The sequence below is a fragment of the Phoenix dactylifera genome, chromosome 6 (assembly GCF_051530095.1).
Source record: "Phoenix dactylifera cultivar Ajwa chromosome 6, Ajwa_hap1_PhDact_Kaust_v1.1, whole genome shotgun sequence".
NCBI lineage: Eukaryota > Viridiplantae > Streptophyta > Magnoliopsida > Arecales > Arecaceae > Phoenix > Phoenix dactylifera.
Window position 1 is genome coordinate 25,759,355 of NC_143195.1, and position 144,179 is coordinate 25,903,533.

General features: G+C 40.6%; 1 protein-coding gene, 2 long non-coding RNA genes and 1 other non-coding gene across 4 annotated transcripts; 2 read left to right on the forward strand and 2 right to left on the reverse strand.

Annotated features, from left to right (window-relative positions):
* The first annotated feature begins 26,313 nt into the window (after positions 1-26,313).
* Positions 26,314-86,604, forward strand: LOC113461118 (uncharacterized). The gene is made up of 3 exons (XR_016395747.1): positions 26,314-27,585; positions 27,683-27,808; positions 86,439-86,604. It is a non-coding gene; the product is annotated as an uncharacterized LOC113461118 (long non-coding RNA).
* A 5,697-nt stretch (positions 86,605-92,301) lies between these two features.
* LOC108511929 (uncharacterized) lies at positions 92,302-97,769 on the forward strand. The gene is made up of 3 exons (XR_005511986.3): positions 92,302-93,437; positions 93,597-97,356; positions 97,437-97,769. It is a non-coding gene; the product is annotated as an uncharacterized LOC108511929 (long non-coding RNA).
* A 5,259-nt stretch (positions 97,770-103,028) lies between these two features.
* Positions 103,029-103,131, reverse strand: LOC113461119 (U6 spliceosomal RNA). The gene has a single exon (XR_003383182.1). It is a non-coding gene; the product is annotated as a U6 spliceosomal RNA (small nuclear RNA).
* Positions 103,132-106,063: 2,932 nt separating this feature from the next.
* Positions 106,064-117,883, reverse strand: LOC120110866 (transcription factor-like protein DPB). Its single transcript, XM_039126767.3, has 9 exons — positions 117,483-117,883; positions 114,875-114,954; positions 114,554-114,597; positions 112,683-112,745; positions 112,428-112,574; positions 111,590-111,658; positions 110,516-110,614; positions 110,052-110,122; positions 106,064-106,590 (listed from the first exon to the last, which is right to left on the reverse strand). The coding sequence occupies exons 1-9, from the start codon at positions 117,746-117,748 to the stop codon at positions 106,356-106,358; spliced, it is 1,074 nt and encodes a 357-aa protein (XP_038982695.3). The 5' UTR covers positions 117,749-117,883; the 3' UTR covers positions 106,064-106,355.
* Between the last annotated feature and the right edge of the window lie 26,296 nt (positions 117,884-144,179).

Here is a 144,179-nt window from a genome sequence, read left to right on the forward strand (position 1 = left end):
CCCGGTGGCTGGCCACAACCATCAGAGGCTGAGTCGGTCCCAGGGCAACCTGCGCCGGAGCGGACCGCCGCGGCGATCCCCCAGAATGATGAACTCGACAAGAAGGTCGAAAAGCTGGAGCGCAAGATTCAGGCACTCCACGGAAGGAAGTCGGGACGTGATGGTGACTTCGAGTTCACCACGAAGTCCCCTTTCTCCCAACAGATTGAGGATGAGCCGGTCCCGCCACGATTCAAGATGCCCCAGGTGGAGCCTTACAACGGCAGGACCGACCCCCTTGACCACCTAGAAAGTTATCGGGCCTTAATGGCCCTACAGGGAGCCTCGGAGGCCATGTTGTGCAAAGCTTTCCCAGCAACGCTCCAAGGACCAGCCCGGCTTTGGTTTACCGGGCTGAAGCCGAGTACCGTTTCCTCCTTCGAGCAGCTCGGCAGACAGTTTGCCAGCAACTTTGCCGCCAGCCAGCCCCAGCGGCGGACATCGGACTCCCTCCTTGATATAAAACAAAAGGAGGGAGAGTCCCTCAGGGAGTATTCGGACCGATTTACCGCCGCGACATGGGAAGTCCGGGAGCTTGACCAGTCAATTGCTATGTCGGCACTAAAGACTGGAGCCCGGTCTTATAGGTTCCTGATCGGTTCTTTCAATTTCGAAAATAAACCACGCAATAGCACGTATCCTGTAGGATAGTGATTACGGGTGTCGGTCCACAGAGATTGAAGAATAAGTTATTTTTCTTTTAAAAATAAATCAAGAAGAAGGATGTGCTAACTTGATTTAACTAAATTAATCTATGAGTACGAATTGAAATTTATCAAAGTAAATAGATCTAGGGTTTGGAATCCACCGCGTAGCATTGCATTAGGGACTGTGTTCTTAATTTTTATCTTTTGGAGAGGCATGCAAATTGGCTACAAGCCTTTTAAAATAAAAGCATAAAGAGTGTTAGGAAGATCCATCTTCGGTGTAGCATGAAGTGTCTACCTAAGTATGCTAATCTAGGATGCAGCACACTTCATCTTCCTAGGCATGAATCATCTTAGACTACTTTAGCAAACATGATTAGTAACTAGCATGCTCAAAGTTTAAATATCATAAAGGAATATTTCATTGAAAATAAGAATTTAAACAAGCTCCAAAATAATAATAAAAATAAGAACTATAATGCCCTGATACATTGCTAGGGCTTCATCCAGCCCTAGACTAGACGTTTAGCCGCGCATGGCTTCCGGACGACCTCCCATCTTCAAATGAAAGCCTTCACCTCCCATTATTCCCAATATATCACAAACTATTCTCTTTCCCCCTCCTTTCTCTCTTTTTTTTTTTTTTCTTTTTCTCTTCTTCCCTCTCGGTTTTCTTCTTCTTCTCACCGAAACAGGGGTTCTCCCCTGTTTTCTTTCGAACCGAGCTCCCCCCCCCCCGGTTTCTTCCCTCTCCCCCTTTTATAGATCAATCGTTGAAGCATCGAGAGGGAGAGGATGCGTGATTGCTGGGGATCCGATTGCTTGGGGGCTGGGATTTGGAAACGGAAGGAGGGCGTCAATCCATGGGAACACCAGCTGCATTTGAAACGGGCGGAAGAAATGGGAGCTTGATCGACGGGAGGAAATCACGGAAGAGGTGCTGGGTCCTTGGATCACAGTGCTTGCAGACGCGGAGGCTTGAAGCGTGGGATGCATCACCGGCGGAAGAAATGGTGCTGGAGGACCACTGCAGACGGACGCTGGGAACTTGGACTGGTGCTAAAACTTGGAAGCAGGATCGCTAGGATCACGGGATGTTGAAAGGAGCTGGAGATCCGGAAGAGTGGAGAACATGGATCCGTGGTTGCAGAGGCAGGAAGGAAGATGGCTGCGTTGCCTTGATCACGGATGGCTTGGATCAAGCTTGTAGTCCGGGTGTGGGAGTTTCCAAAAGAGTGTGCTGCAATTAGGTGCGATGGAAGGAGCTGGATTACTGATCGTGTCACGGACGGAAGAAGAGGCGGAGGATCTGCACCGCGTGGGACTCGTGGCTGGAACGGGAGGGAGGACGCGAATCTCGGCCGTGATGCACTGCGGGGAAGAAGATGAACAGTGGCTTATGTTTTGTTTACATTATTTTTTTTTTGTAACACTGTTCATATGAACAGTGTTTTCACGGGACACTGTTCATATGAACAGTGAATCCCCCAAAATTATTTTTATTTATTTTATTATATTCATTATTTTCTTTTTTTGTGTTTTTAAATTTATAAATTTTATATGAAGGCAGGTAAGGAATTGGTTGGGAATTGACTTTGGGTTTGAGGTGGGTCATGATCGTTGATTTGCTTGAACTTACTCTCGAGCCCAATGTCGTTTAAATTTAATTTTTGCTAAACTACTTTAGACCGGACTCAATAAGGCTAAAAGCAGAACCGTGACTTAATAAAAATGGTCAATCAAACATTTTTCCTCATACAAGAATAATTATCCAATCAGGATCAAAACCTATTTAATCATAGCCTTAGCTTGATTACAACTCCATCAGGTTACTAAACCGGGTCAACACAATCTCCTCCTTATATGTTTTCATGAAAGATTACAACCAGAAGAGGAACAAGTTTAGAGTCTGTTTTGAGAAAAGAATTATTTACTTCTTATCATAATTTAAATTTATTTCAATGATTATTCAATTTTATGGTAAAGTATATATTTATCAGTTTAAGAACCTTGATAAGTGCTATGAAAAGATAACTAAATTATAAATTATTCAGCACTTATCAGTTCCTCTTCTCCATCGAGAAGAATTTTCCTGCGGACCTCACTGAAATGCTGGTTCGGGCGCAGAAGTACGCGAAGGCCGAGGAAGCCGTGGCCATTAGGCGGAGCGGGACCGAGCAGACTTCCAAGAAACAGAAAAGACGCCGCGAGGAGCGTGGCCATCCCAGAAGTCCGTCCCCGCGCCGAGCCAAGAATCCGCCCCGTCTGAAGAGTCCATCCCGATTACGGGGACCGCCTCAGCAGAGGTCACCACTCCGCCCAAGATTTCCACCACGGGCTCGCGCACCCGAAGGGAGGTATGAAAACTACACTCCCCTTACTGCTCCTCGGGCCGAAATCCTCATGGAGATTGAGGGTCGGGATTATTTCCGGCCCCTGCCCCCGAGACGAGATTCCGGAGCCCGGCGTGATCTCCGAAAGTACTGCCGTTTCCATCGGGATCATAGCCATGATACGGAGGACTGCTTCCAGCTCCGGGACGAGATCGAAGCGCTCATCTGCCGAGGGGTGCTCGATCGATTTGTGCGAGGCCGGCGTGAAGAAAAGAGGCCAGCAGGGAAAGCCGCATAGCCTGAAGATTCAAACGCCAACAGGCCCATCGCCGGCACCATCAATACCATCCGAGGCGGGACCTCGGTCGGAGAAGCTTCAGGAAAAGGAACCTCCTCGAAGCGCCTACGCGCCTCGGAAGCCATCTCATTCTCAGATGATGACTTGGAGGGAGTCGAAACTCCCCACGATGATGCTGTGGTCATCTCTATGGTTATGAATAGATTTGATGTAAAACGCATCTTAATCGACAATGGAAGCTCGGCGAACGTTTTGTATTTTGATGCCTATTGTAAAATGGGGATGACAGAAAAGCAACTACGGAGGATGAATGCTTCGTTGGTCGGATTTACTGGGGATTCGGTCCCAGTAGAGGGTGAGGTCGATCTCCTGGTCACGGTCGGGCTCGCCCCCCGGGAAAGTACCATGAGAATGGGCTTCCTTGTGATACACCTACCCTCGGCTTATAACGCCATCCTTGGAAGACCAGGTCTCAACGTTCTTCGAGCCGTGGTCTCAACTCGCCACCTGCTCATGCGATTCCCCACCAGCTAAAGAGTTGGCGAAGTTCGTGGGGACCAGGCGGTAGCGAGACGATGCTACATGGCGACCCATGAGGGGAAGCGACCGGCCGAGGTGTCGGTCCCAGCAACAGACCAGCCTTCAGCTAAAACCCTGGAGGCACGGGTCGGCCCTCAGAAGAATCGGGTAGAGCCCGGTGAGCTACTAATCCAAGTTCCTTTGCACGAAAACTTTTTCGAGCTAACCGTGCAGGTCGGCTCCGGCCTCAATGATCGTGAAAGGGATCGCCTCGTCGACTTCTTGCGGAACAACATGGATGTCTTCGCATGGTCGCCCGCGGATATGCCGGAGATAGATCCGGAGATCATGGTCCACCGGCTCCAAGTAAAGCCAACCTGCAAGCTTGTGCGACAAAAGAAGCGAGGTGCCGCTCCTGAACGACAACGAGCAGCAGCCGAGGAGGTTGATAAACTTCTCAAGGCTGGCTTCATTCGGGAGATATCCTACCCAGAGTGGCTCGCCAATGTGGTCCTCGTCAAGAAAGCTAGTAGGAAATGGCGCATGTGCGTGGACTACACCGACTTGAATAAAGCCTGCCCAAAGGACAGCTTTCCACTCCCCAGCATCGACCAGCTCGTGGACTCCACCTCGGGACATGAGCTGTTGGCATTCATGGACGCCTTCTCCGGATACAAACCAGATCCGTATGGCGCCAGAAGATGAAGAAAAGACGGCCTTCATCATCGACGGGGGTACCTACTGCTACAAAGTAATGCCATTCGGCTTAAAGAATGCTGGAGCAACATATCAGAGGCTGGTCAGCCGGATCTTCAAAGACCAAATAGGCCGAAACATGGAGGTCTATGTTGATGACATGCTGGTGAAAAGCAAGGTGGCGCAAGACCATGTGACCGACCTTGATGAAGCATTCTCCACACTCCGAAGGTACCAAATGAAGCTCAACCCAGCCAAATGTGCGTTCGGAGTCACCTCGGACAAATTCCTTAGCTTCATCATTACGCAGCGGGGAATCAAGGCCAATCCTGAAAAGATCCGAGCGCTCCAAGAGATGATGCCTCCGAGGACAGTCAAGGAGGTACAACGGCTTACGGGCCGAGTTGCAGCTCTCGGAAGATTCATCTCCCGATCGGCCGAGCGCTGCCTTCCATTTTTTGCGACTCTTAAGAAGCCAAAAAACTTCCTATGGTCGGCCGAGTGCCAGCAATCTTTTGAAGAGCTCAAGCACCTTCTTGCTTCCCCTCCCCTGCTCACAAAGCCTCGGCAGGGTGAACTCCTCTACCTGTACTTAGCTGTTTTCCCTGTAGCAGTGAGCTCAGTCCTGGTTCGGGAGGAGGGCAAGCTTCAAAAGCCAGTATATTACACCAGCCGGGTCTTGAGGGATGCTGAGACCCGATACTCCAAGCTGGAGAAGACTGTCTATGCCTTGGTCATCTCAGCTCGGAGGCTCCGATCCTATTTCCAAGCCCACACGATGGCCGTGCTGACCGACCAGCCAGTAAAGCAGATCTTGCAAAGATCAGACCGCGCAGGCCGGATTACCAAGTGGGCCGTCGAGCTCAGAGAATTTGACCTCGAATACCGATCCAGACCGGCGATCAAGGCGCAGGCACTCGCCGACTTTATAGTCGAGTGCACTGTACCAGACGAGGCCGAGCCCGAACCTGAGCCTGCGTCAACAGAGCAGACCCCGAGCTCGATATGGACTCTGCACGTCGATGGTTCTTCAAACTCGGGGGGTAGCGGAGCGGGTCTCATCCTCACCAGCCCGGATGGGGTGGTTGCCGAACAAGCCTTACGCCTCGAGTTTCCTGCTTCCAACAACATGGCGGAATACGAAGCACTCGTCGCCGGGCTCAAGTTAGCCAGAGAGCTAGGAGTGAAGGACCTGAGGGCCTTCAGCGATTCTCAGCTCGTCGTCAACCAAATCCTAGGTGACTTCGAAGCCAGAGACCCCACAATGCAGGAATATCTTCGGAAGGTACGGGATCTCACCTCGACCTTGAATTTTTCCCACATCCAACATGTCGCCAGGTTAGAGAACCTTAGGGCCGACCAGCTGTCAAAGCTGGCGTCCTCTCGCATGAGCGAGCTTCCCAAAACGGCGGCACTGGAGTATCTCCAAAAACCCAGCACGAAGGAGCTCGAGCGGGCCCTTTGCATTGAGTTCGAGCCAAGCTGGATGGACGAGCTCATCAGCTATTTGCAAAACGAAGTCCTCCCCAGTAATGAACGTGAGGCTCGCCGAGTGAAGCGTTCCGCCGCCTGGTACATATTGCACGAGGGAAAGCTTTATCGAAGATCTTTCACCTCTCCCCTCCTCAGATGTCTCCACCCGACAGAGGCTGATTATGCAATGCGTGAAGTCCATGAAGGGATTTGTGGAAATCATCTGGGGGGACGAGCATTGGCCCATAAGATTTTGCGCCAAGGATATTACTGGCCGACACTCCAGAAGGATGCTTTGGACTTCGTCCGAAGGTGCGACCGATGCCAGAGAAACGCCAATGTCCAATGCCGACCCTCAGCTCCGTTAACCTCCATCAGCTCCCCTTGGCCTTTTGCCCAGTGGGGAATCGACATCCTGGGACCATTCCTCTGGCGACCGGGCAAAGAAAATTCCTAGTCGTCTCCATCGTCTATTTTACCAAGTGGGTGGAAGCCGAGCCACTCGCCCGGATCACCGAGCAGAAGATGCGGAATTTTGTCTGGAAGTCAATAATCTGCAGATTTGGGCTCTCCCGCATCCTCATATCGGACAACGGCTGCCAGTTCGACAACCTCCGCTTTAGAGAATTCTGCTCCAAGCTTGGCATCGACCACCGCTTCACCTTGGTCGCGCACCCTCAGACGAATGGAGAAACCGAGGTAACAAATCGTACTATTTTGCAGGGGCTCAAAGCCAGGCTCGACAAATCCAAAGGACAGTGAGTCGAAGACCTATACAATATCCTGTGGGCTTACCGGACCACATTCCGTGTCCCCACCGGCGAGACTCCCTTCAATTTAACATATGGAACGGAAGCTGTCATCCCATTGGAGATCGGACTCCCTTCTCCGAGGGTAGAACACTATGATGCCAGCTCCAACTCCTCACAGCTCAGAAATAATCTGGACCTAATCGAGGAGACAAGGAAGGCCGCCCAAGTTCGCATGGCAAGGTACCAGCAAAAGACAGCGCAGTACTACAACGCCAGAGTCAAAGTTAAATCCTTCAAAGCAGGGGACCTCGTCCTTAGAAGAGCCGAGGCCTCCCGACCGACCGAGCAAGGGAAACTGACTCCAAATTGGGAGGGACCTTACCGAGTCACATGCGTCCGGCGGCCCGGAACTTACAAGCTGGAGTCTCTCGATGGGACTCCCATTCCACGAAGCTGGAGTTCTAAAAATCTCCGCGTGTACTACTAGTAGAATCCAGAGGGGTTTCCCATTTTTTAATCATAAATCTTATTTTACAACAGCTTATGTGCACTTGTTCAAATCCGCCAATTCTCCTAATGATTGTCTTATGGTACCAGACCTGGCCCAGCTTGTCAATCAGCATAGAGCGGAGCCGGGCGCCTTGACAAAACCTTGGAGCGTCAAACATCGAGCTCGGCTCGATCTCCATCAAATACCTCGACCACGGTCGGGATGCCCCGATACTTCGGGATGATGGAGCACCTACATGGTCTCCCCGAAGATGTTCGTGAGTTCGTGAGTTCGAGATGCGGTCTCCACCAAACATCGAGCTCGGCTCGATCTCCATCAGACATCGAGCTCGGCTCGATCTCCATCAAATACTTTGACCACGGTCGGGATGCCCCAATACTTCGGGATGATGGAGCACCTACGTGGTCTCCCCGAAGATGTTCGTGAGTTCGTTGAGTTCGTGAGTTCGTGAGTTCGAGATGCGGTCTCCACCAAACATCGAGCTCGGCTCGATCTCCATCAAACATCGAGCTCGGCTCGATCTCCTGTTCGTGATCAGCGAAATATTCGTGATTGGCGACAAACATCTCTGATGGCAACTGGCATCTATTATGCCGGCGTCTCCAAAGAACGGACTCCGAGCAGAAGAGCGTCCTCAAAATCGCCGAGCAAAGTTCACAGCCTCAGTGTAAGACGCTCATGGTACCAGGTACCCTTTTGATTAATGTCCTTACATTATTTCATTTACTTCATTCCTGATTAATTAATTACCTGAATGAAACCCCGACCAGCGTCGAGGTACCTGGTCGGGCCAATCATTGCTCGGCCTCGCCCGTCCCATATGCACTGTTCGACAGCGAGCTATAGCCTAGCTTATACCGGCAGCTCGATGAATTCTCATCCCGAGCTTCGGGACATCCGACTCGGTTTTGTCGGAAGAAGTCCGACAATCTGCCTCGGCAACCTAAGGTCCGAGTTTGAAGTCCGAATAAAATTCGAGTTTAGTGACCTTTGGTCCTAGGGCTCGGCCGAATCCTGAGCTAAGCCCGAGAAGGCTTGCCGAGCCTAAGCGTATCCTTTGACATAAGCATTGCGATATCACTGTTCGAAGGTCCGAGCAGCGGAAACTCAGACCTGAGCTCGGACTGGATAAATATGCCGAGCCTAAACGCAGGTCTAACTATGTAGCGGACGAAATTGGGGCTGCAGAGCCCAAGTCCTTGGAACCTAAAGCGGATCCAAGTGAAGAAACTTAGGTCTACCAAAAATCGAAATATAAATTAATTATAAGTCAAGAAAGTGTCCATTTCATTTAAAAGAGCCCAAAGGCTAAGTACAAAGTTTGGGCTCGGCCTTAACAATATGGAGGCCATCCCAATTTACAAAAATAAGGAAAATGAAAAACTTCAAGGCTCGGCTCTACTATCCTCGGCGACTTCAGGAATGGCTGGTTCCTCTGTGATCAAGGTTCCTACCTCAGCCTCGGCGGCCTCGGGAGCAGCCTCGGCGACCTCGGGAGCAGCCTCGGGCGCCTCGGCCGGGCCCTCCTGGGCAGCCCCGTCAGCTGTCGGAGCTTCCGTCTCCGCCTCTGACTCCTCGACCCCCGCTCCTGGTTGAAGCAGGTTAAGGTCGAAGTCTGGAAGAAGTCGCCGCAGTTGGTTGCGGAAGTCCTTGAAGCTTTGAATTAGCCCGTTCACGCCTTCCTCCTCTAATAGGTCGCGAAACTCTTCCGATTTACGGAAGAGTTTAACAGCGTCCTGGGCCTGCTCCCGAGCCTCCTTCTCCCGAGTCTCGTGATAGGCGGTCTTCCGCTCCAAATTCTTTATTTCCCGTTCGCGAGCAACGAGCAAAGATTGCGCGTCGAGCAAACGGGCCTCGAGCTCTTGAGCCTTGAGGTGAGCTTCCCCCACCTCCTGCTCGCGGATGGCGAGCGTCGACTCGGCCGCGGCTAGACGAGCCTCCACGGCGCGCACTTCAGATCTGACTAGAGTGTGCGCGCCCTTCTCCTCTTCGAGCTCGGCGGTCAGAGCCCGAATCTCGTCCTCGGCCACCCCCATTCTCGCCTGGAGCTCCTGGTGCTCGGCCTCGGACGCAAGACTTCTCGCCTCGGCCTCCTCGTGCCCCCGCTGATGCCTTCGGGCTCGCTCCCGATAGTCTTGGATAATGTGCATCAGCGTCTCCGTCTCGTGCAGATGCTGTAAAAAGAGGGACGTGAGAAACAAATCCAATTTAAAATAAACTTGCACAAATATAGTTGCACAAATGAAGAGACTAACTTACCCGGACGGCAGAGCAAAGGGCAGAGTCCATGAAGGCGCCATAGTTCATGGACCGGATCTTGGCCTGGTCGGCCGGGAGCAGCGCGACCTGAAGAACCTCGCACGCTACTTGGGGGTTATCGAGAGCTGAGTCGCCCTCGAAAACCGCCCACCCGGGAGCATAAGGCACCCGCTCCCAGGGGCTCGACGAGCCCGGAAGGCCAGCCTCGGCTGGCCTGGGCGGAGCCGACCCCGTAGCTCCTTGACTATTCCCCGGCTCGGGACTGGGGAATTGGGGTCGGACAGGCGGCCGATCTGACTGCCGCAAAGTTGGGGCGGGGCGCGCAAGCGCCAAATCCGCCGTTGAACTCCTCCCTCCCTGGTCGGTACTCGGGGCTTCCTGTCGACCAGGAATTTGCGAAATTGGGGCACGGGAGCGCCATCGTGGCTCCACCGGAGATTGCGCCCTTGGAACCTAGGCCCTCCCTCCGACCAGCTTCAGAATGCGCGGTGCTGGGAGCGCCCGTCTCGGCCGCCGTGGTCGCTGAGACCTTCGCCTTCTTCTTCGGCTCGGTCGGCTCCCCCGCGAGCTCGGCCGCCCTCTTCTGAAAACGGGCGTACAGGACCTCGCTCTTAGTCACCATTTTCATGATATCTGCAAGGACGAGCAGGATTAGCACAGAATAATAGCAGAATAAAAAAGTGACTTTCTATTATTACCCTTACCCTGAGGACGCGCCGAGCTTAGGCCAACATTCACTAGAGCGTCCTCACTTATGAGGCCGCTCAGCAGAATACCGTCCTCGAGGCTGCGAACGGCGTCGAGGATCCCCTGCTCGCGCATAGAAAGCTTGGAAACTTTGTTGGCGGTCCTGAGTCGGGTCGGCCTCCACCTAGGGTCAAACCCCCATGTCCGTTCAGAGCCCAGAAAGAAGAATTTCTTCTTCTATTCGTGAATGGACGATGGGGCACCCTGGAAGAGTGGCCGACCTGCCCGAAGGGCAATGTAGAGCCACTCTCCATCTCCCGGGTTCGACTTCAATATGAAGAGTCACCGGAAAACGTTTACAGACGTCGGAATCCCATACGCCAAACAGAGCGACAGGAAACCGACGATCGTCCTCCAGGCGTTCGGAGCGAGTTGCGCCGGGACCAACTGGTACTCCGTGAGCAACTCGTTCACGAACCCGTGAAAAGGAAATCGTAGGCCGGCCTAGAGTGCCTCCAGGTACACTCCGATCCGGCCTACCGGGGGATTCGTTACCCAATCCCCCAGTCTGGCGGGCTCCAAACGGAACCCTTGTCGAGGAAAGAACTATTCCTCGACCATCTCGACCTCCAACTCGCTCATGGTGGACTCGATATCACTCGGACCGGGACCCATTAGGAAGAAGAGAGAAGGGTTCCGAGAGGATAGAAAAAAAAAGGGGGACCTGTGAAGGATGCCGGAGATAAGAAGCTTCGGACTGAGAAAAGCTGGAGGAGGAAGAAAATAAGAAAGTAGCTGGAGGCCAGGTGAGGGTTTATATAGATCCCTCCAACGGTCTAGATCAGCGAGGAAAAACGATGCTCCCCGTTCAGATCACGACGCGTGCTAGCCCGAAAGACGGAGCGCCGCATTTAATTCAGGCGGACGCTTCAAACACGGAAGCGCCTCGTCGGATCGTGCGGCCCTATCATGAGCCCACGACGCGAGGACGCTTCGAAGAAGGCACCCTAATAATGAGACGTTTCGGAAAAGAAGAGATGCCGCCTATTAAAAGCGCCTCGAAGCGCGCGATAATTCGAAGCGCGCGATAATTCGAAATTTTCCTAACTCATAATGGCCCGACTAAAACTACCTCCCGCGCTCAAGCTGGTGGCCAGCTGGAACTCGGAAGTCGGGGGTAGTGTTGGGGGAAAAACCCAAGTCGTGCCAGTAGAAAGGCGCTCGGCCAGGGAGCGCCGACCAGAAAGGCGCTCGGCCAGGGAGCGCCGACCAGAAAGGCGCTCGACCAGGGAGCGCCGACCAGAAAGGCGCCCGACCTCACAACGCTCAAGCTGGAGGCACCCCGCTGAGCAACTGGCTCGGCTCGGCACCCGTGCCGAGCCCATGCCTTAACCAAATATCCGACCCCCGCCTAATCCTCTAGAGGATATGACAACTAGATACCCGACTCCACCGTACTCTGTTACCGTCATCAAGCCATTAAGGCACGTGACCTCCGCAGGCCTTCGGCACGCCCTATCATTAATGCGTGTGACCCCTGCGGACCTCCAATGCACTCAACCATTAAATGAACACGGCTCAAGATGATCTCCGGATCACTGGACCATCAAAGCATATGGCTCTCCCTGATCACCGGTTCACTCAGCAATCAATGCACTTGCTATCTACGAACCCCAGGCCCACCACGGCCGGCGGTTCAACCACTCCAACAGGTTCGATCAACCATGACAGTTCGCTGACTCCGGTCTGATTCGGTCTTATTCTCCACAACGCCATTAATGAGCATGATCGTGCCCAATTATCACGAAAAAGACAATCTACCCTGTCACCTCTCAGGTAACATAATATCCTTCTATAAAAGGGAACCTGGGGGGAAGAAAAGAAAGACGACACACAGAAACAAACATTCTCCTCTTTTACTCCACTCATATACTAGCCCCCCTCTGACTTCAGCATCGGAGGGCAGGCGCCGGAGATCCCGGCCACCGGCTTTCTTGCAGGATTCTCCAGGAGGACGCCACCAGCTGACGCGCCGCCACCTACTGTTCCAGCAGCGGAGCTCCTCCCCTCTCGGCTCACGGTCGCCCCCGGGTCCAATTTCCAGCAACAAAACCTATTAATGCATGAATAAGCATACTAAGGGTTCTGTGTGACATTGTCTTTATTTCCTACTTTCTATTTTTTTTAAATACTCACAAAATTCCAAAAAACATGGTGCTATTATTTTTTATTTTTATTTTGGAAAATTACTTTCAAAAACAAAAAACTTATCTTTTTTTTTACAACCACTACCAACGATACCTCTACCATCACTACATTCATTGCCTTCGTCGCTACCGCCACTACCACCACCCTTCATCACTGTTGCCGTCTTCACCACACTATTATCTCTTTTTTTTAAATAAATTCACTACACTATTGTCACTATCAAGGTTGCCTTTGTAGTATGCTAGCATGCCTGTCATAAGCATTGTCATTGCCCTTACATTATTAATGCCATAATAGCTTCCTTTAGCACATAACTAATATTTTAACCACCATCATTGCTATCACCTTCGCCACATTATTGCCACCATCCCTTCCACATCGGCCACATCCACCATACCACCGTCACTACTATCAACATCATTGTACTTCTACGACCTGCATTAGCATTACCATCACGTCCCCATTACCATTATGTTTATGTTTTTAAAAATATTTGACTAATATCCAAATATAATTATATTTTTAATTTTAAATAGAAACAGAATTTTGATTTTTTTGTTTTAAAAATAAGAAAATGGAAATAGCGATGCCAAAAGACACCTAAGTTTTCTTCTTTTTTTTTTCACAAACTAAGTTATCATCCAATATTGTCATATCTTTTCTTATTTTAATTTTTGCACCAAAGGATGTAATAATCGAGCATAATGGTGCAATAAGATGAAAGAGAGATGCAAAAAGGAACTGGGCAGGTCCGAACGGTAATCCTAATTACAAGCACAATGAGGCCTATACAGAGAACCCACTTTAAGGTATCATTACAACCATAGCACTATACCATACCAAACTAAAATAGCTCAACATGAAATAAAATATGGTCCTACCAAAATGAGATAGCAACAGAGATCCCCATAATTTCTTTTTAGAAGAAAGGGATGGAGAAGCACATGTATAATAATTATCTAGGTTTAATTTTTTTGATAATGTACCATCTAAAAATGAAATTCAGAATCTTTGGTTGAAAGAAGTTTGACTACTGGAGCAAGCTCCAACTTATATAGAATATTATTTCCAATAAGACTATAGCCAAATAGTCATCTACCCCACTATGACCAAACTATCTTTTTTTTTTTTTTTTTTTCTTTCCAAACCAGTAGTATAAAGTAACTCTTACTTATTAATAATTGATTCGAACATTTATTTGATTTATGATATCAATTGAATCAAATAAATAATGAGAGTAAATTCTGGGATTCAGAACTATGAAAGTAAGATGTCGGAAATCTTATAAACAATTAGATTATCCAGAAAATTGGATGGTTATAGGATGTAACTTTGCATAGGCTCCATCTTAAGCATCTTTATGCCTCTCTTCATCTCGAACATCCATATTCCTAGGATACTATAATGCAAATTTCTTCTAATTTCCAATTCAATGATTCAATAATATTTCTATTTTGAGAAATGCATTCTCTTTGTTCAATTTTGCTTTTTTTTAAAAAAAACTGGTTCCTCATACTAATCTTGCATGAGTATTGCCAACAGAGTTACAAGCCAAAATGCTCTACAACAGTAGAGAAACAGATACATAGTGAGTCCACAAAATTTTTCTAAAATGATAAACAGGAGGCGACTCAATCAGCAGTTTTGTTCGTCTCCCGAAATACATAGCCAACTTGCTCAGTTTTGTTTTACAATAAATATGATTCAAGAGGATTTCATCAATTACACATGCGAGTGCATCTATCAAGTTAATAAAAATGACAAAATATAGTCAGATAATAATCCACACGCTACATCAAAGGGCGATCATAGGGGGTTCACGGCGTCCGGTTAGGGCACTGTAGAAGATGGCAACGAAGGGCCCTGTGGAGCTGGAGAAGAAGGAGACGAGCTCGGGTAACAAAGGGGAGGAAACCCACCCGAAGGCGCCGGAGATGGGCCGGACGTGGGCGAATGTGGTAAAGGGCTCGTCGAGGGCATCGACCTGGACCAATCACCAAATCACGACGGCGGAGCTCGAAGTTTTGAAGCGACGGTACACGGATGTGGTGGAGATCTCGCCGGAGAAGATGGAGGTGGCCCGGGCGGCGTGGCGTGATACTGCGGTGATCATGGGGAGCTTGGGTCGTCGCGTACCTGTGGAATGGATCAGTCGGGAGCTGCGAGCTGCGGGGAAACTCGACTACGATGTCGAGGAGTTCATGCTGGCGGACGAGACCTTTGCGTTTCGATTCCGGAGTGAGAAGGATCGGGAGGCGGCCATGGAAGGCAGTCCCTGGTTGGTGGCAGGTCAGCTCCTGACCATGGAGCGATGGCGGCCGAACTTTGTTCCGGGGACCAACAAGCTGTGCCGTACGGTAGTTTGGCTTCGGCTACCAAGCTTACCGATGGAGTACTGGACGAGGGAGCTGATCTGGGGTATCGCGGCGAAGGCTGGACGACCTTTGGCGCTGGACAAGGTCACCGACCAGGGCCGGAAACTCGGGTTTGCCCGTGTCAAGATCGAGGTGGATGCGGGGATGCCGTTTAGGCCGGGGACGTTCATCCAGGTAGGATCCGACCTACACTGGCAGGTTTTCCGTTATGAAAACCTGCCTGGTTTTTGCTACAAGTGTGCTCGGTTGGGGCACGGGGAGGGGGATTGCCCCTTTCCTCCCACGGCCCCGGCGACGGCTGGAGAACAGGGAGAACAGAGCTCCCAACGGACTGGGATGGAGGAGCCCCCCCAGGGGCTGTCATCTGAGGTGAAGGAGGGTGATGAGTTGGGGAGTCGGCGTCCCTTCGGCCCGTGGCTGACAACAACTAAGATATGGCGGCCGAAGGCGAACAAGCCGATGAAGAAGGCCTCGGTGGCGAAGGTCGCTCAAACAACTCCGGTGCAGGATCCTCCCTCTGATCTGGGGCCGAGGTCTCCTATCGCTGCGCCGAATCTCCCTCTGTCGCCCACGGACACGGAGGGCTGGCAAAAGCCTTCTAAGCTGGCCAGGAGGAGGTCGCCGGAGACGAAGGAGACGGAAGCACGGGTGTCGGACGCGGAGATGACCCAAACTGGTGGGGTTCTGGGGTCTGAACCGGAAATCATCAAGGGGTTGGGTTCGACCACTTCTCTTGGCCAGCAGGGTGGATCCGACTCGGGACGGGCCAAGCCAAGCCCAGGCCTGCCTCTCACTGATGGGTCGGGCCACGGGATAAAGGGCCTAGATGTTGCTACTGGGCTGGCCCATGGGCAGGGCCCAAGCCCATTGAAAAGGGCCAGAAGCCCAGCCAAGCGGAAGGGGGCTGTGGGAGTTGGTAGGGCTGAGTCGACTCATTTGCCTCGATCGGTCTCAACGTCCTCTTTCGATGACCCGTGCCTACGCCGGAGGGAGGATGGTCGGAGGCACTTCTGGAGTGCCTCCCTGCCGCCGGTGAGACCCCCTAGTCGACCGACGTTGGGCGGTGCTCCACCTGCTGCCGGAACGGCTGGGACTATGCGAGCGGAGGACGGAGCGCCCACGGCAAGCGGAACGGCAGTGGCAGGTGAGACCCCAGCTCGGCGCGAGGGTGTGGCCGGAGAGGGCAGCAAGGTTCCGGCCAAGGAAGTGCTGGAGGGCCTGCACCACCGGAAGGAGCTGAGTTCGGCTAAAGCTTCACAAAGGGAGGTGGTGCCCACGCCGTGTCAGAAAAACAAGGGGAAGCTGAAGATGGAGGACGGGGATGGGACTCTCAGACCTCTGGCAGCTCCGGTAAGGCTCTCCCCAGCCTCTTCTACGGTGGTGGTGATGAGAAGCACTCCAGGGGGCACGGGGCAGGGGTCTTCTTCTCCCATCCAGGATCATGGCAAGGTGGCTGATTTGCTGCGGGCGGCGATCCAGGAAGGTGGGGAGTTGGGTGAGGAGGTTAAGCCTCATGAACAGGGAAAGAGAAGCCCACGCAGACAGGGCAAACACTTATCCCACTGTGTTATATGAAGATTTTAGCTTGGAATTGTAGGGGGGCGGCCAAGCCTTCATTTTTGTCGTCCTTCAGGAGATTTGTGCAGCTTCATTGCCCCGATATTTGTTTTCTTTGTGAAACACGGGTATCTGGAGAAGGTATGCGTCGGGTGCAGCGGCGCTTAGCTTTTGATTGGGATTCCTTTGTAGTAGAATCCCAGGGCTTGTCTGGAGGTATTTTGTTGTTGTGGAAGCGGGGAGTGGCCTCTGTAGATGTCTTTCGCAATTGCACTCAGCAGGTTGTGATGGTCATCTCGGAACCAAATGAAGCTCCGTGGGTCCTGTGTGGGGTCTATGCCAGCACTGATTACCGGACGAGGAGAGTCCTTTGGGGCGAGCTGACCCGTTTGTTGACTCAGGGGATCCCGACTATGGTGGTGGGTGATTTCAACTGCATTCTTAGCTCCAATGAGAAACGTGGTGGTAGGGCCTACTCCGACTCTGGAGATAGGAGGGAGTTCCGGGAGTTCCTGGATGATACCGGCCTCGTGGACCTTGGCTTTTCTGGGCCGCGATTTACTTGGTGTAACAACCAGCTTGGACGAGCGAGAGTATGGGAGCGGCTGGATAGGGCGTTGGCATCTCCGGACTGGATTCAGCGATTTCCATCATACCAGGTCAGTCACCTTGCTCGGATCGCCTCAGATCATTGTCCTCTTTTGATTTCTACAGCAGTGAGCTCTAGCCACCATAGCCCATTCCGATTTGAGAAGCTGTGGTTGTCATACCCCCAATCCTGGGAAGTAGTTAGGAGGGCATGGGGCATGCCAGTGCAGGGAGATGCTATGCAGAGGGTATCGCGTAGATTGGAGCTTACTAAGCGACGCCTGCGCAGATGGAACCGGGAGGTAGTGGGCAATATATTCAGGAGACTAGAGGAGGTAGAGGGGTTGATTGCGGAGCTCCAGGGGAGGGAGGATCGAGATGGAGAGCTAGAGGAGGAGGAGATGGCAGAGCTGCGTCGTCACTTGGCCTCTCATCACTCGTTACTGCATCAGCATGAGATTTTTTGGAGGCAGAAGTCGAGGGCGCAGTGGGTTAAGGAGGGGGACCGAAACACTAGTTTCTTTCATCGATCGACGATCATCAGGAGGCAAAGGAACATGATACGATCATTGAGAGTTGGGACGAGCCAGCGAGTGGAGGAGGACTCGGCAGTGCGACAGGTGATGGTCGACTTTTTCAGATCCAGATGGACGGAGGTAGAGGGGACTTATGTCCGGGGTCAGCTCCCCAGGCCGGCAGTCAGGATTGAGGAGGCTGATAATGAAGCATTGATTCAGCCGGTTTTAGATACAGAAGTGCAGGAGGCAGTTTGGGCATTAGCAGGGGACAAGGCCCCAGGACCGGATGGTTTTCCACCCTTTTTCTTTCAGAGATATTGGAGTATTATTCAGAGATCAGTGGTGGAGGCTGTGCAGCTATACTTCAGTAGGGCAGTGATGACAGATGACTGGCAGGCTACTTACATTACCTTGGTTCCGAAGCGACGGGATGCGTCGGAGCCCGGTCATTACAGGCCTATTAGTTTGTGTACCACAGTGTATAAAATTGTGGCGAGGCTTATGGTTGGGAGGATGAAGGCTCTGTTGCCTACTATTATTAGTCAGGAGCAGGGTGCGTTTGTGGTTGGGAGGAGTATATCAGACAATATTTTGCTAGCTCAGGAGATGATGGGAGACTTACAGCGAGCTTCGAGGAGGCGATGTTTGATGGCAGTAAAGCTGGACATGGAGCGTGCTTATGACCGGATCCGATGGGAGTTTCTCAGACGGGCACTGGAGAGTTTTGGCTTCCATCAGATCTGGATTGACTGGGTTCTTGGCTGTGTGCAGGGGCCTAGATTCTCCATCTTGGTCAATGGTACGCCTTCGCCCTTCTTTCGAGCTACTATGGGGCTTCGTCAGGGCTGTCCTTTGTCCCCATACCTATTCATCATCTGCGCTGATGTACTGTCCCGTGCTTTACATGTAGCCTGCGAGGACCGGGTGCTGGCTGCTTACAGTCCAGCCCCGGGTGCCCGCCCTATTTCTCACTTATTTTTTGCAGATGATTGCCTGCTTCTGGCTAGGGCGAGGGTGAGGGATGCGCGAGCCATCCAGAGGGTGTTGACGGAGTATTGTACGGCGTCTGGGCAGAGAATCAATCACCAAAAATCATCCATACACTTCAGTCCGAGCACGGAGCGGAGGGTCAGACGGGAGATCAGGGCGATATTGGAGATGCGGGAGCAGGAGGGGGCACTAGACTACCTTGGTGTCCCCATCACAGGGAGGAGGCTGAGGATGGCGGAGTGCTCTACTTTGATACAGAGGGTGCAGAGCAGGCTCGAGGGTTGGAGAGCCTCGTCACTTTCTATGATGGGCAGGTTGACGCTTGTTAGGTCAGTTCTCTGTTCCATGCCTGTCTATACTATGGCCCATACTAGTGTGCCGAAGACGGTGCTGGTGGGTATAGAGCGGCTTATGCGTAGTTTCCTGTGGGGCTCCTCGGGGGGGGGGGGGCATGGGGTACACTTGGTGGCCTGGGAGAGAGTATGCCTTCCTCTAAGGGAGGGTGGTTTGGGGGTGCAGTCTCTATTGGCGAGGCGGGAGGCGCTCCTGGCGCGACGTGCAGTGCAGACTGTTTTGGAGCCACATGGTTTCTGGTGTCAGGTCATGAGAGCGAGATATGGTCGGCCAGGCTCAGCTGGGCAGGTGGTGGGTGGCCGGAGGGCATCTTTCATATGGCGTGAGGTTGGGAGATATATACCTATTGCACTGGCACATACTAGGTGGCTGATTGGCGATGGACGGAGCATTGATGTGATGGAGGACCCTTGGGTGGATGCACTTCCGCTGAGGCTGTGGCCGACGATGATCAGTGATGAGGGGCCTGTGGGGCTCCAAGTGCATGACCTCCTTATGCCTGGGGAGGCAGAGTGGGATGTCGACAGGTTGGGCCAGTTCTTCGGAGAGCACTTAGCAGAGCGGATTCGAGCCCTCCCCATCCCGGGATCGGGAGGTCCAGATGTTAGGGTTTGGAGCACCACTTGTAGGGCCAGAGTCAGGGTTGGTGAGGTCGCTCGGGTTCTTCAGCAGGAGTCAGACCTGGGTAGGGACTGTGGCTGGATATGGAGGTTCGGGCTACACCAGAGGGTGGCACTATTCCTCTGGAAGGTAGCATGGGATCGTCTGCCGACGAGCTTGGAGTTGAGCCGTCGGGGAGTTAGCATTCCTCCTTTGTGCCAGTATTGTGAGGCAGATGAGTCAGTGGATCATGTACTATTCCAGTGTGTCTGGGCGAGGGGGACTTGGAGGTTATCAGGGATTCCGGAGGCGGTCTGGAGACGGAGGGATAGTTTTTTGGAGGAGGTCCGGCGTTGTTCCATCTCCACCCAGATGAGGTCTGTGGCTATTAGGGCGTCCTGCACAGCTTACCAGGTATGGATGGCCAGGAACGCCCGTGTTTTTGGTAGGCCTAGCCTGTCCCCACGATTTGTGATGGAGCGGGCTCGGGCTCAGGCAGTAGAGTTTCTTTCTGTAGATCTGCATCATAGACCTTTGACAGCTAGGGACATCTGGGGCCCCCATTCTGCTTCGGCAGCCACTCACACGGTGTTTTTCACCTGGGAGCCCCCACCCCCAAGCTTCCTCAAGGTCAATTTTGACGGCTCAGTCTTGGATGGAGGCAGGAGAGGAGGAGCAGGTTTTGTTATTAGGGGCCCAGGCTCCAACATGGTGGCAGCAGGGGGTTGTCAGATTTTCGATACCTCGGTCCCAGGGGCAGAGCTGCGGGCGGCTTGGATGGGATTACGGTATGCGCGACAGGTACTTCAGGCGAGCTCTATCCTCCTGGAGGGTGACTCAGCCACCGTGATTAGTTGGATCCGGGAGGGCCCTCATAGTGATGGAGGAGTTCACCCTTTACTCCGTGATATATGGTTGATGGTGAGTGAGGGATTTTCCCTTCAGGTTATGCATGTATATCGTGAGGCGAATGGGGCGGCAGACTGGGTGGCGGCGTATGTTGCGAGCCACTCAGGAGGCACCCTTTGGGTTGGTGGGGATGACGTGCCCGGAGCATTCCGGGACCTTTTGTATGCAGATTCTGTTGGGTGTGTTCGTATCCGAGTAGTATGAATTGCCCGTTTTAGCAAAAAAAAAAAAAAAAAAAAAAAAAAAAAAAAAAAAAAAAAAAAAAAAAAAAAAAAAAAGCCGATCCAGGCACGCCTCTATGTGACGCGTGTCTGCGCTATCCTTCCGCCGCGTGGCCGATCAATCGGCATCCAATCCAGATCGCGGACGGTAAAGTCGAATTTATTCTCACGAGGATGAGTAGGCTGCAGAATCGAGGCTCGGTGGGGAGGCCTTTGTACTTTTGCATTAATTAAAAACACAATTTCCATCTTATTTGTACGTTCCCATTGATGAAAATCACTGTATTTTTTGTACGGCTTCTCTTCTTTCCCCTGTTATTAAAAAAAATAGAGATGATGCTGCCGTTGCAGTGGCCACTGCCGCTTCTTCTCCACTTCCACCTTCTTTGAAAGGGATGTGTCATGCTTAATAGACCTAAATGCACCTTAAAAAAAAATAAAAAATAATATATTTTAGAGGACACCGGATGGTCATCCCTTTTCCTACCCCTTAATACACATGCTTAGTCGGCGAAACTATAGCCCCACCATCGCCCAAATATTTCTAAAAAATAACAAGCTCGTTAAAAAAAAAAAAGAAAAAAAAGTGTGGTCAACAAAAAAAATAATGAGATGCCTCTTATTTGGTTGGAGTTTTCAAAGAAAAGAGATGGAAAAATTGTATTCCCATGAGAATATAATTCACACATTTCATGGGAAGTCTTTTCTATGAGAAACATAAAAAAGTTACTTTTTCATGAGGTGAGAATCATTCCTTCTTTTATTTTTTTCCAAAAAGACCCTTCAGCATTAAAGAAGCATTAAAGAGGCATTAAAGACCTAATTTTTATTAAGGGCATAATAGAAATTATGCATAACTTTCTCAGAAAAGTGGATAGTCAACCAAATATAAGCACTTTGGAAATTTGTCACTTTCCCATTGTCAACCAAACATGCCAAAAATACTTTTCTAGGTATCATTTTCCTAGAAATCTGATTCCCAAGAATCATATTTCTAGAAGGGAAGATACTTTCCGCGAATCAAATGAGCCCAAATAGTAATCACACATCTCTTCTACACTCTACTGGATCCATCGCCCTTGAGCACTAAGATTTGGCTTGCAACACGCATCAAGCATATTTCAGGCCGATCCAAGCTTCCCTCAACTCTATTATCAAAACAAAGATACCAAAGATCTGACAATCACCGGTCGCAATCATCCTAGAGCCAGATTGTTCTTTCCTTTTGACTCAGGTTCTTCCGGTGGCCATTGAATTGGATGGAGCTCGGAAGGATGTTGAAGTATTGGCTACAGAAAAAAAAGAAAAAAAATATGAAAAAAATAAATGGCTGTTATGTGTGCTGTGATGATGCTAAAATCGGATTAAAAAATCCCATTAGGAAAAAAAATGCCGGATCTGTGCAGAAAGATGGGATTTTTTTGGGTATTACTCGGGGAAACATTTTTTTTTTCCTTGAGGAAGGAGTGCAGCATGATCTGCCGCTTTTTTTTGGGTGAGAGATTTTGGATGAATGAAGACCAATGTTGGCCGGAACGAAAATAAAAAACCCCCATCCCTATAGAAAATAGAACGGGCTATGGAGAGTGTGGCCATATGTTGGCTTAGAATGGCTTTTTTCTGTCTGCCCTTCGAACCAAAGCTTCAAAAAATTGGACTCTTCTGCTGTGTGTTGCTGTATTGATGATGTTTATCTTAAAAAAAATCTACATTTCTTTTATTCCCATTATTTATGTTTCTTCATTTTAAAAAAAAGGAATTTACTTGACTTTTCTTGTTTTTTTTTATCAGTTTTCCAAGATACTCACTCTGTTGGAAGAACTTTTTATCTTTGTGGTGCTGATTGCGGAAAAAAAAACTGAGATATTAAGTTAAATTTTATATTAATTGCTTCAGTTTCTTTAGTCAGCAATGCACCACTTGAAAAATATTTGTTCTTACCTTTTTTTTTTTTTTTGAACTATAGATTTTTAAAAAAACTAGTGCTTCCTCCTTCTATTCACGGTATTTAATTAAGGGATGACGCATTGTTTTGATCTTTTGTATATGTTGTCTTAGGTGAAGAAAATGAGGTATCAAAGGTAGCAAGAGTTTGGAGATGCTTAGATACTGATGAAGCTGGATCGAATGAAGATGACGCCTTACTAGCTATTAAAAGATTAAAAGAAAAATTGGGATTTAAAATTAAGGATTTCAATTTTGTTGATAAAGAATATTTTAGATATCTATATCAAAGGATGTATAATTACTACAAAAAAATTTATATTTTTCGGAACTTTTTAGAGCCAATACCGATGCTTATAAGCATTGGTAATTTTGGCATCAATGCTTTTGAAAGCATCGCAAACACGTCGGTAGGAAGAGAGGGGAAAATTTTTTTTCCAATGTTTTCAAAAAGCATCAATAAAAACGGAAGCTTTGCCAACGCTTATAAATGTCGGGCTATCTTGGCTTCCGCCGACGCTTATAAGTATCGGCCTTTATCGAGCAACTTCGTACCTAATATTCTTTCAAAAATTGAGGGGTCTGTTGTTGATGGAGCAGCATGATCATGCTCAGAAAATTTAAGCCCGAAAATATGTTTCTTTTACAAACTCCATCAATAAGGTGTTGCAACAAAAAAACATATAACCTCATCTAGGTGATAATGATATTTTTTTACAAATTACAATAAATTACATTAATGATGTTTCTTTTGCAAATTATAATAAACTGCAAAAGATTCCCAAACTCCATCTGGGGTTTCATTTACAAATTACAAATTACATCACCTAACCCCATCTCAAGAACGTTCTGGTTGTCGAAGGAAGAAAGCTTGATATCAACAATAGAACAATTGATTTTTTGGTTTTGGGCATCCTCACATTGTAAGAAGAAATACTAGATGGCCCACTGAAATCCATATTTTGATCCACCGATGCAATTTGAGGATGTTTCTTTTCTTCCCTATTTTTACCAACAAAAGAAGTAAAAATTGGAGGCAAAAATCTCAACCCACGATTGAGCATCTCCTTGTACCTCACGATGGAGTCGATCTGCTGAAGCTCGAGCTGCTGCTGGAACTGGTTGATGAAGTCGCGTCACAGGGGTCCACCTCTCCTCCTGCATCGTCCTCCTCCTCCGTCTTCGCCTCCTGCCTCTCGGTCCTCCGCCTTTGCCTCCCGCCGCCCGCGTTGTCCTCCTTCTCCTCCGCCTTCGCGGCCAGCTTCATCGGCGCCTCCCCCATTGTGTGGTGCGCATCCGACTGGATCTGGATGAACTGGTGGTGCTCCTTGCCAACGGGATCGGCCTCCAGGGTGTGGATCACCTTCGCGGCTTTGGAGATGGCTAGATGTGGGGCTAGGGTTTCCATCTCCTCCTCCTCCTCCTCTCTCTCTCTTAGTGGCTAGGTTTCCATTACTGGAGGATTAGATTTTTTTATAACAAGATCGGCAGTAGAGCGTCATGGGGAGTCTGATGGCGCTTTTTAGTGTCATCTCCCCACTATCACTCCTGCCTCTGATGACGCTTCCACGGTTTCTCTTTTTTTGGCCTCCGAAAAGCATCGTCGGATAGCTTACTTTCCACGCTGACCCAATTTAGTGTCATTTCCTGCCGATGCAACTTAAAAGCATTGGCAAATTTTGGTGCTGGAGCCAAAATTACCGACGCTTCTATCTAGCGTCAGCATCAATACATCAGCATTGTTCTTTTTGCTGTAGTGAATGCTTGAACACAACTTGAGATCGAACTCAAGTAATCAAAGTGGGAACATGTAGTTTTGCTCGAAAGGCACAAAACATTGATTGCTGAATTTAGAAAAATATAAAAAGAATTGGCAAAGTATAAGAAAATATTTTGCCTTGATGGTGAATCATCTGCTAGAGAAAATTTTGGATGAAAATGTTTTGGTGTCTTCTGATGTTCTCCTTTTGTATGCCTATGTGTGTACATGACAAAAACCCTAGACGTAAAAAAGTAGCTTAATTAAGGTAAAGAAAATCCAGCTTAATCAATGGATGCCTATGTAGCATTACCTAAGGATTCGATGTGTCTATATATGTTCTAATCTTCTCTTTTTCTCTCCCTTACTGATGTTGCCCCCTAGCTTAATGAGGGATTCTAGCATTACCCCCACCCTAATGCGCCCATGCACGCAAGGAATCTTTCAATAGATAAAACTAGAGTTGGATGAGATTTCGTATTTCTCTATAGTTAAGAGAATGCCTCTCTCTCTAAACTATCTCCTCCATAATCATTTTCGGATGGGCGAAAGGAGGAAAGCATGTATCGCCTGGCCATCTATTCCATCCTGTAGATTCCCGAAGTTGGGCTGACCAATGCCTACCTATTTCTCCCTGAGCTAACCCTAGCTAGCTAGACCAAGCTTTGGTATATGGCTAAAAAGTATGTATAAGTGTTAAAATTTTTATAGATAATGTATATTTACAATGATCCATTGAAATTAATCAATCCCAACTACTAAAACTCGGTGATGGTTTGATCATAATGTTATAATTCATTATCTGATTTTTCTCATCACCTCCTACTCTTTTGAAAGAATGGATGGTAATATGATGGACTGCAAGGGTATAAGGCCTGATAGCTCGAAAGTTCTATATATCATGGATTATATTTTGTAACAGGAGGCAAGGAGTTTCAAGGTTAATCAAGATTGACCAGACCTTGATCTGAGTCTAGTTTAATTCGAGTATCGAGCCATTCAAAACATGCTTGTGTTTATCCAGATTTAAAATTAGGCTCGAATAAGCTCAACCAAAGCCAAGTTCAAAACTTTAATTAATTATGAGTGAAGACTTATGACAAAATCTGTAATTTGAAATTATATTTGAGGTCAACCCTAGCTTTATGTGGACCCACAAGAGCCTTGATAATTTGCATACCAAGGGACAAGTTAACAAGCATCATGGGACAGTTATGGAGATAGTGGATCATGGGGTCCAGTAGTCCATATCATGACCAATTCCTGCTCCTAACTGGTGGTTGGAATAGCCCATCTTCCAAGTCACATATTAACAGAGCTTGACTCATATTACCTTAAAGGATCTGAAGCATCTAGTAGTCAAAACCAAGTCAGCCGGGAAAACAATAATTCCCATGCTAGAGATCTCAGTCACTAGCAATACTACCACTGGCATCTACACCACCATGGTCTTTGAACAAAGCCTTTATTATTATTATTATTATTATTATTTATTTATTTATGTAGAACAGATGTATTATATAGTGCGAATATAAATATATAAAAAAAAGTTAAAAAATAACAAGTCTAATGGTGCACCGCATAACTTCCACTTTTTCGTTTAAAAAATATTCTTAAAATGATTGGACACATAGGAGACTATCGAATTCGCTGTCCATCCACATAGAGATCTCAGTCACTAGCAATACTACCACCGGTATCTACACTACCATGGTCTCGAACAAAACCTTTCCTTTTATTTTTTTAAGAATAGATTATTATACATTGCCGATATAAATATATTTAAAAAATTAAAAAATAATAAATTTCGTAGCATACTAAGTAATTTCTTCTTTCCCATCTAAATAGTATTTTCAGAAAGGTTGGCCACCAAAAACCCTTCCCGTCCATTCCAATTGAGCAAAGCCTACGTCACAAGCTCCCACCCAATTGGCCCGACAAACCAATCCCACGTGAAGTGCCTTCCTTTCGCAAGCCCCCGCCCCATGGGCCCGGCAGACCAATCCCACGTGAAGTACCTTCGCTTCACGTGACACCTGAGGACAAGCCTTTCTCAAACCCTAGGCTACTGGATAAGCCACACGTCACACGTGCTCCTTTTCCCCTCCATAAAAGCTGGAAGAGCGAGAGGCCTTCTGTCCTTGCCCCCTTCCCCCCTCCTCTCTCCTTCTGCCTGCCTTCCAGAGGCGAGGAGTCCATCGCTGGCCAGACACATAGAGAGAAGAGGTATAGAGGATTAAAATATCTCCAAATCTTTCAGCCATGGTCCCTTCATATAGTTGCATTTGCACCTGCACCTACAGAGAAGAGCGAAAGAAGATGTTCATTAGTCCCTTCCTCTAGGTGCAGTGGCAGAAGCAGCCATATGCCATCCTGGAATCTTTCTTCTCATTACCACTTCAAGCAAAGGTGAGAAGTCTATACCTTTCACCTCCATCTCTTCCTGAACAGAACCGTTGTATTTATCAATTGTTCAAGCTTAATGCACGATATCCTGGATTTGCTAGCTTCCCGATGTTTTCTCCTTCTGTTCTCCTTTTGTTTTGGTTTTCTGGCTCTTGTTAGTGGGAGGTCCTTGTTTATCTCTTCTGATTTTATTTCAAGAAGGCTTTCTAAGTTTCAAGAGAGGGTTCCTCACTATCACAGAAGATAAGTAGATTGTCGGTGGAAAATTTGATTATTTAAGATCTAAGATTTGGTTTAGAAATAATTAAGGAATAGTCACTACAAGAAAAAACAATATTTTCTAACACCTAACTACCGACGCTAAGGAGAAGCATTGGTAATTTTGGCTGCCATGCCAAAATATGCGACGTTTCTAAATAGCATCGACAGAAATCAAAATAACAAACAACGCTTTGCAAAGTATCGTCGGAGGCCGATTTTCTAACGAAGCATCATCGGAGGCTGATTTTCCAACGACGATGCTTTCAAAAGCATCATCGGAGGCCGATTGTCCCATTCTCCCCCCAGCCGCCCCCAAACCCTCCAGCATGCCCCCCGGTCCTCCTAAATTCCTAACCTCGTCCCCTTTTCTCTCCATCGCTCTTTCTCGATCTGAGACCAATCTTCCCCAACCAAGTCCTCCTCTTCCTCAAATCATCCTCTTACCTCCCATTTCCGACCTCTTTTGCCTCTACTACTCTTCCTCCCTCTCCATCATCGCAGGCGGCGGCGGCGGCAGTTGGTGGGCTGGCCTGTGGAAGGCGGCCTTATCCTCAGCTCCCTTCCTATTTTTCCACTTCTCTTTGTGGCGTTGAGAAGCAGCACGTAAAGAATGTCTCTGGTAATGATGCCTTCACCCTCCTCTTCGCCGCCGTCAAGTCCGACATCGATACCGCCCTCCAGGTCCTCCTCCTCTTTCTTCCTTCTAAGGTTTCTTTTCTCTGATGTTCCCTTAGTGGCACACTTTTTCTTTTTCCTGATTAATGGATCTATTGTGTAGAAATGGGAGATGGATGCCGGGAAGAAAAATAGGGTGACAATGGCAGCGATGAATGCTAAGATCCAGCGCACCAAGGCCCGGTTGATGGAGGAGGTGCCCAAATTGCAGAGGTTGGCGCTCAAGAAGGTCAGCTTCTTTGTCATTCTGTTCTTTTTAATTAAATATTTTTTGAAAATTATGATTCTTGTTTTAGTTTCTGCTTTTTGAATTGTAAATTTTGGTATGTTGAGAAACAATGCAGCTTTTGTTTTAAAAAAAAAGTGAGAGAGAGAGAGAGAGAGAGTCAATGCAGGTACTTTGAACGATCTGTGAATCATTTCATTTGGTATTTGCATAAATTTGGAAATAAATTTTGATTACTCTCTATCCCATTTTCATGAATATGGCAATTTTAAGTGGCCTGAATGGTTTTAGATTACCCAATCACATCTTTCTGTGCTACAGGGCTTATGGCTTTGGATTAATTTTGATTTTCTGAGCTTGCTAAAAGGAAAGGCGCCATGGCATTAGGAGGATGACCTCTAAAAAAATTAAATATTTTTTTTAAAAATAATTATAACAATGCTTTAAAGCATCGCTAACTAAAAAGAAAAGCAGTTAAAAGCCGATGCTTTCAAGTATCACTAACTGATCAACGCTTATAAGCGTCGGCTTTTAGGGACGCTTTTAAGCGTCGCTAAAGCTCACCCTTTAACGACACTTTTCAAAAGCATTGGCAAATTTTTTTTCCACCTTAACATAGCCGACGCTTTGGCGATGCTTTTAAAAGCGTCGGTAAAAATCTTAGAAAATATCACCAAAGCTTCTTTTTCTTGTAGTGAGTGTTAAGTAATGTGACAAGGGAAGAAGAAAGAAAGAGCTAGCTATCCATATGGAAAATTATAGTACCATACACCTGAGTTGCATGCTTGTAATACAGTGATTGATGCCATAAAAGATATGGTGTCATTTGCCCCCGCAGATGACAACAGCACTTTAGTCCTTAATGGTAATTGCATGAAACTAATAAATCTAGATAGGTATACATGAAGAGGGCTACCCTCTCTTCTTCTCTGAACTCTACGTAGTCGATTGCCTATAAATCACTTTCTACCAAAAAATCTCTTATATCAATAAAATTTCAGTTTTTAGAAGTGTTGCCCAAGGTGACAACCCAAGAGGGGGGGGGGGTGAATCGGATTTTTCTAAATTTTTTGGTGCTTTAAAAGTTTTCTTGTTAAGAGCGGTGGAAGCTTTCTTAAGTTATTTGTATGAACTTACCCTAGAGCAAAAATCAATATAAAGCAAGAATAAATACAAGAACATGCACAACACAAATAAGACAATGTATAGTGGTTCGGTGCATCCCAAGCACCTACATCCACTCTCCAAGCCTCTCCTTGGGAATTCACTATAATCCGTCGGATTACAGTTGGATTGTTTTCCAGGCTCACAATCCAAAACTTTTACAATTGGTTTTCCGGGCTCACCAATAAACCTCAATGTTGGTTTTGCGGGCTCACCAACAACCTAAGTTGATTTTTTGGGCTCACCAATAACCTGAGTTGGTTTTTCGGGCTCACCAATAACCTGAGTTGGTTTTTCGGGCTCACCAATAACCTACGTTGGTTTTGCGGGCTCACCAACAACCTACAATGTTGGTTTTACGGGCTTACCAATAAACCTTACAACAAGAGTAATAAGTAAAGAATGAAAGCTCCTAAAAGAGTAAATAAGGCAATTATAAACTACAAAGAAGAGTTTAGAGAATGTTTATCGCTTTGGAGGAGCTATTCTCTTCTTTATCAAGCTTGCTTCACTTCATAAGGGTTGGTGGAGCTATTGATGACTCTTTGAAATTGCTCAACCATTTTTTTTTGGCTCTTAAGATGAAGCAATTGAATGAGGCTTGCTTTTCTAGGGTTTTCTCTTGAATGTGCTTCTTGATTTCCAAAAGGTTACTTCCTCTGATGAGTAGTGCCTCTTAAATACTTCTCCAACCTCTAAAGAACACTTTCCTATCGTTGGAATGGAGAAAGTAGCCGTTTATAGTCGTTGGGGACTTAAAAAATAATTCTGCAGAACTAGCCGTTGGGCTGTCACCCATGCTGGGGTCGACCCGAGTAAATTTGGGGTCGACTCAAGTTACTGTTCATCAGGCTGGGGTCGGCTCAAGCTTTTTTAGGGTCGGTTCCACCTGGGGTCGACTCAAGGAAACTTGGGATCGGCCCTCTCAGTAAATTTCAGAAGGCTATATTTTCAGATGGCTGAAGCTGGGGTCGGCCCGAGCTTTTCTGGGGTCGACCCGAGCTGGGGTCGGTCTGAGCTTTTCTGGGGTCGACCCGAGATCTGTGCCATTTGTGCCAGAATGTGCCAAAGTGTGCCAAATTGTGCTAGGATCGACTCCATCTCTTCTGGGATCGACTCTAACCCTATTTTTCTGCATCTTTAGGTTAGATTTGCACATTAAACATAAAAAAGAAGTAACAACATTGCAAATCATTTCTTTCTCCTTAGGATGCTTGGCACATTAAAGTTTAAGCTCATTAAGCATGTAAATGACAGAGTTAAGCTTCAATCAAAATAACTTGACTCTAAGGCATATTAAACTGTAAATTAGTTCTTTTCTCAAGTTCTTCCAATATAATTTATTTTTAGATGTACTCTTGAAGATTTTTTAAATATATCAAGCAAAGCGTATCAAGGATGTATCAAATCTTTCTTCCTTACTCACTTATGTACTGGATTAATTGAGTTAATAGCATTAACACTTCCATATGGCCTCAATGGCTTTGTAAGCATCAAAATAACACTAGGATCCTCAATCTCTCCCTTTTTGATGATTACAAAACATTGAGTATAAGCAAATTGATATTCATGTGAGAAGTAAGATTTAATGTATAGAAAATGCTTTTGGTGTAAAAGTTTCAAATAGTCCAATTTAGAGAATGTATTAATAAATCAAAAGCTCCCCCTATCTTATCCAAGTAGAATGCCTAATGAAGTTTAGCTTTGCTCCCCCTTAAAGCAAGAGTTTCAAGCTATGTATCAAGGCAAGAAAAATCTCTATGATTATGTGCCAGATTCAGATTTTCTCTTTGTCAAATGTCTCCCCCTTAAGTGTATAATACATGTCTCCCCCGTAAGTATACAATATATACCTTTTATATTTTCTTCCTTATACGGTCTTTTTTTTATAAAATTATCTTTCTTATAAAATTTGCTTCTAGTTTCTCTCTTATACTTTCTCCCCCTTTTTGTCATCATCAAAAAGAATGAATAGCAATGGATAGTATTGTAATGACACAAAGATCATGAGTAAAGAAAAAATGTATTTCATCATCTTTGCCAAAAGTATAATATTTTAGAGAAGAAATGCAGACAATAACAAAGAGTAGATACTAGTTAAAACAAATACAAAATCTAGAAGACACTAGTCATAATGAACATGCTTCATTATGAGCATATACTTAGATATTTTTTTCCCTTTTGACAGCATAAAAAAGATTGCAAAATAATGAAATATTAAGCACAAGACAATATTTCATTCATTGCATGCCAAATTATTGCAAGAATATGAATTATGTGACTCAAGGCAATACTGTCAGAACAAGATAATGAGTACAGATCAAAGCCAATTAAGATAGTTTTAAAATTATGATTGGATCACATCAAAATCAAGGATGAAAAGTTTGACTTTAAAAATGAAGACATTTAAGATGTGAGCCAGAAGAGATCTCTAAATGTAGATTTCAAAGATAGTTTTCAAATCAAGTATAGATGAAATCTTTTTCAAGTTATTTCAAGGAGTATCAAGAATAATATTCATAAAAGGCACGAATGAAAATCCAACACCTCTTTTTTTTAATATATTAAGTATATAGCAAAATAAGAGCAATCTAATTAATTTTCAGAGTATAGTATAAGAGCAGATAAAGATCAAAACTTATATACTCGAAAAACATAAGATTATGTTGAATCCTTAATTCTTAATGACTTCAAAGTTCTTTCATGATATAAAAGTATTGGAGCATAGATATCAAAATATGAATTTATGCAATGTAGGATACATAAAATTCAAGATTTTGAAAGTTCTTTTAGAGCTCTTTTAAAGACTTTATTTTACTCCATTAAAGATCGTAGCATCAAAATCAATTAAAATGAATTGGTTTAGGATTGAAACACTAAAGTGCAACCCAATAAGAACACATAAGTAGATTTCAAGATAAATTTTTGATACTAAGACAGATGGAATCCTTTTCAATTAATTTTCAGAAATAAATGATTTATCGATAAATATAGATGAAAATCCAATTTTTAAAAGATATTCAATGAAGCACAAAGTTTAATACCACTTTACATTTAGTATTCTTTCTCTTATCTTTAGTTGTGAATTTACACGATTAAGTTCTATATGATCTCTCCCTCTGAAATTTTCTCTCCTCCTTAATTAATCATTCCATTTGAGAGTTTAGAGTTTGAAGATAATTTTCAATAAAGAGATTGAGTATTTAAAGCTCCCCCTCAAAAGATGCATTTTCTTTCAAACTTTCTTTTCTTCTATAATATCAAGAATGTAGAGTGATCCAGAATTTTTTAAAATTTATAGCAATCACTCTTTTTAATCTTTCAAGAATAAATTATATTTTCTCTTAATTTTTTTTGAATATGTATGGAAATATTAATCAGAAAATAATTCTTTTGAAGCTCAAATTTCTTTCAAAAGTAATTACATTTTCTTTCCTATAAGAATTATTGGAGTGAGTTGAAATATTTTAAGCTTCAGGATCATTAACTCTCTTCTTAAAAATAGCTTTTCTTTTTAATGATAAAAGCATTTAATTATGCAGGAGTGTATATTCAAAATATTAATTTCTTAATCATAGTTTTTCAGCAATGTATATATGAAGCACGATAAATCTTTTTAATATCAAAAAACATCATATGTTTAGAAACATTTGTTCGCAATCAAGATCATTGACATCATTTAGATCAATTTCAGTACACTTATAAGATAAAAAATGATATGTTTCATATGCGTATCGGAGCAAACAAACAAGGTATCAAAATTAATTTTATTTTTCTTAAGCTGTAGTTTTTTTCTAAGAATCATAGTAAAGTATTCTCCAGCATGATGCAATCTTTGAAGCATATAATAAAAATTACAAAAAATGTAAAGATATAAGCATTTTATATGGAGTTTAAACTTTTATACTATGTCATATTCTGAATTTCATAAGAATTTTCAAGGAGGCTTTCAAAATTTATAATTTGAGATATGTATCTTCTACATTGTAGCTCATCTTAAGTCATTAAGACTGAAAATACATATTTCAAGCACATCAGAGCACATTCAGAATTTTTATTTTTAATATTGAGTTTTGGTACAAATTGGAGGACATTTTAACATGTATCAGAACATTATGTACCAATGTTAGGCAAAATAAAAGATAAATTCGAATTAATTCATTCTGCCTAATTTGCAAATTCAGATTGTTCTTTTCTTTTATTTTTTAAAAGATATTCACTAAAAGAAAATGATGTTGTTGTTGATAGAAACATGTTTCAATCAAATTATCTAGGTATAGAGCATTACAAATTATATTTGAACAAAATTCTCAATTTTTTTTTCGAATATTGAAAACTCACAATTCAAAACATCATGCTACATGTGAAATATAGTATGCATACCATTAAAGCATTAAAAACAAGTATGTCAAGGATTAAAATCAATTCTTTTCAAATAAAGTTCTCCCTATTTAAATACAATTTAGCACTGATTTTATCTTTTCTAAAAGAATGCTCACACAAGTCTCACAAATGTGCCGAATATATTATGTTTGTTTTGTCTTTCCTTAAGATTGGAGTATTTGCTTTTACTTGAGTTATACTTTTCTTAATTAATGTTCATTTTCTTTTCTTTATCTCTCTCTCTTTTTATTATTCTCAAGTAATTTTCATGAAAGAGTAGAATAAAGAAATAATCTAATTATGCTCAAGCATTCATAGCTTCTCACAAGTTATTTTAAATCAAAATTTTAAGTATAAACTTGTGTATTTCATGGTTATGCATCACGTAGGCAAAGGTATATTTCAGTTTGGGCAAACCATGAAACAATTTCTAAAAGCATAAGTCAATCAATACATATATAGACACGATATCGAGAAATTAATAATTAAAGACTTTAATCATGCAACAATAAGATTTCTTATGTGTAAACTTTTGACTGAAGAAGGTCCTCTCTCTTGTTTGCATATGAATGTTTATTGTATCTTACGTGGAGGTGTCCTTCAAGTTGAAATCTCTCATTTTCTTGCTCAAGGATCCTGCATTATTAACAAAATCTTTTTCTTTCTTGAAAGAAAGTTATTAGTTTTTTCAAGATACAAAATATTCATACAACGTATTTCTTAACTAGATGACTCAACATAAGATATGACAATAATTGAATATTGAGTCACTTTACTCAAGAGTTTGCCTAGATACAAGCATGCACATATCACTTGAACTAAAGAGATAGTTTCATTAAGCAAGATGGTTCAAGGACAAGCATGTGAGTTAATAGGAAGATTCATCAAGGTTAAATCAATTTTTTGTTTTCAGAATTAATTCAGCTTAGATTCTATTTACTTAAGATAATTATCAATAAGACATGCTAGCTAAGTTTTAATCAAATTTTCTTAAACAGTTGTTTCTATCATAATTCAGATTGTTACATAGAAGCAAAATGATAAACTATATTCTAAATAAAAGATCTAGTTTTAATAAGAATAAAATGAATTGATATTTCTACAACTAGTATCTTTTCATTGAATATTCTATATGCATTGCTTGAAGTGTAATATCCAAAGAAATATTTGTTTTAATGGATTTAGCATATCTTTCATTGTTGACAGCATAACATGTACAACTATAAAATATGAAAGTATGCAACTTTTGATTTTCTATTTTTTTTGAGTTCACAAGGGTTTTTCTTCAAAAATAGATTTAATAGAAAATCTTATAATATGACAATCTATGATGATAGCAAAAATCAATTAACCAAGTTACTATCACGAAGCATTGTTATTACACAAATTTTTCAAGGATTCTATTTTTATGTTTTTTTTTTATAACCCCTATATGTAATGGTGTTCTTGGTGCAAGAACAATTGTATTCAATACCATTTTCTGTACAAAACTTATCAACAAATTGGTTTTCAAACTGTGCCATGATACTTCTTTATTTTCATAGTTTGTAAACCTTTTTCATTTGAAACCTTTTGTAAGTTTGTGCCAAAGCAAAAAATATTTCAATTTAAGTGCCAAGAACAAAACCAACGTTAGTTTTGAGAAATCATCCATAATTACAAAATCAAGAAGCTTATCTCCTAGGTTCACTATCCTAGAGATCCAAATAGGTTCTTGTGAAGAATTTTCAAGGACTAAGAGGTGGAAACAATGTTTTCAGATTTAGAAATGATTCTAGTTTGTTTTTCTAGATGACATCCATAGCAAATTTTGATCTTGCAGAAATTAATCTATGTAAGCCAATGACAAGATCTTTTGAGATTAAATACATACTAGCATGAGTTGATTTTATATGCCAAAAATGATTTCTTTAATCTTGGTATTCATGGTGCATATATTCAAAGGCATACCAAGTATACATTCTCATGTCTATGATCAATAAAAGATAATGCCATGGATAAAAACTCTCAATCAAGCATATAGAGAATTCATAGAGTTATTCTAAATAAATTGATTAATCATTTAGCAACTTATCCAACAGTAAGTAAAGCATACATTAAAATGAAATGATTTGATTATATATATATATATATATTTAAATTTTATCTATATCACAAAATTGATTAATACCTGCAATTCATGTTTTAATCAGATACTAAGGTAAAGAGAATGATAAAATGCAAGAATTATTATTTTCATTATTATTTTCATTTCAATTACTTTTCTTAAGTATATTTTAAGTTTCATTCTTTAATATGTGTCTAGAGCACCCAATATTCAAATTAACTGTTGGAGCCTTCAGTGCTAGACACACCTGCAGAAAATATTCAGATTTTCAACTTAGGAATCCAAGCTCTTTTGGGTCCTTGCAGGTTAGCTATAATTGATTCTTTTGGAACCCACGTTTTTTTAGTAGCTATTTTGTCCATAGACTTGCAGATTTTAGGATTACAAGGAATGTATTTCTGCATTCTCTTGTTAAACTTAACAAACATAGATTTAATATGAGTAGTAGATAAACCTTCAGTTTTCTGTTTTTGCCTTTTAGATTCATCAAATTTGTAATGTACAGATTTAGGAACAGAAGAGATTTTGCTTAGCTTTTGTTCCTGTTTATCAGCATTATAAGAATCTGTTTTAAAATAATTAGAAACTATTTTAACAAATATATTCTTGAAAGATTTTTGAATGTACCAAGGTTGATAATTAAATTCAGCTCTTTGATTATTTATCATTAGGTTCAACTTTTCAGAACTGAAAGTAAATCTTTCAACAATAGGTCTCAATTTGTCAACTTTTTTAGTTAATCTTCTATTATCTTCTGAAAGTAATTTATTATTTTTCTTAAGTTTATCATGGCTTTCAGTGAGAAGTTGGTTTTTCTGATTTAGTACTTTATTTTTCTCAATTAAAATTTTAGTTTCATTAGTATGTTTCTTAATTAGAGTTTCATAATAATTAGACAGTTTCAGTTTTTCATTTACTAGGGTTTTCTTTTCATTCTTCAGGTTCTTGTTTTTACGAATGAGTTTCTTATGTTCTTTCATTAGATCAAGAAATGCATCATGTAACTCATCAAGTGTAAAATCATTTTCAATTTTATCACATACTTCATATTCAGAAGAGGAGACACTTTGTGTTTCAATACATACCTCGTCCTTGTGTGCCACAAGGCATAGGTTTTCAATATCAGCTTGCATTTCTTCTTCTTCAGAGCTAATTTCAGTTTCACAAAAAATATTAGTGCTTTCATATTTAGCCTCTAGCATATTCCATATGTCTTTAGCAGTTATGCAAGAAGATGTGCAATTAACCTCATTCTCATCTAATGCACAATATAACAGCTTCATGGCTTTTGAATTTTGTTGGATCATTTTCTTATTATGATTAGTGTTTGTGTTTGTCCCATTGACTATAATACCCCATAAATTATAATCAAGTGATTATATAAAGATGCGCATGCGTGCTTTCCACTGTGTGTAATTTATGCCATTAAATAGTGGAGGTCTATCAATCAATTGTCCTTCTCCTAGAAAACTATCTATTTGAGTTGTCATGATCTTTGGCTCTTTGACGGTTAGGTCAAAATCAACAGACAAGAAATTATAGAGCACCTGCTCTGATACTACTTGTTGCCTAAGGTGACAACCCAAGAGGGAGGGTGAATTGGGTTTTTCTAAATTTTTTGGTGCTTTAAAAGTTTTCTTGTTAAGAGCGGTGGAAGCTTTCTTAAGTTATTTGTATGAACTTATCCTAGAGCAAAAATCAAATATAAAGCAAGAATAAATACAAGAATAAGCACAATACAAACAAGACAATGTATAATGGTTCGGTGCACCCTAAGCACCTACGTCCACTCCCCAAGCCTCTCCTTGAGAATTCACTATAATCCGTCGGATTACAGTTGGATTGTTTTACAGGCTCACAATCCAAAATCTTTACAATTGATTTTTCGGGCTCACCAATAAACCTCAATGTTGGTTTTGCGGGCTCACCAATAACCTGAGTTGGTTTTTCGGACTCACCAATAACCTGAGTTGGTTTTTCGGGCTCACTAATAACCTACGTTGGTTTTGCGGGCTCACCAATAACCTATAATGTTGGTTTTACGAGCTTACCAACAAACCTTACAACAAGAGTAATAAGTAAAGAATGAAAGCTCCTAAAAGAGCAAATAAGGCAATTATAAACTATAAAGAAGAGTTTAGAGAATGTTTATCGCTTTGGAGGAGCTATTCTCTTTTTTGTCAAGCTTGCTTCACTTCACAAGGGTTGGTGGAGCTATTGATGACTCTTTGAAACTGCTCAACCATTTTTTTTGGCTCTTAAGATGAAGCAATTGAATGAGGCTTGCTTTTCTAGGGTTTTCTCTTGAATGTGCTTCTTGATTTCCAAAAGGTTACTTCCTCTGATGAATAGTGCCTCTTAAATACTTTTTCAACCTCTAAAGAACACTTTCCTACCGTTGGAATGGAGAAAGTAGCCGTTGGGGACTTAAAAAACAATTCTGTAGAACTAGCTATTGGGCTGTCACCCGTGCTGGGGTCGACCCGAGCAAATTTGGGGTCGGCTCAAGTTACTGTTCATCAGGCTGGGGTCGGCTCAAGCTTTTCTGGGGTCGGCTCCACCTGGGGTCGACTCAAGAAAAATTGGGGTCGGCCCTCTCAGTAAATTTCAGAAGGCTGTATTTTCAGAAGGCTGAAGCTGGGGTTGGCCCGAGCTTTTCTGGGGTCGACCCGAGCTGGGGTCGACCCGAGCTGGGGTCGGCCTGAGCTTTTCTGGGGTCGACCCGAGATCTGTGCCATTTGTGCCAGAATGTGCCAAAGTGTGCCAAATTGTGCCAGGGTCGACTCTAACCCTGTTTTTCTGCATTTTTAGGTTAGATTTGCACATTAAACATAAAAAAGAAGTAACAACATTGCAAATTATTTCTTTCTTCTTAGGATGCTTGGCATATTAAAGTTTAAGCTCATTAAGCATGTAAATGACAGAGTTAAGCTTCAATCAAAATAACTTGACTCTAAGGCATATTAAACTGTAAATTAGTTCTTTTCTTAAGTTCTTCCAATATAATTTGTTTTTAGATGTACTCTTGAAGGTTTTTTTAAATGTATCAAGCAAAGCGTATCAAGGATGTATCAAATCTTTCTTCCTTACTCACTTATGTACTGGATTAATTGAGTTAATAGCATTAGCACTTCCATATGGCCTCAATGGCTTTGTAAGAATCAAAATAACACTAGGATCCTCAAGAAGTGCAATAGAAGATTGTAAAAGATTTTGAGCATCATAATTATGTATGGATTACCAAATTCATCAAATATGCCTGCATGTATCACAAGCTTGGGTACACACACACATATATATACATACATACATATAATATGCTTTCCAGTTGAATATTTATATTTATATTTCTGATTTTTAAATTTTCTAGTGAATCAAAATTTTAGATTGTTTTCTATTTTCTAGTAAGTTTATTATGGAGATGAATCAACGAGAGATACATCTCTTGGCATATGGTTGTTATTCACAGGACACTATACCAAAAGACTGTCTTATTTTCTTAAATTAAAGCTTCACATTTTGAAAGGGTGTGACCCTTTATAGAGGAGTTGAATGGAGGGATACGTATAAAGCATCACACCTTTTGGCATAGCACCCTTTTGAAATCTATAAATAAGAATTATTGGACAGCATTAAAGTGAAAAATTAGATTACGAGAAGATTGTGAGAAATTTCATAATATTCATCTCTCATTTAGTATTTTATTTTGTCTTATTTCCTTCTTTGTTTGGGCTTAGACTAGTTCCAATTCGTCTATAAATTGTCTTATTGGAGTGCACTTTAAAACAAGTATGAAGTAGTTTGTTATCTCTTCATAGTAGACTACCATCAACTATTTGCACTTGGGCAGGGCAAATTCTACTCTAAAGAGCGTGTCATCCATAGTATGCATCATATGATATTTTTCTTACTTATTTGTTTATTAATTTATTTTTTTGAGATATATTTTATATTTGTTATAATTGTATATGACAATAGAATTTGCTCTCTCATCATATTCATATTTGCATAGTCATATTAAAGTCATTTAATTTTATATGGTCCATAATTTTTAAGAAACCATGTATTTTGCAAGATGACTTATTCTGTTCATATAGAAAATGACCATATTATTTATTTGATTTTGAATTATGATTAATAATCTCAATTATTTAGAAAAATTTCAATGATTTTACAATTTCTTTATAACCTCAGTTTTGTACTGATTATTTTGTGCATTATTTTGCGATATAAAATTTCCAAAAGGTAATAATAATTTATTTGATATTACTGAGATTGGAACCCTGTTTTGTTATAGAAATATTTAATCTCTTAACTTCTTGTGCTAAGTTAATGATTTTGTCAATTTTATGATTATGAATTATTTTATATTTGTATTTATATATCATGATAGATAAGTGGTGACTATCCTTTATTAACATGATTATGAAGAATGAGATGATTAGTGTGTCATTGAAAATTTATGCAAGCTCTAACAAATTTAGCTTGTTCTAAATATCTTGAATTCCATACTATATTGACCTTACAAGAAAGCTTTATAATCCAATCTAGTGCTTTTCATTAATATGCACATTTATAATCAGTGCATGTATTGATTAATGAGTGAATATACGATGGGTTCTAAGTGAATTATACAATATCTCTAATTGTATGTTTTAACTATGGTGAAGATTTTTGTTGTAATTATTTATATAATATCTCCGTGTCATTGAAATATAAATGAGTATATTACATTTTTTTAACATTCTTAAATATAGGGATTATTTTTATAAAAAAAGTGGGGTTATTTAATTTAAGGCATGTTATGTTCTAGAGCTTACTAATGTAGAATTCTATTAGCATTAGAGAAGTTAATGTCATTGACATGGAATCTTGCAGTATAGGATGATTAATAACTGAACTTGTAAGAAGGCTAATTGAGAATGAGGGATTGAAGCATACTAAAAGATCACCCAACAACTACAACCTAATATTACCGACTAGAGGTCTTAAGACAAACATTCAGTGGGTAATAACAAAATGAGTTGTTTTAGGATGACTAGAGAAGAACTAAATAGTTGGGAGCATATTGCTTCTAGATATTAAATGCCATGGCTGCAGGAAGAGCATTGGTCCTAAATGAGTTCTTAGCCAATTGAGTAGGGCATTTTTTCCATTCCATAATATCTTTGAAGAAGTCACCTATATGAGTGTGTTTTGAGGTCTTGATTTGCGAGATTGAGGTATCTATGAATCTGAGATACTAGCACAATTTTGTGAGGGAAATATATTTCTGATATCCTCAAAAGTTGGTCACCATTACATTATACTACTACAAAGTATGAATTGTACAATTATAATATTGCCTAAGGGTACATAAAATACAATACAATACATCACACTTCCTATTTACACCGCATCTCAACAATCCAACTGGTGATTAGAAGCAAGTGCTACGTAGATTAATATGATAGAATGAGAAGAGATTAGAATCACATGACTCTTGCTAAGAGCAGATAAATTTTGGCTGTGAAATCATACTAAGGGTGGAGATCCCGGCCGAATAGATAGAATTTATTCCCAAGGTGAAGAAGCAGCCTGAAAGGTTAAGTCTTGAGATTTTGGTCAGTTGAAGACTGAAGCAATTAGAGCGGTCTCAGATTTCCAAGAATAGAGGGCTATATTGTAGGCCAAGTGAGAGGAGACAACTAATACAAGCTAAGTCAGAATAAGTTAAAGGCAGATACAATATGATTATTGGTTCGATAGTTATAGGATGGTCAAGTTTATGTATGTGCATAGTGGGAAGATTGTTGATAGTAGTTAGCACCAAAACTGGAGACTAGATGTGGAAAGCAATTGCCAACATGGAAGTTAATATATTTGAGGCAGGGCCGGCCCGAGCCTTAGGCGACCGAGGCGGTCGCCTAAGGCCCCGGGCCAATGGAAGGCCCCCGGGAGGTGAAGAGAGAGAGAGAGAGAGAGAGAGAGAGAGAGAGAGAGAGAGAGAGAGAGAGAGGGAGGGAGGGAGGGTCTGACCGTGACCAAAAGGAAGCAAAGGCCCCATATCGAGTCTTCCCCCTTGATGGAAGGGAGGTGGAGAGTTTCTTGGCCTGCAGAGGGGAAATTTAGGAAGTTGGGGACGGTAGTTTTGTTTTGGATGGAGAGAGAGAGAGAGAGGGGAGGGATTTGGTTGGCTTGATACACGCCTGAAGCCACTCTTATCTTTCATCCCTTCTCTTGTTTGGTTTTGGTCTTGGTTTTCCTTCCCTCACATTACTCCTGATCCAGCTGGGCCATCAGGAAGAAAGGGGGATTGGAAATGGACTTCTTGGAGGGTGGAGATTCTTTTAATTTTCTCCTCTCGGTTTCTTCTCCCCCCTTGGGTGGTAGAGAGAGAAGGAGGGAGGGGGTTGAATGGCTGCTGTGCTGTGATGTTGCGGTTGCTGCTTGGGTACTCACTTGAAGGGGAGATGGAGGGATGGGACTTTTATTAATTAGATGGAGTCAATTTCCCATAATGCCCCTACTTTCTCTTATAGAGAAGCTTGTTTTTGGATAAATTCTTTTCTTTACCTTGACCATGAAGTGCCATGGAATGACCTTTTTCTATTCCGCTCGACATGATAAACAATATTGCCAAGCATTATCTCAGTTATTTAATTAGTTTCATGGCCCTTTTTTTAGAATAATTACTTTTCTGCACTTCCATTCAAAAATAATATTAAATTAAAAAGATTTTTTGCCTATCTTTGTTAGATTCATGTATCTTTGTTGAAATAGTATACTTGATAGCTATCCATTTTCATATCATTTTCTAAAATATTTTATATTTATTAAAAAAAATTATTATTAAAAAAAAGGCCTCATTCATTGGATTCGCCTTAGGCCCCCAAATGTATTGGGCCGCCCCTGTTTGAGGACAGTTATTATGTATTAGTATAATTAAGTAAAATTGTACTTTGTAGAAGACTCTTCGACAATCAAGCTAATTGATTTATCTCTACATGAGCCTTAGTCATTTAGTCTAGAAGTAAGCATAACTTAGCTTTCTATTGTAGCCCAGTGCTACATCCTTACCGTAACCCAGCACGACTTCCTGCTATCCTAGCCTGGTACTACAACCCTTTATCCATTTTCATCTTCTTTGAACAATGGTGTGATGATGATAAAAGTTCTTGAAGGTCAAGGCATTGAACCCACACTACTCTATCCTCTATTTGACCCACATCTTTTCGATTAGCCCAATGTTGATAGCATGTTCGCACATGTATCCAGGCCTCATTCAGTCAAGCTTGATGGGGCGCCCTCTACCTTGATGAACCAAGCTCTCTGGTGATCCTAAGTTTCTTGACTCACTTAGAACAGGATGAAAAAGGTGACAACAAGCTTTCTAGCACGTCCAATATGATAATATGTAATCATCATCACATTGTCTCTAGTGAGAACCCGTGTAGTCATCGTCATACTATTTTTGGTGCGATGACTATGTAGTTGTTTTCATGCTACTATTAAAGGAAGCAAAAAAAATAGCTACAGAGAAAGAGTCTGTTATACTAAGACCATTTTTGAAGCGGGATTCAGGATCTTCGACTCTGATAGTGGGACTATATGAAAAACTTGTTTTCATAGTCGAAAGTCAATTCACAAAGCCACAATACATTCCAATGAGTCCTATGGTGAAGATAGTCATGCTAATCCTTGTGATGGACGAATCAACTTATCGGTCAACATGTGAAAATATTGTAGTGCTCAAGAAAACAAAGTTGGAGACTTCGGCTCATCAAGAGGTGTTTACACCATATCTCTATTTGCACCACATATTGAATACATACCTTGTGGCAAATCTGGGTGATGGATATGTAATATTAACTGAATAAAAGAGACAACACAAATAAATTGTCTAGGTTGAACAAGCTAAGGGCCAAGCAAAGTTGGGATAAAAATCTGTCTAAAGTTAATTATTTGAGTGAAAAAAGCTAAACTTGATAAAGTTTAGCAAACCTAAAGGTGCCAGCCCTTCAATAGTATAGGTGAGAAAATTTAAAAAGGCACGTTTAAAAAGTTAGTGGTAGTTAACAACCGTTATGTGAGTGGGTTCGTGGGGATAACCAACCAAAGCATGCAGTCTCCAGTGGTTAGGAGATTGAGGAAATTGGTGTATCAAAGAAAGATGGATGATGGGAGGACTTTTTTTCTAGACCAATGAATGCATCTTTATTTTTTCTTTATATTTTCGTTTACTCATCATTTTGTAGTAGATTTTCCAGTAGTATAGACAACATTCCGTTCACCAAAATTCCTTGAAGTTTTAAGGCATCCAAACCAAATGTTTTCTTCTTCGAATTCCACTGATTATTAGCTTCTTATCCTATTTTCATCTAGAAAACACAGGGAATAAATTTTTGGCATACTCGATGGGACTCCATATGGAATTCCACGAAAAACGAGAGTTGATCCCCAATCTTCTAGCATGGTATAGCCCGAGAAGCCTATAGAAGGTGCCTTTATCTTGGAGGAACATGTATCTTGGGTTGAACTAGTGGAGAATTCGCCACCAGCATGGCATCTTCAAACCATTATTGGTGGGATCCAACAAGGGACACCCCTCAAAATGGATCTTGGCCAACAAGAGAGCCAGTTTGATCTCTTGGGGTCGTTCCAATGGGTAGTTGGGTAGATGTGTGACATCATTACCCAGTTCAATTACCATATGGATGAGAGCCAGAAGGATCTCATCGAAGCTATGACTAGTCAATTCACAACAGTTCTAAGGCTGTTAGTTATTAGGAGAATTTGTCTACCCAAATGGCAAAGCAAATTGAAAGATTAGTTGCAGTATTGATTGAACATAATCAATCATCACATTTATCATGCAACACGTTCCTCATCAGTGCAAGTATTTGAAAACAGCCCTCAAGATATCAATAGATTGCCAATTCAAGCCTTACAATAAGGTAGTGTTGAGATTTTAGAATGGCCTAACCTTCAAAAGCTCATTCATACGATAAAGAGAACGTTGAGTTGTATGTGGGTGAACCTTCGAGAGCGAAGGCACCTATACAAAATGATGGGGGTTCCTATGAATTTATTAATCAAGCTCCTTCTCAGGTAGTCATTTCATCCAGCCATAGGCTGAATCCGATATTGAGACTGAATTGGTTGTTCTGCAAGAAAACAAATAAGCTAACAATCGAGGCAGCTATCAGTGCTGGGGGCAATCTAATAATTCACTTGGGGTAAGTGTTGGTGTGAATGCTGGGAGGCAAGCTGCTCTCCCACATAACTCACTAGCTAATTAGGGATATGTAGGGCAATTTGTTCTTGTGAATAATACAGCCATCAGTGCAGGTTTAGGGGGGCCAGGTACCCCAGTGCACTAGAGAGCTTCAACCAATACCTCAATGTCATAGGCAAGTCAGACTATGAACATTTGGAGGCCAATTCGTATACCACTGATTGGAGTTGTGCTATATAACCCCTATGGGGTATAGTTGCCTCAAGGAGTATATCCTGAAGGAATAGGATTCTTACCTCATGTATGGGATGGTGGCTTACATCAAGCTGACTCCGGTGCTTGTAATGCATATTATAATCTGTTGTTCCATCCAAACCCCCATAGTCCATCCTAGATATATATGTGCCAAACCAAAATCAAAATGATCGAGGCTAAGCTCCACCGAATCTGTCATAGTTAACAGAGTTAATCAAAGAGCAGCTTACTTGTTGGCTAATCAGGAGGGTGATTTATAGGAAGCCTTATCCTAACTAGTACAACCAAGCTTTCGAGTTTCCTTATAGGTACAAAGTGCCATAATTTTCTAGATTCTTAGGTGATGATGGAGTAACGACTGTGGAGCATATAGGAAGATTCTCAGTACAATATGGACAGACTGGCAATAACAATTTTCTCAAATTAAGGTTGCTCGCCAATTCTCTTATAGGTTCTACCTTTATATGGTAAATCCATAAATCCACAATCTAATTCTATACATACTTGGCAAGAGTTAGAAAGTCAATTTTATGCCTAATTCTATAGAATCGAACCTGAGGTTTGGGTAGCCGATTTAGCTAGGTTGATGCAGCAACTTGGTAAATGGGTCGAAAAATATATGATAAGTTTTAAAAGAGTATAAAATAGGTGTTACACATTATTGAGAGAGACCAAATATGTTAAAATTCCACAACACGACCTTAATTGAGACTTAAGGAAAAAGTTTGTGGGTCAAGAATTCTTGGATTTGTTTCAATTAACCACACAGGTAGTTAACTATGAGATTATTTTAAGAAAACAAGAGCTAAACCTATTTGAGGGACCGAATGATGAGATTTCGGCACTTGATGCCAATTCAAATGTTATGTCCACTGATCCAGAGGATGCAGAAGTTGATGTGGCTGAAATTTTAATGGGTAAACCTTATGTTTGCAAGGCACTCAGCAGGTTGAATGCTCTAGTTCAGTCAAGAAGAAGTTGTTAGGCACTTTCTAAAGATGATGTCAAATATCTATTTGACATTATTAAAGCGGAGTAAATATTTGATCACTTGCTAAAAGATAAACAACTTAAACTCCCCGAAGGCCATAAAATTCGTTCTCCAAAAGAGTTGAGAGGAAGAAGGTATTGCAAATGGCATAATAGGTGAAGTCATGGTATTAACAATTGTATAGTTTTCAGGCATGCTATCAGAAGGCCATCCCAGAAGGTAGACTCAAATCCTTAGAGAAAGATAAAGGCATCATGTTGTGTTGATAATAAATTTGAAGCAGAAATAAAACTAAACTATTCTACTTCAATAAATAATAGGCAGTAATAGGCTAAAACAAAAAAATTAAAAGTAAAGGTAGGAAAAATGGAACCCGAGATGCTGAGGCGTGGTATGTTGGTCACTTTCCTTGAAGTAGATTTCGCCGCCTTACAGTGCACTAGGCTTGGATGGCGTTCTACTCCTGAGATACAACAGCCTCTCGTTCCTTCTGCCTCGATGATTTGCACGGATCAAAGAAGGCTTCGAACCCATAATCAATATGCAGCAAGCCCGTTTAAAAGAATTTGGAAGAAATATTTTAACTAGTAGAGAGAGTAGAGAAAGAAGAAAGATTAAGAATTCTCTGCTTCTAATCTTATCTATTTCTTTCTAATCTGTAGAGGTCGTCTATTTATAGACCTCTACAGGACTTATTCCTGTGGGGCGCAACTCTTCGTGTGGACGGGTTCTCGCGGTCGCGATCCTTCGTGAACACGCCCCCCTTTTGCACAGTCGTAAAAGCACGTGTCCCTCAAGAACACGCCCCCCCTTGCACGATCAAGAAAGGGTGACACAAAAATCGTGGGAAGAAGGACTTGAACTCAAGTCCTTGTGAGAACAACCCCACACACAAACCAACCGTACCACCAAAGGATGGTGAAAAATTAAAACATTTAATCATTATAAATTCAACAATCCTCCACCTGATTAAAATGTTATCAAGATTTTATAAAAAATAGTCATACCGGGCTTTTCATGTAACGACTTCAGTAAAGGTAGCTTGCGGCTTTGAACCTTTACCTAGTGAAAGTATACTTACATCTGAAAAGAATAGTGGTAGCTAAAAAGCTTTGAACCAAATCCTTTGGTTCAGATTTCCATATACTTCACCCATGACAAATGCAAATACTGGGTTCATCATAGGTGGTGCTTTTCGGCCTCATGCACCAATATCTCAGTTTCATGAGCGCTTTAGGGGTTAAACCCTTATCCCCATAGACTGCGGCCACAGAGTCACACTCACATAGGTGAATCCTCCAAGGGTGCTCGCAGCACAGCACCTTGTCATAGACTCGGACTCATTCAGAGTTTTAAACTCTTCCGTATACCTCTGCTGTGTTTAGCACTCACATCATAGGGAGAGACCAAATGACGTAAAGTCATTTTAATAATAGTGCTAACTAACCATTAGCAACTTATTTTTCTCGTTGAACCTTTCGTCTTGGGATCTCCAGTCAGAATAGGTTGGGTTGCCCTTGTAAATGATTCCTTATGGGTTTCAGTCCCATCCTCCTTGATGTTTCTATAACTTTGCTTCTAGCTAGTCCTTTAGTCAAAGAATCTGCTAGGTTACCTTCAGATCTAACTAATTCCAAAGTCACGATACATTTTTAATTAGGTATCTAATTGTCTTATGTCTCACACTAATGTGTCTTCTGTTTCTCTTGTTATATTCAGTATTTCTACAAGTATTAATTGCAGCTTCATTGTCATATAACAAAGAGATAGCAGGCATAGGCTTTTCCATAATAGAAATTTCTGACATAAGATTCTTAAACCATTCTGCTTCTTGAGATGCAGAATCTAAGGCTACAATCTCAGCCTCCATAGTGGATCTGGTGATCACAGTTTGTTTGGATGATCTCCAAGCAACAGCTGCACCACCCAACATGAATATGTATCCACTAGTTCCTTTTCGGTTCACTGAATCAGTGATCCAACTAGCATCACTGTATCCTTCAAGTACAGCGAGAAATCTTGAGTAATGTAAACCATAAGACATGGTACCTCTCAAGTATCTAAGTACTCTGTCCAGTGCTTCCCAGTGACTAAGACTATGGCAACTATTAAACCTACTGAGCTTTCCTATAGCATAGGAAATGTCAGATCTACTTGTATTTGCAATATACATCAGTGTCCCAATAATCTGAGCATATTTTTCTTGGGCCACTGGATCACCTTTGTTGCACTTCAAGTTCAAACCATGCTCATAAGGTGTACTCACTGGTTTACAGTTGTACTTATCAAATTTCTTCAAAATTTTCTCAATATATTGTGATTGATCAAAGATTATACCATTAGGTATTCTGGTAATCCTATTACCAAGCATTACCTCTGCCTGACCTAAATCTTTCATATCAAAATTATTAGATAAAAAATTCTTGATATCAGTTACAATATTCATATCAGTACCAAAAATTAAGATATCATCAACATATAAACACAAGATAACGCATGAATCATTTTTTAACTTAGCATATAAGCATTTATCGGATTCATTTACTTTAAAGCCATAAGAAACAATTATTTCATCAAATTTTCTATGCCATTGCTTAGGAGCTTGTTTTAAACCATAAAGGAATTTGACTAACCTACAAACTTTTCTTTCCTGTCTCTGAGCCACATATCCCTCTGGCTGGTCCATATAAATTTCTTCCTCTAAATTACCATTGAGGAAGGCAGTATTGACATCCATCTGATGGATTATCAAATTATGGATTGAAGCCAGTGCAATTAAAGTACGGATAGTGGTTATTCTAGTCACAGGAGAATACGTATCAAAGTAGTCTATACCCTCTTTCTGAGTAAAGCCCTTAGCAACTAATCTTGCTTTATATTTTTCAATTGAACCATCAGGTCTTAATTTCTTCTTAAAGATCCATTTACAACCTATAGCCTTACTACCAGGTGGTAAATCAATTAGAAACCATGTTTCATTAGTCATAAGTGAATTCATTTCACTATTAATAGCTTCCTTCCAAAACATAGAATCTAATGAGTTCATAGCATCTTTATATGTTTTAGGATCATCTTCTACCATAAAGGTATAGAAATCAGATCCAAAATCTTTCTTTTTCCTAATTCTTTTGCTTCTACCAAGTTCATTAACATTAATAAGTTCATTTTCATTTTCATTAGAAGGTGAATTACAAGATTCATTATTAGATCTATCTATTATATGCTTTTCTATTTTATCCTTAAAAGGAAAAATGTCTTCAAAGAAAGAAGCATCTTTAGATTCAATTATAGTGTTCTTATCTATGCCATTAATGTCAGAACTAATGACTAAGAATCTATAAGTAACACTATTAAGAGAATAACCAAGAAATATAGCATCAAAAGTATTAGGTCCTAATTTTCTTTTCTTAATTAAAGGAATATTAACCTTAGCCAAACAACTCCAAACTTTTAGAAAGTTTAGGTTAGGTTTTCTTCCTTTCCAAAGTTCATAAGGAGATTCATTAGAACCTTTAAATGGAACCCTATTAAACAGGAAACATGCAGTAAGCGCTGCTTCCCCCCACCAAATCTCAGGTAAACTTGAGTTGGCAAGCAAAGATCTTACCATATCTTGCAATGTCCTATTCTTCCTTTCAACCACTCCATTGGACTGAGGTGAATAGGAAGGTGTAACTTCATGTAGAATTTCATTACTTCTACAGAATTCATTCAAGTTACTAGAGGTGTATTCTCCTCCTCTATCTGACCTGAGAATTTTTATTCTCTTGTCAAGTTGATTTTCTACTAAGAATTTATAAGTCTTAAACATCTCAAAAGCTTCATCTTTAGATTTCATTAGTAAATTTGACAATACTTAGAGTAATCATCTATGAAGGTAATAAAATACCTTCTACCCCCTTTAGTCAAAGTTCCATTTAGATCGCTTACATCTGAATGTATTAATTCTAATAAAGTTGAATTTCTATTTATCATTTTAAATGGTTTTCTAGGTTGTTTAGATTGAACACAAATTTGGCACTTTTCTTTTTCATCTAATGAAACATTAGGCAATAAACCAGAACTAATCATTCTTTTAATAGTATTATTATTCACATGTCCTAATCTAGCATGCCAAAGAAATGAAGAATATACTGAAAGCATAACTTTATTATTGCTATAAGAAGGAATATCCAAAGGTACATCATTCATTTTATTAATTACATATAAGCCATCACACTCATAGCCTTTGCCTACAAATGTTCCATTCTTTATTATAATCACTTTCTTAGATTGAAATTACAAAGAATAGCCACTCCTTATCAGAAGAGATCCACTGATCAGATTCCTTCTTCCTTCGGGCACATGGTACACATTAAATAGAGGAAGCACATTTCCAGATGTAAGTCTTAGAAGTACTTGCCCAGTTCCAAGTACTCGTGCCGAGGTAGAATTCCCCATAGTCACTGTTAGGCCGCTCCGAACCTGATAAACAGTAAAAAAGGTACGATCAGTACACATATGAACATTCACACCTGTATCCACTAACCAATCGGTAGAATGAATTGCTAAATTTAACTCTGGACTTAAAGTTACATACCGATCATCAGTACTAGTAGGGCCAGTACTGGATAACACCATGTTGGTTTGTGGATTGGCAGGTTGAGGAGGTGCATGTTCATAGTTCTGATACTTTTTCTTCTTCATCCGGCATACTCATGCCATATGACTGGATTTTCCATAATTGTAGCAAATCGGCCTCCGATCATTCTTATTGATCTGGTGTTTTGGCTTCATGGATTTTTCTTTGTTCTTAGATCCACCCTTTTCAAATTTGGAGTTTTTGAACCTATAGATTTTATTTTGGCCTTCTACAAAGTTCACCTTAGTTAGAAACTCAGGGTTCATAATTTGCTCATTGTCTTTCTTAAGATGTTGCTCTTGGATCCTAATGGCGGATAATAGGGTTTTCATGCTCATTTCCTCAGTATTATGTTTTAGGGACAACCCAAAATCTTTTCAAGAAGGTGGAAGCTTGTCAATGGTACAAGCAACTTGAAGGCTCTCAGTTATACCCATTTCTCTTAAGCCTAATTCATGATAAATCACTGTTAGCTCATGATCTTGGTCAACTATGGGCTTGGTGTCTACCATCTTATAAGATAGGAATTGACTAGCAGTATACTTGTCCATTCCGGCATATTGGATACTATATTTTTTATTAAGATCATCCCAAATCTCCTTAGAGGTTTTTAGAGTGCAATAGACATCAAAAAGGGGATTAGAAAGATAGGACAAAATCCTACCCCTACACAGGTAGTCTTTCTTCTTAAATTCCTTTAAATTACAAGTTCTAGCCGGTTCATTCTCATCCTCATTTGGAGGAGAATCAAAAATTATAGAAAATAATCCAAGCGTGGTTAAAAAGATTTTTATTTTCTCTCTCCAACGCTTAAAATTAGTTCCATTAAACTTTTCAGGAGGAACCGGATCACTTGCGTTGGCCATTGGGGTAACTCTAATTACTAGCCTATTATACGTAGGAAATCTACTTCAAGATTGTTGATAATAAATTTGAAGCAGAAATAAAACTAAACTATTCTACTTCAATAAATAATAGGCAGTAATAGGCTAAAACAAAAAATTAAAAGTAAAGGTAGAAAAAATGAAACCCGAGATGCTGAGGCGTGGTATGTTGGTCACTTTTCTTGAAGTAGATTTCGCCGCCTTACAGTGCACTAGGCTTGGATGGCGTTCTACTCCTGAGATACAACAGCCTCTCGTTCCTTCTGCCTCGATGATTTGCACGGATCAAAGAAGGCTTCGAACCCAGAATCAATATGCAGCAAGCTCGTTTAAAAGAATTTGGAAGAAATATTTTAACTAGTAGAGAGAGTAGAGAAAGAAGAGAGATTAGGAATCCTCTACTTCTAATCTCATCTATTTCTTTCTAATCTGTAGAGGTCGTCTATTTATAGATCTCTACAGGACTTATTCTTCTAGGGTGCAACTCTTCGTGGGGACGCGTTCTCGTGGTCGCGATCCTTCGCGTGGATGCATTCTCGCGATCGCGATCCTTCGCGTGGACGCCCCCCTTTTGCACGGTCGTAAAAGCGCGCGTCCCTCAAGAACACGCCCCCCCTTGCACGGTCGTAAAAGCATTTGTGAAAAATGCGGGAAGAAAGGGTGACACTAAAATCGTGGGAAGAAGGACTTGAACTCAAGTCCTTGTGAGAACAACCCCACACACAAACCAACCATACCACCAAAGGATGGTGAAAAATTAAAACATTTAATTATTATAAATTCAACATGTTGGTGGTTGGAGATTTGATCCCTGAAATGGCCGACAACATGATGGTTGCTAATTTATCAAAAAGTAGCACCAGCGAATCCTAAACTTGATTTGAAGAAGTATGAGAAGAAGACCAATGACCCTATGAAACCAAAGAAACTGGAAACAAAATCTTACTTTTGGAAGACAAAGTTTGAGGAATTATAGTATTGGAATCTGTTGTGATTGAGGTACCATGGAGGTTCTACAGAGGGATATCCTAGTTCTGTGTGACTCCTCAGAGATTGGTTGATCATCAAGATTGCTACTATAGTAGAATTGTACTCTATATTGGAACCTTCAACAATCAATCAATTCAATTTATCTTATATTGCCTTTAGCTTTACCTTTATCGTTTATTCTAGGAGTAGGCGTAACTTAGCTTTTCTACCATAGCTCTATATTATACTCCTTAAAGTTGCTCCTCACTACACTCTAACCATAGCCTCGTGCTACAATCTTTTTACTATAGCCCTATGCTATGTTCAATTCGAGTCCATCTCCTTCAAATGGTGGTGTGACGATGGCAAAAATCTTTGAAGGTCAAGGCACTTGGACCCGCGCTACCCACTTTCGTCCCTTTAGATCATCATTCTTTCGGCTGATCCAACATTGGTGGTACACCTTGCGTGCATCATACAGTGCTGCTAAAACTTGTTGTCCCTTGTTAGCTAGCAGAATTTTCTAGGATCTTGAGTTCCCTAGCAGACCTGGAATGAAGAAAAAAAGGAGGGCCAATAGGAGCAAGAGCCAAAGACTGTACTATGGAGAGGTAAAAATATGCTGACAGAGGTATCACGAAAGTTGTGCTAGTGAAGTTACAGTAGACTGAACCATCAAGAGATGTTTCGGCTAGTATTTGGCCAAAACTAGATATCATCAGTGATGGAGAGATTCAAAGTGTCATTGGTGAAGTTAGAAAATCTCGGTTAATAGTAGTTCCTAACCGTTTGCCTAGAAGTGAAGGAAAAAAATATAGGGGCCTCATAACACTAGCCATGGGCACCACAAGGGCAGGGGGCAACCTTATCAAAAAGAGCTTCTGGAAGTTTTCTATGTGGTGTTTGTTCCATATGTCGGAGAGCAATATAAAAACTTAAGGATTGATTTGGCTTGGTATCTAAAGTTACGAATGATCAAAGACTCTCATGTAGATTATGGATAGTATGGGTCTCAAAGCTACATGAAATAACTGCTAGAAGATCAGAGAAGAGATGAATTTGGCTTTGAAAGCAGAATAAATAATAGTATTATATCATAGTCAAGAGTACATTCTATTAAATTTCGGTCAAAAGGTCGATGCAAAAAGTATTACCCTACTCTCACCTTAAATCCTCTCATGACTCTTTTGAGTCTTACCCATTCCTCTTGAAGGGTTTGTGACATCGGCTCAAAGGCAACTATCTTGTCAAAGAGGATTGTAGGTTGAGACTTATAGGCTTCTAACAAATTTCTAGCTGCATTCAAGGTCAGAAATTTCTCATCATTTTTCTCCAGCACCGCTTGTTTCTCCTTCAGATGTTGTATTTGTCGACAAATATTGGTTAATTCTGCTTTGAGGGATGTAAGCCAGTCTTAATGGGTGTGCAAGCTATCCTAAATTGATGAATATGCATCCAAGGTAGGTTTGATTTCTTTTTCCAATGAAGTGACTGTGACTTGGAGCTTGTTGGTGCAGGTGGTTACTATGTCGACTTCTTTGGTTAGGATGGCTATGGACAACAAATTTTGGAAATATAAGCCAACAGGTAGTGGTAATCAACTGCTTGGTTTGCCGAGAGGTAGGCATATTCTTTAGAGAAATTAGCTCATCAATCAAGATGGTGAGAATGTGCTATAATGACCTTTTAGCCATCTTTATTTTTGTTGCTGTACTGGGTGATGAGCGGCTGATACATGCACTAGTCAATCGAGCTAATAGCCTAGCCCTAGCACTAGCTAGAGATTAGAAGATGGAAGAACTACCAAAGCTATATAAAGATTGGGTCAATAAAGGACAGAGGGATTGCTATAAAAGAAGATAAGCAGTATCTCATGATCAATAGTTGAAGAGCTGGAAAGTCGGAGTGGGTAGTGACCCAAAATCATTAAGTCAATGGGAACTAGCTGCATCGGTCAGGAGGATCGAAGACCGTGTGTTGATCCCCTAATGGATTTTGATGAATACAAAACACTAGAGTATAATACCATTTATCTTAACAATTTAATTGAGGATTTCATGTGTTTTATTAAGAATATTGTTAAGAAATGTCTAGGCAAGTTTCCATAATTTTTATGGATTTATTGAAGAATTTTTGAGATGAAGAAAACAGATCAGGGACAGCCGAGACGTCTCCTGATGGTCTCAGAGACGTCTCAGGCACAAACAGGAAGAACTGGCACACTTGGAGACGTCCCCGGCACCTGGCGAGGCGTCTCGCAGGGTCGGAGTCGACTCTCTCAGTAGCGGAGTCGACTCTCTCAGTGGCGGCAGAAAGACCGATTTCAAGTGATCTGCGCGAGCCGTCCCCACAGTACGCGGAGTCGTCCCCGCAAGTAAAAAGCTGAGTTTCCGAGTCGTCCCCGATGTAGCGGAGTCGGCTCTCTCAGGGTTTTCCAGAGGATGTCTTTTTCGGAGTTAAGGCAGCGGAGACGTCCCCTGAAAGAGCGGAGTCGACTCTCTCAGAGAATTTCAGAAGACATGTTTTTCGGAGTTATAACAGCGGAGTCGTCCCCAAGGCAGCGGAGTCGTCCCCATGCAAAAAGTGCAAACAAGCCGAGACGTCCCCGTAAAGTACAGAAACGACCCTCTCAGAAAAACAGAAAAACAAGAATTCAAACGGTACAATTCTAGAGTCGTCCCCGTAAAGTGCCGAGTCGACCCCAAACAAAGTGAAAAGTAAATTTATATAGCCGAGATGTCTCGCGTTGAAGCGGAGACGTCTCCGGAGCGCCTGGGACGCGACTGACAACTTTTGCAGGTTTGGTTTGAATTTCAAATCTCTTTTACTTTATCTCTAACGGCTATATTTGCTTTTTGGGCTATAAAAGGGACCTCTTAAGTGCTTCTCAATAACTCTCCACCAACCCAAAGCTAGATCATTTAAGAGAGAAGCAAGAGAGAGAGGTTCAAGGAAGTGAGTGCATTCAAGTGAAGAAATCAAGTGCTTTCAAGTTTCCCAAGTGATTTCAAGCTCAACTACTCTCTTCCGCTCGGGATTCAAAGCTCACACTTAAGACTACGCGATCCACATCGGAAGAATCATCATTTTCCACGCTTCCAACGGCAAAAGGATTCTTCCGGATTTTATTGCTTATCATTGTCATATTTGCTTATTTAGAGCTTTCCAATCTTTTGTAAAACTCTATCAATATTGTGCTTGTTCCAGTCAAGGGACTTGGAACAAGGGAAAGGCATCCCAAGCCTAAGTGAAATTGGGGGTTATAGGGTTTGTTGTTAGCCCGGTGTAAAACAACGAGTTGGGTAGTGCACTCGCAAAACTACCGGACTGTAATCTTGGATTATAGTGGAAATTCCCAAAGGTGCTTTGGGGAGTGGATGTAGGAGCAGTGGAAGCTCCGAACCACTATAAAACCTTGTGTTTGCGATTGACCTTTCTCATTCCTCTTTCTTTACTTTAGTTCATACATTTGTGTGTTTTATTTTTAATTAGGCGAAAAGTTTTAAAACACCCAATTCAGCCCCCTCTTGGGTGACCATCTCTGGGCAACAAGTGGTATCAGAGCGGGTGCTCTGTGTATTTCTTGAAGACCTAACCGTCTTAGCCAAAGATCTAGATGGGAACACCCTTTAACAATGTTCCTGCTGAGGGGCAGGCAACCAATAGACCTCCACTCTTCAATGGGACAAATTATACCTATTGGAAAACTAGAATGAGGATCTTCATTCAAGCACAAGACTATGCCTTGTGGAGGGTTATAGTCAAGGGACCACAAGAACCATCACACATGGTTAATGGCATTCAAGTTCTCAAACCTGAGGAGGATTGGGATGAGAATGATGATAGGATGGCTCAACTCAATTCTAGAGCCATGAACTCATTATTCTGTTCTCTAGATGTAAATGAGTTTAATAGAGTCTCCACATGTAGTTCCGCTAAGGAAATATGGGATAGGCTTGAAGTTACCCACGAGGGTACAAATCAAGTCAAAGAGTCCAAAGTGAACATTCTAGTTCACAAATATGAGTTGTTTAAGATGGAACCCAATGAAACCATCACATGCATGTTTACACGTTTTACCGATATAATTAATGGTCTAAAGAGTTTGGGTAAATCTTATACTAATCCGGAACTTGTAAGTAAAATTCTCAGGTCTTTGCCGAAAGCATGGGAAGCAAAGGTCACGGCGATCGTAGAAGCCAAAGACCTCAACACCTTGGGACTAGAACAACTTTTGGGCTCATTGATGACGCATGAGCTCACGATGAAGCAACATGAAGATGATTTGCCAAAGAAGAAGACAATTGCACTCAAGGCTACTTCGAGTGTGTGTGAAGAAGAAAGTAGTGAGAGTGAGGAAGAAAGTGAGGACGAGGACTTGGGTTTGATAGTTAGGAAGTTTAAAAAATTCATGAGGAAAAAGAAACCCTTCCCAAGGAAAAAGTTTGGAGGGAGAAATGATTGGGAAAAAGAAAAAGAAAAAGAAAGAGACCCAATCATATGCTATGATTGCAAGAGACCGGGACACATTCGTTCCGAATGCCCTCAACAAAAGAAGTATTTTGGAAAGAAGAAGAAGAAGGCATTGAAGGCAACATGGGATGATAGTGACACATCATCTTCCGAGGAAGAGAAGGAAGAGACCGCCAAGTTGTGCTTCATGGCGTTCGAAGACGACGAGGTATGTCAAAACCCAACTATAAATTTTACTTTAGAAGAATTATATGAAGCTTTTCAAGAACTTATGGGTGATTGTAGTATGTTAGGAGCAAAGAATAAAGAATTAAAAGCCTCCAATCAAAAACTGAAGGAAGATATTGAAAACCTATTAATTGAAAAGGAGAGCATTAAAAATATTAACACTATTGACCTAGAAATCAAAAATTCAAAACTTAGCATTGAAAATGAAAAGGCAAAAACACTAATTAAGGAATTAAATCTAAAAGTAAAATCCCTACTCGATAATAATACCTCACTCGCACAAAATGTTGAATCTCTTAAAAAAGATAAGGAAGAACTAGTTAAAGAAAATTTGAATCTTAAGAATGAGGTACATAAGTACAAACCAATTGTTGAAAAATTCACACAAAGCTCTGAAAAATTAAATCTTATTCTTTCAAATCAAAGAGCTGTTTTTAATAAAGCCGGATTAGGATATAAAACTAACAAGCAACAAAAATATCTAAAGAATTTCTTTGTGAAAGCAAAAGATGTCAAAACTGAAAAACCTACATGCTTTCATTGTGGAAAGAATGGACATAAAGCCTACTCTTGTATTCAAAGAAAGATCCAAACTAACAAGAGTACATTTGTAAAAGCTAAAAACATGACTAAAGTATGGGTGCCTAAGGGAACCAACTACACTAACCACGAAGGACCCAAGAAAACTTGGGTACCTAAGAGCTTCACATGATCATTTTGCAGGTATGCCTTGCAGCCGGAAACAAAAAGAGAATGTGGTATCTTGATAGTGGTTGCTCAAGGCATATGACCGGTGACAAGAGTCTCTTCGTCACCTTGAAATCAAAAGAAGGAGGAGTAGTCACATTCGGAGACAATGCTAAAGGTCAAATCATTGGTGTTGGTAAAATCTCCATATCACCCTCCTCATTTATTGATAATGTATTGTTAGTTAATGGACTATAACATAATTTATTAAGTATAAGTCAATTTTGTGACAAGGGCTTTAAAGTGTCATTTGAATCATCACTATGCATAATTAGTAGTCCAATTGACAATGAGATCATACTCACAGGACATAGGCATGGAAATGTTTACATGGTAGATCTTGATGATCTCACCATGAAGGATGGCCAATGTCTTGTAGCCATGAATCCCAAAGTCAATGAGACTAGTTGGTTATGGCATCGTAGGTTAGGGCATGCTAGCATGGATTTAATCTCTAAATTAATTACAAAGGATCTAGTCAAAGGACTACCAAAAGTAGATTTTGAAAAGAATAAAATTTGTGCTGCATGTCAATTAGGAAAACAAACAAGAAGTTCTTTCAAGTCTAAGAACATAGTATCAACATCAAAACCCTTAGAACTAATTCACATGAATTTGTTTGGACCCACTAGAACTGCTAGTCTAGGGGGTAAGAAATTTGGTCTTGTAATTGTTGATGATTTTTCACGTTTTACATGGGTTTCATTTCTTGCACACAAAGATTTTTCCTTTCCCGCTTTTATCAAGTTTCATAACAGGGTTTCGAATGAACTCAATCTTAAACTAAAAGCAATTAGGAGTGATCATGGTACCGAGTTTGAAAATCAGTATTTTGAAAAATTTTGTGAAGAAAATGGTATCAATCACAATTTCTCGGCACCTAAGACACCCCAACAAAATGGGGTGGTAGAAAGGAAGAATCGCACACTAGCAGATATGGCTCGTACCATGTTGTGCGAATCGGATCTACCAAAGTATTTTTGGGCTGAAGCAATAAATACTTCATGTCATATTTTAAATCGTGCTTTAGTTAGATCCATCTTAAAGAAGACACCTTATGAGTTGATAAAAAGTAAGAAACCAAATATAAGTTATTTTCATGTTTTCGGTTGTCGATGCTTTATTTTAAACAATGGAAAGGACAATCTAAGCAAATTTAGTGCTAAATCAGATGAGGGGATCTTCTTAGGTTATTCCTCATCTAGTAGAGCATACAGGGTCTTCAACAAGAGAACTCTTGTTGTTGAAGAATCCATTCATGTTGTTTTTGATGAAGCTAACGGAGATTCTTCTAGAAAAGAAGAAGATGGTGATGCAGGTATACTTGAAGACCGAATGAAGGAATTCTCCATACAAGACAAACAACATGAGGATGAGATCAAAGAAGATACAATTCAGCAAGATGAAGAAGATCAACCTCCATCAAGAAATCAAGATCTTCCTAAGGAATGGAGGTATGCACATGGTCATTCAAGGGATCTAATCCTTGGTGATCCTTCGCAAGGGGTAAGGACAAGATCCTCTCTAAGAAATACCAGTAATTATCTTGCTTTCGTTTCACAAATAGAACCTAAATCACTAGAAGAAGCCGAAAAAGATGATAATTGGATGAATGCTATGCAAGAGGAATTAAACCAATTTGAAAGAAATGAAGTTTGGACTCTAATAAAAAGACCCCCTAATGTTACAATTATAGGCACCAAGTGGGTGTATAGAAATAAACTAGATGAAGATGGAATAGTCATAAGAAACAAAGCTAGACTAGTTGCCAAAGGTTATAATCAGGAGGAAGGAATAGACTTTGATGAAACTTTTGCTCCTGTTGCTAGATTAGAAGCTATTAGACTACTTTTGGCATATGCATGCTTCATGGATTTTAAACTCTATCAAATGGATGTAAAAAGTGCATTTTTAAATGGTTATATAATGGAGAAAGTTTATGTAGGACAACCTCCAGGCTTTGAAAACCACTTATATCCAGATTACGTTTATAAATTGCATAAAGCATTGTATGGACTTAAGCAAGCTCCTAGGGCATGGTATGAAAGATTAAGTAATTTCCTAATTGAAAATAAATTTAAGAGAGGAAATGTAGACAAAACCCTCTTCATTAAAAGAAAAGAAAATGACTTATTGCTTGTGCAAATTTATGTGGATGATATAATTTTTGGTGCTACTAATGATAGTCTTTGTCAAGAGTTTGCCAAGCTTATACAGGGAGAATTTGAAATGAGCATGATGGGTGAGCTCAACTTCTTCCTTGGGCTACAAATAAAACAATCAGAGGAAGGCATCTTCATCAGTCAGTCCAAATACATCAAGGAAATGTTGGAAAAATTCAAGATGAAGGATGCAAAGGAAATCAACACACCCATGGGCTCAAGTTGCAAGCTTGACAAAGATGAAAAAGGTAAAAGTATAGACTGCAAATTGTACAGAGGTATGATAGGCTCTTTACTTTACCTTACTGCTAGTAGACCAGATATATTATTCAGTGTTTGCATGTGTGCTAGATACCAAGCATGTCCTAAGGAATCACACTTGCAAGCTGTTAAAAGAATTTTTAGATACCTAGTAGGGACATCTAATGTAGGCTTATGGTATTCAAAACAATCTGACATAAATTTAATTGCTTATTCCGATGCTGATTTTGCCGGGTGCAAACTCGACAGAAAAAGCACAAGTGGCACATGTCAATTCTTGGGTGCTAATTTGGTTTCTTGGTTTAGCAAGAAACAAAATTCAGTTGCCTTGTCCACAGCGGAGGCTGAGTACATTGCAGCTGGAAGCTGTTGTGCCCAAGTTCTTTGGATTAAGCAACAACTTGAAGACTTCGGTATCAAAATGGATAATATACCAATTAAATGTGATAATACAAGTGCAATTAATTTAACAAAGAATCCTGTCCAACACTCTAAATCAAAGCATATAGAGATTAGGCATCATTTTATTAGGGATCATGTGCTGAAAAATGATGTGATGATTGAATATGTGTGTACTGAAAATCAATTGGCCGATATCTTTACAAAGCCCCTTTGTAAAGATAGATTCAACTTCCTAAGGAATGCTTTGAGCTTGTATGATCCTAGCAAATAAATTGAACTTGTATTGCATTGCCTTGCTACTCAAACTAGTAATCCACCTCAAGGTCAACATAAGTGAAAGCATGAATCCATCTAAGCTAAATGACGAACTGTTTGACTTTCCGGAGGATGGTTACCCTCCTTTGGACTCTTCATGGAGACATTTTCAGAGCCTATTTCATAGGCATTCGAAATTTGGTCAAACATTCCTCATTTCAACATTAATAATTCAAAAATCATTATTAAACCTCTATAGGATGTATTATTAAGGGGGAGGATCACAAACAAACTCATTCCGTATTCACCAAAAGAAATCATATTGATTAGAGTGATTAAATGAAACAAATTGGAAAAAGATAAAAATCAGTCTGAAATTTTTCAGTGCCGGAGACGTCTCTGGCAAATCGCAGAGACGTCCCCCCGGCGAGACGTCTTGCCTTAGTCGCGGAGACGTCTCGGGGACCGAACGAGGTTTTTTTTTTAAAATAGGTCGAAACAGCTCGAGCCGACCCGAGCTATCCCTTTCATCCCCGACAAAAACAAAAACCCTAGCCTCCATTTTCTCTCCAACACAAACCCTAGCCTCTTTCTCCTCATTTCCCTAGGTTTTCCATTCAATGGCACCTAAAAGAGCTAGGAGGACTGGTGGGAGGCGTCCTAGGGCAGCGGCCGACGGTGAGGAACGGAGGGAAGAACCTTCTGCGCCGTCTCCTCCGGTTGCTCCGCCAACCGCGACCATATCCTGTGCGAATCGCACAGTAACCACTGGGAGGTACATAGATTTTCATTTCCTAGATAGTGAGGGGTTCTCTATTGGAGAGAGACTCCGTGCCCAAGGGTGGGAATACTTTTGTACCCTCAATACCTCGACCTACCCCGGCCTTGTTAGAGAAATGTTTAGTAATATGGCTTTAGGGGACTTAGGGTACACTGCATATGTCCGGGGGACATTAGTAGAAATTAATGAGGATATTCTATCCACTGTTTTGCAAATTCCTAAGGACGGTGAGGCTCCGACCTCACATCCTCAAAGGAAAATAGCCCTAAACTTACTTCTAGGAAGAGAGGACTGCGGCCCTCTTGATGTAGTGAACTCACAAGACCTAAATGCCGAGATGAGATTACTTTTGAGTATTGTCAACCGGGTCTTGTTTCCTAAAACCGGTCGCTTCGATTTTGTTTCGGAGCGGGATTTAGTTATCATGCATCATATCCTACTAGGGATTCCTCTAAACCTTCCTAGACTCATGTTAAACTACATTGCTCTATGTCATAGGTATTCTAGGTTTAGTATACCCTATGGCATGATCTTTACCCTAGTATTTAAACACTTTAAGGTTCACATTCCCGAAAATGAACCTGCAAAACCCTTGAGAAACACCGACTACTATAATGAGGGCACAATGCGAAGAATGGAGTTTCAAAAGGTAGATGGGTCTTGGGTCAAGGTACCAAAAAGAAAAGCTCAAACTCTAGAGCCTGAGATCCCACATCAGGAGTCTGACCACCACTCTCCTCCACCTAGCCACATGGATTTCCCTGATATACCCTCCAGCTCAGCTGGACCTTCCACATCCATGCCACCACCTCCTCCAGTCAGTGGGCCCTCCTTCCTATCAGAAGACCAGATGCGCACCTTAACATATGTCATTTGCCAGCAGATGAGGGAGGAAATGAGATCCATGATTTCTACTGAGTTGGCCCCCATCAGAGCTTCACATGAAGGGCTTCTACAAGAGCTGAAGGAAATTAGAGCTCAGATAGAAGCTACAACGCAAGAAATAGTTGGTGTGGGTGCCACCCAAACCTTCAGATCAATTGAGCTAAAGGACAGCTTGAAGACCATCTCAAATAGTCTTAAAGAGTTGACAAGCCCAGGAGGCAATGTGGGCACCTTGGTTGCCCAACTAAGAGGAAGAATTGAAATGGCAACCATAGAATTTGAAGCACTTGTGGCAGCCTTCCATAAGTCACAGGGAGATCAGTTTAAGACCCTAATGGATTCAATCAATGCATTTATAGATGCAGCTTGTAGGGCTTATGAGCAACGTCGCCGATGAGGGACATTTTGTAGACATCTAGGGATCTTCTTTTTGTAAACCCTAGGCTATTTTGAAACACCTTTTGTATTAGAAATCAATACTTGTAATGTTTTCTTCTTTTAACTTTGTACTGACTTCAAAGGTTTGCAATGATACATGAATACAATTTCTTTTGAAACTTTGTGTACATTGTTAACTATGTGTATGTGATTCTGTGATTGTGTATGTGATCTAGTGATGTGCCATAAAAATCTCATAGCATGCCTTAAGTGGTAAAATTTAACACAACTTATCAATGCATATGACACAGGGGGAGCACATCTCGTGATAACTATGATTAACAAAAAGAGGTGTCTGAAATGAATACCAAAACAAAGGGGGAGTGATATGAATTACTAAATTCATTAATAGAAATAACTTGAACAGGGAGAGCACAACTTGAATATCCTTGAGTGGTTCATGGAAATAGGCTGAATTTTACTAGGAAGTATGCTTTTAAGCACCTAAGGATAATTTGTCCCCTTCATTGTTGATGACAAAAAGGGGGAGTAGATATAATAGAACTTAACTTAATTATGAAATGTAAAAAGGGGGAGTAGAACCAATATGGATATTGGATACATTGGAATGCAAAATACGAAATTCATACTCCAAAGTTGAATTAGAAAAGATAAAATTGAAGAATATTGGCTTTAAGATAATTGCCCTTCTGGAAAAGAAAGGGGGAGTCAAAAAGAACTTAGCCTTCAATTATCTTTAGCATCAATATTTCATTTTAACTTGATTCAAATTCAGTTGATATGCTAAAATTGCTCAAGAGCTATTAAGATCAATTTTATGCATAAGGATAGAACTGAAAATTGACTATTTTGAATTATGCACATTGTATCTAGCTCCAATCAAAACATTAGACTTGTATATCTGATCAAATACTGTGTATATGTTTAAATTTCGAATTTTGCATATACTCAGTGTTTTGTCATCATCAAAAAGGAGGAGATTGTTGATCCCCTAATGGATTTTGATGAATACAAAACACTAGAGTATAATACCATTTATCTTAACAATTTAATTGAGGATTTCATGTATTTTATTAAGAATATTGTTAAGAAATGTCTAGGCAAGTTTCCATAATTTTTATGGATTTATTGAAGAATTTTTGAGATGAAGAAAACAGATCAGGGACAGCCGAGACGTCTCCTGATGGTCTCAGAGACGTCTCAGGCACAAACAGGAAGAACTGGCACACTTGGAGACGTCCCCGGCACCTGGCGAGGCGTCTCGCAGGGTCGGAGTCGACTCTCTCAGTAGCGGAGTCGACTCTCTCAGTGGCGGCAGAAAGGCCGATTTCAAGTGATATGCGCGAGCCGTCCCCACAGTACGCGGAGTCGTCCCCGCAAGTAAAAAGCTGAGTTTCCGAGTCGTCCCCGATGTAGCGGAGTCGGCTCTCTCAGGGTTTTCCAGAGGATGTCTTTTTCGGAGTTAAGGCAGCGGAGACGTCCCCTGAAAGAGCGGAGTCGACTCTCTCAGAGAATTCCAGAAGACATGTTTTTCGGAGTTATAACAGCGGAGTCGTCCCCAAGGCAGCGGAGTCGTCCCCATGCAAAAAGTGCAAACAAGCCGAGACGTCCCCGTAAAGTACAGAGACGATCCTCTCAGAAAAACAGAAAAACAAGGATTCAAACGGTACAATTCCAGAGTCGTCCCCGTAAAGTGCCGAGTCGACCCCAAACAAAGTGAAAAGTAAATTTATATAGCCGAGACGTCTCGCGTTGAAGCGGAGACGTCTCCGGAGCGCCTGGGACGCGACTGACAACTTTTGCAGGTTTGGTTTGAATTTCAAATCTCTTTTACTTTATCTCTAACGGCTATATTTGCTTTTTGGGCTATAAAAGGGACCTCTTAAGTGCTTCTCAATAACTCTCCACCAACCCAAAGCTAGATCATTTAAGAGAGAAGCAAGAGAGAGAGGTTCAAGGAAGTGAGTGCATTCAAGTGAAGAAATCAAGTGCTTTCAAGTTTCCCAAGTGATTTCAAGCTCAACTACTCTCTTCCGCTCGGGATTCAAAGCTCACACTTAAGACTACGCGATCCACATCGGAAGAATCATCATTTCCCATGCTTCCAACGGCAAAAGGATTCTTCCGGGTTTTATTGCTTATCATTCTCATATTTGCTTATTTAGAGCTTTCCAATCTTTTGTAAAACTCTATCAATATTGTGCTTGTTCCAGTCAAGGAACTTGGAACAAGGGAAATGCATCCCAAGCCTAAGTTAAATTGGGGGTTATAGGGTTTGTTGTTAGCCCGGTGTAAAACAACGAGTTGGGTAGTGCACTCGCAAAACTACCGGACTGTAATCTTGGATTATAGTGAAAATTTCCAAAGGTGCTTTGGGGAGTGGATGTAGGAGCAGTGGAAGCTCCGAACCACTATAAAACCTTGTGTTTGCGATTGACCTTTCTCATTCCTCTTTCTTTACTTTAGTTCATACATTTGTGTGTTTTATTTTTAATTAGGCGAAAAGTTTTAAAACACCCAATTCACCCCCCTCTTGGGTGACCATCTCTGGGCAACACCGTGGTATTTGCAGCTCTTGGGGTTTATCCAGAAGTGGAGACCAAGAGAGAGGGGTCAACTCAGCCAATGGGGCTAAGTCTCCTGAAGGTTCGGCCTGTGATACATATTGCGTATCAGCAAAAGCATCCAGTGACTCCCCTTCAAAATCTTTGATATCTCTAGTAGTACAATAGGCTTCTAGACATCTCTCCACCTATTGCTATGGGGCGTTTTACATATTGCGTATCAGCAGAAGCATCCAGTGACCCTCCTTCAAAATCTTTAATAATGTCTAGTAGTACAATAGGCTTCTATACATCTTTCCACCTATTGCTATGGGGCATTTTATTCTATTGCTTCTCCGAAGAGGAGTGGGCCTCGGCTTGTGAAGCAAGGGCATTCATCTTCGACCCTAGCTGAATAGGTGAGGCCAAAGCTATAGATGCGAAGATTGATCAAGGGTGCTTATGTAGAAATATATTTATGCAGCTTGGTCAAAGAAATATACCTTTGCCTTTGACCACAACCGGAGATTCATTAGCAGTCAAGAGTGAACCGGAGGGCATAGAAGATGCTAAATCAAGAGGAGCATCGACATCGATACAGTCTAAGGTGGTGGATACATTCTTAGAACGAAAATCGGTGATATAAGCTTTCCACAGGTTAAAAATTCTCCAGTCATGCTGGGGTGAGGGTCAAAAGGAACAAAGTGGTAATAAAGACATAACTATTTATAGAAAAAGTCCACCAAGGCAATCTAATGCGGCTCAGAGATAAGGAGTCGATCCGTTGGCTGTGCCTTTAAGAAATATAAATGGTGACAAGAAATGTCCTAGATCAAGCTGAACTAGCGAATAAAGAAGTTGGAGTAGTGATTAATGGAGCACTTTTTATTGACTAATCTATCAATTATTAAGCTGACATTAAGATCCCTAGGAACTAAGAAGTCTCTCCATAACAATCCCACATCTTTGATCTCAGTTGAGAAGATATTGGCCTCAGGGACTATCAACTAGGAGGACTTTAGAAGAAAGAAAACATAAGATTTAGATCTACAAGAAGTGCCTGCGTAAAAGAAGTAGAAGTACTCTGAAGAGAAAAGGAGTGGGCCCTCTAGACGGATGTATCAACAATCGATGGAAACAATGTTGGTTTCTTCAAAGGTGGATGGATGGATTTCTAAAAAATATGCATACAAGCAAATCTAGAGCATCCACAGAGTACCTCCACATTCCTAGCACCTGAAAGTGATTTTTCTAGGGCTATGGTAGAGATATGCTAAAACAAGGGGAGCTAGGGCTATGGAATGATACTCAGCAAGGGTCATGACTAATCTAAGGTGGACCTTGACCATTTGGACCAATGGGAAATAGAAAAGGTATCTACAAATCTAGATAAGAAAAAAAAGCAGCATACTCCTGATGTAGTATCGACCAAACACGATGACAATAGGCTTGCACATAAAAGTTGTAACTAATATATTTATTCAGAGACAGACTGAAATCATTATTGGGCACATCAACAGGAGTATTGACACTAAAAGATTTACCAAAAAGCCTAAAGTCGAAAAAAATACCTAAGTTCAAGAATCTCAGGCTAATTATGTTGTGATTAATACGAAAGTGTTGGTCGAGCGGGCCCAAAAACACAAAGAAACAAAAAAGCAATGGTTGGTTGGCTCTTAGGGGAGAATGAGAAAAGGCCATGATTTTAGAGAGACTATTCTCCCCCCAAATAGACAATTTTTTTTGGAAGATATGTTCAAGCCATTGGTTCATAAGGTTACATTAGAGAGGCCATCACCAATGGTGATTGGGATTTTTCCAGATGAAGCTCTAAAGTCCAGCCTATCATAAAGGAATGTCTCCTTGGGATGGCAGGAAGATAGAAAAATTAGATTGAGGAATTGAGGATCTAAAGGTGGGACCTAATACACAGACTAGAAGATTATTGAATTAGCACCTGAGGATCTATTAAATGCAGAACTCCAGAATGCTCTAGCTCCTCTGATTTTCCATTGGCGAGAGTATAGAGGAAGATAGGATCTTGTCTCATCTTGTTATTGATGTTGAGAAGCTTGGAGAAGACGAAGGAAGAAATAAATATTGAAAGTGATGATGGAAGATGAACCCTTTGAGCTCCTTAAAAGTTTTGGTACCACAGAATATTGAGTCCTAAAAGGATTCTAATCAATTGCAATTCCTTAAGGAGTGGTCTATTCTAAAAGAGAAGCAATCTGGTTAAGACACATAGCCCATATATAAAAGAGAAGAGATGGATCGATGGGGGTTAATATGAACACATGGGAATTTCAAGAGGCATTCAAGATTTGAACTCTAAAGCACCATACTCATGGCAGCATATGTGGTGACCAGTACATCCTCTTATCCATCGGATCGACCGCACGAGATATGGAGGGCATTATTTAGATCACATCTCAACAATCCAACTAGAGGTCAGAGCAGGTGCCACATGGATTAAGGCAATAAAATCAGAACAGATGAAAATCATATAACTCTTGCTAAGATCGGATAAAGTTTTATTTGTAAAATCATACTAATGGTGGAGATCCAAGCCGAGCGGATAGAATTTGACCCTGAGATGAAGAAGCAGGCCAAAAGGTCAAGTTTTACGTTTTTGGCAGGGTGAAGATAGAGGCAATCATACTAGTCTCAAATTTTCAAGAACAAAGAGCTATATTGTAGGCCAACTGAGGGAACACAGCTAACATAAGCTACATCAGAATGAGTTAAAGATTGGTAAGGTATGACTGTCGGTCCGATAATTACAGGATGGTTTTGCTATGCGTGCATAGTGAAAAGATGGTTTATACCAGTTACCACTCAGAGTGGAGGCTAGACTTGAGAAGTAGCTATCAGAGTAGACAATTATTGTGTTTGAGAAAAATTATTATGTTTTAGTATAAATAAGTAGAATTGTACTCTGAAGAAAATCCTTCGACAATCTCCATTCAGTTTATCTATCTCTATCTTTACCATAGTCTTTTATTCTAAAAGTAGGTATAACTTAGCTTTCTATCATAGTCTAGTGCTATACCCTCACCATATTCTACCGCTACACCTCTACATAGCCCATCACTACACCTTTTGATCGTAGCCCAGTGCTACACTCCCATCTATTTGCATCTTCTTCGAATGGTGGTGTATCGGTGGTGAAAGTCCTTGAAGGCTAAGATTTTTCGACCCATGCTACTCTTTATCTTCTATTTGACCTAAATCTTTCTGTCTAGTCCAACAATGATGGCACGCCCGCATATGCATCTAGACCTCGCCCGGTCTAGCTTGGTGGGTCACCCTTTATCTCAACCAACCAAGCTCCTCGAGGATCCTAAGTTTCGTAGCTCATTCGGAATGGGATGAATAAAGGCGGCAACACTCCCTCATTTTGAGCAGGAGGACTAGATGTTTAGATTGCTCAGAAGAGTTGAATATCGAGCAATAAGCAATGCCTATGTTAAAATGTCTACTGCCTAATAATGGATTGGAACATGTCAAACTTCCATATGGTCAAGTACAACTTTTCACAAGCATGATGACAGTCAATGGCTATATATCTGGTCCATGAGTACATGACTGGAATCTTTGAAATATATGTTGTTCGAAGTTGTCACAAAGACCTCTAATTTGATGAACGAGTTGAACATCAAGATCTCATAAAAAATACCAAAGTGACTTCAGTGACAACTATTGCTAATACTCTATATTTGGCCTTAGTGTTGGATCTTGCAATAGTTGGTCTCTTTTTAATAGACAATAAAACCAGATTTTAGCCAAGAAAAATACAACAACCAGATGTAGTGTGGTGACTTTGTCGAAAGACAGCCCGATCTACATCAAACTATAGAAGTAAATAGGGTATAGTACCATGATAGAGCATTAATCCAAGATCCATATTGTCTCCTAACCCATAAAAATAGTCATATTGCCAATGCATAACCTTCAATGGCAAGGTATCGAAATACCAATATATAACTCTCACTAGCAGGTATCCAAGTGCCAACATATAACCCTCAGTGATAGGGTATCAAAATATAATCCAGCTCCGAGTCTAAATCTATCTCAAATTAAAACTTTTTTTTCTAAAAAATATGTTTCATGTTCCAAATGGAAAAATACATAAAACCAAGTGATATCAAAATCAATCGAGCATAATCTATATCAAAATTAACGCGTTCGATCAAGAATCATATGAAATTCCAAAAAAGGTTATATTCAATAATAAAATACTATGCATCATGTTCCTAAATTATGAATAATTTGATTCAGAGAATATTTTATAATTTACTGATAAATCTAGAAAAAGAGTTGCATTACTTATCATGCGAATAGTATCAACTGACAAATCTAACTAACACTGAAAATCTCCCTCGAATCACAATATTCAAAATTATATTCCTATTATAAAGTTAGCAATGGATATTTTAAGAATAAAAATTCTAAATCTCGACACCCCCCATATAGGATCTAAATATTAGAAATTTAGCAATGAATATAGGATCCAATAATTTTTGATATTTTAAGAAATTTTTGAATATTTTATTATTGGATCCTATATTCATTGCTAAATTCTAAACCAATAATAATTTCATGGATAATTTGATCCCCGAGGCAAGAGCCGAATTGGGTCGATCTAGATCTTAGGAGAAGACTTATTGGGTTCATCATTCCAATCGAGATAGAAGTAGAGAAAAAAAATGGGATGTAGAGAGAGAAAAGAGGAAAAACTTAAAGAAAGAAAGAAAGAGGATGAACAAGGGCTACTGCCCCTCATTGGAAGAGGCAAGAAGGTCCAATAGTGGCAAGTGGTGCCATTGATGGGCACTATTGGTGACTCTTGAAAATCAGAGGTGATAGATGGACTACAGAGGGTTGGAAAATTAGAGAAAAATCAAAGAAATAGAGGTTTGGATGGAACAAAAGAGTCAAGGGTCTTAACAGTAAATCGGGTTCCATCCCACTAGCTAGATGCAATAGATTTGACGTCCCATCTTGAGGTACCAGCCCAAAGCTCCGACAGCATGGGGAGATGACCACGGTGGTTGAAAAGAAGAAGAATAAGGGCGAAACTAGGGAAGCAAACAAGGGAGGTCTTCTAGTCAAATTTTCGGTGATATACTTGGCCGATGATAGGGCCTTGTACAAGAATAGAAAGAGGAAAGAGTTTAGGGCCTTAACTTGAGGTCTGGTAAGGGCTCGCTACAATCTCCTGTGAGCACAATAAACCTAAGCCTTCAACACTCTAAAGGAGAAAAGGGAAGAAAAGGCGATTGATTGATGATGTTCTCATGTGGGGGCTTCGAAGAAGAGAGCAAGCCCTTAACTAGACGAGCGGCTAGGGCTTCCGATCTGTCGAGAATGATGAAGTCTGATTCCAACCTGATGTTGAAGATGAAGAAGGAATGCACTTCCTTCATGAGTTAGTTTCAGCGCCCCCTAGCACGTGCAAAGTATGTGCCTGGCCTACAAATGGCCTAGGTGGCTGATTCGAGCCATGTTAGGCTAGTCTAGATGGATGGGCCTTACATTCTCCTTTTCTGAAAAAAAAAATCATCCTCAAAATTTTTGTATTAGAGTCTTCAAAGAGTTGGGATACTTCTATTTGATTCCATTCTCCAGTTTCTAAATAACTTTGTGTCCTTTTACTAATAAAAACCTCCTCTAACATGTAAACTAAATCAAGTATTTCATCATAGCACTTTTCAAATCAAAAATAATTTCTATCCAATCTCAAAGTAATTTAACCGACCATACTTTTGTTGCACAACTCTAATACAAGATTTTTTAATTCACTAAATAATTTCCAGCGAGAAGAACAAACAATATCAAATAGAGAATATATAGAATTTTCTTTCTTTAGATATCCTCGAATGAGGTGTCTTAATTCTTCAAATAACTTATTGTAATCAACATAAATTTTCATCCCAATATCCATATTGTCTACCCACCTACGCTCATCCTATGTTTGGCTCTATAAGTTATAATTTATATATTTATGCTTTGATACCATATTGTCACAGATTCGACTCAAATTTGCGAGCTCGGGATGCGACAAATGCTGCATACTCATTGGAAACTCTCTTAATAAGCATGCAAGGCATCTTATCATGATATCATAAAATAAATAGTAAAATAAAGAATCAATTAAATAAGTCCAAAATTTAAATAACCAAAATCTAATATAATGTATCAAAAAATTTCAACAATATATGTCAAATAGTCTTACATCAAACTCTAATCTAAATAAACAATCTGCTTCTAATCAGTCTCTAGAAGTTCTTAGAATCTGTAAAAGCAACAAGATATTGACTAATGAGACAAATAGCTTAGTAAGCAATGGATACTTAACTAGATAAATTAGGCAATAAGATAAATAATATTTACTAAAAATAAGCATATGGAATATATCAATTCAAAACCAAATTTAATATGCAGTATTATAAAACATCATACATACAAATTCAATTTTTATAAAAAATTCAAATTTTTGTTCATCATTTTTTTAAAAAAAACATCAAGTTCATCTTATGTGCCATGAACTATGACCACACTTATATTCTATTGCTGGGCTAGATAATGAACTCAAAAATAGTCTTATTGCTAATGCATGACTTTTGATAGCAGGGTATTGAAATGCCAACATATAACCCTCTGCTAAGAGGATATCGAATTGACAATATATAACCTTCACTAGCAGACTATCAAAATACTAACGTATAATCTTTATTGGTAGGGTATCGAAGTGCTAGTATATAATCCCCACTATAAGAATATCGAAGTGCCAATATATAAAACCTACTAGTAGAAAACGAAACATAGTCCGACTACACGTCTAAATCTGTCTCAAATCAAAACTTTTTTCAAGAATATGTTTCATGTTCCAAATCGAAAGATACATAAAACTATACAATTTTAAAATCAATTGAGCACAATCCATATCAAAATTAATACGCTTGATCAAGAGTTATATAATATTTCAAAAAAAGCATATTCAATAATAAAATATTGCACCATGTCCATCAATTATGAATAATTTAATTTAAAAAATATTTTATAATTTACCAATGAATCTAGAAAAAGAGTTACACTATTTATCTTACGAATAGAATCAAGCATCAAATCTAGCTAACTTTAAAAATTTCTCTTGTAGCCTAATATTCAAAAATTATATTACGATCAAAAATTTAGCCATGATTATTTTAAGAATGGAAATTCTAAATCTCGACACCCCCCCATAGGATCGATCCCAAATAATCAAATAATAATTTCATGGGGAATCAGGACTTTAGGACAAAAACTGAATTGGGTCGATAGATCATAGGAGAAGACCTACTGAGTTTATTGTCCTAATGAGGAGAGACAGTAGACATAGAAAGAAAGAGATGTAGAGAGAGAAAATATTGAGAACTTAGAGAGAGAAAGAGAGGGTGAATAGGGGCTTCATGGCCTCTCATTGGAGAGGGGAGAAGGTCAACAGTTGCTAGTGGTGGTGCTGGTGGTCACAACCGGTGAATCTTGAAAATTGACAGTGACAGATGGCCGATAGGAGGCCAAAAAAATAGAGAAAAATCAAAAAAATAGGGGTTCAGCTGAAAATAGGGGAGTCAAAGGTCTCAATGGTGAATCGAGCTCCATCCCAGTTGCTAGTTGTAGGAGATTTGGCATTCCATCTTGAGGTACCAAGCTGGAGTTTCGACAGCATGTAGTGGTGACCATGCTGGTTGAAATGAAGAGGAATAGGGCCAAAACTAGGGAAGCGAACAGGGAAGGTCTTTCGGTGAAAGTTTTGGTGATATTCTTGATTGGTAACAGGGTCTTGTGCAAGAATAGAAAGAAGAAAGAGTTTAGGGCCTTACCTTGAGGTCTAGCAAGAGCTTGGTTGCAATCTCTGATAAGCACAATAAACCTAGGCTGTCAGCAATCTAGAGGAGAAAAGGAAAGAAAAAGCAGCAAATCAATGGTGATCTTCGATGGGGGCTTCAAGGGAGAGGGCAAGCCCATAAATAGATGGGAGGCTTGGGCTTCCTAGTTGCCGAGGATGGTGGAAGTCAAACTCCCACCTGAAGTCAGAGATGAATAAGAAGCGGACTCCAATTCTTGAGTCTATTTCAGTGCCCTATAGCAGATGCAAAGCACGTTCTCGGCCCACAATTGGGTTGTGTGGCTGGTTCGGGCCATATTAGGCCGATCTAGGTGGATTCAACCTTATAGTTTTTTTTTTTTGGCTAAAATGGGCGTTTCATACATTGTGAGTACGGATACACCTAATAAAATCAGAAAATAACAAGTCTCGGAGTGCCCTAGGCAACTTTCCTCTCCAGCCCACAGGATTTTCCTAAGGTGGCAGGCCACATAAGAAGCCACTCAGTCTGCAGCCTGTGGAGTGATTGATTATAACCCTATTTGATTTTGATGAGCTCAAAGCATTTGAGTATATCTTATACTAATGAATTCAATCTAGTGTTTCAGCCAAATATTTGTGAATTTATGTTTAAGTGTCTCTAGCTTTGGTTCAATACATTTTGGCTAAGTATGGAAATCAGTTTGAACCAAAGTCTGAAGCTCGAGTCGATTCCGGTACACTACGAGTCGACTCTGACTGAGAACTGACAGAAAAACAGAAAGTTGATTTTCAGACCCTGTCAGCGAGTCGACTCCAGAAGGGTTCGAGTCGACTCCGATGGTTGCCGAGTCGACTTCCGACGTTTCCGAGTCGACTCCAAAGGGTAACAGAAGAAAGACAGAACAATGTATTTCAGACCCTGCAACCGAGTCGACTCCAGAAGGTTACGAGTCGACTCCGAAGTTTGGCGAGTCGACTCCTAGTTAAGTACGAGTCGACTCTCAGAGGAAAGCAAGACTAGAAGGTAGTTCAAGCCAAAACACAGAGGATCAGTTTTCGGATTCTGAGAGTCGAGTCGACTCCAACAAAGTGCGAGTCGACTCCGAGGCAGTTCAACTCAAAACACAGAGGATCAGTTTTCGGATTCTGAGAGCCGAGTCGACTCCAACAAAGTGCGAGTCGACTCCGAGGCAGTTCAACTCAAAACACAGAGAAACAGTTTTCGGATCCTGAGAGCCGAACCGACTCCAAGCACTCCCGAGTCGACTCCCAAGTCAGCCGAGTCGACCCCAACAAAATCCGAGTCGACTCCGAGGCAGTTTAACTCCAAACACAGAGGATCAGTTTTCGGGCTCTGAGAGCCGAGTCGACTCCAAAATGATCTGAGTCGACTCGAGAAAGAAATACAGAAAAACAGATCTCTGGAACCCTGAGAACAAGTCGTCTCCGGAGGGCCGAGTCATCTCCAGACATTGGCGAGTCGACTCCAGGGTTGGCCGAGTCGACTCCAGAACGGGACAGCACTTTAATTCAAATCATGAATAGTGGGCGAGTCGTCTCCAGTAAAGTGTGAGTCGACTCCAGCAACAGCCGAGTCGACTCCAGATCGAGCGAGTCGACTCCGACCCCAACGGATACACTGTCAGGAGTTGCAGAGTGTGGAGAACGGCCACAAAAAGGTGTCTAACGGCTAGTTTTCAAAGTGGACTGCTTAAATAGCCAGAGTAAACAGTAGTAGAGATCAAGAGAGCTATTCCATTCAAACAAAAGGGATTTCCACCTACCAAAGGCTCTTAAGAGTAAATACAAGAGAAAGAAGGAAAAAGCGCATTGAACTCCATCCAACAAACGTTTCCTTCGCATTCAAGGCTCTCCTCTGACATCAGATCATTAGTGCATTCAAAGAGGAGACTCAGAGTTCGAGAAGCCCCTTCTTCCTCTTCCAAAATCTGTTTGAGGGCTTCTAACTCTACATTATTTACATTGTTCATATTTGCCTTTTAAGAAGCTTTTTCTGTACTCTTTACAAACTGTTTTCTTGTTACTTGATTCAATCAGGGGATTGAATCAAGGTTGTTGAGGTTTGTTGGTGAGCCGAAGTTAAAACCAACGGTGTAAGGGTTCGATTGTGATCCCGGAAAAACAATCGGATGGTTCTAGTCGGTGAGCCTGTGAAAACCGACCGAGTTCGTTGTAATCTCGTGAAAACAACAAGTTGGGTTGTGAACTTGTAAAACAACCGGCTGTAATCCTAGGAATTATAGTGAACTCCCAAGTGAAGCTTGGAGAGTGGACGTAGGAGCAAGGGTTAGCTCCGAACCACTATAAAACCTCTTGTGTTTGTAATTGATTCATTGTCTCTTCCATCCTCTCCACTCACTACAACTAGTAATCTAATTAATCAGCCTGCAATAATATTAATTAGTTACTCATTAAGTTTTAATTTGCAATTATTACTTAAAACCCAATTCACCCCCCCCCCCCCTCTTGGGTTGTCTTCTTGGGCAACACAGCCCCGTTGGCCTCTCTAAATACATATTTAGCCTAAAAGGCCACCTCTCACCATCGCCCAAATATCCCGAAGTAGGGGGCGTCCCCCTCCACCATCGCTTGGGCCATCCTGGATCCAGTTGATCACGGTGGCCGAGTCGCCGTCCAATATAATCAAGCTGGCCTATAACACTCGCCACATATGACTCAAGCCGGCCCAAGTCGCCCGTAGCTCTGCTTCAGAAACTGAGGTGTCGAAGATCTGGCAGCCATCGATAGCCACCACTCTAGAGTTTAGGCCCCTGATGACAAACCCAGCACTTCCTCTCCTGCCTCCATCCAGCACGGATCCATCAAAGTTGACCTTGAGGAAACTCGCGGGTGGGGACTCCAAGGTGAAAAACACTGTAAGAGGCACGGCCTGAGCAACATGGGGCTCCAGGTGTCCCGAACTGTCAAAGGCCCATGTGCTAAGCCTGCAAGAATAATTTCTGCAATCTGTACCCGAGTGCGCTCCACGAAGAACCTTAGGGATGGACTATTCTCGCCAAATGTCCGAGCATTCTTTGCCAACTAGATTTGGTAAGCTGTGCAAGTCGCTCTAATGGCCACTCGGCGCATTTGTGAAGTGCCAGACCATTAACAAATCACTTGTAGGAAAGGATCCTTTCGGCTTCAAGCATCTTGCTGGACCTCGACAAGCCTCGAAACCCCTCTCGCCCGCGCATACTGGAACAACACATGATCCACCATCTCGTCCACACGACAATTCAGACACTAGGGGTGAATACCCAGTTTTCATCTGCTCAGCACCAATCTCGTCGATAGGCGCTCCTAGGCCACCTTCCACAAGAATAATGCTACCCTCAGGTGGAGTCTGAATCTCCAGATGAATCACACTCTGGCTCCGGCCCGTGCTTCCATTGGAGGACACAGAAGACATCCCCCACCCTGACACTAGCTCTGCATGACGTGCTTCAAACCCTAACATCCAAGCCTGCACACCCAGAAATTGGAAGCAATTGAACACGCTCTTCTAGGTGCTCTCCAAATAGCTGACCAAGCATCCTTATAGTTTGGGTGACCAAATCTTCATCTGAATCCGATTTTTCCAATTATTTGAAGAGAAAAGGTGAGAGAATGAATTTGTTGGAGAGAATCTTCCATGTTGAGAGACCCTATTTTGAAGTTTCAAAATTTATGCATGCAAGAAACAACTGCCCAAGGGGTTAACTTATCAAGGCCTCCATAAAAGAATCACATCCATGATTTAGAAGGAATTCAAGAATAGCTGATAAAAGGGTAGAGTTGATCCAGCTATGTACCATTCTATTACACTGGTTTTATAGGTCAAATTGACGATGTGAGGATTTTGGGCATGGGATTTGACCATCTTCCATGTCAAATAGTTAGTAAAGGTAAGATCAATAGAGACGAGTTGATGGATCTTGGGAAGTAAATTAAGAGAGGTAAGAAGAGATGGAATAGAAGTTGAAGAAGAAGCATTTCCAGACACCATGGTTATAATGGCTATAATAGAAGCAAAGAAAAATGCCCTAGCATTAAAAAACTTTGACACCTTGAGGTACACAGTCTCTTATGCCTATAAGGTCTGTCCCTGTTATATTTATGCGATTATGAAGTATCATACAAATACAATATTGCCTAAAATACAATGTACAATACAATATAGTCCAACGGTCTGTAACATTTTATTCTAAACAAATTTGACAAAGTCTATACTATCTATATTATGTGAAATATGTTCAAAGAGCTATAATTTAAGATTTTGTTCACCATGGAATCTACAGATAAAACGTGATATCATTAAGAAAGAGTTTAGACCCCCACAAGGTACCCCCACATGGGGAATTGATAGATATTCAAGTTTATATTTATATTCCTGATTTTAAATTTTTTGTTGATTCAAAATTTAAATTATTTTACATTTTTTTTGACTTTATTATGAGGATGTCTCAAAGTGACACATCTCTTAGTATATGTGTGAGACCCAGGCCGGCCCAGCCCCTTGGCTTTGGGCCTCACTTGCGTTGCATGTAAGGGCAATCGGGAGGAAGACTTTGGCTGGAGTTTTCTTCCTCCCCGATCGCAATGAAAATAAGAGTTTCATCGGGATCCTCAGACCGACCGAATAAGGTCGGGATCATCTATTTAAAGACCTCCTCCTCCTCCTTCGAGTTCATCCGAGGTCGAGCCACCGAATCCCAACTCCTTCTTTAGTTTGGCTCTTCTTCTTCCTGGATTTATCGCCGAGACAGAGAGCCATCGGAACCCCTCACTAGACTAAGGTATGGTACTCCTTTCTTCTTCTTCTCTCTCTCCTTGTGTTGTACCTTGATTGCCTCGTTTTGGAACGGTGAATTGTCAGAGAATCGCTGAAATAGGGTTCCCCTATTTCGGCCTATTTTCTCTCGCCACCGGCCATTGTTCACCGCCATCGACCACCGAGGTTGATTGATCCCGCATCGCCACCTCCTATCGCTGTCAGGGCTGACCTCCATGGTCGCCCTTGGATCTAATCGAGAAGGAAGAGAGAGACGGATCCTCTATTTTGGAGAAGAAAAGAGACTTTCTCATCTTTCTGTCCTCCCTCCTCTCTCCTCACTTTCTCTTTTCCCTCTCTACTGAACTTTCTCTCTCTACCTTCTCTTTAGGGTAGTTGAATCCAATAGAAACCTTTTACAGTGATTTTGGATTAATCCTAGTGAATGGCCTTGATCCATAGTCGTTGGACAGCATGTTAATTAGCTCCCACCCTGATCCTTGCCAAACACTGTTAGATTTCATCGCTCCAATCTTTGTTGAACCATCTGTGCCCTAGTTCGAGCATGATTCAATGAATTTCACTTTGATCGGACCGACAGTGTGTCGGACACTCCCGCTTGGTCTGTCCTATAAGGTGTTAGAATTTAAGGTTTTTATAATTTTGATAAAAATTTTATAGAAAGTATAATTTTTGGATATTAGGCTCTCAGAATGATCTTTGGGATTAATTGGATTTGTTAGTTGGATTGCATTCGCAAGAAAAGTAACGTATCACTTTTTCTAAATTTATTAGCAATCATTAAATTATTATATTCATGACTTTTGAGTAGTATTATTTACAATGCATGAATTTGTTAGATAGTATATTATTACAAAAAATATTATTTTGGAATATAATGATGATATATGATCTTATTGAGCATGATTGATTGATTTTGATACCGCATAATTTTAGAACTGAAATATAAAATTTAGAACTGAAATATAAAATTTAGAACTAATTAAATTTCGATCTGGCTATGTTGAAAACCCAGCCAACGGAGGCTAATACATTGGCACATGATTTGTCCTGAAGGTCGTATCCAAGATGATTAGTGACATGCCACTAGTAGACCAGTGGTCCTAAAAAATTTTACTGCAAGATGATGTGCAGCTCACCGCAAAAAGATTAGTCGGTGTTATGACTCTGCCACAGGGAACATATGGTCATAGCTCATGATCGATAAGATGAATTGAGTATTTAAAAGAATTTGAATTTATAAATAAAATTTAATATTTAAGAAAGATTTGATTCACATATATGCTTATTTTCTATAGATTATTATCTATATGATTGCTAGATTTACTTAGCTAAGTGATCACTGCTTCATGGGTTGTTTAGCTCATTATACAATTTTTTATTTTTTTAAAATTCAGAGAACTAGCCTACCAGGGTTTTTATTATCGAAGAGCGTCTAGCAGAACTATGTATCAGAGCTCAGGTTTAAGATCACTAGGGATTGTAACTGAAACAATTATATTGAACCTAAGTTTTAGGATTCGTAGGATCCGTCAGAAAGGTTGAGAGATGGGTAGTAACTAGACAAAGGGATAATGTTCATTTGTTTTGTTAATTATTTTGTATTATTCTGTTTGGATAAATATTTTTAAAATTTATATATTTTCACTGAATCAGAATGCTGCCTCGCCGTGTCCGTAGCTTGAATCGGATGGTTGGGCGCTCTCGGGGAAGAGCCCCCACTAACCAAACGGGCGAGGCATCGCATAACTCAGGGCCCCAGGGTCAATCAACTCCAGAAGCTGCTGCCGGAAATCAAACTCGGGTGCTCGAACTGATCGAGGAGGTCGTCGGGTTAGTACGCCAACAGAGGCAACAACCTCAGCAACCAGTCCAGCAGGATGTTGCTCCTCCTGAGCAAAGAAGGAGTATTGCAGAATTCAAGAGAATGGCACCTTCGACTTTTAAAGGCACTACTAGTCCTCAAGAGGCCGAAACCTGGATAGATGAAATGGAGAAAGCCTTCAGGGCAATGGAGTGCACCGATGAAGAAAAGGTCAGATTTGCCACCTATATGCTTCAGGACCGAGCTCATCATTGGTGGATGTCTGTGGAGCGCACATTGGCACCCGAGCAGGAGGCACTTACCTGGCAAAGATTCCGCACCGCATTCTACTCCAAGTATTTTCCCTCCAGTCGCCTGAGGGAGCTAGAGAGGGAATTTCTCAATCTGAATCAAGGAACTATGACTGTGGATGAGTATGAGGCAGAGTTTGACAGGCTATCTCGGTTTGCTCCCACCCTCGTCATGGATGCAGAGTCCCGGATGAGAAGATTTGAAGAAGGATTGAAGCCTCACTTACGTCGGAGTTTGGCCGCAATACACTCGACGAACTATGATGATCTGGTAGACAGGGCTAAGAATCTGGAAATTGTCTGGAAAGAAACATATGATGCCAAAGATAGGAAACAAAAGAAGAGAAGCAGAGATTATGATGCTCGCAGTGGACAGAATTCTAGCAAGACTGCAAAATCTCATAATCAATCTTGGCAATCAGGGAAGCAAGAATCTTATGGAAAAACTATTCAGCAAGAGAAGCATAAGTGTGATGCATGTGGTGGTATGCATAAGACTGAACACTGTAGACGATTATCCGGTGCTTGTTTCAGATGCGGCCAGCAGGGTCATAAGGTAGCTGAGTATCCTCAACAGGACCTTCGATCAGTTCAGAGGCCTCAAACTACAAGAACCCAGCAAGGGCAAACTTATCATGCTCCGGCTCAGTCAGCTCAGCCTTCTTCTCCTAAGCAGCAGAAAGGGGGGAGACCGCACACACAGGGTCGTATTTATGCACTGACTCAGCAGGATGCTCAGGCATCCAACACTGTGGTGTCAGGTACATTGCCAGTTGCTTCTGTTTATGCTCATACATTATTTGATTCTGGTGCTACGCATTCTTTTGTGTCATCTACATTTGTGCAAAAACATGACCTGCCTTATATGCAATTAGAGTATGATCTGCATGTTAGCACTCCTGCCGGGAGCGGGATGATTGGTAACCAGGTCTGCAAGACTTGTCCGATTCAGATAGTAGGTAGAGACTTGCCTGCTGATTTGATAGTTATAGATATGCATGACTTTGACATAATCCTCGGTATGGACTGGTTAGCATCACAATTTGCCACCATTAATTGCCATGAGAAACGGGTAAACTTTCAGATCCCCGGAGATACCGAATTCAGCTTCGTAGGGAGTGGTGCTTATACCTCCCCTCGAGTTGTCTCCGCTATGCAAATTAAGCGGCTGCTTAGAAAGGAAAGTATGGCGTATATTGCCACAGTGGTTGATACCAGACAATCAGATCAAAGATTGGAAGATATTCGAGTAGTGAATGAATACCCTGATGTCTTTCCGGAAGACCTTCCTGGCTTGCCACCAGATAGAAAAATTGAATTTGCAATTGATTTAATTCCTGGTACCACACCAATCTCTAAGACCCCCTATAGAATGGCTCCAGCTGAAATGAAAGAATTAAAGGAGCAGTTGCAGGATCTTCTTGATAAGAGTTTCATCAGACCTAATGTTTCACCTTGGGGAGCTCCAGTCTTATTTGTAAAGAAGAAGGATGGTAGTATGAGATTATGTATTGATTATCGAGAGATAAATAAAGCAACAATAAAGAACAAGTATCCTCTACCAAGAATTGATGACTTATTTGATCAGTTAAAGGGTGCTCAGATATTCTCTAAAATTGATCTTCGTTCTGGGTACCATCAATTAAAGATAAGGGCTGAAGATGTGCCTAAAACTGCTTTTCGTACTCGTTATGGGCACTATGAATTTTTGGTCATGCCTTTTGGACTGACAAATGCCCCTGCAGCTTTTATGGATCTGATGAACAGGGTGTTCAGACCCTTTCTGGACAAATTTGTAGTAGTCTTTATTGATGATATTTTGATCTATTCTGGGAGCCAGGCCGAGCACGAGCAACATTTGAGGTTAGTACTGAAAACCCTAAGACAAGAGCAGTTGTATGGTAAGTTGAAGAAAAGTGAATTCTGGCTAGACAGTGTGATGTTCCTAGGGCATGTAATATCTAAAGAGGGTATCTATGTGGATCCAAAGAAGATCGAGGCAGTGGTCAACTGGAGCAGACCCAACAGTGTTACGGAGATTCGCAGCTTCTTGGGACTAGCAGGATATTATAGACGATTTGTTGAGAATTTTTCCTCTATTGCTGCATCTTTGACTCGACTAACTCGTAAAGGAGTTAAGTTTGAGTGGTCAGATAAATGTGAACAGAGCTTCCAGGAGCTTAAACAACGTTTGGTGTCCGCTCCCATCCTTACCCTTCCCTCTAGTGGCGAAGGTTATACCATCTACAGTGATGCCTCAAAGAAAGGATTGGGTTGTGTGCTGATGCAGAATGATAAGGTTATTGCATATGCTTCCCGACAATTAAAGTCATATGAGGAGAACTACCCCGTTCATGATCTGGAACTTGCTGCTGTTGTGTTTGCATTAAAAATTTGGAGACATTATTGATATGGTGAATCTTGTAAGGTGTACACTGATCACAAAAGTTTGAAATACCTTTTTACCCAGAAGGAACTAAACATGAGACAGAGAAGATGGTTAGAGTTACTGAAGGATTATGATTTGTCTATTCATTACCATCCGGGAAAAGCTAATGTGGTAGCAGATGCACTGAGCAGAAAATCCACTGGTAGTATTGCTGCCTTACTCACCTCTCAGAGGAAAATTCTGGAAGATCTGAGGAGAGCAGAAATTGAGGTATGTTGGCATGACCCTGATGCACAATTGGCAAACTTACGTGTCCAACCTACCTTGATAGAGAGGATCAGGGTTGCTCAAGCAGATGACCCTCAGTTGCAAAAGCTTAGAAGTGATATTGAATCAGGTTCTCAATCAGAATTCAGACTTCATGAGGATGGATCATTGAGATACAGGAACAGAATGTGTATACCAAATGACTCCGATTTAAAGAATGAAATTATGAAGGAAGCTCATAATACTAGATATACAGTGCATCCTGGGGGTACTAAGATGTATAAGGATTTGAAAGGTACATTTTGGTGGAATAATATGAAGAGAGAAATTGCACAATTTGTGGCTCGGTGTTTGACATGTCAGCAAGTTAAAGCAGAGCATCAAAGACCGGCAGGGTTGTTGCAGCCCCTACCACTTCCTGAATGGAAGTGGGAACACATCACTATGGACTTCGTCTCCGGGTTGCCTCGCACTCTTAAAGGTTATGATGCTATATGGATGATTGTGGACAGATTGACAAAGTCGGCACACTTTTTGGCATTCAAAGTAGGAATGACCTTGAAAAAGTTTGCAGAGCTCTACATTGAACAAATAGTGAGGTTGCATGGAGTACCCGTATCCATTGTTTCCGATAGGGACTCGCGGTTTGTATCTCACTTTTGGAGTAGTTTGCATAAAGCCTTGGGGACCACTCTGAGCTTCAGCACAGCTTTCCACCCTCAGACTGATGGCCAATCAGAAAGAACCATTCAGACCTTGGAAGATATGTTAAGAGCTTGTGTAATGGATATGAAAGGTTCTTGGGACCGTCACTTGCCTTTGGTTGAGTTTGCATATAATAACAGTTACCAGGCAAGTATTCAAATGGCACCTTATGAGGCTCTATATGGAAGAAAGTGCAGATCACCTATCTGTTGGGATGATGTTGGTGAAAGAAAAAATTATGGGCCTCGAGATTGTGCAACAAACAGTAGAGAAGATCCAGCTGATTAGGGAACGCCTCCGGATAGCTCAGAGCAGACAGAAAAGTTATGCAGATAATAGAAGAAGGAAATTGGAATTTCAGGTCGGAGATCATGTGTTTCTGAAAGTGTCTCCTACTAAAGGGGTGATGCGATTTGGAATACGCGGAAAACTCAGTCCACGCTATGTCGGCCCCTTTGAGATTCTGGAAAGAGTAGGAGCAGTGGCTTACAAATTGGCACTTCCACCTTCACTGTCTGGAGTTCACAATGTTTTTCATGTTTCCATGCTAAGAAAGTATATTCCAAATATGAGCCATGTGGTAGAAGTGGCTCCCTTGCAGCTAGAGAAGATTTGACATATCCTGAGCAGCCTGTACGGGTGGTTGATAGAAAAGAGCAAGTGTTGAGGAGGCGCACGATTCCTTATGTTAAGATCCAGTGGAGCAATCACTCAGAACGTGAGGCTACGTGGGAACTGGAGGACGAGATAAAGGAAAAATATCCGAACCTTTTTGTAAACTAAGGTATGTTAAATTTCGAGGACGAAATTTTTTTTAGGGGGGAAGAATGTGAGACACAGGGCTGAAGTCGGCAGCCCTCACCGACTTCAGCCCCGACTAAATAAGGAAGGAGCCGGAATAGAGGATCGCGATGGCGATCCTCTCCGGCTCCTCCGGGGGGGGGGGGGGGAACGGGGCAAGGGTGCCGCGAAAATCCCGCGGCACCCCTTCCAGACCATCCACGGCCGATTCACGGCCGTGAATCTCGCTCGACCGCCGCGATTTTCGTGGCGGAGGACCTCACGATGGGACGTTAAAACCCCCATCTCACCTTCCCCTACGGCCACCCCGAGCTCCTCCTCCTCCTCCTCTTTCCTCCTTCCCTCCTTCTGGTGTGCCTTCCCGACCGAGCGTGCCACCGGATCCACCACCATCACCACCCGGGTCCCCTTTTTCTCGATCTATTTTGGCCGTCAGAACGCCGCCGCCGCCGCTTGACATCGGACCGAGCCTCCCTCGGCCGAGATCCGCCACCTCCGTCGACCGTCGGTAAGCCTCCCTCCTCCTTGCTTTCATGGATTTTCTTCTCCCTATTTCAGCCCCAAGCAACCGAGTCGGTTGCTTCTCCTTCCCGTCGGCCACAGCAACAGTCGTGGCGGCCGGCTAGCCGTCGACCGAGGGGTGACCTCCGGCCACCCAGGCCGGCCACCCCGCCACCCCTCTCTCTCTCTTCTGTCTTTCCTTCTTCCCCTGTCCGTGGGGGGTTTGGGGAAGGAGGAGGCCCATCACGGGCCAAACTGGGCCCGTTGGGCCCTATCCATTGCAGGCCCAACTTGGGCCCAGTCCAGTCCGGTTGGGCCCAGTTGGGCAGTACCTTTGTGGGCCCAACTTGGGCCCAGTTCAGATCCGAACCCGGAACCCGATACCCGGAACCCAAAATCCGAACCCATTTGGCCAATAAATGAAATTTTTCAGTTCAGCCCTTGACAGTATATTATTTCACAAAAAGGTATTCTGAAATTTGTATTTGATCCCTGTAGGAAAGATTTATTACATAAAGGCCCTCAACTATATTTGTTTGGTCCTTTTACCCAAGTTTTATTACGGAACGGTGCTATGTAATTAGACATTGGTCCCTGAAACGAATTTTTATTGCATAAATGAACAAATTAGAGGCCAACCTTGGGAGGGCCCTATTGGGCCGAGTCTATGTGGGCCCATTGGGCAGTGTCTGATGTGGGCCCTATCGGGCCATGTTCATTATGGACCAACTCTAGGCCCTGTTGGGCCGCGCTCAATAGAATTATTTTTGAATTTTTGCTTAGCTCTGAAATTAACAAGGAATTAATTAAATTTAAACAGGTGAACCTGATCCGCCTATCTGAAGTAGGGATTAAGCGAGAAGAGGTAAGTAACTTAATGCTTCAAAGTGCATTTTCGAAATTATTTGGTAAAATAATTATTAGTGGATTAATTTCGAAATATATTTTGTATTTAGTAAAATGGGTCTGGCATGTTAAATTTCATTTGAAAATTTTGTTATATGCTCTGAAATCCGCAAAATATGACTGGATAATTTATGAAATCTATTTTTCTGTATATATGCATTCTCAGCATGGCTATGATCTGTTCTGCTCTGTTCTGGCCCTGCCAATGGGGATTATACGTTGGACCTGTCGACTTGTAATCTGTGAGGAATCGGTTTCGACACCGCACCACCGGTGATTAGAATAGTGGTTTCTGGACACCGACTGCCATCGGTGGGTAAATATAGTGGATTTGGCACCTTGTGCGACCCATGCCACTGGGTTACGTGGCCGTAGCTTATTATGTTGAGATTCTGGTATCAGAATTTTTGAAAAAATAATAATAAGTTTTGAAAATAGTAAAACGATGTTATTTATGATTTATTCCAGTCATTATCCTGTATTTTGACCTGATATGCTCCGACCCCACTTTGGGGTATTTTGTTGCTTACTGGGCTAGTATAACTCATTATTTTATTTTCTCTGTTTTTCAGATCCAGAGGCTTGATCGCACGGGAATGGGGAGTGCGTTAGATGTTCCGATGATTCCATCAGTTATTGGTCCTTTAGTTAGATTGATTAGAGTATTTGACTTACGTCAGCATATGTTATTTGAAATTTTGTAAGACTGCTTTTGAATAAATTTAAATAATTATGTCAGTTTTGAACATCTGTATTTGCTTTGATATGATCCGATGCCTAGCACGCCTGTGCGGCCCGCCGTGCAGGCGTGCGGCGTCTGCCGTGCCTCGGGCTCGGGGCGTGACAGATTTGGTGGTATCAGAGCCAGGTTTCGATCCTGGGACCTGGGTTGTTACACTATGACACAACTTATTTTGGATTAGAGTTTATTAAATTGATGTTTTACCTTAGATTAATGTTAGAATTGTGAGATATTGTAAGTTGAGTTAGTTAATGAAATAAAGTTTGTATTTACTAGTTCAATTGTTCCGCTGCAGATTCATGATATAATATTGAGATGCCTTGCATGTTTGTGAGGAGAGTTTTCTATGAATATGCTGTGGTTGCTGCAACATCTGGCTCATGAACTCGGGCCGGGGCACGACAATATGGCTGCTATTCAAAGGACCCTATATATACCAAAAGATGTGTCCTATCTTTTTAAGCCTTGTCTTTATGAAAAGGTGTGCTCCTCATGGGGAGATGCTTCTAAAGCATCAAACCCCTTGGCGTTATGAAAAAGTTGTGAGAATTCTCATAATAATCATCGTTATTGTAGATTTTAGTTTGCGTTATTCCCTTCTCCTTTTGTTCTTTGACCAGTTGGGATTCACCCTTAGGTTGTGTTATCGGTAAACTGTTCATTGCATCTTGAGAGAAAATCACCGTCAACTATTTGCACCGGGGTATTGTAAATTTTAAAGAGAACACTAGTCATAGCTAGCATACCTGGAGCCAGGTGAGATTTTTCTAACTTATTTATATATTCTTTTCTTTTCTTTGGTAATTACAGAAAACTAACGAATCCAGATTTTTCTAACATAACAGTGATAGATTAATACAACTCTTATTGAGATTATCGGCATACAACTTTTGACGCAAACGAAGGTGGGTGCTGCTGGATTTTTGTAGATGATGGCTGAAATTGGTTGGACCCACAACTAATTTGAGTTAGGACGTAGGAGGAAGGGATTAGGCCTACAGTTTAGATCTGAAATCTAAAGGACTTTATGATGATTAGGCGTTTAAGGGATTAGAGCAATAACATGATGAAGGTTGGCGGGTGGAAGAAGGAACGATGGAAGGTGCTGCAGTTTTGATAGTAACAAGATAATTATGGGATGAATAGAAGAGTTTCACCTCTATCCTAAATCTAATGATTTTTCGGCGTGACTCAATGTGACCTAATAGACCCAAATAAAATAGTCTCAATTCAATATAATTAAATGCTGGAAATCATAAATCCAATGTGTTTTCGGGCATACCCAATTAAGGATCCAAACTCGACGTACGTCCATCATGATTCAGGCTCATGCTCCTACATCAATTTTATAAGTCGTTCTATCTTTGCAACTATTCATAAAAGTATTCATAAGTGGAAGCCGTACACAACTTATCAAAGCAGTCCCTAGCTCAATTTTTTATTTATGTTCTTTAATTGGTTTCGAGTTCATGCTTTGTTTCCTGAATGGGGATTGTGCATTTGTACTAGTATTTTATCTATTTTATAGAGAGAAGATACACCAGCCTAGTTCCTAGAAAAAAATCAGCCTAAGAGTGAAAAGGTCCTTGTTAACATTAATTATAGGTTCGTTTTTCACAAAATACACACAAATAGGATGCGTAACAGTGCATGCACGAATGCAAGTGTTGATGTAGACACAAATAGACAACTATGTGTACTGAAATATACAAATGAAAAGATCCAAAAATAATAGTTATATGCTTTTTCTCAAAACACACACAAAGATTCCTGCACAAGCTAACTGCTAAACATGCATGCAGACATATAGAATAAGAAAACTCAAAAATCAACTCTGAAATAATAATGTACTATATATATATATATATATATATATATATATATATATATATTGCTTGGGAAGCTGAAAAATCAACTATGGAACAAACTCAAGAAGGCAGCTGGCACAATAGATAGAACCTGTATCACGAAGCATGGAGCCTAGTTAAAGTAGTTAGGAAACAATTGAAATAACTTGCATATTACATGCAATAAGCTAGGTAACTTGCATATAGCTGTCCACTGAACATGAAGATAGAAAATAATGTTTAGAAATAAATATGCTCTTAAAGTACAATTTCATCAGTTTGGATCATCAATTTGGAACTTTTATTGTTCTATATAAATCTGGCGAGATTTGAGTAGAGAAGCACTTAAGCATAGTCCAACGGGTATCTATCCATATAAGGGTGCTTGTTTTCTGATCGAAATGCTAGATTGTTCTTCAGATTGTTAAAGGACAGTCGCTAGAAGGTGCTAACGCTCATTATATCAATAAAGTTTCAGTTTTGTCTAAACGGCAGCACTGACATGCAAAAGAATTTGAGTGCTGTTGGTTCTAGAAGTTCGAAGTAATTATGTTTGGATTGTCAAATCCATGAGCATGCTTTATAGCATTGAAACTCAGGGTGCCTACAAGGAAAAAAGTGCCACTGAGATCGTATGCTCCTGCCTGCGCTTCAGTTATTGAGATTATACGGAAAAATCTAAATTTATAATATGCACAGACACATATAGTAGTCATTATGTGCACGCAAATGCACATAGATTCAATATGCACAGGTATCTTCCAGGCCGGAGATATGCAAGAAAACCTTGTAATGCGCGGCCACTGGGGCAGCACGGTTTGGCAGCCCCATCCACCTGGTGACATTGAGGTTAATTTTGATGCCTCGATCGATTAGAACAAAGCAGCAATCGGCTTTATCTTACCAGATCATGAAGGTCGCTCGATTCATGCGGATACTCTTACCATCCCTCGTACACCATACTGAGAAGATAGATGATAAGATTGGAAGGCGACTTTCTAGCAGTTCTTAACTGCACATCCACCCCTTCTGGTTTTATGATATATGGACTGTGGCTGATTCTCTTCTACCTTTTCCACTCTCACACTGGCTACGTCAAGGGAGTCAGCCGGCAGATTATATGGCGAATGATCCACAGAGATTAGCCTGTTCGTAGCCTCTCTTATTATTGATAACGCAGCTAGCTCTACTTTTATGAGATTTTAGTACCTTGTTTGAGGTTTGCCTCCCTACTATCCCCCAAAAAAAAGAAAAGAAAAAATCTCAATATGCAAGGACCTTCACTTTTCTCTTTTATTTTTCGGGTTTTTTTCTTTTTATCATCAACGCCTCAGCTTCCTTTGCACCCACCGCTTTTGAAAGTGTTTTAGGGGCGTGGGGCTGGATCTGAGAGCCTATTGAACCAGTGACCTTCTGGGTCCGAGTGCAAACCCAAACCCTATGCAATTATAACCAAGTTGGTCTTTATAAAATTTCCTCGCTAAATATATATACCCGCTATACCTATATTTGTCTCCGTTCCAGTTCTCCAACAGATGCATCCACTTGCACTCCGTTCTTCCTCCTAGCCGTCCTCTTTGTTCTCTTAACCTTTTCACGTACAGCTTAATGCTGCAAGAACCCCTTATCTCCCCTTCTCCGGTCGCATAAACCCACCACTCTGACCTCCCTTTTTTTCTTTCCCTCTCTTCTTCTCATTTTCCTCTCTCTTCTGCTTCCCTTCTCCTTCTTGCTCGGTCATGCGGTGGATGACAAAGGGCTCTCCCTTGTTTCACCGCTGGCTACTGATCTCTTCCCTCTTCCTCTTTCTTTATCTTCCTGCAAGTAATTGTGGCATCGAAAAGTGCTGCTTGCTATGTCCCAAACGTCGTTGCTATAAAATTTATTAAAAGATAAACAATTCACACAAAAGTGGTACCTTGGACTTAAAAAGCACTGCCTGCTACCTTGGACTTCGCTGCTATAAAATTAATTAAAAAATAAATAATTTATGAAAAAGTGTTTAAGTAGAAGTTAGCACTCTCTATATTCTCCACCTCTCTTTTTTGGTTATACATTTTAAAAAATATATAATTATAAAAATAAATATACTTTTTATGTTTAATAGAACATTTATTTACATATTATATTTTTAAATTATTTATAGTTCAAATAGTATAAATATAGACGGGCCCTTATATTTATCATTTAGGTAAAGTTGTTGCCTGCTGAAACAGAATATATTGTAAATGATCGAGCCTTCTATATCTCTAAACCATTTATGAATATTTTCCATGATAAATTTTGTTGTTACCGAGCCCCCTGCTCCATCGTCCTGTTCCTCTTTCGGACTAATATTTTTAACTAACGGATGTTGGGTATCATTCTCCCGTTGCTAACCAACAAACTATGATGAAGCTTATTAACAATTAAAGAGACTAAACTTGCAGCTTCAGGTCACCAAAAATTAAAATGCTGTCAATCAAATAACTTCAATTGGCTGAGAATTGATGCAAGAAAGTGAGAATCATCAGTTAGTCAATCGTGGATGAAATGATGCTTTTTTATCATTCTTGATTATCTTCGTAACAATATATTTAATATATCTTTTCACATATTCATTAGGTCAATGAAGGCCGGCAGCTTGTTGGATGTTCTTGGCGTTCATGAGTTACCAGTTCACAGTTTAATGTTGTCACCTAGAAATGTAAGTTTGTTTTAATATGTTTTGCCTTTTTCCTTTTGGGATATAGTGTTCTAATAGTTATGGTTATTTATAAGGTGGGTTGTTTCTAAGATATAATCTAACCATTAGCGTGCAGGTTACAATGTTAAAAAGTGCAGTCTTATTTTACTTTGTTCAATTGGTTTCTTCATTTTCTGTTTAATGCCGAAAAATTACAATGCCAAAAATTGCACTTATTTTAACTGTATCTTTATTAATAAGCAAAATTACAGCTCTGCATGTTTACTTTCTATGTTAAAAGTTCCATGGTATTTCACTTCTTGGGTTATTTTGGCTTCATCTTCAAGGGACAAAACTGTTCGATTATGGGATCTTTTTGAAAAGAAAGGTGCCGTACACATTATGTCATTATGTCCTTGCTATAGTATATCGTTAAGCAGCTAGCTTGGGGCACATCATATCATTTTATATGCATAAATATTTTAGCTATTAACTTTACCAATTTTTATATCACAATGGTGATGCTACAAATTGCCTAACTGATATTCTTCTACGTAGTGTACCCAAATAAAATGAAAAATATAGCTATCATGAGAATTATTTATTTTTTCATCAATACTAATCATCTTCTTCAACCTTTTTTTTTTTCCCACCTTCAACAAGGATGATAGGGAAGAAGCAAAACATGAGTGAAGATTTCAGCACTCTTCTGAAGTAAAGTAAAATAACCTTCTGTATTTAAATACTATCTACATCTAGATATAACTATAGCTTTTTCATGAAATGATCATCTCAAACAAACCTACCAGCATTTTGTACATTATTTAGTATTCAATGCAACTATAAATTTTGGTTATCTGTGGCACTCTTCTATTTTCTTTCCATTGTTTAATTTAATCCCACTACATAGGGCAGGTAATTTTCTAGTGTAACATGATTTATAGTTTTTTTTAAAACTAGATTTTTATTGGTAATTGGTTTATATAGAGTCCACTATTGTTTTATACTGCTTTTTGTCGGCAAAGGTAGGGCCCCATTAACCACCTCCTAAATCTGATTTCAACTATTGTGTTTATATTGTTAGTGAAATATTTAGTAGCAAACACCGTGTCTCACGGGAAAGATTCAAAGATGCTAGAAGGAAAAAGAATAAACAGGGTAACTCTTGCTTTGACAAAGTTATTCATAATCTAGCCTAGAGAAATTGCATGGTATGTAAATCCCAAAGATAAAACAAAATAGGGAGCCAACTTGCTGCCATGACCATGCTTGCTCTTCCTATGTCTCTTTTATATTATTTTTTACTTTCATAAGATATTGAACTTGACACCAATCGTTAAGCATTCAATCAATTAGGGCGACTCCAGCAAGACCTAACCCGACTAGATCCAACCCCTCTAACAATTCAGATATAAATTATTCCAATTGGACTTAGGTCACTTGGTTCACCCTAATCTAACTAGTTTACTAATCCTTAGAGCTGCATTTGATTTAGATATGAGAAAAATAAAAATGGTAAAACTTATATCTATGAAAATAGTTATGCTATGAGTTTTGCCCCTTTTATATATATAGGGCTCCATTTTTGAATGTTGGAAGGCACCTTTCTCGAAGAATAACTTTAGGATTATTTCTTCTTGTCCATAAAATAGTAAAGTAGCCAAAACATGCATTTTGCGAACCCGGTGAATGAGACTAGGCATGCTGGGTCAAGCAAATTCGTCTTCTCCATATCGCTATCCCTGCGTCATAGCGTTTGAGAATGTGTGCACTCACTATATCTTGAGAAGTCCATCCTGCCAACTATGTTGTCGTCATCCCAACGTCTTTTTCGTTGTTGCTGTTTTGGACCATCCCCACATCCTTGCTTGCCGCCTCCCTGTTCTCATCCTTGCGTGCTCACCATAAACAAGTCTATGGTTAGGTCCATCCTTGTCTCTTAAGTGCCTCCACTTCCTAGCTTTTTAAAATTGAACTTCGACGGCAATGTGAGTGAGAAAGGGTTGTGGAGGTGTGAAATTTATTATTAGAAATTACGACACCAGACTGGTGGTAGCAAGGGGCGACGGATTTTCGACACGTCTGTGGTGTGTGGCGAGCTCCGTGCAACATGGGAGGGTGTTACCTACTCGCGACGGATGCGGAGAGCGGAGTGCATACTTTTGGAGGAAGACTCAACTACAGTCATTGAGTGAATTCGGGGGCAAGGATGCATGTCTGGGGAGCGGCTGCTGCTCTATGACATCCGTTGCCTATTGGGGGAGTGTGGCTCCCACTTGGTCACACATGCTTATCGGAAGGCAAACGGTGCTGCGAAGTGGATTGCTTTCTTTGTTGCTCATAGGCCTGTTAACGAAACGAGCCGAGCCGAGCCTGCCAAGCAAGCCTGAGCTCGAGCTCACCCGCGCTCGGAGTGTCTTTCTTTTTTTTGTGACATTCTATCAAACATCTAAAACTCACATACCTTTACTTGCAGCTCCCGTGGAAGACCGGCCAACCACACTGGAGGATAAGGTTGTCCGTTGTCCAGCGCCAGAGAAGAGAAGGGGAAGGTTGTCCGTCGTCCAACGCCGGAGAAGAGCGCCACCAGTTCCGGAGGAAAGGAGCCGGGTGCTCTTTGTTCTTCCCGATGCCTCCTCTTCGTCAAGCCCCGAGCCCGCCCGCCGATGGTGCGAAGAGCCACCGCAACGTTCTCTGTGCCTAGCATCGAACCACGACCGCCGGCGCGGAGCCTTCTTGAGAACCCATGCTTGGCGCTCAGCCTGAGTTGCTTTCTTGAGAACCCACCTCGCCGGTCTCGCAGTCGCCGGTCGTGCACGACTCTTTGCCGGTGCCGTCTCCAAACGCCTTCTTCTTCTACCTCCCTCCCACTTCCTTCTCTTAGAGTCTCTCTCTCTCCCTCTAAGTATCCCACCCATTTCTAACATAGAAGACGTGGGCTTACCCTCTCCTCGAGACAGACCACTGAGCTTAGCCTCAAGACCATCAACTCCCGGCTGTTCCCACCCACTTCTGCCACAAGAAAAGTGACATTCCTCCACAAGTGTTATCAGGTCATCTTTTCCGCTACCACATCACACCATTCTGAAGGATCCGAGAGAGATCCAAATATTTGAATAAAAATAATAATTTGGTTGTGTTAAGTCACGGGCTCTATTTGGGCTCGTGAGCTACTCGGGCTTAGACGGGCCTCATTTTGGGCTCGGGCTCGTTTGACTAACGAGTCAAGCTCGAGCCGAGCTTTTACCGAACCTCTAGCTGCTCATCATTCAGAGAGTTTTATCCGTGAGTTTGTGTCGGAGCCTCTTTATAGCATTTTGTTTTTTGATCTTATTAGCCGCATTTATATCCGTCGGATGTGAGCTATTATTAAAAAAAAAAAGAAAAAGAAAAAAAGAAAAGAAGAAGAAGAAGAAAAAAAACCCGGACTTCAGTTCTTGAATTCTTCCCCTGGATACCATCTCCAGGGTCATCACCATCAACAACCACATGGCCATGCAAACAAAAAAATTGGTCCGGACAACGAGCGCAGATCAGGACAGAGAGTTACAGTTCTGAGGGTAATGGTGGCCAACTTTGGTGGCCGGTGGAGCCCAGCTTCCAGATCACGCGCACAGCGCCAACTAGCTTTTGTCCTTGCTCGAAGTCTCCAAGCATCGACCAGTCCAAATCATGTCAGCCTGGATGGCATGGATTCCAGAGCATCCAAACTTCTTCGACCACCATGCCACTTGAACGGAGCTTACACGCCCCCATGCAATTGGTCCGATCAACCAATCCCACGTGAATTATCTTCTGCTTCACGTGAGACCTGAAGACCAGCCTTTCCCAACCCCACCAAGCGTCAGGATAAACAACACATGTTCCTATTCCTTCGCTATAAAAGCTGAAAGAGAGAGAGAGCACTTCAGCTCTTTCTCTCTACCTTCTTCCCAGAAAGAATCCGTTTCTATCCACACAGACAGACAGAAAGATAGATAGATAGATTGATAGATAGAGAGAGAGAAAAGATCATAATATCTTCTTCAGCCATGATGTCTTCAAATAGCTGCATTTGCACCTGCACCTACAGAGAAGGGAGGAAGGAAAAATTTGACACCTTCCCTCTAGGTGCAGTGGCTAATGCAGCCATATGCCATCTTGGTGTCTCTTCATTCCATTCTCCCTCACTACCACTTCAGGCAAGGTAAGGAATCTAGATTTTTGTTTTCCCTTCTTTTCCCGTCTCAACTCCTTTCAAGTCCTTCATCTGATATCATGCGTCCGCTACTGGGGATTTCTCTGATCAGAGCCATCTTTTGGATAAGTTTTATTTTATAGATGGGTCGAGCTTAGTGCATGGTATATTCATTTTATTAACCACCTGATGCTTACTCCCTGCATCTTCTCTTTTTTCTTGCTTTTGGCCCGTTTTTAGGGTACTAAATGTTTAATGATGGATTTCGTTCATAGATTCCTGGAATGATTCAATGAATTACTCGGCTGCTGTACAAGTTGGAATAAGGTTTCTAGTTGTTATTGGAGAGAGATTTGATTTATTCTCTTTTATTTTATTTTAACCTTAATTAAGAACGGTTTTCCAAGAAGGAAGAGGGATTTTCACTGTCCCACTCTCATCTTAAAAGTTCACTATATATAAGTGGAGAGCTCAAGCTCACCTCGTGGCTCCGAAGTATCCAAGCAACAACAATACGATGACCGGTATAGTTGAGAAAAAAAAGAGAACAGGTATGTTAGTTAGGGCAAGACATAGCAAAAAGATATAGAAAATAACATTGTTATGATTTTTTTCTGTTATTGTCTACTAGTGTCCCTTGCATAGCAAAAAGTAGTAGCTATATATCCATTACAATGATAGCTTTGATGGAGGGGGGCTGTTATTTGGGAATATTGACCTTACTGAAGCTTTGCATGCAACATAGTGAATGATCTGTTGTAATCAGATAGGTGCTATTTTTTATCTCATATTTGGTAAATTTATAGGTTTCTGTTATTAAAGGGCATGCTGGGAACTCGACAAGCTTCAGTCATCCTTGAGTGAAAAGAGAAAAGAGAAAAGAAAAAAATTTAAAGTGATTCCTTTTGTTTGAAGCCAAAGATAGTTTCTGTTATGGTGCATACTTTTTTCCCTTTTTTTGTAAAGCTACGACGCCTTTCTCAAGTGGTTTAATCTTGACATGGAATATATACGTTGTTATGCTTTTTTTCTGATAACGCTATATATAGTGGAAGTCAACTTCTAAAAGAATTTCTTTTGGAATTGGACGCGGTTAAGCATACCAAGTTGATGTTTATACTAAATTATGTCAGACCAAGTCAGCAAATCTGATAGAGTTAAATAAAGATGGATTAATTCTTTATATAAATCCTTAAACTTTGTTGGTAAATTAGTTATAGGTTTGCCTACTATATGGAAAGTTCAAGCTCCGGGGAAGGTTAAAATTTTCCCTTTGCTGGCTGTTAAAGGAATATTGTTACTGCTGAGAATTTCCTTAGGAGATCCTAGATAACTCCTTTTTCGTGTTTTCTTTGTTTCTCATTTCTTCCTATATTACGAGTACTTACGAGTTTTCAGATATAAATTGATTTGCAAGGCTACCTTGGGTCTTAGCGACTATTGTATTGGTGGAAGTTCTGGAAGGAGAGAGACTCAAGAATTTTTAGATTTGCTGCTGAATTAATGTATATTATTTTTAAAGAAATTAACTAAGGAGATTTGGCTCCATTACTTGTTTGTAGTTTCTCTTTGATGTAACTAAAATATGAAGTTTTTTTAGAAGTTTGTGCTCTTTTATTAGCTCTTTGCAACTTCATTGTACATTTCATGTCCTCGAGAAAACATGATGTGCTATTCTGCATCTTTTTTTGCTTATAAAAATTGTGTGAATTACAAAATTAGCTTTCCAAAGGTTTTTAATTCTCTGTAGAAAAATTGCAGTTTGCCCCTCTCAAGAAGTTTTTGCGATTCTCCCCCTCATCTTTAATTTTTTTAAAAAATTCCCCTTCAACTTTCCAAATCTTTCTAAAGTAGCCCTTTCGGAGAAGTCCCAACTCAAAAGGGTGAGAGAGAGAGGAGGGAGGGGGAGAGAGGGACCATGGAAACATCTGAGGCAAGCTCCGATTTCTTTTCTTTCTACCCTGTCAACTTCTGCAATTGTGAAAGAAGGGCACCATTGAGGACATTATAGAACCGCACAAACCCTGGTTGGCGTTTCTTTGGATGTGTGATGTATGAGGTATGTTGTCATTTTGGTCATATGTCCATATTTATTCTCCTGTTCTGCTTTCAATCTGCCATCTCAACTTCATGTTCTAGGTAAATCGCGGCTATGGTTACTTCTGTTGGCATAATACAAGGGACAAGGAGATCATTAATAGGCTCTTGAGTGTAACAAGCTGGAGACTGAGCTTTGGAGCTAGAAAAGAAGGAGCCAGTGTTTGGTGATCTGTATACTGCCATCTTGGATTGTTGTGTTTAGTTGTTTCATGCTATCTCAATTGTGTGAATGTTGGGTGTATTAACGGTCCTAAGTATTTCAGGTTGAATGCTTTTGGGGTTTGTCCCAGGTTGTATCTTTTGGGGGCTAGAATCCCAACAATTGTAACCGCCAAACTATCTATATAATGAGAATCATATATTTGACTTCAATATATGGCTTTACTTGATGTAGTTTGCGCAATTTTACATTGGAATAAATCTAAAGCTTTCTAATCCCAAGCAATTTCCAAATGTCTTACATATTTCAGAACCAAAATTCATAGCTAAACTCATATATTTATCCAATAAACACACCCTTATGTATCATCTTATGGTTCACATATCCTAGTGTGTTTAGAGAGAGAAAGAGCGATGAGTGAGATAGAAAATTCAGTGGAAAAGGGAAAAAATTGTTAGGATTCTAGTGAACTCATCCCTGGAGGAGTCCAAATGGAGCGCCAACGGCCTTGAGCGCTCCAAGATGGAGCTTGTCCTGGTTTCTCTGGCAAGTGCTTTGTGTGATCGATCTCAAGCAACAGCCACTCAATCAATGGATGGGTCGAAGGGGCAAGAGGTAGCTAGAGTTTCCTCGCTAGAGGAGCCTAGCAGTCTCTAAGGCTGCAAATGGGTCGGGTTGACCCGTGACCCGACCCAAATTTTAGGACCGGCGAGACCGGGTCGGGTTCTAAATTTGAATCCGTTCTATTTTTTGGGTCGGATCTAAGTCAACCCAATCTCGACCCGGACCCGACCTGGCCCTTTTTTTGGGGTCAATTTTGGATCTTTTACTAAAAGATCCGATCTGACCTGACCCGAATCCGGATTACCCGTTTAGACCTGCAGGCTACAGCCCTAGATCTGGAGGCCCACTGGCCGCCAGCTTCTCCTCCAAGGCCTTGTTCCCCGACGAGATCGGATCCTCGCTCCATCTCCTCCTCGAGCACCGAGCAGACCCACCGGGGGATGTCAGCATTGTGCTCCTCGACAAGGGCGTGGAGGGAGGTTTTGCTAGTCGGGAGCTCGAGGAGGAGGACGCTGAAGCTGTAGATGTCGAAGTGAGGGGTGAAGGAGCAGGAGCAGGGGTGGCTGGTCTCCGGGACACGGTAGAAGAGGGAGGAGGAGGAGGGGAGGTGGTCGTCATCATCGAGGGAGGGGAGGAGCCAGAGGACGAGGCCGTAGTCAATGAACTAAGACTCAAAGTCGCCACCGAGGAGGATGTTGGATGTTGGAGGTTTTGGAATCCGAGTCTCCTGTCCGGCAGAGGAACCCTAGATTTGGAGAAGTCGAGAAGACCCTTCCTTTCTGGATCGATCTGCCACTTCTATGCGCCCACGAGTCTCTTCGGCGTCCGGCAACTTCGGCGTGCTTCGTCCCTTCTCCCAAGGTATGTCCCTCCTCCGAAACCATCTTCCTCCTTCTCCTTGGATCTCACTTGCGACCCCGACACCACCCTCTTCCTCCATCTCATCTGCAACCCAAATGCCACACTTTTCCTCCTCCTCCTTGGATCTTACCCCAATCACGACGCCATGCACCCTCTTCCTCCTCCTCCTCCTTAGATCTCACCTGTGACCCTGACGCCACCCTCTCTGGACACTTGCCTCTTCCTCCTCCTCCTCCTTGGATCTCACTTGCGAACATGATGCCGACCTCTCCCGATGCTGCTCACTTCCTCCTCCTCCTCTCCTCTCTTTGACGTGCCATTGTCTCCTACTCACCTATGCGGACTCGACCCGGATCCGAACCCGACCCAGACTCGACCCGGATCAGACCTGACTCAGACCCGAATTCTTCAGGTCGGGTCCGGGTAATATATGGACCCGACCCGACGCGAATGACCCGTTAGGTCCAAAATTATAGCTATGAACCCCGACCCGAGCTTCAATTGGGTTGGGTCTGGATCTAAAATTAATACCCGAACGAGAAACTGGGTCGGGGTCACTCGAGACCCGACCCAACCCAACCCATTTGCACCCCTAGCGGTCTCCAAAGGTCCAAGATGGAGCTCGATCCGGCCTCTCCGGTGAGAGTTCAACCGATCAGCCTCAGGTTACAGCAGCTCCATCAAGAAGAAAGAAAAAGAGAAATGAAGTAGTTATGGTATCTTTGAGTTCCTCGCTCAAGGAGTGTGGCAGTTTCTAGCGATCCACAATATATTTCAGTCCAGTTTCTCTAGTGAGGGCTTCATCTGATCATTCTCGGATTACACCACCTCAATCAGTAGGGTGAATCCTCCCTAAATTAGTCTTCGCCAATTCGAGAAGGGGGTAGAGGCCTAGTAGGATGAAGGTCGGGTCCCAAGTGGCGGCTGGCGGAAGGCTGGCGGACTTTACTTAAAAATTACAAATTTTTTTACGGCCGGACCTCTGTTTCAAACAAAACAAGATCGGCTGCGGCCTCCGCCACTCGCACCAGCACTGGCCTCCGCCACTATAACAACCCAGGATCTTATCCAAAATTGCTAGCCAGAAGATATTATTTAAGTTTTTTGATACTATATAAGTACTGAAGATCTACCTAGTGAATAATCGATGTCGGACTAAATACACGCCCGCACGGGTCCTCACATACCCCATGTTTATGCCCGATATCTGATAAGTGCTAAATAATGCATAAATTAACCTCTTTCTCATAGCACTTATCATCATTTTAATGCACATATTTTATATTTAAACATGAGAAAATATGTTCCCTTTCATCAGTACATTTTAATAAAGTGTTAAAACTAATTCAAGTTTGATTCTTTTTATTATTATTATTATTATTGGTTGAGTCTAATGTACACAGGTCAAGTCAAATTCATTTAGGATAATCTCTGAACCCAAATCGCATGCACCCCACGAATCAGATCCTCTCAGATTTCGATTCAGCCATCCATTCCAATTCTCTTATTTCTTTTCCAACATTGAGCTCAACAACCAACTCCCCTGTTCACGCCTTGCCATACTTCCCATGCCCACATTTTCCACGCGTCCGGCCCATCACCTCCTCCCAACCAAATCCAGTGTCTTCCCTCTTCCGAACCAACCCAGCCTCCCTCCGGATCACGACATTCACCCAAAATCAAGTCCTCTGTTTCTCCTCATCCTCTTCTCCGGATCACACCAGTGAATTTTCCGAATCACCCACGAGCGAGCTCATCTTCCTAACGTCTCCCTCAACTTCTCTTCATCCCATGTCATCATGCAAGTCCCCTTCATTCCATTTCAACTTCCACATCCACGAACAAAGCCACGGACTGATCCCAGCCGGATTTCCAAGTCTCCTGCATCTGGATATCCCGCTGCCAGCCAGGATAGCATCCCGAACAACCACCCAGTCTCTACTTCTTCCGCTCATCTCATTACGTGTTCATCTTCCCATCGCCCAGCTCGCTCCAACCGTTTCATCCACCACATCGTTCCATCCTGATCCCGTAGCTAGCCCGGATAAGTTCCAACCTTAAATCCCAGCTTCCAAGATCTTCCTTATCCGAATCCCCTGTTCCCACCGAACTCAGGATCCGTTCGTTCCCAGCCATCCATGTTTGTTCCCAGCATCTTCATCTCCGCATCATCACCTGACCCCAGTCGTTCACAAATCCAACCAAGCTCCCAGCCATCCGGATTCCCTGTTACAGCAAACCAGAACCTGAGTTTGTTTCATCAAAAGCCTCCCAAATTCCAGCCATCGGGATCAAAGTCAGCACCTCCCAACAACTCGAACAACTCCATCCTCTGCATCCAGCTCTCAACCACGGATCCAAGATGTTCTTCTAGATTTCCTCCCATTCGGATTAACTCCATCGTCCACGGATGAATCCCCTGCATCCCGGAATCGAGTCTTCTCTACCTTGCTCCGCGTATCTTTCCCAGCAACCGGATGAGCATCCCGAGCAACTTCTTCAGCCGTGAGCATAGTCCCCTGTATCCATGTCGACAGTTTCCATTCCCAGCCATCATTCGGATTGATCCCAGCCAACTGCAAGTTAACCCCCATATCCACGAACCGAGCAAATCCAAGTTTCTGCATGCGCCCGAGCCAGCAAGCCATCCGCACATTAGAGCTTCTCAGCATCCGTGGATCAACTTCTGAAGCCAAATCCCATGATCTTCGCATCCAGCATCATCCTCTCAGCTCACGCATCTTTCCCGCGTAAATCCCATCATCCGCGGATGAGATCAAGCCTCCACTCGGAACAACCACGAAGAAAAAAATAGGGGAGGAGAGGGGGGAGTTGGCAGCCTATAAAAGAAGTCAGGACGTAAGGGGGTGGGGGCATTCTTTCTGATGGATCTTGGCTCATCCAAGTCATTTCGATTAGTCTGGGAGTTGCCACGGGAGAGGAAACAATCGGAGGAAGAAAGGAAGAAGAGCTAGTCGCGATGGAAGCCTTCTCCGCTGCTGCGGCTGTTCAATTCTCCACGGAAGCCTAATCTCTTCATTAGGGCAGGATGAAGCCCTAACAAAGGCGATAACAGTTCTTGTATTTTTTTATTTTGTTCTTGGAATTGTATGAACTTAATTGATCTAATTGAATTTCCTTTTACCTCATGCTTAAGGTCTATGATTTTAAGTATGATGTTTATGCAAGTATTCTTCATGATCACTAAATAAGAATGAGATAATCCATGCTTAGGAAAAATGCAGTGTCCTGCCACATTAGTTTAGGGTAGACATCTCATGCCAACTGAAGATGGGTTTTCCTTAAATTGCTTTTGTGAATTTTTATTTGAATGCTTATTAGACTTGTAGCCAATTTGCATGTTAATCCAAGAATAAATTAAAAATACAATTAATCTTTGTTCCTATGTTAGTGGTGAATTTCTTATCCTAGGCTTTCTCAATTGATATCATTTTAATTACATTTCTTTAAAATTATTTAGTTTAATAGTCCTCACAAACTCTCTTTTTCAAATATTATTTTTAAAAAAAACAACTGTACCCCAATCCCTATAGATCGATATCCGTAATCACTATCCTACCAGATACGTGCTATTGTGTGGTCTTTAAAGTTGACTATCAACATCTTCGTCAGACTAAGGGTTTAAATCCATTCAAATCTAATCACAAATACCACGATCGGTACATAGTCAGCCTCAATAGATTCGTGCTGCAGTATCCCCTAATCCACATAGGTTATGAGTTGGGTCCACTCTGATACCATTTGTAACAGCCCAGGACCCACCCAAAATGGCTAGCTGGAAGGTATTTTTCTGGGTTCCTTAGTCCTATATAAGTACCTAAGATCGCCTTGATGAATAACCAACGTGGAACTAAACACACACCCGTATGGATCCTAACATACTTCGAGTTCAAGCCCTGACATCCTCGTCGAACTAAAGGTTCAAATTCATATAAATCTAATCACAAGCACCACGATCAACCCATGGTCAGTTCTAATAGATTCGTACTGCAGTGTCCCCTAACCACATCGGTTTTATGCTAGGTCTGCTCTGATACTATTTCTCAATTTATATATATCATCCTTGCGCTGGAGCCATGCTAATCTTCTCTGTATTGTTCCAATTTTATCGGATGTCTTTGATACCACCAGATTTGTCACACCCCAAATTTGGAGCGCAATAGACACTGCACGTCTGTATGGTAGGCCATATAGGCATGCAAGGCTTACATATCATATCAAAGCAATATTGATTCCTGAAAATTTATGTAATAAGTAACTTAAACAAAATGGTTCTTACACCGCACGTCTTTAGGGTCATAGCTTGTGATAGCAAGGAGGAGATCGTCTTTCCACTGTATCCAACTCTAGAATGATGAAGATCAAAGATGATCAAATCTAGCTGGGGTTAAAGTAACGGGCCAGTCTACCGCCTAGGTATCGAGATGGTGTAGGGCGTCCCCCCTGGAATCAACTTGGATTTGAGCAAAAAGAAAGCTAGGGCTTTGTAAGTAACCTAATCATTTGTAACAACCCAGGATCTTACCCAAAATTGCTAGCTGAAAGGTATTATTTGAGTTTCTTGATCATATATAAATACCTAAGATCTATCCAACGAATAACCGATGTAGGACTAAACACACACCTGCACTGGTCCTCGCATACTCTCCCCGTTCATGCCCTAATGTCCTCGCCATACTAAGGGTTCAAATCCATTCAAATCTAATCACAAATACCACGATTAGCCCGTGGTCTACCCCAATGGATCCATGCTGCAGTGTCTTCTAATCCACATAGATTATGGGCCAGGTCCGCTCTGATACCATTTATAACAACTTAGGTCCTCACCCAAAATGGCTTGTCTGAAGGTATTTTTTTAGGTTTTTTAGTCATGTATAAGTATCCAAGATCTCCTCGGCGAATAACTGATGTAGGACTAAATACATACCTACACGGGTCCTTACATACTCCAAGTTCAAGTCCTAACGTCCTCGTCAGGCTAAAAGTTTAAATCCATATAAATTTAAGCACAAGCATCACGATCAGCCCTTGTCAGTCCCAATGGATCCGTGCTGCAATGTTCCCTAGTCCACATAGGTTATAAGCTATATCCGCTTTGATACGGTTTGTAACAATTCAGAACCTCACTCAAAATGGCTAGCCGGAAGGTATTATTTGAATTCCTTGATTCTATATAAGTACCAAAGATCTACCCAGCGAATAACCGATGCGGGACTAAATACACATCTGCACGGGTCCTCATAGCCACCCTCCACCGGCCTCCCTCCCTCTCTCTCTCTCTCTTGCTCGCTCTCTTTTCTTCTCTGTCCTTCTCCTTATCCTCCTCTGGTGACAACGTTTCGGTTTCTTTACTGGAACTGTTCCGATAAGCCGTCGGTACGGCTCAGGACGCCCCGAACTGGATGGTTCGGGATGGTTCCACTAACCTTAGTCCGAATATCTCTTAATTATTTATAAAATAATATAAAAGAGTGTTATAGTAAAATTCATGATAACAACTTTTTGTGGCAAACAGTTGTTGTCAAATAAAGATTTTTGTGATGATTCTTATTATTATCAAATAGAAAAGTCTCATCACTATCCTTAATATCGAACTACATGGATGTATATTTTACCCTTTTTTTAGTGACAACTTTTTTTATAAAAATGTTTTGTGAAGATAAAATGCGGCGACAAACTCTTGTATCGTCGTGAAAGTTCTACTAATGGAAACGTACATGACGACCTCCTCGTGGTGATCAGAAACGTATTACCAAAAGTTTTAGACGATATTTTGACTTTTAATGACAGCCGTTGTTTAATGACTTTTCTTCGTCCTAGCTCTCTCGACCTCGCCACCGCAAGCCGACACTTCCACGAGTAGTCATCATCGCAGCGGCATTCAAATGCATCCGCGAGTCCCCTGTGTCTCCGTTGTATAACCGCAAACACAACCGCTACCGATCTCCCCCACGCCGCTATGATCTCCGCCTTGAGTACTTGCTCCCCTTCACGAGTTCCTCGACTTCTTTCTGAGCCATTCTATTCCCGGCCCAAGCCTCTGATTACGTGATGTAATTCAAGGTGAAGTGGACGTCGCAGCAGCAATCTTCGACACGGATTCACACTTGGTCTTGGTGTGGATCCAACGCGAACCCTGCACGAACTGCTTCGAGCAAAAGTTTCCAACCCTCCCACTTGGCGAGAGAGATGTCTATGACGTAATCTATGGAAGCGAGGACACCATGGGAGTGGACTCTTCATCAAACAGTCGGCCATGCCTCATTGGAGACTCTGCTCCGATCATTTGACGAGAGCCACTATACAAGGAACCAGTGGACAAGGTGATGGACTTTGTGATTGAGTCGTATTACAGGAACCTAACTGAGGAAAAGCTGAGCTATTTCTTCCATCTTATAAGGTCTTCCAACCTTCACACCGATAGGCTCGTATTGACGTTCTGTGCTGCACTTTGCCCGGGACGGACACATCAAGATCGCTAGGATGAATCATCCTGCAGTCAGAGCCATCGGTGTTAAGATTGGAAGACCTCGAGATGGACATATTTAAGCTGCTGACATTCATCACCCTGAGATGAAATCCACACACGGTTCAATTAGCTGGAGCAAAGCGAGATTACTTCTTTTTTTTACTTCTTTCCTTTCTTTTTTTGTTAGCATAATAAATTCCTAACACTTTTTGCTGTAATTGTTGGCTGCTTGGCCATTCTAATCACTCGAAACAAGTCCTAAATAGCCCATGCCCACTCTGCTATTCTCTCTCATCACTGTAAGTCCAGGTCCAAGATTGACAACCCTATTAATCATTAAAACATTCGCCACCAGCTTGCATACCCAAACTAACATTAAAAACAGAACGAACAGCAATCAGTTCGCTACTCATTCAGCAGGTGGCTGAGTAATCAATCGGAAGGATTTGATCCCGAACAAAATGCAGTGAGATTTTCAAAAGCCAAAAACACGGGAAATTACATTCAGTACAAAGGGCTTAGGGTTCGAAGTATTGTCTGATATCCAATGACCTCGACTTCCCATAAAAATCCACACCACCATAACATCAGTAAGAAAAAATACACAATTACATTACAATAACATCAATTTCAGAACCAGTGAATTGGCAGGTTAGCACACTCTTAAGGAGCAACTCAAGGAAGCAGCAGGACCCTGTTGCCCTTGATCCTCCCAACTTGTTATAAAGAAAAGCCAGAAAAGCAGAAGGCTCTTGTTGATTTTTTCCCCACTTATCCACTAATTACATGCACTTTACAACAATAAAAAATTATGGATTATGCAGAACGGGGGCAGGAAAAGGAATGATAGCCCGCACGAGAAAAACAGGTTGAAAATTACAGACTAGTGTTCATGCTTCACACGTGCCTTTAGAATTCCAGGCATAGGAGGAGAGGTGGGCAGCTTATTTGTAGAACTGGGCCTTGTAGGTTGTTGCACGTGCTGCTGATACATACCCAGCGTGCTGGGGCATTCACCTCCATTTGAACTGGGCTCATGGGCACTATCGTTATGTTCTCTTTCACCGAATCTCATTCCTTTCAGAACAAATGAGTCATCATGCAACTCAAAAGGAGTGCTGCATTTTCGAATTTACATGAAATGATGTGAGTAAAGGATATACACTAAAAATCTATAGTATTATAGTTATTTTAATCTCTGCAACAGTGAATACAAGATTCTTCTCAGGGTTCTTGCTTAATTCCAATATGAGCACAATAATTTCTGAGCATGATTCTCGAAATAATAAGTTATAATTCGAAATGATGCCAATTCTATTGTGTTTTTTGATTGTTCTAAGGCTTTCAAGAAGTGTTTTGTATATACCATATTCAGTTCATACTTCAGCTTCTTAAAAAGTCCTAAAGTATGTTGATTGGTTGGCAGGCTGTAGTTTGATGAGTAATTACTATATTGATTCTGCCATTTGCTGCTGCGAATAGATGCTTCTGGCTTCTCTTATTTCCGTTTTCACTGATGTTCCTTTCTTTCTTGTAGTTTAAATTCTTCTTCACAATGTACACACGAAAAAAGTCTCAAACAAACATGTAGAAAAGAGCAAATTCAATTTATGCATTTAATTTAGAACACATTGTTCTTGAAATTACTAAAAATTAAAATGGAAACTACCAACTAGGCATAGGCTTTGGACCGAAACTAAACTTAGCTTTAAAACCTTGCAAAATATGGAGAATAGCTGCCAATTAATTAACTATAATCACTATTTCATATTGATTGGCAGAACACTAAATACAGGCAAAGGTCAAAGGTTGACTTGCAAACTGATTGATATTGCAATATGAGGATCTTCCCCACCGTACCTGTCATCCATAGATAAAAAAGAAATGACATTTGGTTTATCCAACCTGACGATGGAACTTAGAATGCATGCTCACGACCACCAAGGTTTATGATTCACTTCATAGGTTTTTTGGATTTCCCATCCCTTTTTATTGGTTATTTTCAAGTAACCTGTCATGCTTGAAGTGAACAATTTAGATACAAGCAAGGAATACCCCTAAATTAGGAGGAATTAGATGATTATTTCATCGCAGCCAAGAGCCATCAACCATGCAGTCCAGTGGGAACTAGCATATACAGTGGAATCCCACCATTTTTAGCCTGATGAACAGAATGACAGAGCATCCTATCAGAAGGCAAAATTCACGGCTTTCTACCTTCATACGAATTTTGAAACATTAGTTACTAATCCTCATCAGGATGCCAGACAGTCAAGAATAACCTTTAAATTGGACCCCTCTTCCCCACCTCTTCACCCCCTGCCGCACCCTCTCTCAGCACAGCCCTACATGCTAATCCAAGAAAAACTGAACCATGCATCCAACACTTCTTACAAATTTAACAATGCAAAAGAAAATGTAGGCTTGTATTGGGATTTCACTGATCCTTCCTTGAACTGCAGCTGTGAGAATTGGAACCAACCACCGATGGCAGCTTGGACAATGGAAACATTTAAAAGAAGTCTGCAGTCAAGTGACACTTGAAGAAATCTAGAGGACAAGAATAACATGATTTTTAATTTGCAAGGGATGCAGATCATCCTTACTCGGTGGCTACCAAAGGCTAAGTTACTATTTCCAGAGGTTAACACAAATTTGTAGTTAGAAGACCTTTGTGAGTCTGCTCTGTTGCTGAAGCAAACTAGTGTTACAAGCAACCAAAGGGAATAGCTTCATCAAAATGGCAACCTACAGAAACTCATTCCTAGTATTGACCTCCTATTTGCTTCAGTCATCGCTATCCTTATCCCCTCAACAGCTAACCAAGGTTAAGTTACTACTTCCAACGATTGGCACCAACACCTTGTTGAAAGGCCTTTATAAGTCTCAGCTGCTGCTGAAGCTAAGGATACAAAAAATTAAAGGGAATCACTTCATCAAAATGGTAACCTACAGCAACTCATTCCCAGTACTAAACTCCAATTTGCTTCAGGAATCACCTAAAAGGAAACACAGTCTATGAATCAGCTGGATTTTAAGCATACACAAATGGAACTTGATTTTGAGGCTTTTTTACATACTGGGCATGGGTTAACAAATGAAGATTCTTAGCAGTCTCAAATTGGGAAGTAGTTGTACAATATGTGTTAAGAGAAACCTGAAATGTCCTATAATCTGGCTGCTTATCTGATAGGATAGGAATTTGGTAGGGCCACATGCCTGGCCAAGCCCGCCCTAGAAATTTTTGGGGGCCTACAAACCAGACTTAAGTTCGAATTCTTTTTTTTTTTTGGGTACATCGGCTACTTACACTAATCTCGCGAGCATGGCCAGCACTATCAAGAGAAAGAAGATTGCTCAATGATGAAGGAACCTCCAACTCCCGTGTCCAGAGGATCTCTCCAATGCGCTGGGCGGCGTAGGAAGTGACCCAGTCAACCTCCCTGTACACACGGACGGCCTGAAAAGTATCACGCTTCCTCACCAACCACCGGATGTCGCCGAGGAGCGGGTGCTCTACTCCCCTCCGCCCTCCCTGTAGAATCCACTCCACCACCACCGCCGAGTCCCCCTCAAGAATGATGTGTCTGGCCCCTAGTACCCATCTCACATAGAAAATGCCCTACCATGCAGCCTGGAGCTCCACCCCCAATATTGAAGCCTCAAAGGAGCGACTAGCAGCAACAAATCTAGAGGCCTGATCTCTGATCACGAACACAACTCCAGCTCCACCACCACCGTGAAATTTCTTTTCAAATCCCAGCCCGTGCTTGAGCCGACCCGAATAAGCCTGTTTGGGCCAAAAGGTTGGGTCCAAACCGAAATGGCCCCATTGTCCTGAAGTTGGCATTATTGGCCCAATATGCTCCAGGCAGAGGATCTTAATAATGAATTCGGAAGGCTCAACCTTCTGGCCAGAAGTGGAGCTCGAACTTGGAGCAAAAAGTCAGGCTCGGGCTGTAGGCCAGGCCAAGCATCAACTCAAACACATCCCAAAATGTCTCCAGGCCCTAATTTTAGGGCCAAACCCAACCCAAATGATCTCGGACCTGGCTCAAGGCCCAACCCAAAGAACAGGCCTTGGGCTGGCCTGCGCCCATTTCTAGCCCTATCAGTTGATAGTGGGAAATATTAGATTCAAGATTCCCTACTTCTTATAGAACATAGTCAACTAGCTTATAGACTTTAAATTATACATGATGTATAGAATTTCTTGCAATTTTATATAAAGCAAAAACTCTTTAATGCCCCATCACAATGTCAGTCATCAAAGGTTTTTTATTAACAGAGGAAAATAACATCTATAGTTTGTTTAGCTAGTATATTGGCCAGATGAATCCCCATTCAACAGCTCTTTGCATTAGGGCAATTGGCAACTTCCTTGAAATGAAAGCAAGCTTATTATTGACTACAAAGATACTAAGACCCATATGCCAGCATAGTTCAAAGATTCAAAGTTCGGCACTTTGAGAACACCAAAATCTATTGGTGCCTTTGGCAAAGCAGAATATATGGCCGGTGATGTTCGCTGAACAATGATGTGATGCATGATAAACAAGTGAGAAGTTATTTGCATTACCTGTTAAAGTCGAAATGCACCAGTTGCATATCTTCTGATATTTCCACCTCTACAGTTGCATGTGGACGAGTCTGTTTATTCACGATTGGAAAGAAAAGGAGATATTCAAATCATTATCTAGTCAACTGACTCCAGAAGAAAAATATAATAATGGATAGGTTGTGATATAAGTTGTACATATTTCATAATATCCTGTAATTTATAAGATGTAGAGTTTGCAGGTGATCAAATGATGATATGTTTGGTCTTCAAAGCTAATTTACTGAGAATATTTATTTGCTGTATCCTTGTCATAGTAGAATTATAGTTCCTCATCATTAGATGCCTTTACCAATCAAATAGGTAGGTAATAAGCAGACTTTACTACGCAATTTCTTAAATTCTCCACGAGATTAGATGGTATATTGAGATGATATCTAGAAAATTTATATACCTTCAGAGAAACAAATGAAAAGCCATTGTACCTGAACCAAGATAAAAGGTAAAGCCACTGCGCCTGAAGGAGCATTTCCAGATTTGTATAATTGCTCATTCCGTTGTATCAAGTTTTGCAGATCTACAAGCTTAATAGGAGAATAGAAAACAGTAAGATATATGCTCTTAACTCAGAATATATCAACTTCATCATATTGTTTTCAAGAGTATAACATATGCCTCTTACCACTTTAATATCATTTCATGCTTATGGCGTTCTGGACCTCTATAATATTAAGTTGAATTATTCATATAGCATTAGAATTATAACTTAGTCCTAATTACCCTCACCAACCAGGTTTAATTCAGCTGGTTGGCATCCTTGTCCACTTGAGAGAGGTCCAAGATTCGAACATTAGCGGTGGCATGCCTACTAAATTTCTCAAAAAAATATATCAAACAAGCTTTTAGCTTACTCATGTTTCTGATGAACAAACTGAGCTGAGTAAGAAAAGTACAACAATATGTCTTAACACTTGCTTGGACTTCAACACATCCACATAGGTGTCAAATTCACAACCAAGGAAACTCTGAGTAAGAGGACATTCCAGACAACCTAGAAGCCCAATTAACTGCTATAAATACCTATTCGTTAGGTAAAGATTGAGATTTATTCCAAAGCATATTCCTTTTAAAAATAATAATAATAATAATAAGCCATGGAAACATAGATAAGGAAGTAATGAAACCTTTTGTTCTTCTATGTTCCTCATAACAAATAATCCCATCAAGTTACATGTAAACAAAAATAAGCCAGAAGAATATAGCATCCGAATCTCTCCTCTCTTCCTCGCATTTTTCATATTCTTTGCCTAGATAAGCAGTATATACTCAGTGTGCTGCTGTAGCACACTCCATGATTTCATATCAATATCTTCTATCATGCTAACGATGCTATAACTAAAAGGTCCTAGAATTTAGGAGGTTCCACTTCGCATAAAGGAGTCTCAAGGTGCACGTGCAAAGAGAATATATAAATGTTTGTAAGAACTGATTTAAAGAACAAGTAAATATCAAACAAACATATTCAGACTTTAATAAATGATATATGTGAGCAATCTTACTTGATCTTGTAAGTCTTGCAAATATGCAGTTTTCCTTTCAATCCTACTTTTCAATCCAACACGCTCTGCCTGTGATAAAAGTGTGGAAATTGGAGAATTAGCAACACAAGACGAAAAATAATTTTTTTTAAAGAGTGTCCCAGTGCACGAGGATCCCCCCACTATAGGTCTGGGATCAGATCTATGCAGCCTTACCCCCACATGCAAAGAGGTTGTTTCTGTGTTTTGAACCCATAAATCACAAGTAACAATGGAGGAACCTTAATGTTGTGGCAAGGCCCATCTTCACAAAAACAATACTCTTATAAGAAAATATTAAATACAAACAATGCACACCTGAGAAAAAGAACATAAATATTTATTTTTATATCATATTATATGCAAGTTGTGAAAATAATATTATTTGAATAAAGAAATAAATATTACATAAAATGGTTTGACATGAGAGCGACATAAAGGAATGAAAGATTTTAAATTAAATAACTTGAGAACCAAAAATTTAAAGCTTAAGTTTTTAATGATTTGATTGCTGTAATTGGAGAACTATGAATTAAGCGATCAAGATAAGAAAAAAATAGAGAAAAAAGAGATAATAAGGTATACAATTTATTCCTTCTAAAAAGAAATGCATTTGTTGATTCATTGAGTCTCCATTTTAGCAAAGATTCAATTGAAGAGGAAACAGTAATTTTAAGGGCAAAAAACTAAGGGTATTTTCATCTGAAAAGTTGGTGGAAAGAATCAACAAGAAAATATGTCAGAATTCAAAACTGTCATTTCTTAATAAAGTATAGATTAACCAAATCATTAAGGAATAAGAAAAATGGTATAGACAAACCTTTAATTCTTCAATATCATTTAGACTAGTTCGAGGTAAACCCTTCCACTGTATTTCCTTTTTATCTTTAGATATAATATCCATTGCCATAAGAACATTCAGGGCATCGTACACCCTCCGCCTTATATTCTTCTCATCATACTGTTGCTGTTTGTTTTCAAGAAACACTTTTAAGAGTATAGTCCATGAAATCATATCTAATTAAAGAAAATAGCTAAGATCATTTCTTCACTGCTAAGTGGAGCTGTAGACTACCTGATCTGGAGATACCACATTACTGTTGGGATCAGTAAATTCAGCTACAAGTTCATCCGCAACCTGCCAAATAAAAAAACAAAATAAAAAAGCCACCTTACCTCAAAAAAATGCCATGAGATAATTAAAGCTTAGCTATTGTAATGGAGATCAGGACCTGATCATATTAAATAACTTGTCTTTAGAGTTTAGAGAATCTGGGAATCATTATTCTGCCATTAAATGGAAGGCAATTGATATAACTATTGAAAATAAACAAATAATATTTCAATAACAAGTATCTCTTTTCGCTTCCTAACATGTGCTACTCAACAAACTGCAAGTGTATGGATTTACCATTTCCTATTAGGGAATGATCAGAATATTCTACTTGTAGACTTACTAATAAAATCACAGTGGAACAAGAAGGGAGACATATTAAAGACCAAAAATTCCTTGTAAAGAAATATCAAGACAAAAAAAAATACAGAATGCAAGAAAAGGAATGGAAGCTACAAAAACATGACTAGATGAAAAAAAGAAAAGAGTAATTGATTTTATGTAAAAAAAAATCACGAAATCCTAAGAGGATTTACCATCAACAAATTAAAACAGGAATAAATATTTAAAAAGAAAAATCTAATGATCTAATAAGTGATCATCCAAAAGCATGGTATGTTGTACCGGACGGTACCGAGCGTATCATACCATACCAAATTGGTACCGATACCGGTACCGGTGGCATACCGCATACCGTACCGTACCAACACTATGCGGGTATGGCACTGGTACAGGGTCCGGTACCGATACGGCAAACCTTATCCATTGCACTTAGGAGAATGCAAAATAGTAGCTAAAATCACAGATTCTCAAATATTCCTCGATATATTACAACATTTTTAAGAGGATGTTCTTACAAGCCCCAACCAAAATAAATAAACAAAATGAAAGAACAAGATTCAATGAGAAGACAAACAGAAATGGATTTACATGAGAAGCATATGTAGAATTCAGATCACTTTAGTAGACCACACAGCACAAACACATTGAAAAGGCTTAGATTTTCCAGTTTGTTAAATGAAAGTCCCAACTGAAGCAAATAAGAACACAGAATCAGATCATTCTCATTGTCAGAAGATCAAAAATCAGCTAGGTAAGCATTCCCTGGATTTTCATTTTTTTCCTCCAATTTCTTAAAGGCATGCAAGGTGGTTTTTTTCTGACTGAAAGAGGAAAGAGATCACATGAAGCCATACACAATCAACAAGAAGCAATTACAGTGAAGGCAGGCATACGAAAGGCTTTATGTATTGCATGCTGGTGCTGTACTGCAACAATGCTTGACGCACAAAGGAATGCATGAATAACAGTCACGCCCATCCCCTACCACAAAAAAAAAAAAAAAATCCAGCTCGCAGAAGGGCTAGGTCCACAGCAGTGCATGTGCCAGTCCAGCACCAGCATAGTACATACTGGCCTAAATTCCTACCAATCTATGATATTTAAAATATATATATTTATACATCTAGAAGGAGCTATTAAATCTAATTAGATGAAATCAAACATCTTTTTCAATAGGAATTTTTGCCGGAAATTGGACTTAAGGACAGTTAGTTGAACGCCATTCTATTATTCAGTCCTGATTGGAAACATCTGTGAAGTGTTGGAGAGAACTATTGAGTACATTTGCAAAGTGAATCATCTGTTAAGCTGTTCTCTTTTCACTTTTCAACAGTAAAAAATCCAAAAACATTGTCTCGAAATGAACACAACTCAGAATATACAAGCACTCCTATTGTGCCTTATTATATCGATTAATGTAGATTCCATGCATGAGATAGCAAGATGTATGGAAATAACAAAACAAAAGGTAACATGGTTAACTGCTTCACCTCATTGTAAGTTGTTCTTCCTTTGCTTTCCACTTTCTCGCAAACTATGCACATTAAGAATAAAAATGTTAAAAGTGAACAAAGGCAAATAATTTTTTGAAGACAATAATCAAGAGAAATCAAAGCAACTGCAGATTAACCCTCCATTTCGTTAGCAAATCCTCATTTGTAACAAACGCTTATGCAATCTACAGTATATAGATGAAGCTCTTGAAGAAGCTTCATAGAACATTGTCTCCTATTTGTCAGGATAGACATCTTTTCAAGATGAAAAGAATGACAAAAATTAACCAAGAAATAGGAGAAAGATTTTTGACTCACCTTTCATGCTGAACTGGCGGAGTCCTCTACCACTTTTATCACCACCAACCGCCCGTGTTCCCCTCTTTTTCTTCTTGCCACTGTTCAAAAAGCATGCTAGTTTAAAATCTCAAAAATGTTGGAACCAGATCAGTGATGAGACCTCTTTCAGGCAGTAGCTTTAAGCAGCAACAATCAACTCTTATGATAACAATGAGAAAGCAAAATTTGAATTAATTAAGCTTTTATGAGGAAAAAATATATTTCTGTTTTTGCAGCCACAGATATATGAGTATGCGATATCCTCGACGTTTCATTAACATTTGAGGGGAGGTCGCTCTCTGTACAAGCTTCAGCTTTTTCAAATTAAAAAAAAAAGAAGAAAAGAAAAGAAGAAAAACCATAGTAGGGAAGTTATAACTAAAAGATGTCAGCAAGATCTATGTAGGAAAAGACTTCCACTTCATTTAACATGAACATATCTTTGACTGTTCGAGAAGGTAAATTCCCTTCTTTTGATACCTTGAATGTTTTTTCTTTTTTTATGTGAATTTAGATTAATGCAACATCACCATTTCCCTAAATGATCAAAGTGCTACTTTTATCAGCATTCACAAACTTGAAATATCTTGATCAACAAATCCTCAAGGGTTTTAAAGTATATAGCATTTTTGTCGGCGAGTGCACAGGTGTCAAAGTCCTTACAGCAAAATCCATTTCATGCAAAATAAAATGTTCAAAACCCAAATTCACCATCTCAGTGTTCACATTTAGCTGCGAATTATCAAAAAGGTTAGGAAAAGCATCTAAGTGAAGCAGCAAGGAACAGTTCATCCCAAATCGATCTGACTAGAAGTTTAGCCAATCAGCTAAACCATATGACCTTTTTTATGGTTATTCCCATCAAAACCTTGACCAAATTAAGAGCAATTGAGAAATTACTATTCCAGTTGTTCGATCACGTAATTTAGACTAACAACCCTTTACCACTCGACCCACTCCTACTGAAGGAGAAACAGACCATGTTAGGGTCATCAAAAATACATCAAGGAGATAAGACATTCAATAGTTTCATTTAACCTATTGCAGAAATTGGATCTGAAAGTTACTTTAGTACACTCATAAACAATGGAAACAGGCCAACAAAAGCCATTATGCTTCTTTTTAGGACTTTAGGTTCTCATCGCATATAACCAAGCCTGTTTCATGATGCATGAAAAAGGTTCTCAGTAAATCAGCACCATCTCTCCACCTTTTCTCAAGTCTCAGCACATAGTAAGTGGTTTATAGCTGGAGGTATAATTCTCCAGATGATTGCCCTTATATAGATCCACAAAAAGGAAACAGGAAACCCTGTCTCACTAAGGGTTTCCTCTATTATGCCTTATTTCATTCTCCAAATAATCTCAGCACGCATCAATGATTCTTGCATTTGACCAATACCTGTAACATAGTTGATCCTCTGCAGCTATGCACCTCCTTTCTTTTGATCTTTACACGATGCATAGTTTTATTTGATCCAAGGCAGCTATTCAATATTAAAGGGCTAGAATTCAAGAAAGTATCAAATAACGGTTTTGGAGACAAATAATGAAACACTAATCAAGGACCAAACTGAGAAATAGGCTTAGGTTGAATGGATCATTAAAATAATGGAGGCCCTTACACTCCCTTGCTTTGAGCACATATAGAAGGTTAGTGGATTCCAATCTGGCATTTATCATGAATTTTGCTTAAAACAATCAAAGCAATGTTTGGCCATGTCCAATACAGAATGCTTCACGAACAGGCAAACGTCAACTAACTGATCATAGGAGAAGCTAGAAAAACAAGCTTTCAACTTATGCTTGTATGAAGGACATGCTTATCTTGCACAAGAACAATGAATAAACCTTGCCTAGGAGTCAACATATTGAAGGAGCAAATGAATTAGGTAAACTTTAATCTACTCAACTCATCTTGGATTCGGTCAAACTCAAAACACGATTTTGCGGCTCGTCTCAAAGTTCTTAATGTGGATCTGAATTTCAAACAAGTTAAATTTAGGTTTACAGAATTACAGATACAACATTATTGAAATTAAACAGACCTAGCAGTGCTTTTACATTATGTGTTACCAGCTCAACTCAACTCAACTCAACTAAGCGTTAATCCTAAACTAGTTGGGGTTAGCTACATGAATCTTTTTCCTCATGCATTACCAAAAACAGTAAATAAGTGAAGAAACGCTTTTCAAAGAATTTTTATGCATGTGCCTCAGTGTGCTAAAGCAAACAATAATTTTGACACCAACAACCCTGCATAGCATCGAATAACATGATTTTCTAACTTCTCAATCATCCGATATAATCAACCACATTTCATTGAATAGCTCAGACCATGCAACTAAATTAAATTGATTTTCCTTTTAGATGCTCCAAGTGAACTCCTAAATGACGATCAAACCAATCCTCCACTATTTCTCGATCGCGGAGTGGTATCACCCCAGCAAAACAACACACACCGACAACCGATGACCTCCATTATATCATATTCTCCCACCCTTCCATGAATTCAAGAAATGCTGTTCCAAAAACAATTAAATTTGCAAATGAGAAGAAAAAAAATGAGGCAAGGAGATTGGGCTCACCTCACGGCCCCTAGGGAGGAGCCGGCATCGTCCCCGTGGATGTCGAGGTGGTTCAGCCTCACGAAGGTGCTCTCGCTCACGGGCGTCGTCGCCGCCGCCGTCTCGCTCCGGCTCGATGGGGACCCGACGCTCCCGCTCGTGGACGCCGATTGCCCGCCGGAGAACGCCGACGTGGCCCACGACGAGCGGCTCCCGCCACCCGGGGGCTTGGGGAGGCTCGCCGCCGTCTTCTTCCCGTCGTCATTCTGGCGGTTGCCGGCGACCATTCCAGGCGAGCGATCGAGCAGGCGAGTGGATCGAGGAGGGAAGAAACCCTAAAAGGCAAGGGGAAATGGGACGGAAGGAGGCACTAGTGATGGTTGGTTTGGTTGGAGCTCCGCGGAAAAGTTACTAGTGGTGCAGGAGACAGGAATGCCCTTACAAATCAATAAAAAATGATTTTTATTGGGCGTAAAAATTTAGAGAGTGCAAATCGTGCTGGCTGTGATTGCGGTTAGCCTGCACTTCTTGGGTTGGACTACGGCGGGCCGGCCGACGCTGGGCAGCGGAAAGATGGGTTATACACTTAAATTCTGAGGAGCATTGTAAGCCGTACAAGTGGCAAGGTCAATCTGACCGGGCTGAGAGTGGACCCGGCAGGGCCATACCCCAACCCGAACCTGACTGAATTTTTTTGGACTTCGAGTCAGGCTATGGCTTGAAATTTTTGGATAATTCAGATCTAAGTCTAGCCAAAATCCTATTGGACTCGTCCAAATTATCCGTTTGGGCCAAAAATAGATTCAGCTCGAACTCGATTGAAGTTTAATACTTCATAATATTGCTTCACAAGTAAATGAGATAGTTTAAAATTAAGTTTTCTCCTATAACATAAGTAAATGAATATGATACATTATTTTTAGCTAAATCTATTTTAATTTGCCATTTGCTTCCTCTTTATTCTCTCTAAATATCTTTCGGGCCTAGCTTAAAGCCCGACCCGAGCTCATTTCCAGCTCTACAATCTAATGAAGGCATGGGCGATCATCCGCATGCCACCAACATAAACTGAGAAGAAGATTAGAGGTTCATTGAGAAAAATTCAGTACATTAGTAAACTCATTGCCCAATTGACGCCCATTTGTGACTAATGTTTAAACTTAGAAAGAAAGTATCTGCAATATGAAATGATGAGTCTCAACAAGATCAACAAAATAAAAAGCCTGCATAATCCCCCAATTCTTGTTCCTTCTATCCCAAGCAGACTACGATTATTGTGCTTATCCACGACGGATATTTCTTTTGGAGCATTTTTGGGGCAATATAATGAAATTGGCAGAAAAGAAAGGGTTAATGGCCCTCGATGTCAAAAGGTCTTTCTTCATGGAGACCTCCACGAATAGATTTATATGAGTCCTCCGCTAGAGTTTACACCCCATCTTAACAAATCAACTAGCAGCCAAGAGTGAATACCGCATAGATCAAGATTAACAATATCAGAGCAAGTGAAGATCATGTAACACTTGCTAGAATAAGAAAAGTTCGACCCTAACAAATTTCACTAATTAGAGATATGGACTGAAGGAGGAGATTTCAGTCATAAGCAGGTTGAAAGCTTAGAATTTAGCCATAATCAACTACAATATGGGGAAGTACACTAAAGTGATTGAAGCAGTTTCAAAAATAGTCTCAAATGTAGAGTTGTGTGTTAGACTGAAAAGATATGATTATCGATCTAACAATTGTAAAGCAACGACGTCGATTAACGTGCATAGTAGAAGATAACTGGCATCAGTTACTAGAACTGCGAGGAGTGAAGGTCAGATGTGAGAATAACTATCAGAGTGTACATCTACTATTTATTAGTATAAATAAGAGGAAAGTGTACTTTGTGAAAAACCCTTCGCTCATCAATCCAATAAATCTTTTTTTTAGTCTGGCCTATCTTTTAACCTATAAGTAGACATAATGTAGCTTTCTACCATAGCTCAGTGCTACACCCTACTATAGGTCAATGCTACACATTCTTATCTACCTTCGAATAGTGGTGCAGCAGTGACGAAAAGTTTTGAAAGTCAAGGCACCTAGACTCATGCTAATCTCTATCATGTGTTTAATCCTCATCATCATATTTCTGGCTGATCCATGCTGGTAACATACCCGTACATGCCAACCCCATTGCTGTGGAAGACTTGGCATCTTTCTTTACCACCCAACCAAGTTTCCTAGGATTCAGAGTTTCCTGGTGCTCGCTCATATAGGGTGGAAAAAAATGCCATGCTAGTGTTAGAGTCACTGTATTGCTCAAACTAGTGCTATACCGGGCTTCTGAATGTGATGTACCCAACTTCATAATTACTCATTGTTGGTATTTTTTCTGCCTCATCCAAGAAAGTGCAAAGGAGCTCAGGATCCCAGAAAACTCGATTGGCTGGCGAAGAAAGGCATTGAGTTTTCTACAACAATAGGGTTGGTGTGCGCAGGCGTGCCAATGACGTCTAATAAGTTGGAAAGGTCATGATAGGGATCGAAGAAAGGATGTAGAGTAATATGGGTCTAGGTATCTTAACCTTCAAAAACTTTCACTACCCTCGCACTACCATTTGAAGGTGGATAAGGAGGTATAATGCTAGGATATATTGAAGGTGTAATGCTATGCTATAATAGGGGTGCAGTGCTGGGCTATGATAGAAAGCTAAGTAACGCTTACTTCTAGGATAAAAAGTAAATTAAATTAAAATAAAATATAAAAATTTATTGGATTGATTGTCGAAGAATTTTTTATGCAGACTACAAATCTAATATTTATATAAATACATAATAACTATCTACTCTGACAGTTGTTATCCAAGTTCTCCATTCCTAACGACCCAAGTAGCTGATGTTGGTTTCCTTCCCACTACCGCACGACCATAAGAATAGCCACTGTGCTTACATAATCAAACTTGTACTCTGTTGGTGTTGGCCCATCATTAATCTACCTTCGATCTATGCTGGTCGTCTTTGTAGCATAATCTTCTATATATTGAAACACCTTTGACATCAATCCATCCTTATGCTTGAACACGGACATCTCGAACTTTTGGCCTACTTATTAGTATTATAGATGAACCTTCCTCCTTTGGCCTATCCCTCCATAATTGGTGGAATTTATCATGACCAAACACCATCAAATCTAACAAGGATGATGTGGCTTTCACCAGCTTAACTTTATCTAACTTGGTCCAACGATGCCTATGTCTATTTTATAAATCGCATGTTAAATTATCATGTTTTGTATAAAAAAAGGGCGTAAAAAATGGTGAAAAAAATGGTGGGTCCTATATCTATTTTTCTAAAAGAGAGAAGATCAGTATTTATTTTTCCATGCCTGATTATTGAGTAGTAGTAATCTGAAAATATCATTTTTTAACGAAAATGCCCTCACTTATATTATATTAATTAAATCAAGATATTGATTAATAATATATTTAATATATTAATATATTTTATTTACAAATATTTATTATTGATATTATTCTAATTATATTAATAATATATTTAATATATTAATAATATATTTAATATATTAATATATTTTGTTTAGAAATATTTCTTATTGATAAATAATTAGCAAATATATATTATTTATCCATAAATCTAACATTGGATTTATTAACAATTAATATATTTATTTATATACCAAAACATAATAAATTTATTTATAATAAGAAATATAATTTCAACAAATGTATAATTAATTTAAAAATATTTATTAACTCATGTATATATATATATATATATATATTAATATTTGAAATAGCTATACTTATATTGTTTATGCAAGAAAGCTATAAATAGCTGATAAATGGATCGAGAAAAAACATAATTACTTAAATTATCTATTTAAAGGCATTGTTGGAAATTTGGCAATATTTTTAGATAAGATTATCTCTAACCAAATAAAGTAATTTTTTTCTAATGTTATTTTTCGAGTATTTTTTTACCAACCAAACATGATAAAATGTATTTTCTTCTATAATTATTTTTTCAAATAATGATTTTCAAAAATCATCAGATTATCCTGCAATTTGGCATACCCTTGCAATTTCATATTATCACATAGGCTATGACATAATTGGCAAAGTAGCTACATATTCCAAAATACTTGTATGTCTCACAATCTTTCTAATTTTTTACAGGTGTAATGTAAAATTCTATTTTAATGCCAAAAGAGGATAATAAATGTTTATATTTCTGTTTGCTTGAAATGTAGTTGATGACCCAAAGATTGATTCATAAATTGATTTTGATGATCACAAAACCTTGAAGTATAGATACTAATGCTTATGTTGCAAGGAGAAAGATATTTATTTTGCAAGGAACATAGCAAGTTGGGAGAACACAAGAAGGCCTCCAAAGCTCTCAAGTTGGAAGAAAGCTACAATTTATTGGCCCAAGCTTAAAGTTCAAAGGATTCAAATTGGAGGAGTAAAATCAAAAGAAAAATTCAAAAGAACAGTCTTCGAGTCGACTCCAGTGGAATTCGAGTCGACTCCAGAGAAGTATGAGTCGACTCCGGAGAAGTATGAGTCGACTCCTAGGAGTCACAGGCAGAAAAGTCAGAGAGCAGTTTTCGGGTCTGAGATTCGAGTCGACTCCAGTGGAACGCGAGTCGACTCCGATGGTTGGTAGGTCGACTCCGAAGAAAGCAAGAGTCGACTCTCAGCGGAACACAAGGAAAAAGTCAGAGAGCATTTTTGGGACTCTGAGATTCGAGTCGACTCCCGCATTGCACGAGTCGACTCCGAGACTCCGCGACCATCAACAGACAGAAAACCAAGTTACTGCCTCTGAGATTCGAGTCGACTCCCAGACAGCTCGAGTCGACTCCAAGGCAGCGCTACACCAAGATGGCAGAAGGTTGTGTTTCACAAACTGAGAGCCGAGTCGACTCCAAGGAAGTTCGAGTCGACTCCAAGACTGGACGAGCCAAAAGACAGAGGATCGGGAGTTCGGGGTCTGAGATTCGAGTCGACTCCCAGGACAGTCGAGTCGACTCGAGAGGACAAAATTCAAAATTGGATCCACGGACTTCAGTGGATGAGCCGACTCCGAAATTGCCAAGTCAGCTCCAGAAGTTGGCGAGTCGACTCCGGGTTAAGACGAGTCGACTCCCAGTCGAGGATGCACCATAATTCAAATTTGGAACAGTGGCCGAGTCGTCTCCAGTAAAGCACGAGTCGACTCCTGCAACAGGCGAGTCGACTCCTGATCGCGCGAGTCGACTCCGATCCCAACGGTAATATTGTCAGGAAGTGCAGACTGTGTCCAACGGCTCTATTTTTGTCTCTAACGGCTAGATTCTTGTTTCCACGCCATCTAAAGCTATAAAAACAAGAGGAGAGCTAGGGGAGAAGGCATGGAAGTGGGAGAGATCATCTAGGAAAGAGATCTCAAAGAGATTACAAAGGAAATCTCCCATAAGCACAAAAGGGCCATCCAAAACGAAATAGAGAGAAGAAGAGCATCCAAGTGAATCCGAAAGCTTCCTCTCCATCCGTGTGCTGCCTCGGGGATCCTCTACTTCATGCCAAATCAGAGGAGGATCAAGTAAAGAAGAAGCCGAGCTCCTCCATCTTCAAAACTCGTTTGAGGGCTTCTCTTTACTCTATTTGTTTATATTGTCATATCTGCTTGTTTAAGAAGCTTTGATTTGTTTTTATTCTTTGTTTTAATATCTTGTAACTTGATTCAATCAAGGGATTGAATCAAGGGGTTAAAGGTTTGTTGGTGAGCCAAAGGGAAAACCAACGGTGTAAGGTTTGTTGGTGAGCCAAAGGGAAAACCAACGGGATTAAGGTTTGTTGGTGAGCCAGAGGGAAAACCAACGGGGTTTAGGTTTGTTGGTGAGCCGAGGGTAAAACCAATGTGTAAGGGTTTGATTGTGAGCCCGGAAAAACAATCGGAGTGGTTCTAGTCGGTGAGCCTGGGAAAACCGACCGAGTTCGTTGTGCGCTCGTAAAACAACAAGTTGGGTTGTGAGCTTGTAAAACAACCGGCTGTAATCGGTAGGATTATAGTGAAATTCCCAAGAGGTCTTGGGGAGTGGATGTAGGTGCTGGGGTGCACCGAACCACTATATGTCCTTTGTGTTTGTAATGCCTCTAGTTATTGTCTAACTAACACACTTACTTACTTAGATAAATTGCTTGCTTAATTCTTATCCGCACATCTTTTAGTTGCAAGCATATTTAATCAAGTCAAAGTCTATACATCAAAACCTTGCTAAGTTTAACTTTCACTGTGTATCTATACAACTTAGCATAGTTAATCAAAAAGTTTTAGAAGTAGCATAAAAGTTTTAAAAGACCCAATTCACCCCCCCTCTTGGGTTGTATCTACTGGGCAACAAGTGGTATCAGAGCAGGTGCTCAAATATTATTTGTAGTCTTAACCGACTAGAGCCAAAGATCATGACAACTCAAATAGATAGTTTTCTAGGAGAAGGACAATCAATTGATAGGCCTCCACTGTTTAATGGCATAGACTACACATATTGGAAAGCACGCATGCGCATTTTTATTCAATCACAAAACTATTATTTATGGAAAATCATAATAAATGACCTTCATACACTCTCTAAAACTATTAATGAAAAGGACTTAGCACAATTGAATGCTAATGCTATGAACATATTATATTGTGCTATTCATGAAACGAAGTTTAATGAAATTTCTGCATGCTTATCTGCTAAGGAGATCTGGGATACTTTAGAAACTATTTATGATAAATCTCAGATTAGCTCACATGTGCTTCAATTGCGTACTAACAATGAGATTGCAGAATCCTCCACAGTAGCCGAGTCGACTCCCAGTTCGTCCGAGTCGACTCCTAGAGAAGAACAGTCTGAAAGGCAGAGACACAGTCTTGAAGACCCTGTGAACGAGTCGACTCCAAGTAGTTCCGAGTCGACTCCCAAGCTAGCCGAGTCGACTCCAATAAGGTCCGAGTCGACTCCGAGGCAAATCAGCTTCCTAAAGACAAGGAAAAAGAGAAAGCAAGAAGAAAGGAAGAAAGAGATAAAAAGGAAGAAAGCCTTGACCAAGAAAGAGTCAAGCCAAAAAATAAAGGTTAGGAGCAACAATGATGATATTAGCTCCAAGAAACTACAAGAGGTAACTGACTTGTGCTTTATGGCACAAGAAGACAAGGTAAAATCTGAATCTACTCTTACCTCAAATGATTTTCAAGAAGAATTCTCTTATGATGAATTATTAAATGCTTTTCATGAGTTGTATAGTGAATGTAGAAAATTAACTGTAAAGAATAAAAATCTTAAGAAACTAAATTCTGAAAATGAAAGCTTAAGGTCATTTTCAGAAGAATTGATTCAGAAAAATCATAGCTTAATTAAAGAAAATCAAAACTTACGCGAAGAAATTAATCAATTAAAATCTTGCATTAACAAATTCACCGTAAGCTCAGAAAGATTAAAAATGATGTTTGAAAGCCAACATGCTGATTTTGATAAATCAAAATTTAGCTTGACTCCTTCACTTAGCCATAAATCTCTAGAGAAAAAGGTTATCAATTTATCAAGCAAACCATTAAATAAGATAACTTATTTCAAAAATGAAAAGGATGGGAATAACAACTTTACCTATCGTTCTAGTATAATTAAATTAAATGGTAAAGTTATTACTATTAAACAGATATGGGTTCCAAAAGGAACCATATGTCCTAACTCTCAAGGACTCAAGCAAGCTTGGGTACCCAAAATGAGAAAATGAGGATGGACACATAGGTGTACCAAGGTACCCATGGAACATAAAGAAACTTAAAAAGTTATTAACAAAAAAAAATAATAATGAAATCAGTAATTCTCGCATCCTCTCATACTGAAATTGTTTTATTAGTTGATTAAAACACATCTTGCAAGTATTAATCATTCTTTTCTTGTGATATAAGTGATATTTCTGATATGAAAAGAAAATATATCCAAATCACTCCATCTTTCTAGATTATGCTTTACTTATAGATGGATAATTTGGTAAATCAATTCTCCTAAGAATAACTCAATGAATTCTCTATATGCTTGACTGAGAGTTTTTATCCATGGCATTATTGTTCATTGATCATAGATATGAAAATGTGTACTTGGTATATCTTTGAATATATGTATTATAAATACTATGATCAAAGAATTCTTTTTGGCATATAAAATTAACTTATGCTAGTATGGACCTAATCTCAAAAGATCTTGTCATTGGTTTACTTAGAATATCTTCTGCAAGGTCAAAGTTTACTATGCATGTTAACTAAGGAAACAAACAAGAATCAATTTCTAAATCTAAAGATGTTGTTTCCATCACTAAGTTTTCACAAGCTTACATTGGATTTGTTTTTGGCAAGTAAAATTAAAGTATTTTCTGCATTTGCTAAATCTTGTGAAAGGGATCAAATGAAAAAGGTTTGCAAACTATGAAAGTAAAAGAAGTATCATGGCATAGTGTTGAAAACCAATTTTGTATTAAGTTGTGCACAGAAATAATATTGAATACAATTATTTCTGCACCAAAGAACACCATAAGTAAAATAGGGTTAATAGAATCCTTGAAGAAATGAAAAAGGCAATGTTGTACGATAGTCATTTAAAAGCTATCATCATTGCTTGTCATATATATGGTTTCTATTAGGTCTATATTTGATGAAAACTCCATTTGATCTTCTGAAAAATAGAAAATGAACTACTGCATATCTTTCATATTTTTCAGTCGTACACGTTATACCTGATATATTCTTATGAAAATAATGCCAAATCTGATAAAGATATTTCTATCCTTGGATATCATTCATCAAGCAATGCATATAGAATATTCAATGAAAAGATTCTAGTTAAAGAAATATCAATTCAGTTTATTCTTTATGAGACTAATGATTCATTATCAAGATACTAAAATCAAATTATATATGGATATGTTTAATCTTTTACATATGACAATCTGAAAACTTGTTAATAATTAGAACCAAATTGAGTTTTCAGAAATGCACTTAATGAAGAAAAATTGGTGACTACTAAAAGATTCAATCAAGAAAAGATGAATTAGATCTTGATGAAATTCTTGCATGATTAGAAGTAAAGATCACCATTATCATTTGCTTGCTTTATGAGCTTTATATTCTGTCAAATGAATGTGTAGAATATACGTCTATGTGGTTATTTCATTTAAAAAAAAAAAAATCTATGTAAAATAACCACCTTATTTGAAAACACTCATTACCAATATGATAAAGCAATATGTGATTTGGAACAAGCATCAAAAGCATGATAGAATAATTATTTCATCAAACACCTAATAGACCAGATTGTGTGATCATTATGTGCCCTTATGCAAGACTTCAATCTAACTCTAATGAATCATAATTTATTGATAACAAATGAATCATAATCTGAATTTTGATAGAAACAAATGTTTAAGATAAATTGATTAAAACATAGTTAACATATCTTATTGATAATTATCTTAAGCAAATAGAATCTAAACTAAATTGACTTAAACTATCTTGGTTAATGAATCTATCTCTTTAGTTCAAATGATATGTGCTTGCTTATATTTAGGCAATCTCTTGAGTAAAGTGACTCAACATGCAACTATTGTCATATCTTATATTGAGTCATCTAGTTAAAAAATATATATGTTGGATGAATGCTTTGTATCTTAAAGAAACTAATGACCTTCCTTCAAGAAAGAAAAATGAGAGATTTCAACTTGAAGGATATCTTCATGAAAGATACACTAAACATTTACATGCAAACAAGAGAGAGGATCTTCTTCAGCCAAAAGTTCACACATAAGAAATCTAGTTTGGCTTGAAGAACATATAATGAATAGGTAATTTAGATACCTTTCTCACAAATTAGTTGAGCAAAGTCAGTAACTTAAATCTTATTATGGCATGATTAAATTCTTTAATTATTAATTTTTGATATCATGTCTATATGTGTATTGACTGACTTATACTTTTAGAAATTATTTCATGGTTTGCCCAAACTAAAATATATCTTTGCCTATGTCATAACCATGAAATACACAAGTATATGCTTAAAATGTTGATGTAAAATAACTTGTGAGAAGTTATGAAACCTTGAGCATAATGAAAATATTGTTTGCATGATATACATATATATGATACGTAAGATTAATTCTCTATTCTGCTCTCTCATGAAAATTACTTGAGAATAACAAAAAGAGAGAGAGATAAAGAAAAGAAAATGGATATTATTCAAGAGAAGTAAAATCCAAGTAGAGGCAAACACTTCAACCTTAAGGAAAAGCAAAACAAACTTAATATATTCGACACATTTGTGAGACTTGTGTGAGCATTCTTTTGGAAGGGATAAAATCCATAATTAATTACACTCAAACAGGGAGAGTTTGGAGTGAACATTTTAACCTTTCTATATTGCTCATCATAGGGATGGTGCCAATGGGGAGGCTAGTGGTAGTACCCGGCACTATTTGACCCAACTATTCGGTGTAGGGCATATTAGGGACGGCACAAGAGGGAGGCTAGTGGTAGTACCTCGTGCCCCTTCCCAACTCCACCGGATAGGGAGCAAATAGAGTATAGAGCATAAGAAAGTTATAAATGAAAAACAAAGTAAATGAAAGTAGAATTAAGTCAAATTTTTAATCACTTGAAAACACACTTTAAGGATGAAATCATTGCAAGATTATATTTAAATAGGGGGAGTTTATTTGAAAAGAATTGATTTTGATCCTTGACATTCTTGTACTTAGTATTTTAATGCATGACTTAACACATGGTATATTTTGCATATGGTATAATGTCTTGATTTATGGATTCTCAATATTTTGTAATGTTTCATACTTGGACAATTTGATTGAATGTTTGAATTGCTACATAACATCTTTTGTTTAGTTTTATTGAAAAGAAATTTCAGATTTGTCATTCACAATCATTGTTAAAATCTGAAAGCTAAATAAAATTGTAGAAAGGAGAAGAGAAGAACATCTCTATTTAGGAAAAATAAATTGATATTGATCTATCTTTCTACTTGCCTAACTTTGATACATAATGTCCTAATACTTGTTAAAATATCCTTTATTGTGTATCGAAACTCAAAATTAAACACAAAGATTCTGAAAGTGCTTTAATGTTATTGAAATATGTATTTTTCAATCGTAACAATTTAAGATGAGCTACATTGTGAAAGATACATATCTCATATTATGACTTAGAAAGCTTTTATTGAAAATCCTATGTAATTCAGAATCTGATTTTGTATAAAAGCTTAAACTAAATGTAATTTTAAAATAAAGTCTTACTTTAAGAAAAACAGAATTAATTTTGATGCCTTTGGTGATTGCTCCGATACGCATCCGAAACATATCATTTCTTATCTTCAAAGTATACTAATATTGGTTCAAATGATGTGTCTTTCGATGATCTTGATTGCAAACAAAAATTTCTAAATATATGATTTTATTTTGATATTAAAAAGATTTATTGTGATTCATGTATACATCGCTGAAAAACTATCATTAAGAAATTGAGTTCTATAAATATATATACCTCAATGATCATCTATATGTTTTTCTCTCCTACATTCTTAAAGATTTCCATCAGAATATATATAGAGTGAATGATCTAAAAGCTAGAAATATTTCACCTCACTCAAATGACTCTAAAAGAAAGAAAATGTAAATGCTGTTGAAAGAAACTGAGCGTCAAATGAATCATTTTCTGATTAATATTTCAGTACATTTTCTCAAAGATTAAGAGGAAGCATAACTTGTTCTTGATAGATTAAAAAGGATGATTGCTATAAATTTTGAATAATTCTTGATCACTCTCCATTCTCGATATCATAGAATTTCAGTTCTATTCACGTTTGTCATTAAAATCTGAAATTCAACAAAAGAAAAGAATGATTAAAGAAGTATGCATCTTTTGAGGGGGAGCTTTAGATATTCAGTATCTTATCCTAAAGTTACTTCAATTTGATGTATACCTTAAATTTTATGGATTGATTTTGATGAACCTCCTTATATTACAAGACACGCTTTAATTACCTTGAGATGAGTTCTATAAAGGTTGTCTTATCTCAAACCTTGAGTCTTGTGAAAATAAGCTGAAACTTATAGAAAATATAGTTTTGAGATTGACAATTTTATTGAACATTATTTTCAAATTCTAAACTCTTAAATGGAATGATCAATAGAGGGGGAGAAAGAAAATTTCAGAAGGAGAGGTCTCACGGAACTTAATCACGTATATCTATAACTAAAGGAGAGAGGAAGAATACAAAATGAAAAATGATCCTAATACTCTCCAATATGTATCATCTGAAATTTAATCTGAAAATCTTTATGATACACCTTGAGGCGTGTTATTTGGTTAGTATATCTTATGCATAAATCATGAACCAAATTGCAAGTTGAGCTTAAAGAGCCTCTAACTTAATGAAAAAGGGGGAGAATAACGTGTAAAATTTTCTTGAGTATCTTTTAGAAAATCTATTTTGGAATTCACTAATGAGTCCTAATTGGCTTGCTCTTTAGAACTTCAATATTGTGCCAATTCATATTTTTATATATGTATCAAATCGTGCTTATTTTCTAAAGGAATAAAAGAAAGTCCTTAAAAGAGCTCTAAGATATATCATAAATTGCATGAATTCATATTTTGGTATTTGTGCCCCAATGCTCTTATTATCATAAAAAGAACTTTGAAGTCATGATCCAACATGATGATATGTTTTTCAAGTATATAAGTTTTGATCTTTTACTCTGAAAATCAATTAAATTGCTCTCATGTTGATAAAATACTTAATAGATTGGGCAAACGTTCTTCAATGAACAAGCTTTCATACTTATTATTAAAGAGAGGTTAGATTTACACTCATGTTTTTCCTTGAATATCATTTGTGGTACTTCTTGAATTAACCTAAGGAAGATTCCACCTACACTTGATTAGAAAACTATCTGTGGTATCAAATTAGAAAATCTCTTGAATTCACACTCGATGTGTTCTGATCTGATCTTTGTACTTAATGTTTCACTATCTTTTTGATGTTGTCAAAAAGGGGGAGAAATATCTAAGTATATGCTATATACTCAGAATGCTTTATTACTTTGAATTGAATACAAATCAGCTTAAAATTTAAATATGTTGATTGTGTTAAGCTGATTAAATCTAAAGCATTATCATGAAGTATGTTTTTAAATATATATGTTTTCTACTTCATGCAACTTAGCTATGTATTACTTCTAGAAATCAATATCTTTTATATTGCATATACTCCAAGTTTTGTCATCATCAAAAAGGGGGAGATTGATGACCCAAAGATTGATTCATAAATTGATTTTGATGATCACAAAACCTTGAAGTATAGATACTAATGCTTATGTTGCAAGGAGAAAGATATTTATTTTGCAAGGAACATAGCAAGTTGGGAGAACACAAGAAGGCCTCCAAAGCTCTCAAGTTGGAAGAAAGCTACAATTTATTGGCCCAAGCTTAAAGTTCAAAGGATTCAAATTGGAGGAGTAAAATCAAAAGAAAAATTCAAAAGAACAGTCTTCGAGTCGACTCCAGTGGAATTCGAGTCGACTCCAGAGAAGTATGAGTCGACTCCGGAGAAGTATGAGTCGACTCCTAGGAGTCACAGGCAGAAAAGTCAGAGAGCAGTTTTCGGGTCTGAGATTCGAGTCGACTCCAGTGGAACGCGAGTCGACTCCGATGGTTGGTAGGTCGACTCCGAAGAAAGCAAGAGTCGACTCTCAGCGGAACACAAGGAAAAAGTCAGAGAGCATTTTTGGGACTCTGAGATTCGAGTCGACTCCCGCATTGCACGAGTCGACTCCGAGACTCCGCGACCATCAACAGACAGAAAACCAAGTTACTGCCTCTGAGATTCGAGTCGACTCCCAGACAGCTCGAGTCGACTCCAAGGCAGCGCTACACCAAGATGGCAGAAGGTTGTGTTTCACAAACTGAGAGCCGAGTCGACTCCAAGGAAGTTCGAGTCGACTCCAAGACTGGACGAGCCAAAAGACAGAGGATCGGGAGTTCGGGGTCTGAGATTCGAGTCGACTCCCAGGACAGTCGAGTCGACTCGAGAGGACAAAATTCAAAATTGGATCCACGGACTTCAGTGGATGAGCCGACTCCGAAATTGCCAAGTCAGCTCCAGAAGTTGGCGAGTCGACTCCGGGTTAAGACGAGTCGACTCCCAGTCGAGGATGCACCATAATTCAAATTTGGAACAGTGGCCGAGTCGTCTCCAGTAAAGCACGAGTCGACTCCTGCAACAGGCGAGTCGACTCCTGATCGCGCGAGTCGACTCCGATCCCAACGGTAATATTGTCAGGAAGTGCAGACTGTGTCCAACGGCTCTATTTTTGTCTCTAACGGCTAGATTCTTGTTTCCACGCCATCTAAAGCTATAAAAACAAGAGGAGAGCTAGGGGAGAAGGCATGGAAGTGGGAGAGATCATCTAGGAAAGAGATCTCAAAGAGATTACAAAGGAAATCTCCCATAAGCACAAAAGGGCCATCCAAAACGAAATAGAGAGAAGAAGAGCATCCAAGTGAATCCGAAAGCTTCCTCTCCATCCGTGTGCTGCCTCGGGGATCCTCTACTTCATGCCAAATCAGAGGAGGATCAAGTAAAGAAGAAGCCGAGCTCCTCCATCTTCAAAACTCGTTTGAGGGCTTCTCTTTACTCTATTTGTTTATATTGTCATATCTGCTTGTTTAAGAAGCTTTGATTTGTTTTTATTCTTTGTTTTAATATCTTGTAACTTGATTCAATCAAGGGATTGAATCAAGGGGTTAAAGGTTTGTTGGTGAGCCAAAGGGAAAACCAACGGTGTAAGGTTTGTTGGTGAGCCAAAGGGAAAACCAACGGGATTAAGGTTTGTTGGTGAGCCAGAGGGAAAACCAACGGGGTTTAGGTTTGTTGGTGAGCCGAGGGTAAAACCAATGTGTAAGGGTTTGATTGTGAGCCCGGAAAAACAATCGGAGTGGTTCTAGTCGGTGAGCCTGGGAAAACCGACCGAGTTCGTTGTGCGCTCGTAAAACAACAAGTTGGGTTGTGAGCTTGTAAAACAACCGGCTGTAATCGGTAGGATTATAGTGAAATTCCCAAGAGGTCTTGGGGAGTGGATGTAGGTGCTGGGGTGCACCGAACCACTATATGTCCTTTGTGTTTGTAATGCCTCTAGTTATTGTCTAACTAACACACTTACTTACTTAGATAAATTGCTTGCTTAATTCTTATCCGCACATCTTTTAGTTGCAAGCATATTTAATCAAGTCAAAGTCTATACATCAAAACCTTGCTAAGTTTAACTTTCACTGTGTATCTATACAACTTAGCATAGTTAATCAAAAAGTTTTAGAAGTAGCATAAAAGTTTTAAAAGACCCAATTCACCCCCCCTCTTGGGTTGTATCTACTGGGCAACAGTAGTATAGATGCAAACTGACCAAACTTTATCCTTCATTGACTTAAGATCATTTTCTAAAGCATGTCTTCATTTTTCTCAAATATTTTGTCATAAAATTCTCACACCTTAGGCACTGGGGTCCTGGAAGCTTCATGCGAGAACCAAGCCAACTACGCATGTTCTAGATCAAAGTCGATAGACCCATTTGGCTTTCATTCAAAAATTTTAAAAAACAAAATTGAGATAGGAATAGAGGAAATTACATTTCTTTGCCTAATCTCTCACCATTGGGGATGACGTTGGGAAAGCGTGACCAGTGCGGACTCCTCGTCTGTTGGGGTCATTGCTACCAACGAATGACCGATCCTATCTGCCATTGAGCCAAGTTTATCCTCTCCTAAAACTTTTTTTAAATCTTTTCTTCCCTTCGAATAATCTCTCACCACATCACTCCCCGCTTCCTCTCCCTTTCTTCCTCATCTCTGACTTCCATTGTGCCACAACCAAACATCATTGCCCAAAACACCCCCTTCTCTCTCCAGCTTTTGAATGCCTTGTTCCAAGCTTCATCACCCTCTCTTCCTACCGAAATTCGTCGCAATCCACAGCCACTGTAGCTCGCCGATGAGATTTGCCCCCTTTTGCTTCTTCCTTGGCTAAGAGAGTTGTTGCCAAGGCTGCTAGCGCGTGTTGCCCCTTTCCTCTCCCTCTATTTCTTCCATGCACATGGTTGAACCATTCGCAACCACCTCACCGTCAACCGCACCACCTCACCACAGGGCGCACCACCGTCAAACCACTAATCCTCTACTTTTCCTCCTCTATCTCCTCTATTCTCTTCTCTCTTCCTTCTCTTCCTCCTCCGTGTTTCTTCCTCTTCTTCTTCTTTTAATTTCTTTTTTCCTCATTTTTTCCTCATTTAATATTTTGAGAAAAAAATGGCGGAAGAAGGAAATCGTTCCCTGATATTATCTCTCCTCTTCAGATCAACCCAAAGTCCAAGTAAACCTAGATCAAGTCTCTCTTTTTCTATGTTGGTCGATCCAAACTAAATAGGTCAAGCCCCTGATTGGACCTAAACCAAGTGGATCAAGTCCAAAATTCTAACAAGCCTAGATCGGGTCTCTCTCTCCTTCCCATGTTGGTTGAACCATGGATAGTGATTTAGTCACATTGCCGATGAATCAAAATTCGGCCCTGATTGAACCTAGACTGAATCTCTCTCTCATCTCTATCTTTATTAGATGACCTAGATCGAGCTTAATTTTCTTCAATTGGTCTAATTTTCTCTTAATTGATAAATTCGATCTAAACCTTACTTTGATCGGGTGAAAACCTGGTCTAGATAGAGAGGAGGCATGATCAAGAGAAGATCAAGATCTCTAGATGTTAGACTAGTTTCGGTAGTTTGAATTGGGACTAGACCCTACCTTAGGATATTTTAAGTTATATGATGCTTTATAGAAGTCTAATAAGATACTTGATTATTTTAGGTGTTTGGACGATTTTTCTGGTTAGCGAATTTGAGAGATTCTATAGCAGAAATTGTAAGTTACCTCTACTTCTAGTGTATTTAATCATACGCATGATTTGGTCTATATTATTTGGAAATTAATTTATTTCTAATATATTTAAATTAAATATTGTATGCATGTTTCATGAAATTAAATTGTAAAATATTGGATCAGTATGATATGATTTAATTAGGCATGAATCATGTTTTATTGCATCAATAAATGTGTTGATATTTTATATGTTCTGATTTTGCTACTCGCTAGTCCGACTATGATCACAAGGGTTTAGAATCTAATCTTCTTTCGAGCCTCCAGTGGGGTGATCATTGGTGCATGCTTGTTGACGACGTGTGGTAGCTAGGAGATAGTTTTCTTTTGGGACTAACCAGTCGGAACTGATCGCTAGTACATGCTGATGGAAGCATATCTTTTCATATAATTTCAAAGCTAGTTTTCTTCCAAGCCTCCAATGGGGCGATTGCTGAACTTTTCTTCGCTCCTCCACAGAAACAAATTAATCAAGATGTGTTGTAGCACATGACCGGTGGACAGCATGTTGTAATCAGGATCTAGTCTCTTTCAGGGCTTGCCATAGGCCGATTATAACCATAGTCGTAGAGACTAGAAGAGTGAGAGAGAATGGACCATCCATGGTTGATTTGAAAAGTAATTTTGACCAAATACATTATATACCTTCAAGTCTATGTTGATAGGCTTGATATGTTCATTGGCATGTTTTTATATATATGAAAAAATTGTGCAAACTAAAATTTTACTTTTCTTGTATAATCTCTTGATCTTATTAAATATTTTGGTAACTTTCTAAGTTTTAAAGCTCATTACCTTTCTTCTAAACTTTATACAGATGTAGCTAGGTAGAAGAGGCTTAAGATCAAGCAATGAGGAGCTTAGGGTTCAGAAAACAGTGACTAGTGTTTTGACGCAATCGGGGTGGGTTGCAGAATATTTTTTCTTTCTTTTTTTTTCTTTCCATGTTAATGGCGGCTAGGGCTCTTTGTTGGTGGAAGGGGAGGAAGAAGAAGATAGGTTGTTGGTTGAATAAGATTGAGTTCGAGGAGAATTGACCAATTAACAAAATTTAGGCACCAATCCTACTGGGCGGCTGAAATTGATTAGATCAATTGCATGTAGGCTGAAATGGGATTGGTTGGACTTTTCATTGAATTGGATTTCAAGGGGGAACGTGAGGGAGTTTGGGGCGTGGAGGAATTGCTGGTGGCTGATGTGGCAATCAAGGATGGTGCACACAAGGGGTGGAGGCGTGAAACAAAGAAAAGTAAGGATAAGGTTGAGTTAGTTATGGAAGTCTCATGCAAACCAACCCAATTCTTTGAAGGCATGAAGGGGAGGCATCTCATCTTTCTCTCCGCCCTTTTGGCGTCACACCAAACTAAGAAGAGGCTCTTCACGTGCACAAAAGAAAGGATTTTTTTTGAAACACTAAAATTCTGATTTTATTCTTCATACCTTTCCTTATATATAGAGGGAGGTTGGCAAAGGATAAGGATTACAACCAGAATTTTATTTAGACTCCTATCCACATAAGGACTCTTTTTAAAATTCAAATCTCCTAATTGGTCACCTAGACAACTTGCCAATTGAGGCTTAGCCACACGTGGAAGCTCTTCTTGGCGTGAGAATGGGAGAATATGATGGGGATTTCAGCCGCAAGCAAGAGTGGGACTCCATCTTGCGCATGAGATCAAATCCTACTCCTAAGAACCCTATCCAAATGACTTGTGGCCACTCCTAATTAATTAATGACTCGCTCAATGCCTTGGAGTCAATCTGATTAGGCGTTGAAGATACTAACCCATTGTGAATTAAATCACTTATTACATGGACTCAATCACACCGCAACTAGGACTTTATTTTTCCCTCACACACCTAGACCCAATGTGCCACGCCTAAGGAAATGAGGGTAATGCTCCTGCATCAATTCCCTCGACTAGAAAAAGACTCAACTCTGTCAAGTTTCGTGACTCGTAGAGCTCGTAGAGGTCCGAGTTCAGCCGTTGGACTTCCTCCATCTTCAACCATGAGTAATCTGAAATTGGTCTGCCTTTCCATTTAACTAAAAATTTTTTATATCCTCCTCGGCGTGTGGACACGATCTGATCATCCAAGATGTCTTCAATAGTGTCTTTTGGAGCTAATCAACATGGTAGTGATGGTTGTATGGCTGGAGGGTCTTCATCTTCAGCATAGTGACCTTCGTAGAGCTGCATGTCTTCAACATTGAAGATTGGGCTAACCTGCAAGTCTTCAGGCAAATCAAGCACATACGCATTAGGTCCCATTCATTTCAGCACCTTGAAGGAACCGGCTCGACGAGGATGATGCTTCTGAAAATTTCTGCGGGGGAAACGATCAGCACTCAACCGCATCATCACAAGGTCTCCTATCTTGAATTCTAGGGGACGTCACTTCAAGTCTGCTTGCTGTTTATAAATCTTGGTGTTAGTGACCAAACGACGTCGAACTTTAGCATGAATGTTTTATATGTGCCTAGCAAAATCCTCACCACCTTTGCTGGTCCTCGTGTTGATGGAAAGTGGAATGAGATCAATGGGCTGCCACAGCTTGAACCCGAGAACAATCTCGAAAGGTGACAATCCTATAGTCCGATTGACACTACTATTGTAAGCAAAGTTGGCATGAGGTAAAATCAAATCCCATGACTTCACATGATCCCAGACTAAGCATCGAAGAAGATTTCCAAGACTGCGGTTGACCACCTTAGTCTGCCCATCGGTTTGGGGATGATAGGCACTGGAGAAAGAAAGATGGATGCCAAGCTTCCCCCAAAGTGTGTTCCAAAAATAGCTGACGAACTTAACATCACGACCAGATACAACGATCTTTGGTAGTCCATGTAAGCAAATCACTTCTTTCAAGAACAAATCAGCAACTCGGGATGCATCATAAGTTTTTGCACGTGGTACAAAATGCTTCATCTTAGAGAACCTGTCAACAATGACAAAAATAGAATCATGTCCTCATACCGTCTTGGGCAATCCTAGCATGAAGTCCATGCTAAAGTCCTCCCATGGTGAACTCGGCAATGGCAATGGAAAGTAGAGGCTGACATTAGATTTTGCTCTCTTGGCGAGTTGACAAGTTCGGCAATGCTTGATGATTCAGTGCACATCCTTGCGCAGGGTCGGCTAATAGAACCTATCCTCCATCATGGCGACGGTCTTGTCACAGCCGAAGTGACCAGCAAGGCTGCCTCCATGAACCTCCCGAATGATGTGGTCGTGAAGAGAGGTTTCTGGGACACATAGGCACATGCCACGGAAGAGAAACCGATCATGGATCGAAAAATCAGAATGCTGCTAGTGATTTCCTGCTGAAATTTCGGTGTAGATAGGCTGAAAATATGCATCAATAAGATATAAAATTTTCAGATCATTGAAGCTCGTTACTTCTGCATTCAAGAGAGTGAGAACATGTGTCTTCTAGCTAAGAGCATTAGCAACTCGATTTTCTGCATCCGGTCTATGCTTCAGCACAAAAGTAAACTGCTGCAGTACATCCACCCATCTGGTATGTCGCGCACTTAACTTTTTTTGAGAATTGATGTACTTTAGAGAGTCGTGATCGGTGTACATGACAAACTTTTGATGTAGGAGATAGTGCTTCCAATGTTTGAGGGTCTGAACTACAACATAAAACTCAATATCATAAGTAGAATACCTTCGCTTGGCGTCATTGAGCTTTTCGATGTAGAAGGCGATGGGATGACCCTCTTAGCTCAAAACTCCATCAATCCTAATGTGAGAAGCATCACAAGCGACCTCGAAGAGTTGATCAAAATCTAAAAGTTAAGGAATTGGGGCTTGGGTTAGACGCTCCTTGATGTCTTCAAAAGCTCTAGTGGTGGCCGGCGTCCAATGAAAATTTTCAGCCTTCATACAATTGGTCATTGGTGCTACTATGCTGCTGAAATTCCTTATGAACCTACGGTAGAAGGAAGCCAAGCCGTGAAAACTCCTCACGTCATGGATATTGCTTGGTGTCGGCCACTCTCGAATGGCTTGAACCTTCTCCGGATCCACTGCAACGCCTCAATATGAAATTATGAAGCCAAGAAATGGTACTTGTGATTCAGCAAAGAAGTACTTCTTTAGGTTGACATAAAGCTTTTCTGATCGAAGTGTGAGAAGCATTTGGCGAAGATGTTGTTAGTGTTCCATACGGCTGCAACTGAAAATTAATATGTTATCAAAATAAACAACTACAAAGCGCCCAATGTACGATTTCAGCACTTGATTTCCGCATGAAGGTGCTTAGCGCATTAGAGAGACCAAAGAGCATAACCATCCATTCGAAGAGTCCATCCTTGGTCCTGAATGTTGTTTTCCACTCATCCCCATGTCTAATTCTGATCTGGTGGTAGCCATTTCGAAGGTCCAACTTCGAGAAGATGATGGCTCCATGCAACAATCCAGCATGTCGTCAAGCCGCAGGATCGTCGATACTTCACTGTAATCTTGTTGATTGCCCTACTGTCCATGCACATCCTCCATGAACCATCCTTCTTGGGACTAAGTAGAGCTGGGATGGCACATGGGCTGAGGCTCTCTCGGATGAATCCCTTATCACAAAGTTCTTGGACTTGGCGGTGAAGCTCTTCGTGTTCTCTAGGATTCAGCCGGTATGCAGGAAGATTAGGTAAGCTTGAACCAGGCACCAAATCAGGGGTTACATCAGAAAAATCATCCAATATGGACTTGAAATCAGGAGGAACAACTTCTGAAATTTCAGCCTCTAACTTTCCTAGACACTAGTGCATACATAACTCCAATCTCGGCTACAAACTTCAAACTTTCTCATGGTTAAAACCCGTTGGATTATCAGATTTTCAGAGGTAAAATTAGTGATCCGAAGGAGTTTTAATACAACTTTTTTGGTGGCACAATATAGAGAATAACAATTAGATCGACCGTCATACTCGACACTACGATCATACAACCATGGTCTTCCTAGAAGAAGATGGCACGCTTTTATGGGCAGAACATCGCACCATACTTCATCTTGAAAGTTCTTACCAAGTGAAAAACTAATCAAGCATCTTTGTTTAACAGGGATGGAGGAGTCTTCGATCCAACTTATCCAATACGACTTTGGATGCGGTATCGGTTTCAAATTCAGCTTTTTCAACACATCTTTGGATATGATATTCATGCAGCTTCCATTGTCGATAATGAGGTTTAGAGATTTGTTGGCATGCTCGATGCAAGTGAGGAAGATATTGGTGCGCCTCCAATCTTTCTCCACGTTCTCCTCCTGTTTGTAATCCATAAGAATTCGTCGCAAGACGCACACGGGTAGATTCGAAGCTTCTAGCTTAACCGCAAGGGCTTCTTCATCATATTTTTTGCTCCCTTTATTTCCTTCTTCATTAGCGGGCTGAGAGGAAGGAGGAACTTTAGAAGGCCCTATGATCTCGTCTTTCTTACATACCAACGCAAAATGTTGGTCTCGAGTCTGGCAAACGACGGCGAAATGGCCTCGCCCGCCACACTTGTAGCATTCAACAGAGTTCTTTTCTTGCAGCGTAGATTGTGACATAGGACCTTTATCCTTTTCATTGGCCCTTGTGGCACCTCTATCCTGATATGTACTTCGATTAACAGAGGTTTCAGATCTGTACCAGATCGGCTAATGCTCCCAGGTTGATGCGATGTATTCCACCAGTTGACTGGAGACTTTATTATTGGTATATCGATCGGTCCAGCACGGATTGAGATAAAGAAATCTTCCCTTGCTCTTGCTTTCGGTAAGCGAGTAGGCGTAAAGGCTGTATTTGCTGTAGCGGTTACGGGCGTCTCTTGCGTATTTACGCCCCTACCGAAAAACAGAGGCGTTACCTCGAGAAAAAGGAACATCTCGGTTGGTGCTGTGTTCGAGAAACCGTCGTACAACCAGTGCTTGTGCAAGGCGCCTTTGTCGCAGCTGTGATTCAACTCAAATGGCGAGTTGTTATGCCTTCTCTAAGCTGAAGATGTGCATCGTCATCAACTCCCCTTTGATGTCATCCCTCAGCCCAGATCGATACCAAGTTAGGGATTGTCGCTCCGTCTCTGTGAGGTTGCTGCGGATCATCAACGCATGGAACCAGGCCATATACTCCTCTACGAAAGAGCTTCCTTGACGATATTTCAGAAGTTCTTCGAAGAGTTCTCCTCATAGTCGAGGGGAAGAAACTTCTCCTTCAGACGAAGTTTCATCTCCTCCCAATCATTGATAGGGGGTTTTCGAAGTCGATGAAGCTTCTCTTCAACGCTATGCCACCATACGCGTGCTTGGTCCTTTAGCTTCATCTTTACGAATCACACCTTGGTTTCATTGGATATGCTGAACCACTCGAAGTAATCTTCGAGGGACATCAGCCAATCCTAGAAGTGGGTTGGGTCCATACTTCCGCTGTAATCAGCAACTTCTACGCGAACCCGCTTCATGTCTTCGTCGGAGTCGTTACACTTCCGCTAATTTCGGTAAACATAGGAGTTTCTGAAATTATTCCCCATACGAGGAATATTTAGAGGTGACATCCGCTGACCCCTGGATGGTCTTTGGGGTGATAGACCCCTTGGGGAGAAACACTCAACATCGGGTTCTCCTCCGAACGGCACTTCTGGATTTTCAGGGTGTGCAGGAATGCCATGATCATCTTCAAGTTTGTTTGGCTCGGAGAAGAGGCGTTCCCAAATGGTGTCCACCTTCTGATTCAAGGTAGCCACTTGCTGGGTGAGTTCATGCACATTTTCAGCAAGTTGCCTCTCTAGATTGTAGGGGCGTCCGCTGCGAGTGCTCATGATGATCTTCGCTCTGATACCCATTGACGCAATCGGGGTGGATTGCAGAATTTTTTCTTTTCTTCTTATTTTTTTTCTTTCCTTGTTAATGGCGGCTAGGGCTCTTTGTTGGTGGAAAGGGAGGAAGAAGAAGATGGGTTGCTGGTTGAAATAAGATTGGGTTCGAGGAGGATTGACCAATTAATAAAATTTGGGCACCAATCCTAGTGGACTGCTGAAATTGGTTAAATCAATTGCATGTAGGCTGAAATGGGATTGGTTGGACTTGTCATTGAATTGGACTCCAAGGGGGAACGTGAGGGAGTTTGGGGCGTGACGGAATTGCTGGTAGCTGATGTGGCAATCAAGGATGGCACACATAAGGGGTGGAGGCGTGAAACAAAGAAAAGATAAGGATAAGGTTAAGTTAGTTATGGAAGTCTTATCCAAACCAACCCAATTCTTTGAAGGCGTGAAAGGGAGGCGTCCCACCTTTTCCTCAGCCCTTTTGGCATCGCACCAAACTAAGAAGAGGCTCTCTTTATGTACACAAAAGAAAGGATTTTTTTTCAAATACCAAAATTCTGATTTCATTCTTCATACCTTTCCTTTAGAGAGAGGGAGGTTGGCAAAGAATAAGGATTACAACCAGAATTTTATTTGGACTCCTATCTATATAAGGACTCTTTTTTAAATTCAAATCTCCTAATTGATCAACTAGACAACTTGCCAATTGAGGTTTAGCCACACGCAGAAGTCCTTCTTAACATGAGAATGGGAGAAAAGGAAGAGGATTTCAGCCGCAAGCAAGAGTAGGACTCCATCTTGCGCATGAGATCAAATTCTACTCGTAAGAACCCTATCCAAATGACATGTAGCCACTCCTAATTAATTAATGACTTACTCAACACCTTCGACTCAATTTGATTAGGCGTTGAAGACACTAACTCATTGTGAATTAAATCACTTATTGCATGGACTCAATCACACCACAACTTGGACTTGATTTTTTTCTTACACACCTAGACCCAATGTGCCATGCCCAAGGGAATGAGGGAGATGCTCTTGCATCATGTTTCTTGAAATAATTTGATAGATTTTTTTATTAGTAATTATGGATTATTCTTTTGCATAAATGTATTAGTTTATTTATCTCTACCACTACCTAAGTTTGGGATGACATGTGCATGAATCAAAATGTAGGCCCTGCATGTCTTATGCAGTTAACCCTAAGGATGTGCGTCCATCTGTCACATGCTCGGCTCGGGCCATCGAGTCTAGGCATGACACTTCACCTACAAGTTTTTCTATTCAACACTAAGAGGCCTTAGGCTAAGAGGCTTTATCATTTTTTGAAATAATTACTAAGTTATAGTATGTCATCATTGATTATAACTAAATGCCTAACCTAAGATTATTTATAAAGTTTTTCTAATCATCCCTTATTTACACTCTATTTCACCCTATATATCACATCACATTTCCTACAATTGCCTTAAAATGTTAGAGATGAGTTCTCCCCATTTTTCTTATTTGTTGATTTGTAATATACCCCTTTTATGGCTACCATTAAAGATTTCGATAATGCATGGTTGTATTTCTTTGGAAATCAAAAGCTAGTGCATTTTCACTTGTTAACCTATTGACATTTGGTCTTGTGATATATTGTGCATATCAAATAGATCCTAATTCTATTTGGGCAACATTTATGCACCTTTCCGTCTTTTAGGTTCATGATATCTCAAATCCTTTTTCTAGTGCATTTTCAGTATGTCCTCAAATTGGAGTAGCTATGACTTATACAAGCATGTATGTTATCAAAACTTGATCCCTACAATAAAGAGATCTTATCATAAATTATTCTCATATTTTCCACGACAAATGGACATGCTAGCTGCACAAATGATGTTAATGCTATAAGTGAGCAGTCGAAAATGGACCCAATATGTATAAATGAATGTATCGGGGAAAAAAAGAAAACTGAAAAAGTCCATGAAGATAAACTATCCTTATCACCATTTAGTGTTATCGTATTTGGTTATTGCCAAGAAAAAAAGGAAAAAAGTATGCATTAGCATCCAAGGTATTGATAGATTTAACCATTGAGAGATGGGAGTTCTTAGAAAGTATAGAAAGGCAGAATTAGCAACAAGAATTTGTGGCTCAAAAGAAGATACAACATTATTGACTCCCCAAAAAAGCACTAGGAAAAACAACCTAATTAAAGGAACCATCCAACAAGTAAAGAAGTTCTTTTGAAATAGATGGGAAAATTAAGTCTTCTAATAGTAGGGAGGAGAAAATATTGAAGGTTTATGGAATTAAGTTGTCGACAATGAACTTGACAAGACAAACATATAGTTAATCTAACACCAATAAACTTGGACTCTTCAATATTAAATTTTATGCATATCGAAAGGGGTAGAGCCTAATGCCAAAATTGGATGTTTGATTACGAATAAACGAAGATGCTCATAGAGCATTTACTATATCAATTCTCGCAAAAAATCCTCCATATGCTGAGGGACAAACCATTTATGTAGGTTTGATTCATGTAAGATGTTTATAGATTAGGCTTGGTCCATTTGACTGGTTTAGTTGAATACGACCCAAAAAAAGGGAGGGTGCACACACATGCTCAGCATGTGCGATGAAGGAAGTAGACTCCCGATGGGAGTCTCCTTCCTTCCGACTTCGTTGGACAAATCCAATGCCGAGGCGGATTCCGACCTCCTCTAGCCTATTTAGAGGCCCCTTTGATCTTCTCTTCGATCCCACCGGAGAATCTAGGCTCCCGATCAAAGCCCATCACTGGATTTTTTTGATTCCCTCTCTGTTTGCTGGTTGTTGTTTGTACCCTTACTGCAGCCAATCCTTGTTGGAAAACCTGTTAAGGACCCTGCCCCCTTGAGCTATGTCT

Excerpts from the sequence above, each read along its gene's own strand:
- LOC120110866 (XM_039126767.3), bottom strand. The coding sequence starts at position 117,748 with ATGGTCGCCGGCAACCGCCAGAATGACGACGGGAAGAAGACGGCGGCG. Across the intron at positions 114,598-114,874 it reads CCGCCAGTTCAGCATGAAAG|TTTGCGAGAAAGTGGAAAGC; the intron begins GTGAGTCAAAAA and ends TAATGTGCATAG. Across the intron at positions 106,591-110,051 it reads GTGCATTTCGACTTTAACAG|CACTCCTTTTGAGTTGCATG; the intron begins GTAATGCAAATA and ends TCGAAAATGCAG.